The sequence below is a fragment of the Pollicipes pollicipes genome, unplaced genomic scaffold, assembly GCF_011947565.3.
Source record: "Pollicipes pollicipes isolate AB1234 unplaced genomic scaffold, Ppol_2.1 Scaffold_2555;HRSCAF=2994_pilon_pilon_pilon, whole genome shotgun sequence".
Taxonomy (NCBI): domain Eukaryota; kingdom Metazoa; phylum Arthropoda; class Thecostraca; order Pollicipedomorpha; family Pollicipedidae; genus Pollicipes; species Pollicipes pollicipes.
Genome location: NW_023596136.1, coordinates 1276911 through 1414758, shown reverse-complemented (window position 1 = coordinate 1414758; position 137848 = coordinate 1276911). Strand labels below are relative to the sequence as shown.

Below are 137848 nucleotides of genomic sequence, written 5' to 3'. Positions count from 1 at the left end.
CCGGAAGTGTTGTGGTCCACCAACCTCCTAGTCCTCGCTCGTGTCCTTAATGGGCGCGGCATGTTTGAGCTCGGCCGCGGCGTGCGTCCTGTCCCGGACAGCATCAAATGTCGTCTTTTCCGGACAGGATAAGATGCCGTCTGTTCGGACAGCATCAAATGCCGTTCTGTTTCCGGACAGGATAAGATGCCGTCTGTTCCGACAGTGTCAAATACCGTCTGTTCCGGACAGGATCAGATGCCGTCTGTTCCGGACAGTGTCAAATGCCGTCTGTTCCGGACAGGATAAGATGCCGTCTGTTCCGGACAGTGTCAAATCCCGTCTGTTGCGGACAAGCTTAAAAACCTCCGTTCCGGACAGGATCAAAAGCGCCGGCTCGTCTGTCAGTGCCGCAGAGAGTCTCCGAGAGACGGGTTGAGAACGCTAACTGATGGAGGGAGACTACAGGGAATGTTGGCTGATGGACGAAGGCTACAGAAAATGCTGGCTGAGGGATGGAGACTACAGGGAATGTTGGCTGGCGGCCAGAGGCTACAGGGAATATCGGCTGGTGACGGAGGCTGCAGGAAATGTTGGCCGGTGGACGGATGCTGTTTGGATGGAATCCACGAGAAATGCTGGCTGATGGACGGGGGCTAAAGGGAATACTGGCTGATGGGCGGAGGAAGACAGAGAACACCGACTGGTGGACGAAAAAAAGGGACCATGCGCTTGCGGTTGAAGGGGGACGGGGAAAACCAGCTGGTGCGCGGAGACAAGCAAAGACCGCTATACAGTACACGGCGAGAAACAAACACGTAGCCCGAGGGACGAAGAGGAATAGAAAACACTGGGTGGTGGGCGACGAAGGGCAGAGAACGCCATGTAAATAAACAGGGGTGGACAGAGCACATTGGCCAGAGGACGAGAAAAATCAGGGAATGCGGACGGCTGGCTGGAAGACAGAGATGTCATTCCCAGGATCCCGGAACTAAAATGGATCCTGGTCCAGGATTTCATATCGTCGTAAGTCCGGCATCTTTACATGTGATCAAATTGAGCAAATCATGCTTGATTGGTAAAGAGAATCATATGTTGTCGATTCCAATTTCAGGAACTACTTACACACGTAATAAGCGCTGGGTTAGGTGGTCACTTCAAAGCATAAGTCTGCATACGCCCTTATTCCCTCATTCTCGCTTCAACCTGATCCTCGCCACGGCCCGTTGGTGGTGGAAGCAACTTGCAGCAGTTATGAGTGGGCTTTAAAAAAATGTTTCACGTTTGAAGATATTGAAGAAAGTATCAGATATGATGAAGCAAGATCAGTTTTAACTAATGGTATTGCTTTTCAGTGGAAAAGACTGCTCTAGACAACTCAGTTCTCTGTTTAGTAAAGGTGCTCCTTAATGTGTCATGCTTTGATTACATTATCGTACGTTGCACAACATTGGGTGACAGTCAATTGACGGTCGTTATATCTGGAAATTGCGCTCACGAACGCCAGATGTGAACGCCCCGACAATTCTTTTTTTTGTCCTTGATTGCTGCATGGCTTAGAAATGGCAGGATTTCAGTGACATTAGCATGATGTCATAAATGCCAAGGTGACTGCAATACTCTCACCAATATACCTCTCCCCATTTTCGCGGGCGTGTGGTTCAGAAACTAGAGGGGCTTATGTCTTAAGACGGGCAGGATTGTGAACAGCACCAAAAGGTCTCCCAGATGGCTATTTCATTTCAAACCCCCATACAAATGTGGAACACTCCCTTTAAGTGTGCCCCGGCGGGGACCTGTCCCAGCGCCGAGCACACACCCCGTATAGGGGTCCCTGTGTGGGGTAAGTTTCGGCGGGTGGATCCCCAGGCGCACATTGTTTCATCCCTTTCATCTCATCTCATTTCATCTCATTTCACCACTCTCTCTCATCCAATAGCCCTGAGATGCTCATTACTGCCCGGAGGGATTCTAATCCAAAACAAACCAAAAGAAGCGTGCAGATAGGCAGGTATGAGTGGGCTGCAGCCCCTGGGTTGATATATTACGGTGATTATGTAGAACACCGGGGCTGGAGCCCAACGTGCCTCATTGCAGCTCAAAGCCCACTGACATCTGGAGTTAGAGGCTCAATCTTGAGCCTCTGGATTTAAAGACAACTGCCGGCTGCTGTCTGAAATCGACTTGCCAACATACCTGCCAGTTGTAGGAAAGTGATTTTGCAGGCTTAGAAAGACATAGTTCTGACTGTTTTTCCACCCACAAGGCTCAAGGTATCTCCGGTTTTTTAGAAGCTGCAGGTTAACTACAATATTTTGCAAATGATAGCGTCAAAAATAGTGATCACTATATCCGCAAATTATAAAAGCCTGACAAATCTCGTATCATCTGCAAAGCTCATACAGGATGCTTTACTTCAAATGTGAATCTTAAAAGGGCAGGTAGACATAAAAAATAATCCAAGCACGCGCTGCCTGGAAAGCATTGTTGAAACCATAGACACATAATACCAATGGATCGGAAACCGCTGTGCCCAAAGCACGCTCGACAAAGGGGGGGGGGGGCATTTATCATCGCATGAAACTTAACTAACTCGTATAAGCGACCGGGGTTTGGCTTAACAATAACATCTACGACACACGCAAATGGAGCGTTGACTTCGGCTGACAAACGCGTGCATTTCATAAAAGAGAGCCGTCGGCTTGGATTGCCCTTGACCCTCCTGGTCTAGGTCGGTTTGTCCAGTCCGCCTGCGAGCCTGTACCCTCTTACAGCTGATGCCCCTCTTTCGATCTCACGCATCTGCTTATGATCTAGCACGGGCGCTACCAATCTATTGGTATAAGATATCTATGGTTGAAACGTTTCGAATATTCACTTTGACGTCTCACACAAGCAGTGACACAAACAGTGCGATTTGGGAGCTAGAGATACGGTCTTCTCTGCCCGTGCTCAGCGGCTAAATACAAGCGTCGCAAGGCATCGTCAAATGTGGGTCATCATGCATTTTTAAAGAGTACGCACGCGCTCAGGTGGCTATCGTCCTGGCGTACTGCCAAGCTGACGAGCACTGACTGTAAATACAATAAGATTCAAACGTTTAACCATCTGTAATGTACAGAAACATAAATAAATAATTATATATGTACCCAACGTTCTCAGAATTGCCATATCAAATGAAACACCCGGTAAAGTGATGCACAGCAGGCTTGTTACAGGTTAAATGCGTGCATGTGGTGGTGTGTTGAATATGGCTTTAGAGTTAAAGAACCTGAACACAAAGACAGATGCATAGGAAAACAAGTTCGCGAAGCATCAAATCCTTTTAACCTACGCAAAAATATAATCACTGCTTAAATGAGAACATATAACATTGGCAATAATGATGCCTGAAAGTGTGCGAAGAAAACGACGTGCAGATAAATTCATACACAGTCAACCAATGTTTAAAAGACTGCATGTAGACTGCTGACATCGTATGTCGTTCCTGGTGGCGCAAGGTCGTGCATGGACGGAGTTAAATATTTACTTAATGTTTATCTGTCCTAGTTTTCTGACCAGATGGGGTTTGATAAGTATTGATTGACTAGAGCGGATCGCGTGCATAGCCTTACCCTAATTCGAGGATATTCCAAGAACCCGAGATTGCAAATTCAACATTCAGCAGCTTCGTGATCCCGCAATTCGCAAAGGTGCCGGTGCTTACATCCCTAATAAAGAGAGGCAGAACATGCTGTACGGAGGGGGGCAGAGGACTCTGGCTGCTGGGCGGAGTTTAACAAAGAAGGCAGGCTGGTGGGCGGCTAGGGACAGAGAACGTTACCTGGTGAACCGAAAGGGATAGAGAACGTTAGCTGGTGGACGGGATATATAGGGATGGTCGTCGTTGGACGGAGAGGGATAGCGAACGTTCGCTGGTAGACGGAGAGGGATAGATAACGTTCGCTGGTGGACGGAGACGCTGGTAGACGGAGAGGGATACATAGCGTTTGCTGGTGGACGGAAAGTGGTATAAAACGTTCGCCGGTGGACGGAGAGGGTTGGAAATGTTAATCGGTGGACAGAGAGAGACGGTGGACGATGACTGGTACGCAAAAAGGAAAAGCAACGCTGGCTGGTGGATGAAGGGGGGGGGGGGCAAGCACTCTGTCCGAAGACTCCCTGTGTGTGGCGGCACTAACAAGGCAGAGTACATGTTTCAACAGTACTGCTACCGCTATGAAAACACTACCGCTGTTAAAGTAATGCTCATCACAACCAATGCGTCAGTTTTGCATCTCATTTGCCTTGCTTTTCTGAGTTGTATGTGCTTTAATATTTGCAACAAATTAGTTTATGTTTGTGTAATAAATGCTACGAAAGTTTGGAAGACCTCGTTTAGGCAAAAAGATGTGCAAACGTGGAATAATCATTCCGCTAATTAAAAAGAAATTGTGCTAATGCTTAGATTTCTCTCCCATTGAGTTTACCACAGAAACTCTTATGGAGGCACACTTTGGCTTTAGGAATGGAAGAATCACATGCTCCGTTGTGACGCACGGTTAAAACTTCAGCTAATCCGCTTCTTGGAAGCAGGCCATTGCCGCCCGCTAGGTCAATCACAATCGTTTTTTGTTCGCACTAGTGGAGTTGCGCACGGATGTTGTCATGACGGCGATTGCGACTGCAAGGGAGAAGCGTAGTGCTGTTATACAGCGTTCTCAGCGCAAGATGGACTCGAGAATAATTAAGCTTGATATACATACTGCGTATTGGCGTTGCTGCAGTGGCACCACCCAGAGTTGTTGCTAAACATTTCTGTCCTGAGGTTTCACTTGAGATGTTTTTGAAATATGCCCCAAAGGTGAGGCACACGCCTTCACCGCCGTGCAGATACCGCAGTTGTCCCTAGCGTGGGCTTGCCTTTCACCGCGGTGCAGATACCGCAGTTGTCCCCAGCGCGAGCTTGCCTTTCACCGCGGTGCAGATACCGCATTTGTTCCTAGCGTGGGCTTGCCTTTCGGTACCCTCAGGAACTAGCCTGCCTCCATCAGGCGCGCATCTCAGAGAAAAGGGGCGAATGTAATGCAAGGATGAGTACCTATCCTGGGAGTCCGGGGTCGAATCAGGGTGTCATTAGCTACCTCATTGGGTCAGATCAAATCACGGGGCTCATAGAAAGCCTGCGATCCGCTGTGCGGCGGCCAACATGGTTGGTATTCCATAATCAATGGAGCACAATCCGGATGCCATCACCAGTCGCGCGGGTCAAATGCATCTGGCACAACATTCCCTAATCAATGGAGCACGCTCCGGATGACATCACCAGTCGCGCGGGTCATATGCATCTGGCACAACATTCCATAATCAGTGGGGCACACTTCAGATGTCACCACCAGTCGCGCGGGTCATATGCATCTGGCATAACGTTCCATAACCAATTGAGCACTCTCCGGATGTCATCACCAGTCGCGCGGATCATCTTGCATTGAGCATAACATTCCATTTCAATGGAGCGCACTCTGGATGTCATCACCAGTCACGCGGGTCATCTTACATCTGGCATAACATTCCATAATCAATGGAGCACACTCCGGATGTCATCACCAGTCGCGTAGATCATCTTGCATCGGACACAACATTATAAACCCACAATCACACAATGCGCCGTGGAGTGATGTTAACTGTACCGTTTTTGTCATGCGATGTGTCGTGTTGGCAAACTACCCACGTAAAACACGCCCAAGTGCTGATCGAATGCTCCACGAATCACAGTGGTCCTGCACCACAGCGAGAGCGAGCTCTTCAGTCTTCGGTGAGCTCGACGGACGCCCATGGGCTCTGCCACATAGACGGGGAAGGGGGAGGGGGAGGCGGGGAGGTCGCCCAACGTAAAATATGGGCGCTGCGTGGAAAGCAACGTCTCAAGGTCTCACGTGATCGATACCTGCTCAACTTCGGGCCGGTGGCCGGCCGTCAGTGGACAGCTGAGTGAGTGGCCACTGACAGCACCTCATCAGGGGTGCCGTGCAGAGCGGCAGCTGGGCGGCGCCGCCCCGGCCCGGCCGCCTGACCCCGGCCGGCCAGATGGGCCGGCGCGCGGCCAGCCTGGCCAGCCGGCCCATCCAGCGGCAAATTACAAGCTTCGACGTGCGTGCCAGGCCATTCAGCGGCGGCCGTACGGCGGCCTGTCTGTAACCGCTCATTGGCCGGCGGCTGTGGCCTGTGACGAGAACAGAGCTGCAGCATTAGTCCGCGGATCGATGCAGCTATATTGGTATATACTGAGAAGAAGAGGTGGTCGCAACAGCTGGCTATGCTTATTACCAGAGGGCACGAATTGATTCATAACCTCCGGCCTTTACGCTCACCAGGTACTCGCAATAAGTGCCGCGAACGAACAGGTATTTCTGCATAATTGAACCGCAAGTACAGAAAACACGCCAAGCATTGTCGTTGCTACTTGTCGGTATAACTCAATGTGTCTGAAATCTATCAGGAATCGCAATGCTTGTGTGGTTGATCTGCATCCAATCAAAGGGCTCTCACACTGCGCGTGTCAGGGCAAAATTATAGCATCGTTGGTGGGTTCTGGGGCAGCTAGGGGCAAGGGCGCTGCACCTAAGTCAGCGGGCTCACGTGCTTGTCGTGCTTTGGCGTTGGGCTGAAATATCGTTCGCCATTATATCCACCACATAATTCCCTCGTCAAATGGGTGTGAACGAGAACTAGTGTCAAAGTTTGCTCAGTCGCAGTTTGGCGCTCTAAGTGAGCCAAACAGTACACTTCCGACGCCTTTCGTTGACCTCGGGTATTCGCTACTCGGTTTGATTGCTTTAGTGAGCGACCTTGACGAGTTCATCTTCGGCGGCTTCCTAAACAAATGGCCATTATGCATTTTGCGCTCATTAGTCCGCCCTGAGAGCGTCGTTACCTGCCACTGTGCGGCCCTATACTTCTGAAGATGCAGGGCCGTCTGTTATAATTTCGAATGCTAGTTTTACTTCCACGCAAGACCACGTGTGTTGAAATAGGGAGATGCGCACACACACATACACAATACATGTAAACGTCCTGTCCAAATATATATATATCTATATCTATATCTATATCTATATCTATATCTATATCTATATCTATATATACACACATATATGTACACACATACATACACACACACACACACACGCACACACACACACACACACATACACACACACACATACACACACACACACACACACACACACACACACACACACACACACACACACACACATATATATATATATATATATATATATATATATATATATATATATATATATATATATAGTGCGTCCCTACGTGTAGGTATGCGTATGTGTGTGTGTGTGTGTTGTGTGTGTGTGTGTTGTGTGTGCGTGTGTGGGTGTGGGTGTGGGTGGGTGTATGTTTGCATGTGTTTACCACGATGACACTGTTGCTGTCTAGGACTAACTCCGTCATCTCCAACACTTATCTCTTGGGAATGACCAGCTGTTGTCTTAAGAAAAGAGCCTCTTTAGACCCAGTGAGGCCTTCCCTTCCAAAAAAGCTAGGGCATAGTTTCCTGATGTCCATGCAAAAGAAGATTAGGATGGTGCACGTGAGACGGGTAGCTCTGTGTTCTTTACTTTTTATAAAATTGGTGGTGTCTGTTACGTAAAATGGTTGATTGCCTTCCTGTGCTACAAGTTCCCTTTCCCCCACCTGCACTATGCTTTCCGTGGCATGACCCCGTCTGCCAACTTTAAAGAGCATCGGGGTATCGCTTCCTATGTCGCGTGGGGTATCCCTGGAGGTCGCTCACTCATGGTAGTGAAGCTTAACTATAGGTAACTGTTTCTCGACATTTCTTTCCTTCCAGAGCTTGTCCACAAGGCCCTTGACCTTTCTGCGCACGGTCTAAACCCGGTCCCCTTCTTTCGGCTTAGAACTCGAACAACCTTGCACCTTCCGTGCGTCCTGTCCAAGTAATCGTTAGTATTCGATACCATAACACCTGACTCCTTGCCTGCTCGTCTTATCAATATATCCCTGGCTTCCACAAAGTCTAAAATGTCTGTCTCGTCACCCCCCGTAAATTCTACAAAATTTTGCATTTTTTGACCCGTGGAAAACACGTTTCATTACCTCTTCTTTCTATGCAATGAGCCCGGCTTTCCTTCCCCACGTGGTGTCCATTGTAACTCGCTATAGTTCAGATCCTCGACAGCACCAGGTGAATGCCCATTTACGTCAGTTACACATTTAGCTACACCCTGCTTCCTCCCTCCAGAGTTATTGAGCCAGCAATCCTTGAATTCCATCAGCCTCATTTTTTTCACATAAAAACGATAAACTTCATATCTGGGCGAGTCTGTGCATGGGAATATGATCGAGACCTGTGCACGGCTTAGACCGATGTCTTAAAGGCTGTCACATTTTTTTTCTAAAGACTAGGTCCAAGCTTTTGAATGCATATTTTTATGGGATCAGAGCTCACGCCAAACGGCGCCTGTTGTGTGAGCCCAGACTCCTACCATTCGATCGTGCAATCCCAGGTCAACGGCATAATTTGGTGGCGAAACTTTAGCGTGCCGCATTGTTCCGCACGGTCCGTCTTACTCTCTGACGTCGAACAACCTCTACCGCGGCCGCTACCATCGGCCGCAGGCCATGACTACTAAGGGCAAATATCAAGCGCTTAAAGCGGCCCGAACACTCCCCGCCATGGGTAGGTGGATCGGAATGCAGGTGCTCTACGGATGAACGGAAATACTTGACAACATTCCTTCGTCTCCTGCAAGAGAGGCTCTAAACTAAGGGACGTTCTAGTTGAAATGAAGAACCAGGGACTAGAACGGCAATGCCAGAAGACTGAGGGGGTTTCGGTAAAAACGGCTGCGTGCACAAATACAGTTTACAGACAAGAGGAAAACTCGCAAGAGGCTGCAGAGGGGGGATGGACGTGCGTATATGGCATAACAATAGGGCGCAGATGGCTTAACCTAACTTGGTATATGACATCTGGTGTAAGGTTTTTAAAAAAAATGTGCCATGCCCGGGAGAAACGAGAGTCAAGTCATTCAGAGAATCCAAAGTCATCTGCCCAACAGTACATGTAAACCCTAAATCATCTCAGACCGGCATTGGAGTCGCAAGCCAGCTCAGTGGAGAAGGTTACATAAGTCTACAGCCATGCTCACAAAATTACGGCTGGAAAACGTAGGAAGAACTGTGCTACGCGTAGAAGCGTGAGGAAGCACATATGAGTGGGTTTGCTCGGCGCGTGCCATGATAAAAGGGCTTACCAAGAAAACTGCGCAGACCGAGTGGTCTCTGCAGGCGTTGTGGAGTACAACGGCACAGCATGTGCTATGTGGAAGATTCCACTGTCATTGAGAAAGGTAGCTTAAGCATTAATGAAAATTAACGAGCGAGCATGCAGAATTTGGCCCAGTTGCAGCCAAACGCATGTTAGCGAGACGACCGTTCAAGGTCTTGTTATCTGAAGGTTTATAATGAAGGGTGTGGCTTCCTTGTCTGAGTGTCAAAACAGCTGATAGGCACGAAACTGTCCAGCAAAGTGCTGAGTTATCATATTTAAGATACTATTGGCAAACAACACACATCAATAGTATATATATATATATATATATATATATATATATATATATATTGGCTTCGATATAGATAATTAAAATCATGTTTCCAGTACAGTTTTTATCTTTCGTACACTGTGTTTTGGCCGTTTATACATATATATATATATATATATATATATATATATATATATATATATATATATATATATATTTGTACATGCATATATATATATATAAATATAAAGCGCTCACTACCACTACCACCGCCCATTTAACCACTCACTATTAAGGTGTTAACTTTTCTTGTGTCTTGTACTGATGTTAGAATTTCAGTATTTTGTTTGAGCATTTGGCGAGCGATGTGTGTGTCATAGTTGCGTTGCGTGTGATTTTCTTATGGTGCCCACTCTGTGAGGTGCGTGCATAGTGCTTAAGGCGCTTTTCAGATATGAACTGGCGCACGGCACGAAGCCTGCAATCTTCGTTAGGGCAAGCAAATTTGTACACAAAATTGGTGCGCTCCATCATCTCTGTCATCATAGGGCTGTTTCTAATGAAAAGTGCTCGCACTTTGTGACTTTTATAATATATCGGCAAACTGAGAACACTGCCATCGATCATACATTTCCTCGCTCACGTGTGCCTCGGCCTGGCCCCCTTCCTAACAAGTTTCGTGTCATGGGCCGTTGATGCACTATTGCAAGAACCAGTGCGGGACAAATCTCTCCTTGCAGTCAAACTTGCTGCAGATTTGTCCTCAGTCTCACGGAGTAAAACTTGGCATCGACCTCCCGTCTGATGACATTGTACCCGGCTAACTTGCTCCGACTCGCGAAACTTTTGTCATTGGGCAAATTAAATCCCATCAGAGTGGCTGGCAAGACCTGATTTTGGAATTGAGTAGGCATAGGTCGGCGGGGCATACGCCGCGCTCGCCGCATTCACCACCGGCGTTACTCAAGGCAGCTCACCTCTCGCGGCACTCGCAGCGATGCGTGACGTTCCGCGACGCGGCGGCGCTGCTGCCGCGAGTAGCGCTCCCTGCTCTCTGTCCGACTCCAACGCTCGAGTCGTTGTTGGACGCGGCAAGGACCGCTGGGTGATAGTACATGGACGTTGCGAGGGGTACGTGAAGCGACGTTGAGCCACGAGTGACGAAGTATCAGGATGTCGCGCGATGGTCGGCGACAATGGCAGGCTGACAAGCCTTCACATCCTTGCTCCGTTCAGCATCGTTAGCTCCACATCTGCACTTTCCAGCCTTGAGGCGAGGAGCAACGTTTGTATCCCGAATTCATTCGCTCGCTGCAACATTACCAAACCGGCCTTGCAAAATCTTCTACGAAGTTGAAACGCAGATGCCGGTATTCATTACTCGGAAAGATATCTAAACAACCTTTCCACCAGCACCATCATATACTTAATAAGAACGGCTACCTCCAATGAGCCCAACCAATGTGTAACATATAACCTTCGAGAAAAGGGGCTGACAGCACTCGCGTTCTGAGAAACCGTCTCCACTCATGAGCCTGCGCTGCCTGAGGAAAGCAACGCATAAGGTCAGGGGAGGGAAACCAGAAGATCACTACGCCATCGGCCAGGGGCCTTGGGTCACAGGCAAGCAGGAGTCGCCTGCTGACTGGGCACTCTCATCTGCTCGATGATCGCAGGAAGCCACCCTACCTGGGCACGCAGATAAAGTCGGCCCGAAATGACTCTACGTGCGCAGAAGGTCGTCTGATGAAGCTGCCGCACTCAGAATAAAGAGGGCGCCGGTGCGGACGACTGGAGGGTATGTACATCCCGCAGGGTGAACGGAACACGAACGCTTGGCTCGCTCTGATAGTCAGAAAGCTCAGGCTCGGGCCTCGGAGAGACAGTCATATTCTGCATCCGGTGATTTGTAGCTGTGGATCGGCAAGAAATTGATCTGCCCTGATAATGCTGTCCGTTCTGCTGCTCATCTATCATTAGAAACAACTACCGCCTGCGCACTGTCCACGGACTTGTCCGTAACGATTCCGCCAGGTCCGTCAGTAGAGCCATGACCGTCTTTAGTTCCATCAGTTGACCTGTCGCCAGCTCCGACGGTAAATTCCACGTCATCGCCAAATGCTGACATCAGGCTCTTAGAAAAGATACTTACAACAGCGAGCTCTCGACCTCTCGAGCTTACAACGGCGAGCTCTCGACCTCTCGAGCTTACAACAGCAAGCTCACGACCTCTCGAGCTTACAACAGCGAGCTCTCGACCTCTCGAGCTTACAACGGCGAGCTCTCGACCTCTCGAGCTTACAACGGCGAGCTCTCGACCTCTCGAGCTTACAACGGCGAGCTCTCGACCTCTCGAGCTTACAACGGCGAGCTCTCGACCTCTCGAGCTTACAACGGCGAGCTCTCGACCTCTCGAGCTTACAGCAGCGAGCTTTCGACCTCTCGAACTTACACCAGCGAGCTCTCGACCTCTCGAGCTTACAACAGCAAGCTCTCGACCTCTCGAGCTTACACCAGCGAGCTCTCGACCTCTCGAGCTTACAACAGCGAGCTCTCGACCTCTCGAGCTTACAACAGCGAGCTCGCGACCTCTCGAGCTTACAACACCGAGCTCTCGATCATTTCGCCTAGAATTCTATCGTCAAACAGTTATATTTATTTTCCACTACGGGATCTGTTCAATACGCATCCGGTCAAAAAGTCTCTATCAACCAAAAAATGTTGAAAGCCATACCCACAAATAAAGACCTGTCGTCCCCAAACTTACCTTGCGTAATGCTCGCCGTAGTCCTGACAAGGAGTTTCATGGCGTTTGAATCAGTCAAATTACTAGAACAGATGATAGATGACATTGAACAAGCCTCTTCTCACGGCCCACCTCAACACAACAACGGAAAGCACGCGGCCGATGAGGGGAGATGGCGGGCATCTCATCGACTCTCGAGAATGGTGGTCGCTGTCTGCAGTAGTCTCGGCCCCAACCTCACCTATCGCTAGCTGGCGAACGGGGAAACACAACGTCGACGAACAAATGACCGGGCTTCACCGGAACTGGCGGCAGGACAGGCCAGGAATAGCCATCCGGTGTCACGGCGGGCTGGTGCAGGTGCCGCCTCGCGGGGTCATCAGTGCCCACGACCCACAAACCTGTCATTTGTGAACCCAAGGGCTCGTGCGCCAGCAACCGTCTCATGTGTCGCGACGCAATTCAACCCCTACGAGAGGAAGGGAGAGAGAGAGGGAGAGAGAGAGGGAGAGAGAGAGAGGGGGGCGGGGACGATGTGGCTGTACTCGGGGAAAGTACGCCGACTGCGTAATAACCTCTCAGATACACGGAAGCTGTCGGCAGCAAGATCACGAATGACCTACACCACGGCTACTAAGCTCCACATAGACCAAAATGTGACGCGAATTACTCGTGCGTAGTCGGCCAGCAGGGTTTGCGCGAAGATGACTTCACGATGGGCTTCTACGGTCACCGACGGAAGAGGTGACCCAGCGCCGAGGCCTCGCCGGACGGACACGTGCTCTACTACGGTCACCGACGGAAGAGGTGGCCCAGCGCCGAGGCCTTGCTGGACGGACACGTGCTCTTCTACGGACACCGGCGGAAGAGGCGACCCCAGCACAGGGGCCTTGCCGGACGGACACGTGCTTTGCTATGCCCCGAGGAACACGATTACCGCCGGCCAGCGCAGACAGCGTAACAGATTGGCGGCCCACGAAGACCTATGTGGAGAATTTAAATAAAATTCCGGGGCCGACAGCAGCAGGATAGATGAACTCGTGCGGCGCTGGTAACGGCAATAAGCGCCACGCCCCGGACGCCGGTAGTGCTAGATCACAGCCCGGGAAAATCTCAGCGGCCGGCCCACTCGCACCAGCGGACCCAGCCAGACGCCAGACTGGGCCAGACTGTTCGGCCCAGACCGACAGACTGCCGCGCGACGTCTTGCGCGCACGACCGGCCAGACATCTCCAGAACACCGCTGAGGCAGTGTGTGCTCCTACAGTAATGACCGCTTTCTGTACACCACGGCGGGCGAAAGTTTAAAAGTTCTGTGCAAGCTGTTGCCGAAGGGAAGGCCAAAAGGGGGGGGGGGATGGGTAGGGAGGAACATCGGTCATTCTTCGGCAGAGTGTCAGGGGAAGCGGTTGCTCGGGGCGGCGCCTCGTTCTTGTCAGCCTCCTTCGTCAGAGACGCATCCTACTTTAGCTTTCCCGCTGACGCATCGCGCGCCTCCAGCATAAGCACTTCCCCATCCCAAACGACTGTGAATAAGTGTATGCGACCATTACGCTATAAGTACGAAATTCAAGCCAATGTCTGCGTCATTGACACCATGTGGCCATTCTCGCACCAATAAAGCATCATGTATGGGTCGTCGCTGCAGACGGTAGGGACATAAATCCCGTACCTTCTCTATGCTGAAAACAGTTCCTCGATAAAATGCCCGAATACGAATTTGCTGGGATGCGTGCTGTTGGAGACGTATAACGTTATCATGAACAACGCAATTGAATATCTAGTTTATTGTTACATCCGCAATTAAGTCGTTTTTTATGTACGTATACACACACACACACACACATATATATATATATATATATATATATATATATATATATATATATATATATATATATACAGAATCAGAATGACACAATGAAATATTTTTACCTTCTCGTGGTGGATATTCATCCGAAGGAACGAGGCTCCACCTTGCATGCTTGTGTTAACTATTGCCACTGTCATGCCTAGCGATGTCTGTTAAATACACATTTAGTGCGTTGTACCTGTGTTACTTTGTATTCTGATGATGATACACAAACTATGAAAACGCTGACGAAGTACATACATAATGGCGATTACTTTCCTTGCCATCAGGTTTATACTGCTCCTTACTATCCGAGGATCTGGCATATGTAATTATGAGACGAAAGAAGCCATGGCGAGGAGTTCGTGAGTCAGGGACGGGAATGTTTCTCACTTCTCAAAAAAGAAGGAAGTTGACTTCGTCATGGTTCTCAAAACATGTAAGACGCGCAGCATTCTTCCCAAGTCATTAAGATTAAAGTCATCCAAGAAGGCGCTCCAAAACTCGAAGCTCTTTCGGTCATGGTGAGATGAGCTTCTTGATCTAAAACTTCGACAGATGATAACAGCCAGTTGTTATTTGAATAACGCATCTCGCTTTCTAAGCTTCACCAAACATTGCCATTTTTAAAATTTGCCTCTTAAAACATCTTCTGACGACAGTGTATTCGTCAAGAAAACTGGAGATACCGATTTAAGAAAGCTACCAAATTTCGGCATACGCATTGGGTTACGACCTCTCGTCATCAATAATGCGATCCAAAATTTCGGCATATGCTATGAGCTACAGCCTCTTGTCCCCAAGAATGCGCGTTTTAATTTGTTCTCCATATATATATATATATATATATATATATATATATATATATATATATATATATATACACGAGCGCGTGAGGATTCTGGCAGTTCCCTTTCTGGACTTCCACCATGTCTGCTCAAAGTTGGCAGTTCAAGAACCAATGTTGAAATCCATCAGCCAGATAGGATTAAGAGATTCCCAGGCAAAGCCAGGAGACTTGGAATGTTCCATGTTAAACACTCTAAAGAGCTTCATGTGTCTGGGAGTACTCCTGGGTCCTACATGATCTTCCAAGTCCACAAAACCCTCTTTCCTTTTCAGGCCGACTTTTCAGCTTGTGGCATGCCCTCCTTGATCATATCCATATAGCTTATACCATTACTGACACCTTTAAGCAAAAATGAATGCACTGACTACTTCTATTCAATTTGCACCATCAATTCCACGACTTGAGTTTTTCAAAGGCATGACTGTGGCCAGCTTTGACATTAGCAGCTTCTTCACAAATATTCCGCGAACAGAAACACTACACATTTGCGTGAACAGTGCGAGTCCTGTTCATACTGTTACTGAGGATGAGGAAGAGAGGAGAGAGGAGAGAGGAGAGAGAGAGAGAGAGAGAGAGGAGAGAGAGAGAGAGAGAGAGAGAGAGAGAGAGAGAGAGAGAGAGAGAGAGAGAGAGAGAGACCAGACACACACGCACACACATGCGCGCGCACGTGTGTGTGCGTGTGTGTGTGTGTGTGTGTATGCATGTATCTATATGTAATTATACATATACCAATTGATCTGACACATTTTACAGACAGCGCTCTTGTCTAACTCGGACCGAAACGAAACCATGGCCGCTGTCTAGCATGATTGGAATACCATACCCATAGCCATAACACTCATCTAAAATCTTACGGGACATCACTCTGTAAGAAGACTAAGCTGGAACTTCTTGGATACATGTTGTTCTCCTATTTTTGCTGAACTTATCCTGTCATGAAGCATTACACTATTTATATGTAAAATCCAGTAACAACAAGAAATATACTCAATATTCACCTTCCAAAAAGTCCACATTGGGGCGCAATCGAGCTGTTTGCACAGGGTTAATATGGATCAGCCAGCTTTCCACACCTCAATGGAAAGCTCATGGCGCCAACGCCACTGTCGCTTAAACTCACTGCCACACATTTATTTGCTTGCTTTCATTTGGTACCTTATACAGTACAAATATGCCCGAAGGGGATGCCAACGTGTGCACAAATTAATTCCCTCTCCGCAGCACTAAGCTAGTAGCAAAAGCAGTGCATGAACATGGCACGATACGACGTAGTTGGCAGTTCACATAGCCCATGCACGGTCACGTTACTTGCAAAACTCCGACGCTCCGCCGACAAAACTCCCAGCGAGAGCAAAAACACACATTTTCACTACGCCATCCAGCCCGTTCAACAGCCACAGATCACCTTTGATCCGACCATAAGCTCAATACAAATATAAAAATACGCCTGACACCTGGTACCGCTCGGCGGTGATCCCACCTAGCACCTCATCCTACGCTCACGCCCGTGCTCACAAAGCCGGCGATCGTCCAGAAACACGGCACAGCGCGCCGGCGGGGGCGGCGCCGGCGCCAGGTGAGTACAGACTCGGTCGGCTGCGACAAGTCGGTGGCGCCCTCCGCCCCGATCGGCGCCGTTGGACGGGTCGCGGCTCCCGGCGCCTCGTCAGTGGTCTGGCCGCATCAGTCGCCACAGTTCCGTCCCAATGCTGGACCATGTCAGCTGTGACACGGCGCCAGTGTGACAGCGCCGCCGCCGCGAGCCCCCACCGGCCAGCCAGACACCACCCGGCCGGCCGCGGCTGTCCGGAGCACCGCCGCCGCGAGCCCCCACCGGCCAGCCAGACACCACCCGGCCGGCCTGCGGCTGTCCGGGCCGCCGCCGCCGCGAGCCCTCACCGGCCAGCCAGACACTACCCGGCCGGCCGCGGCTGTCCGGAGCACCGCCGCCGCGAGCCCCCACCGGCCAGCCAGACACCACCCGGCCGGCCGCGGCTGTCCGGAGCGACGGCCGTCGCTCTACCGCCAGCCGCCTGTCAGCTTGTGGAAGAGCTCGCGGTCCAGCGTCTGGCTCGAGTCCTTGGAGCGCAGCTGGAGGAAGATGTAGCCGCCGATGAACTCGTGCACCACCTTGCAGTCGGAGGAGAGGCACTCGAACACGATGTTCTCCCCATCGAACTGCACCATCATGTGCCGCACCTCCCAGTTCACGTTCCATGCCTGTGGACATGGCACGTGCGTAATCAACCGGCGCACACCAGCGTTTTCGCGAGCCGTGAGTGCACAATGATCTTGACTGTCGCTCCCTTCGCCACAGTCAGCCACAAACGCGGATCTCGCACCACTAATGCAGTGCTTGTGAGTATCAGAAAACGGCGACCGACGGAGGGGTAAAATTTGTCCTGGTCGGTTACCCATTCAGTGCACATATTTTTTACATCAAACCGGCCGCAGTGCGTCATGTCACTAAGCAGGCCGTGCCTCAAGGTTCGTAGTTATCAATATCAACCAATACAGAACGCTAGCCAACCAAACATGTCTCTGGAAAAAAATTAACGACATATATTTTCCATGGATTCGTTGTGATCAACCGATGTCAACGAGCTATGACGGTCTTACTAGACTTCAGCTCGGTTAGACCACTTGTTTGCGCTTGGGATTCAGAGCACGGTTCCATGACTATTTCCTGGAGCCGGCCTCCATATATATGTTCAGGATCCATAACTACTCTGCCTCACATTTTTTAGCAATGTAGACAACGTGGAAGACTGGTGAAATGGGAGAGAACCAGACATCCTGCATTCCCTAGACACCAGGCTTTCCAGTGGCCTCTGTTTTGTGTTGAAACCCCAATTAGCGAGCGAGTAATCATGAGCCCATCTCTTCCCTTGGCACACCAGTAAGGATACCCCCCCCCCCCCCCCCATAGCCTGGCAGCGTTAGGGGTCCATTATCACTATTTCGTTCCTCAGGTAAACATGAGGCATGCACATTATGGCTCATACGATATAACCCTCGATAAACGTCTCCCTAACCACGATTTCAACGTGAGTCCATTTAATTTTTGCATCACATACATCAAGTGCAAATAACAACAAAGCAAACACAGATGCGGGCATACACATCCCAAGCGTGCACAAGCGTGTGCAGTTCAGAGATAGTGACGCCTTACGAACGGGTTATCATGTCACACATAGGGGATGCAGAGGTTTGGGTGACAGTCCCATTCCAGCCACCGTTCCCGCCCGGCTCGGCCGGCTGCTCGCCTTCATGGTGTCGTAGCGCCAGGTCTTCGCATGGTTGCCGTTGATGTCCATGCGGATGAGGCGGTTGAAGGCGATGCCGAGCAGCTCCTCCTTCTTGGCCTTCAGCAGTTTCACCACGAAAAAGGATATTCCGAACTCGGGCTGCGCCTTCCAAGACTTGATGTAGTTCAGCTTGGCCTCGACGAGGCCGTAGTTCGCCACGTTGGCGTGTGCCTCCAGTATCTTCTGCGTGAGCTGGGGACGCACGCAGACACTCAGAGAGGTCAACGGCACGTACTTAAGACAAACGTCACGTCAAAACTTACACACACACGCGCGCACACCCACAGACACACCCACACCCACACCCACATCAGTCTGCACTGCATCTCAAAATAGCCGCCCGACCGCGCCAATCATGCTCCAGCTCCAGTCCGTGGCAATCGCCGACGATCGACGGCTGGCGGACGATTGCTTGCATCAATATTGAAGACCCCGTTAATTGGCTATCGTGTTGAGCCGTCGCAGCCGCCGTACAACCACACCACCCATGCCTGAGACCTTGAATGGAAAGGGGACGGACAGCAGTCTGCAGCGCAGGGCAACATCCCTCCCCCACGGCGAGTCGGCCACGCTGTTCCGTTGACTTCAGGGCGGGCGGCGGGTGCCCACCTTTCCGCGCAGTTTCTTGGTGAACCGGGGCGGTACGTAGTCGTCTGGCTCGATCTGCAGCGTGTGCGGACTGATGGCCGGCGTCGGGGCCGGCCGCTGCAGCGCCAGCCGCTCCTGGGTGGCGCGCACCTCCGTCTCGAACGAGGAGTCGGCCATGCTACGGCCGCGGGCCGCCAGCCGGCAGGCCGAGACCCACCGGGCGTACTGCTCCTCCTGTCGGCAGAGAGAGAGGCGGTGTCAGGCCTAGATCCACCGGGCGCACTGCTCCTCCTGTCGGGGGAGAGGGGCGGTGTCAGGCCGAGATACATCAAGCCGAGATCCACCGGGCGTACTGCTCCTACTGTCAGGGGAGAGAGGGGCGGTGTCAGGCAGAGATACATCAAGCCGAGATCCATCGGGCGTACTGCTCCTCCTGTCGGGGGAGAGGGGCGGTGTCAGGCCGAGATCCACCGGGCGTACTGCTCCTCCTGTCGGGAGATAGAGGGGCGGTTGTCAGGCAGAGTACTACAAGCGGAGATCATCGGGCGTCCGTACTGCTCCTCCTGTCGGGAGAGAGAGGAGGCGGTGTCAGGCGAGATACAGAGAGCATACTGCTCCTCCTGTCGGAGAGAGGAGGGGCGGTTGTCAGCCGAGATACAGAGAGCATACTGCTCCTCCTGTCGGGGAGAGGGAGGCTGGTGTCAGGCAGAGATACAGAGAGCATACTGCTCCTTCCTGTCGGGGGAGGAGGGAGGCGGTGTCATGTGCCGACGATACAGAGAGCATACTGCTCCTCCTGTCGGGAGAGAGAGGCGGTTTGTCAGGCCGAGATACAGAGAGCATACTGCTCCTCCTGTCGGATGAGAGAGAGGCGTTGTCAGGCCGAGATCCATCGGGCGTTCTGCTCCTCCTGTCGGAGAGAGAAAGGGCGGTGTAAGGCCGAGATACAGGGGTCGCCAGAACAGAAACAACCTTCTGACGGCGCCCGCCAAGTCGGGATTGGACAGAGCTCCCCTCTGGGACTGTGTACATGTGGAAGACATATCGGGTGCACTGCTCCTTCGGTCCGTACGGACGGCAGCAGCATCAGGGAAAACGATATCAAACCCGTAAGCGGGATTTCAACTCAGCCACACCACTGCTCGTCTTCAATGTAGGAGACAAATGCAACGTAAGCATCGCTTTTAACATATTCCCACAGTGGCGGCTCGCGGCGCTTGATGAAACACGCCAGTGAGACAGAAACTCCTCCGGTTTCGTCAAGACGAAGTCGACACAACCGCGATACCGTCGACGGCCAGCGGAGCTCACAGGCCGATGACGTCTCGCGAGGTGTGAAGAATGGGTATCCCCGTCGATTATAATAGTGACTAGGGTACTGATAACGACAATAATAGCCCTGCATGCTTGATGCTTACGGTTATGGTCAAGATGCCGGCTATTGGCAGGTCGGTCTGACTGAGGAACTACATGCCATTATTTACTAGAAAACAACAGCTGTGCTACGTTATCACCACATAACGCAAGGCTGCTAATGTCAGAGCAATAACACGAACCACCGCCAGGCAACAACCACAGACCCTCACCACACTAGGCGCATTCCCCCACCAACCCCTGTCGGTAGAAAACCGTGGATGTGGTGTTCGGTGTACTCCCTAAGCACGATTTCACTCCACTTTATTCCATCTCATACGATTGATACGGTTGACGCGCGCGTGCCGCCCGTCCGGCCCGGCCGAGGCCGCGGCACCAGCGACATCCACGCGAGACGTCAGGTGTCGGCACCCACCGACTCGCAGCGGAGCATCATGTCGGACAGGCCGTCGGGGGCCGGCACCTGCAGCTTGATCCCGTACTTGCCGCCGGCAATGTTGACGTCTGGCACAACCTCACAGCCCTTCAGGTCCACCTGGCGACGGACGGCACAACTAGACGCCACAGACACCTGCAAACGCTGAGCACTATCGCAGGTGACGGCCCTCTAGGTTCCCTGCGGACGGGGAGGGGTGGGGTAGGGGACGGGGGAATACCCCCTCCAGATTCTGAGGACGGTCAGAGGTGACCTCACATCTCTCCAGGTCCATCCAGGGCCGGAGAGCCGTCAGAACAGCGCGACCCCACTCCGCCGACACAATAGCACCGCTTACACGGCCCGCGCGTATAACCAGCTGACAGAGCAGCCCCACTCCGCCGGCACAGTAGCACCGCTCAGACGGCCCGCGCGCACCCCCAGCTGACAGCGCGGCTCCTCTCCGTCGACACAGCAGCACAACGCGCGGGCGCCACGTAAGGCTGCGCTGCGGCCTCACCTGCAGGTACGGCTGCTGGTCCGCCTCCTCCTCAGACTTGTACAGGTACAGCGACATGTCCTTGTACACGAACCAGTACCGCTTGAAGCCCTTTAGCGTGAACCGCCGCGGCCTGTCATGCATTGAGAAATTATGTCACGCCAGGTCAGCGACACACAAGCCCGACCGTGCTGCCGAGACAAGGTCCTAGGGCTGCAGGTGACGAGAATGGAGCGACGCGTCGAGACGGGAGCAATACTCCCAGCCCCGGAGGAATGCACAGACACAGTACAAGTGCGCCGTACAGGCAACTAGTGAAATGGGGCCGTCACACACAAAAACACAAAGACGTCTAAAAGTGGAAGCCTCAACTCCACTTCGAACCCTTCAAAACGAGGTGCCGAGCTTCCACCGAATCCCGACAGAGGTCGTACCGACCCTCCCTGCAGCCGGCGCCGTCCCGGCTCGGTAGCAGGCCGCGGGCGGCGGCGGCGGCGGCGGCGGCGGCGGCGGCGGCGGCGGAGGCGCACCTGAGGAAGCGTAGGTAGTCGGCCAGCCGCGGCACCTGCGTCAGGCTGCCGCCTGCGCCGTTGACATGCGTGCCTTCCAGCTTGACCTGCAGCTGGTCCAGCGCCGAGGCGACGTCGTCCTCGGGCGGCGACGGCGGCGGCTGGGCGCGGCTGGAGCTGAGGCGGGGCAGCGAGCCCTGCAGGTTCACCTGCAGCTGGACCACGGCCGCCAGGACGCCACAGTCAGGAGGCGCACATGAGGGACGCCAGACGGCTGCCACAGTTTGGGAGATAGTCCGTGCGCAAACGTTTGCTGCCATATTAACACTGGAGCGGCGGGTGCTTAGGTAAGCTGCTAATGGCGCGTGCTTCCGTTATCCTCATCATAAGATTATACTCGATAATTTCAACAGCAATTGTGCTTTCGTATTTGACTCACACAACACAATATATATATATATATATATATATATATATATATATATATATATATATATATACTTATGGCAATACAGGGGTCTGCTGATGCAGCAGTATCATTCATATAAGGTTACGCGCCAAGCTTGTGCTACACTGCCAGGCATCGAGATGTTTCATAAACAAAAAGAATATTGCTAAAATTACATTACCCGGAAGCTAAAATCACTAGCATAAATATTTGAACTCTTAATACCTGGAAATAGCCGATCTCAATGAAATTCGCACACCGTGCAGGCGGGTTTGGATGGCAGATGAAAAGCCAGATTTTTTACCGGAATCATAAATTTACACGGCGATTAGCGACTGCACCAAACCAGTGACCAAACCAGTGTTAGGTAACGGCGTCGCGTCCCATGATGGCCGCTGTCACTCCTGATACCGACCCTGCTCCCCCCGCCCCCGCCTTGCGCTCGAGATTTACCCCACCGGCTGGTGAGCGCCGTCCGCCACCCCTGCCTACCAGCAGGCCGGCGATAGCTGGTGGGTACTGCCCGCCACCCCCGCCCACCAGAGGCCGGCGACAGCTGGTGAGCGCCGCCCGCCACCTCTGCCCACCTGTAGGCCGGCGAACAACAGCATCTCTTCCTCGGTGCAGTCAATCTCCTCGTTCAGGATTTGCCACTTGGCCTGCTCGTACAGCATGTTGATGCGCACCGCGTCGTAGTTGGGGTCCAGATCGTAGAAGGTGTAGAACTTGAAGCGCAAGAGCAGCGTGTCGTTCTCGTCCACGCCCTGTTCCATGATTGAAAGCGACGAATCCAGCCACCTGGTGGACCCACAGAGCACCATTAGTGCCGGCGGCGGCGCTGCAATCCGTCTATCTCGCACACGGTAACAATAGCACAGCGTTGTCTCCAAGCCGGGTTGAACAATGCCACCCAATGACAGTTATTCCGCATCCTTCAGCACACTTGCATGCATTTTTGCTCACAGGTTACTGCATTCTCGTTATCCAGGACTTGCACAAATCGGGTTCAGCCCCGATGAAAAAACGAGGCTGAAGAATCAAGTTGACTAACGGCCGGTGCAAACATCAACATTGGTAAGTGTGGAATTCAACTAGAGTACGGCACGAGGTCTGCCTCGCGCGAGATCCTTCCATCCTTTATTCTTTCATCTACACGACTCACCATAAATCACCTAGTGAACAATGGACGGCAGCATCAAACGCCGGCAGCAGATACAGCAGGTCATCGGACAATAATGAACAAGGCGCACGCGTCGCGCCGGCCGTGCCTGGCCATTCAAGTGGGCCCGCGGAGCCGCAGTTTGTACAGCCGAAACCAACCGACCGAGCTCACTGAACGAAACAGCGCTGCCCTGCAGACGAAACGGCCGTCTGACACGCCACACCCGCCTCCGGTGCCGGCCTGGCGCTCCGGGGCAAGCCCAGCACCCGCCCCGCCCTGCAGACAGCGCGCAGTCTGCTGAGGGGGGGGGGGGGGCGGGGGCGACCCGAGGCGGGGCGGAACATCCGACTCCCGGCTTAGGACGCGGAAGTCCGGCGACGTGTCGTACGACCGTCTGGTTCCACGAGGGAATATTGGTGGCATGGATTTGGTTCCAGGAGGGAATGTTGGTGACATGGATTGAGACCGATGATATTGAAATAATTTTCTGGTTTACCGTATCAATGAAGCTGCCTCTTTTTCAGCGTGCTATGGGGACTTTGAGGACTTTGAGGACTATAGGGACTTTGAGGCCTTGGATAGCATGCAAACTGTTAATCGAATAACACCAAAAGATGCTGAGAGTAACACAAGTTTCATGCAATGTGTACGGTGGGGTTTGTTTGTGACGTTGAAGTGTAGGGTGTGGTGTTTATAACGCGCGCGTGTTGGCGCTCGCGCCGTATTACTCACGCCACGTTCATGCGCGCCCTCTCGAGCAGCGAGCGCGGCCGGACGAGGAGGCGTTGCGCCTGCGCGGCCGGCACTATCGGGCTGTGCGCCAGGCCCGAGTCCAGGCCGTCCAGGCCGGTGCCGGAGCCCGAGCGGCCGGCCGTCAGACTGTGGCTGAGCGAGCTCAGCCCGCTCAGTGAGCCGCCCAGCGTGCTGGAGGGCGTGCCCGGCGGCGCTGACCGCCACGTCTGGGGACACAGACAGCGACGGCCTCAGGTGGGGCCAACGGCACACCGACACCAACACAGGCACCAGAGGAGGGACGGGTGCCGTCAGGTGGGGTCAGCGACACACCGACACCAACACAGACACCAGGGGAGGGACGGGTGTAGTCAGGTGGGAGTCAGCGACACACCGACACCAACACAGACACCAGGGGAGGGAGGGGTGTCGTCAGGTGGGAGTCAGCGACACACCGACACCAACACAGACACCAGGGGAGGGAGGGGTGTGGTGAGGTGGGGATCCACGGCGTGCTCTTTTCAGCATGTGTTTTATTCAGGGACGAGACGATGCACGAATGAGAAAGATTGTGCAAATATCAAGATGTTCACAGGCCCCCTTCCAACTCAGTTTCGCACATGTCGTTTTTCGACGAACTGGAGGGACATGTCACCTTGCAAGTGTCCCTGTAAAAAAGCCATCGCGTGGAAGAAGGACCAAGACTGTTGTTTCCCATCACTGCAGCGCAACTTTTCAACTTCAATAGTCCAAGCTCAAGGCAATCAGAAGTGCTGTGCTCAAACAATGGACACAAAATGTATAGTCGTCAGTTGTCAAGAGCGGACTTCGGTCCTATCGGGTCTTCCCACCAGTCGAGAGAGGCAAAACATCCGTGTTTTCCATGCAAACCGGCGGGTGACGTGGCGCCAAGCCCACCCTCCTCGCCACACTGCGAAACCAGCAAAACCAGCTGTGGACGCCATCGCCAGGACCTCATCAAGACGTCTAGCATGCCCTGCATGGTAAGTCGTCGCGGGACCCCCAGTGGTGATGTGTGGCGGAGCGGCCGGGCGCTGGGCTCCCAGAGGTGGTGTGTTGGGGAGCGGTCGGGCGCTCGCCCCTAGAGTGGTGGCGTTGGCGGAGCGGCCGGGCGCTGCCCCCAGAGGTGGGTGTGTTGGCGGAGCGGCGGGCGCTGGGCTCCCAGAGGTGGTGTGTTGGCAGAGCGGTCGGGCGCTGCGCCCCTAGAGGTGGTGCGTTGGCGGAGCGGTCGGGCGCTGCGCCCCCAGAGGTGGCGTTGGCGGAGCGGCCGGGCGCTGCGCCCCCAGAGGTGGTGTGTTGGCGGAGCGGCCGGGCGCTGCGCCCCCAGAGGTGGTGTGTTGGCGGAGCGGCCGGGCGCTGCGCCCCCAGAGGTGGTGTGTTGGCGGAGCGGCCGGGCGCTGGGCTCCCAGAGGTGGTGTGTTGGCAGAGCGGTCGGGCGCTGCGCCCCCAGAGGTGGTGTGTTGGCGGAGCGGTCGGGCGCTGGGTTCCCAGAGGTGGTGTGTTGCCGGAGCGGTCGGGCGCTGCGCCCCCAGAGGTGGTGCGTTGGCGGAGCGGTCGGGCGCTGCGCCCCCAGAGGTGGTGTGTTGGCGGAGCTGCCGAGCGTTATCGGCCTCTGCGGCGGCCCGTCCGGAGCTCAGTTCCGGCCCCGGCTACCGAGGCACCGGCGGCGGCGACGGCGAGCCCCCGCAGCGGCCACGTGACGTCACAGGCCCGGGGGCCGTCTCCAGCGCGGTTTTGATCAGTAGACCCCAAGGCCGAGCAGGGGCTGGGTCGTTATGCGAATCTTGCACCCAGATGGGGGCTAATGAACAGTCGGCGGCGCCTGTCTAGTGCGGCCTGTCGGCGGCGCCTGTCTGGTGCGGCCTGTCGGCGGCGCCTGTCTGGTGCGGCCGGCCTGTCGGCGGCGCCTGTCCGGTGCGGCCTGTCGGCGGCGCCTGTCTGCTGCGGCCTGTCGGCGGCGCCTGTCTGGTGCGGCCTGTCGGCGGCAGCGGCCGCGTCCGCGTGCTGTTTGTCCGTCTGGGTCACAGGGTCAGACGCCCTTGTACCGAGGCGTCTGACCAACATGTCCGCTTACGGCCGTCGTAAAACGAGGAACACACTTAAGTGGAGCTGACAAACGCGGTAAACGAGTAAGTTGCTGTACGGAGCGTCAGCCGGCCCAGACCGTATGGTCCCCATCCGCACCGTGTCGAGATGAGACCTTGACCCGCCCGTCCATCATACGACGCGAATTATGATCGGACCTGTCGCGCCCTGTTGTAGCTAAACGGTCCGTCAGCCTCCTATTGTACCGCCTATTGTCTTCCTATTGTACTGCCATCCTCATCCTCTTCCTCCCCCTCCCTCCAGTTACAACCAGCATTAAGGCCGCGTCCCCGTCAGCTGCCCCGGTGTGGATGATTCCTCCCCTCCCCCACATATAACAGGAGGGCTCCTCGCCGAGTGCTGCCTCGGCCCCTGCCTGTAGGGAGCGCCGCGGCCGTGCCGAGCAGCAGCGCGGCGGCGCCAGCCAGCACCGAGCGGCGTCGGCGCCCGGCGCGGCGGGGCGGAGCGTGGCGGGGCGCGGCGCCGGTGACTCAGCGGGCCGCACTGTGTGCGGGAGGGAGGGGCCGCCGGTGCAGCGGTGAAGTCACGCCGGCCGGCCGGAGCTCCCCGCCGCCCTGGCGCCGCTGCTGGAGCCAACCGCCCGGAGCTCCCCGCCGCCCTGGCGCCGCTGCTGGAGCCAACCGCCCGGAGCTCCCCGCCGCCCTGGCGCCGCTGCTGGAGCCAACCGGTCGGAGCTCCCCGCCGCCCTGGCGCCGCTGCTGGAGCCAACCGCCCGGAGCTCCCCGCCGCCCTGCGCCGCTGCTGAGCCAACCGCCGGAGCTCCCCGCCCGCCTGGCGCCGCTGCTGAGCCCCGCCGGGCCCGCTCCGATTCTGGAGCCAACCGCCCGCCCCGCCTCCCGCCGCTGGAGCCAGCCGGTCTGAGCTCCCCGCCGCCCTGGCGGCCGCGTGCTGGGATGCACCGCCCGGAGCTCCCCACCGGCCCGGGCGCCGCTGCTGGAGCGCAGCCGGTCGGAGGCTCCCCGCCGCCCTGGCGCCGCTGCTGGAGCCAACCGGTCCGGAGCTCCCCTGCCGCCCTGGGCCGCTGTCTGGAGCCCAACCGCCCGGAGCTCCCCGCCGCCCTTGCGCCAGCTGCGGAGGCCAGCCGGCCCGGAGGCTCCCCGCCGCCCTGGCGCTCGCTGCTGGAGCCAGCCGCCCGGAGCTCCCCCACCGGCCCTGGCGCCGCTGCTGGAGCCAGCCGGTCGGAGCTCCCCGCCGCCCTGGCGCCGCTGCTGGAGCCAACCGCCCGGAGCTCCCCACCGCCCTGGCGCCGCTGCTGGAGCCAGCCGGTCGGAGCTCCCCGCCGCCCTGGCGCCGCTGCTGGAGCCAGCCAGCCAGAGGTGCCGCCCTGCCGCCCTGGCGCCGCTGCTGGAGCCAGCCGGTCGGAGCTCCCCGCCGCCCTGGCGCCGCTGCTGGAGCCAGCCAGCCAGAGGTGCCGCCCTGCCGCCCTGGCGCCGCTGCTGGAGCCAGCCGGCCGGGCTTCCTGCCGCTCTGACGCCGCTGCTGGAGCCGGCCGGCCGGGGCTCCCTGCCGCTCTGGCGCCACTGCTAGAGCCAACGGCTGGGGCTCACTGCCGCCCTGGCACCGCAGCTGGAGCTAACCAGTCGCCTGCGTGCCATTCTACGAAACCCGTCATAACAAGAAATGACAACCAGAACAGGTGCCAAGCTGTGAAGTTGAGATTTATGTTTGAAGTCATTTTTTTGTTCCCTCTCTGATTTTTGAGAAACACCCTACTTTATCATTCACAGTTTCGTCAGTTATTGAAGTTGTTTGTATTCTGGGATGACCACATATGGCGTGGTTTTGGCGACCCACTATTTTCCATGATTCTGTGTTCATCTGTCTCATGCCCCATACGTCTTACGTGGCCACTCAATGAAATGTAAAACTATGCACTTGTTGAAAACAACGCATCTAAGGATAGAGGATGCCTCAACACGTCTTAAGAACCAAACCCATGTCAAGCATCCCTTTCTGAGCAAGGAAACTTTGGCATTTCCTTCTTGATACCGACTTCTGCGGACTCCTCGCGTACGATGCTGCGGAAAAAGCGCCATGAGGGACGGGAAAAATCTGGAGCCTCACCTAGTGAGCGGATATTAGCGATGAGTGGATCATGGATTAACCTGGTCCATAGCGGTCGAGTTCGACAGCTGAGCGACATGTAAACATCCCGTCTGACAAGAAGGCCGTACGCAACGCTACCCGATGAACTGGATCGGCCTGTTTTGGGTGGAGGATTCAGGACACTCGCAACAAGCTTCGGTTGGCAAGCGCGCTGTGAACAAAGCCCGTGGAAAGCACTCGAGATAACTTTTCAAGAGGAGTGAAAGACGGAACTGCGTGGGCAGCAAAGAAGCACTGAACCTGTGACATGGGGATGTGAAACAAAATGACGCGTTTTTCTTAGAAAAATAAAATACTAATGCGAGCTACTACGCTGCCAGGCGCTGACTGTGGGGTCAACATCTGAGGTTACACCGGCCGGCCGAGACGGCCTGCCGACGTCGCGGTGACTGTGAGGTCGACATCTGAGGTTACACCGGCCGGCCGAGACGGCCTGCCGACGTCGCGGTGACTATGAGGTCGACATCTGAGGTTACACCGGCCGGCCGAGGTTGCCTGCCGACGTCGCGGTGACTGTGAGGTCGACATCTGAGGTTACACCGGCCGGCCGAGACGGCCTGCCGACGTCGCGGTGACTATGAGGTCGACATCTGAGGTTACACCGGCCGGCCGAGGTTGCCTGCCGACGTCGCGGTGACTGTGAGGTCGACATCTGAGGTTACACCGGCCGGCCGAGGCTGCCTGCCGACCTGGCGGCCACCCGGTTGGTCAGAACGGGAGGGGCGGCGCCGGGCCCGTGTCCAACGTCCCGTCACCGGTCAGCCGGGTGGTAAACCGGCACCGACCCTGAGCGCCGCCGGGCCGGCGTCGTACGGACGAGCCGCAGAGCCGCCTCCTCCGCCGGTCGGCGCCGCGGTCGGCGCACGGAAGAGCCGCGGGGCCGCCGCCTCCGGCCGGTCGGTGCACGGAAGAGCCGTAGAGCCGCCGCCGCCGGCCGGCCGGCGCCCCGGCCGGCGCACGCGCCCCAGAGACGGCCAGTCGGAGGGGAGAGGACATACTGCACGCCGCGGCGGCGGCGATGGAAGCTCCGTCGGCACGAGCTCGTGGACGGACAGTGGAGCTGGGGCGGAGAGCGGTCAGACGCTTGGCTGATAGGCAGCCGACTGCTTATACACGAGGGTGAGACGCCTGGTCAAGTTACCACCCAAAACATTAAACCCCAAATAACCCGCACTGATACAATCCAGCATCACAGTAAGCAGCAACGATGACTGCTCCCAGTTCTCACCACGCCACTAACAAAAGCCAACAAAGACGGGGCAAAGCCCCGCTTGATGTTCCATGCCACGTCAACATTCCACTCCAATCGACGGAAGTCTCCGGCTGGCCCGGACCCAGCGCCGCCCACGGCCTCACCCTCGGGGCATGCGCAGCGGACTCGTCCGCCCGCCGCACTCACCGAGTCGAGCAGCGAGCCGGATGAGTTGGCTCGCCGACCGGGGGAGACCGGGCCGTCGAGGCTATTGTCGCTGCCGTGCGAGGCTGCGTCGGCGCCGATGAATGTGTTGGTGTCGGCCGGCGGGGCGTCGGCGGCGCGCGCCGCCGGCCGCGCCGCCGCGTGCGACTGGAAGTTAGCCTTGAGGTGCGCTCGCGACAGGGGTCGGCTCAGCGATAACTCCTCGGGGTGCCGGATACCTGGGGCGGCGAGAAGCAGACTCATGCACCCGCAGCAGGTCAAGGCATCAGCACCGCTTCGCAAGGCGCCAGAGGACGTCATTCATCGCTGCCGAGGAGGAAACGCATGCAACGCCATGACGTCGGAGACTGACATCATCCCCGCTCCATGGAAGAGGCGCACTCGCCCGACCGCAACCGCAGAGCAGCGCGTACGCCCCCGCGCGGGACCGCAGAAACACTGCCAACACCCGCCACGGCGCAACCCGGGCCATCTGCCGGGCGCTCGGCCGGCTGGCCCGCCCGCCGTGCCCACCCAGCTGCTTGCAGAGGTCCACCACGGCGTCGAAGCAGGTGGCGCTGAAGTTGACGCGCAGGTCGACGTGGCGCAGATCCGGCAGCTGCAGTCGCAGCGTCTTGTGCATGGGCGTGAAGATGAGGCTGGCGTCGGCGTCCACGCTGTACTGGTCCAGCGTCGACTTGGTGCGCAGCAGCCAGCGGCGCCGCTCTGGCCAGAAGAGCGCGTGGTCCGACCAGTCCATACCGTCTGTAACACGGCCAACGACCCAGGTCAGATACTCGCTGGCCTCTGAGCCCGTGCGTCACGGGGGCAGTCCGGCCACTCCGCGCCGTCCCAAACCAAGCCCGCGCGAGGAGCCCACCGCTGACACCGATGTGAATAGCCTGTCAGCTGTCAGCAGGAGGGCCGCGAGGCCTCCCAAGCACGCCCACATGTCACTGGGTCTGACCTCAGAGGCTCTAACAGCCATCATCGCGATGCGGTTTGGCGCTAAGACACAAATTGTTGGCCTTTGTACTCAGCCTCTTTGGTCGTTTCCCGACACAGACACCAATCGAGATAACGCCATGCTGACGTCTGTGTTTAACAAACGAGTCGGTCACCAAGACAGCAAAGAACGCTTAAATAATTAGTTATCCCCCCACATCTGACGGGCATCAAACGCTGACGGCCGCCAAGGTCGGCCTACGCCGGCGATCGCTGCGCCGCTGCCTCGTCACCCGATAATCGGCCGGGCGAGTGATGACAGCCCACACGGATAATGGGAGATCGGCGCCAGCCATGGCGCTGTCTCCGACACGGTGGTCACTCGGCGCTCGAGGTCACCCACGGATAGTGGGAGATCTGCGCCAGTCATGGCGCTGTCTCCGACACGGTGGTCACTCGACGCTCGAGGTCACCCACGGATAGTGGGAGATCTGCGCCAGTCATGGCGCTGTCTCCGACACGGTGGTCACTCGGCGCTCGAGGCCCCCACGGATAGTCGGAGATCGGCGCCAGTCATGGCGCTGTCTCCGACACTGGTGGTCACTCGGCGCTCGAGGTCACCCACGGATAGTCGGAGATCGGCGCCAGTCATGGCGCTGTCTCCGACACAGTGGTCACTCGGCGCTCGAGGTCACCCACGGATAGTCGGAGATCGGCGCCAGTCATGGCGCTGTCTCCGACACGGTGGTCACCCGACGCTCGAGGCCCCCACGGATAGTCGGAGAACGGCGCCAGCCATGGCGCGATCGCAGTGAAATATTCCGAGCATCACACATGAAAACTGGTGAACACGATCGTGAAGTGACTAGCGCAGCCAGTCGGCCGGTCCATAAGGAGACAGACCGCTCTGCTGCTGTTCAGACCACACGCCGTACGCAATGGCTCACTGCAGCCAATCCGGCCGGCTCGGCTGGACCAAACCAGCTTGATCTCGAAATAGTCTGCACGAACTACTTTGAACGAGTCCGCAGGCGTCTAGCTCAGGAACAAGAGGGCTTTGTGTTTTAAAAGGAGCGGGAGTGTGCACTTCACTAGATTACCTTTAAGGTGGTTATTTCGATTCCCTATACAAATGCATAGCGAATCGACATTCCCTATACAAATTTAGAATACTCCCATTAAAGGAAGTTTTTCATGTTCGTACGGGGTTTTTAACTGAAATTTCCATTTTGAAGATCATTCGGTGCAATGCACCGCCCTGCTCTTTTTAAGACCTAATCCCTCAAGTCTCTGAACTACACACCCACAAAGATATGCCCACTATTTCGTGCGGACCATTCCAAGGCCATTCACGCATGCCAACAAGACAATGCCAATAGCCTTATTCGTTTTAGAATAGCCAGGAGAATGGACATATATATATATATATATATATATATATATATATATATATATATTGATGTTGATATTGATATTTCGGGTAGATGCTTCTATCCAAACGTATATCAGACTTGTCTTCGTTTCGACAGAGGCATGTAACCAAAATATCAACATATCGATCTCTCCATTCTCCTGCCTAGCCTACGAGGAATAAGGCTATAGAGCCGAGGTATTTATATGTATAATGTTCATCGTAAATGCATTTAGCAGCTTACGTAATTTGGAACCAAATGCTGACCATGCAAGCATGCATAACGCCATAGCAGCGTCCTTCAGATCCTGCCACCCTATAGATTCTAAGGCGTTCAAGGCCAGATTCGTTGAGCCGTTCAGATCTGGCGTTCATGTGGAAGACTTCCAAATATAGTGTACATGAATCGGGTCTCAGTCAATGTTAAGCACGTTGTGCAGCTTTCACTCGCGAATCACGTTTGCGCTACGTAATATACGAAGTTGAACATAATTATAGTTATTACTGAAACACGACTTATACTTTAATAACTTGATAACACACGAGTAGTGCCACAACCGGCCATGCAAGTGCAAGCAACGTCTTAAAATCACGGAGAAATCTGCAAGCACAACCCGTGAAACGACAAAACGCGAGCGCGTAACAATAGTTGGCTCCGCGAACACTTCCAACACCGCTCGTGCCATATCTCGGCGATTTTGACGTACGGGAAAAGAGCGCTGGGGTGGCACTTTCAGAAGGCAAGTTTGGCAGCACCTCAACGTCACACAGGCGTTCCATGACGCAATCATAAAATGACGCATTAAGGAGCGTATTCACTAAAAATATAAATATACTAGTGGCTACTCATGGCTGGAAACAGTTTTTTTCCACTTAAAGCATACAAATATTCATAATCGAGCTTATTTCACTACACCCGATGCTCGCTTTAACATCTCCAAATGTGGAGCATTCCCGTTAATGTCTCGAGCGCCCCACATAACATCTCGAGCGCCTCAAGGCCACATGGCCGGGTGCGATGAGAGACAGGATGTGAATGAGGCCGTGCAGACCTCCAGCCAGCCTGCGGAGCCCACTCCGCGGCGGAAACGGCATATCCCGCAATGGTCTCAATCTGAACAATGAGACGGGATGCGGCCGAACAGTGGTGGCGGAGACTGGCGAGCAGCGTGTTCTGCATACACTACACCCGCCTTTCAAGTATTCTGACCACAGGACCATTAGTACTTGGCGTCCGTCGCGAAATGAGCCATCAAGAGTAATCGATGCTGATGGCAGACCGTCAGTGACATGGGCTTCTGGGCGTCATTCAGCGGGTTCGGCGCAACTGGCGGCCCTCGCAGCGTCTCCGTAACCAGGACTGGTGTACATCGGATCAAAAGCTTCAGTCATTCCCTGCTGTTGGTCCATGAGCGCTAACTGCCTGTGCAGCGGCGGCTGCTCTTCGTCATACGTCCGCTCAGTGGCGTCCGTCAGAGCCGTCTGCGCGCCGCTGCCTCTGGAGGGAGGTCAGTCGCCCGGCGGCCCGGCCCGCCGCCGCCGCCCGTCAAACAAGGCCCGGCTGTCGGCGGCCCGGTACACTGGCGTGATGTCACCTCCCATGGACCGGTGCACGCCACATGTGCCGCGGCCGGCCAGCCGCCGAGGGGAGCGCCAACGAACCGCCGCACCGCCGGCCGGCCGACACCGGCGCGTCGGGGGAGCGGGCTGCACCGCCGCCCGGCGGCCCGCCCGCTGACGGCGGCCGTGCGGCATGACGTCATCCGATTACCGACAAATTGGACGGGATTCAAGTGGAGTGACGACATCCCGCGACATTCCGGCAACACGATTCATCGCCATGAATGGTAGTGAACCCTCGCAAGTTCACACGGCGGTCACATTGACGCAACCATACACTGCGATAACACCGGGTCATGCTGCAGCCCAGGTCTGCGCACGATCCTGCCTGGCAACCGCATGGTGGTGCAGGGCTGGCCCCGCACCGCGGCCACCGGCAGCCAGCCCTCTCTCTCTCTCTCACGGCCGAAAGGCGACACGCCTACTCAACTTGCGGAGCGAGCATGCGTAGCACAACGCGGCGTGACACGTCCATTTGACCTACTCGCAATGAGCCGCCCTGGTAGCCCAGTGGCGTATGCACTCCCACGGATGATCCACACATGAGTCAGTTAATAGTACCAAGTCATTCATGCAGCCAGTCCCATACCGTATCCCCTTTCCATGACAGAGTCTAACGACGCTCCACTCCGGAGTGGCCAGCCGGGCGGTCCCGGGCGGAGCGTACTCCGCTGGCGCATGGGGAGAGAGCATTTGACCACCAGCTGCAGCCCGGCCTGAGCATGGTCGGAGCGCAAGTACGGGGTCGTTAGACTGCTGCAGCCGTGAGCGGCCGGCCATCGTCAGCCTGTCTGCCGACCGCCCGGAGAAGGCGGCCCGGTGTGTGACGCCACCCGGCCTCAGGGACTGCCCGGCCCGCAGGGCAGACCCCACACACCGGCGCGGAGACACCAGCACCAACACCGCCTGCCCGGCCCACAGGGCAGACCCAACACACCGGCGCGAAGACACCAGCACCGACACCGCCTGCCCGGCCCACAGGGCAGACCCCACACACCGGCGCGGAGACACCAGCACCAACACCGCCTGCCCGGCCCACAGGGCAGACCCCACACACCGGCGCGGAGACACCAGCCCGACACCCCGCTGCCCGGCCCACAGGGCAGACCCAACACACCGGCGCGAAGACACCAGCACCGACACCGCCTGCCCGGCCCACAGGACAGACCAGACACACCGGCGCGGAGACACCAGCGCCGACACCGCCTGCCCGGCCCACAGGACAGACCAGACACACCGGCGCGGAGACACCAGCACCGACACCGGTTGTCGACCGCATGAGTAAGCCTGGCGCCGTCCGGGACGGACGGCGGCGAGACATGACCAGTCACGCAGCAGATGGCATGACCAGCCATGCCGGAGATACGATGGCGAGCCCTGCCGCGACAGTGCAGCGACACCGCACCGTGACGACAGTGGCACGCCGAGAGGCGACAGCGACCGGTGCACGTCGTCTTAGAGGGAAGCCATTCTGGCCTACGGTGGGGCCGACGGCTGCCGACACCAGCGACGCCCGCAAAAGGATCCAAACACGCTAAACACCAGCCGTTCCCCATAAGCCAATGGAAGCCCATTCCTTACTGAATGGGGTAAGCTCATTACCTATCTGTGACGTCACGACCCAAGACCACTCCTCGACCGAGAAGCGAGGTACGCGCGTTTGTTTACAAGTAAGTCGTCGGTGCTGGCATATCCACGCATAGCAACGGTCGATGCGGTTGGCGGTCCGGTATGTCCGGCCAATAAGGTGATCTTAATCTCACGCGGATAGTGTGATCGGTAACGGTGCCTTTAGCCACACAACTTGGCACTAACTGCCCATTCGCGTTATGTTCGAGCGCGCCAATCCTGCGCGCATTCGGCTCCACGGGGTTCAGTCAGCTGATTCCACAGGATTCTACAGGATTCCACTTGTGGCAATATTGAAATTTTAGGCGTTCTCCACTGACGTGTATCTATGACGTCACCCCAATGGGCAGAAAACCCATTGGGGTGAAGTCAATGAGTGAAGTCAAAAAGAGAAGTCAAAGTCAAAGAAAACGGGCCGTAAGTCAATGAGGATCTAAACGCAGATGTCAACATGCCAAAGCAAGTTCTATAACGCGAAACGCCAATTTGACCCGTGTTATTATTCACACGGTGTAACCACGTAAAAAGGAAGCTTATTAGATTCGCAGATTCGCGCTAGTATATCAATCACGGCCAGCCTGGCCGATTTGTCACAAACGTCAGTCCTGCTTGTCAGCCATAAGCTGGCGTACGTCGGCGCGACGTTCGTCACTCTTCTTTCACATCACAGAGGGTGCGAGCCGCCGAGTTTATTTTTTCACACCATTTCAGATCCGCGCGTGCACATATTTCATCTGATTTCGGAGCACATGCGGCCCACGTGACGCTTTCCGGGCAAGAGTCTTTGCCCTCAGAGCCTGTAACTGGCGTCCCGTCTCAACGGGAAGGATTTATACCAGTAAATCGTGCCTGCAAGGGAAAGCTGCCTGAACCGTACAAACACCGATGTCCCTCGAACATGGTGGCTGGGTGGGAGCGCAGTCACGCAGGATACACCAACATAGCGACGTGAAGTCAGTTTGGTTCAAAGAATATCCGGATACAAGGCGGGTGGTGGGATGGGAGCGCAGTCGCGCAGGATACACTAACATAGCGACTGTGAAGTCAGTTTGGTTCAAAGAATATCCGGATACAGGGCGGGTGGCCATGGACGTGAGCGGAAAACAACAATCTCAGCATGAAGCGCGCAAGGGTGCTTCAGCCGCAGTGGCAAACCAATCTGCGGGCCACGCAGACAACCCTTCTTATGACTTCATATGAAACAATCTTGACAATTGATTCTGATGACGATCTTGCTGCGTTAATGTACAGCTACCGGAGCACACAACCGTCGAAGAGGGCTGCGATGCGAATGTGGCTGAATGGTACCGAGCTATTCTGCGCCGTGGTTAGCTCCTGTCCTTCACGGCGTGGTAGCTCCTCGCCCTGGTGGAGGACAGGGGACCCGCGAAGCCCGGATAGGCATTAGCGAGAGCAGGCCCTGCTGGCCAGGTAATCGCTCTGTCGCCGTACCACGGGATCAATCCACTTGACTGAACCAAATGACTTGTCATCACCTGACAAGTACAAATCTTAGTCCCCAACCAAGGCGAGCAATGATCAGGCACGACTTAGTGATTCCCATGCATTGCGCAACACACGGCAACATCTGAGCGGAGACAACAGGGAGACTAAAAACGACGAAACGCGGCGCCGGTTCGAGTCCGGATCTTCTCGGTCAACTCCGCCGATTTGGTGCCGCCGTCACCGGTCTTATCTGCTCAGTCCATTGCCCGTTCAGTGGATAGCACATGACTCAGGAACAGCGCTGCATAGACAGCGGCCTTCCAGCCCGTTAGAGCGGCCAGCGCGGCTGAGTTCGGGGTGACCTTCGTCTGAGCTGACGCGTCGGCGGCCGGCCGGACGGCTAAACAACACGGCGCGCCGCCGCCACAAATGGTCACGGGCTCTGGCGGCGCTGTTCTGACCGGCGCCACCACGGCCGCGGCTCGGCCTGCCACCGGGCGAGATAAGAGCCCAGCCGAGCCCCGCAGCCCCAGCGGCACCGGACAGCGCACGACAAGGCGCCGGCGCCGCCTGCTGACCCGCCGACAGGCACAGCTGCGTCTGCCGGCTGAACCCGATCGCCCCCCGGCAGCGCTGAATGAGCTAACTGACGACCGGACGCCGCGACGGCCGGCCGGCGCCACGTGCCCGGGCGCACGGGTGACGCCCCGCCGGGGTCACGGGAGCGCCGCCGCCGTCAGCTAGGTCATCCACCAGGACGCTATTCGCGTCGGCCGCCCGCCGCCGCCGGCGCAATGCAAACATATCGCTGATGATCTGCTGAGAGGTCGGATGAGCGAGCAGACGGGCGGGAAGCGTCAGTACCCCGCCGGGGGACCGGAGGACGGGGGAGACGTCGGTATCCCACCGGGAGAGGGAGACGGGCGGAAGCGTCGGAGATCGGAGGGAGGTGGGAGACGTCGTATCCCACCGGGGAGGGAGTACGGGGGGAGACTACCCGCCGGATCGGGAGGACGGGTGGGAGACGTCAGTATCCCGCCGGGGAGACGGGAGTACGGCAGACGCAGCGGCGACGGCAACCGGCCGAAAAGACGCCACGTCATAACCCAGACAGATCATAGCGGCAAAGCGTCCAGCCATGCCCGTCAACAGAGGCGATGGGTGGAGCTTTAAGGCCGTGGTCAGAAACACGGTGTTTTTTTTATCGCGAAGATAGCTTAATATACGCGACCTAGCCTTGGCAATGATCACGAGGAAAAGAGCGTTAGCGGTTCCGCGGTCCGTGCCATGCGGCTGCACGTCGCTCGGCTCCACGCGGTCCGCGGGCACGCCCGGTCTGCGGACGGCCGGCGATCCCCGGCAACGGAGCCGGCGGCGCGTGCCGAGCGCGGATGACCCAGCCAAACATGGCGCGCCGGCTGGGGGCGCCAGGCGCCGCCGCTGCGGTCCCGAGAGGAGCAAGACGGCCGTGTCGTGACTCCGTGCGATGACGTCAACAACGTGACTACACGAGAGGACGATACAGGATCGCTTGTGTGAATAATTCACCGTGACGTTCGTTGTGCCACTGTTGACTGTAGCCACAAAGGCTAGTATACGTCGTGATTGTTGTTCAGACCCTGACATCATACCCCACGGTTAGGTGCTGTCTTCTGACAGTAAGGCTGGCGGTTCGAGAGATCCACATCTAGAACCGGTGTTCAAAATAAGAGAAAAAAAACAGTTAAACCTCTTAGCCAGTGCGGTTCGGGCCACTTGGCCGGCCGAACACATACCGATCGAACGTGGCAGCTGCCGACAACGATTGCGTAATCTACCCCCTTTTTCATTTAACCCACAAAAGCACTTCACTTTTATGGGCGTTTCAGCTCCAGTGTCACCACCACCCGGCCATTGAGATCAGTGTCACCACCTCCTGGCCAGTGATGGCCAGTGTCACCACCACTTGGCCAGTGACGTCCAGTGTCACCACCTCCTAGCCAGTGATGGCCAGTGTCACCACCTCCTGGCCAGTGACGTCCAGTGTCACCACCACCCAGCCAGTGAGAGCAGTGTCATCACCACCTGGTCAGTGACGGTCAGTGTCACCACCTCCTGGCCAGTGACGGCCCGTGTCACCACCACCCGGCCAGTGAGATCAGTGTCACCACCACCTGGTCAGTGACACAGCACAGTGACTGGCATGATGGTAATGCTGGCGGAAAGGAGTCACCATCGCCGAAAATGACGGTCGGGTCGCAAAGAAGCATCACGAGCTCACAGGATCCGTGACACGACCAAGCCGCCCGCTCCCCACCTCTGTCGCTTGATCTGGATCCAACAAACGAACAGCACGTTAACAGCTGACCATATAGAACAGCTGTGTCCCGTAGAACCAAGCGTTTGTCGCCTTTTTGCTGTGTTTTAGATGCTGAGTGATATCCCTGGTGCAGATTATGGAGTTAAGAGAAACTGACCGCCTGGTACAGGCTATAAGTTGTAGTAAACCCTCGTGCACGTTACGACGTTCAGCGCAGGTTATGATACTGAGAAAACCACCTGGTGCAGGTAACAATGCCGAGTGAGCACTTGGTGCGGGTTCACCGCTCACTTACCCATGCCCTCGACCAGCTTGAACATGACGCCACCGACGTGCATGTCCCCGCGGACACGGACACGCTTCTCGATCTGTAGGTCCGTGACCAGCACGGACAGCATCCAGAAGCCGTCCACCTGCTGGCCGTCCACGCGGAATCCGGACGCCATCTGCGCACCCAGGCCCCGGCAGTGTCACAAGGGAGTCATGCGGGTGTGGGGCGTCCACACAGTGAGACAACATGGCCCAGGCCCCGGCAGCATCACGAGGGAGTCACGCGGATGTGGGGTGTCCACACGGCGAGACAACATGGCCCAGGCCCCGGCAGTGTCACGAGGGAATCATGCGGGTGTGGGGCGTCCACACAGTGAGACAACATGGCCCAGGCCCCGGCAGTGTCACGAGGGAATCATGCGGGTGTGGGGCGTCCACACAGCGAGACAACATGGCCCAGGCCCAGCAGTGTCACAAGGGAGTCATGTGGGTGTGGGGTGTCCACACAGTGAGACAACATGGGGGAGTTCCAGTGCACTTGACCATGTATCCCCCAATGCTCCACATGCCAGGGTACACTGCATCCTCAGTCATGAGCTGGTATTGCACGGCGACCAGGCCCTGGCCACTGGTCCGGACAGGACACTCAGATGTCTCACCACCTACAGTATGGTGGTTTGATGTCTCACTATGTACAGCATGGTGGTTTTCTGTGAAACAAGTCCTGTGGTCTTAAATAACCTGGGTGACCATAACATTTAACACTTATTCTATCATTTATTTTTCTTTGAAGAACAAAAATGGATGGGGATGGGGCAGGGCATACACTCCTGGGTACCCCTTGAATATGCTTGCATTCACATTTGAGATCAGTTCATGGTTGTCATGGTCTAGAAAACTACTGCAGAAGAGAGTGAACAGAGAATTGAAACCTTTTTATAGCAGGATCCCACAAACGACTCCGGACCAGTGTGCAAGAATTGACTGAACTCATCCCCATGATGGGTGCCAACTGGCAGTTGTGCTCCCCCACTATGAAACTGATGTATGCCCAAGGGCTTCCAAAGGGGGAAGCATGCCAAAGGGGAAGCTCAAGGTGGAGGTCCCCACCAACACCATCACAATTTCTCCAAAGGTTATACTTGTGGTCATTCCCATATCAGACATGTTTTCATGAAGTAATGAAAAGCTGTTGGGATTTCTCAAAAGCATGTAGTGAACAAGATGCTTTGTTTTTATATACCAATTTTGCACCTGGCTTAAAATAGCAGTGTGCTTAAATGTGTCACCTCTGATACAACTTACTTCCCAAAATTATCTGAGGGTTACTTAGTTATGCAATGGCATTCTAAAAAGGTGTCACCCTTTAATCTGCATGACAATGCTATTAGCCATTGTTTTAGTTATTAGCTATTAATAGCATTAGCTATTAGCTATTCACCATCTAAATACCCCAGTAATTGATCTCTCATTTTGAAGTGTACCAAACTAAAAATGCAAATTAATCATATCACCACAGAGTATAAGGTGGTAGCCTAATCTTGCTTGAGTGTGGCCACTGTGAATGCATTACAACTTTTGATAGGCATCCATGAGATTGCATGATTTTTATAGAATATCTGGAGGTAACTCAACAGCTTTGTCTTTTAAGCATAATATCCAATAGCATCCTAACACATGTAGTTGCCTAGAGACCAGAGTCTAGAAATGATGGAAGTTTGAGATGGTGATGCAATTGCCCTTCTTTAAGAAACCTGCCCTACAATGTTACACAGAAACACCAACTTACATGCTTGATTTTCCCCCTGCCCAACCACCAAATGCCTTGGAACATTTGCTGCAGGTCTGTGACATTATCAGCACAGAAACACATAGTGTTTTCATTCAGACTCAACTAGAGAACAACTTGTCTCACAACTTGCAAGCCACTTGTTGCAATGCACAGTTCTCAACCAGCAACGAATAAGTGACACAAGGTGATGGATTAGGGTACATCACACGAGCACACAATACAGGAGATTACAAGCTGATTTCTCACCTTTCGACTTGATGGTGCTCCGACTCGAGTGACACCACAGCGGTACCTTGTTTACAGCACACCTTTTTATGGACTAAGAGCAACGATGCGACATGGACTTTATGCACCGGACATGTAGACTGGTTTGATATAAGAATGATGGACTAAGGTATGGACAGAGTAAGACTGTCAACACCCATCAGTCCTTCCTGCTACCCTTGGGCTCTCCGCGCCACTCCTCCACAACCACTCACTCCCACCACCTTCGCTCAAATGACAGCGCGCAGACCGCACCGGCCTAGTCAGCTGAGCGCATCCTGAATGTAAACAACAGCAGCAGCTGACTGCAAGAAACGTGACTAGCAAATACTGAATGTGATGCTACGCGAGCGCCATGTCTTAAACTGCAGAGTGCATCTTTGTTCATATTTTTATTTATCTGCGTATTGCAACCACTAAAAAAGCACAACAGAAGACAATATATCAAGAACGATCAGAGGGGCGCAGCCCACACACTGGTAAGGGGGAAACACGGTTAGCAAAGGCCCCATGATGGTGAAGCCCCCGCCCCAACAACAAAGTATCACCGGACACAGTGCCCTCAACTTCAAGGAAGCCCAATTTTGGGGGATTATTTATGTTCTTCAACTGCAAAAAAGCCGAAAATATCAAAAGATGCAATTCTGTACATATTTTGAATCAACGAACTGAAACGATGGTGCATGAAGTGGCTACATTGAATAATCCGTCCGCGCTGTTGGCTTTTTACAGTTGAAAGTGCACTGCGAGTCCATTCAAATGATATATACTTAAAATTGAATGCTTGCCAAATGACATGTCAGGTGGGGCAAGCCAGCTTGTCATTTGGCAAGCATTCGCTTTTAAGCAAATGTCATTTGCATGGTCACACAGTGCACTTTCAAATGTAAAAGCCAACAGCGCGGACGGATTAATCAATGACACTTACGCGCCTAGGCGTTGGCCATACACACAGCATGCATATATTTCGGTCAAAAAACGTTCGAGAATTTCCTTCATGCAGCAGTAGCGGCGAAATGTTGGCTGTCAGTCATGTGTCGGTCGGTTGTCGACGGCGGTCCGCCGAAAGGCCGGAATTCTTCGGTGGCCTCAGGCCGCTGACTTCATTAATAAGAAAGCATTCTGAAGTAAAAGCTAATCAATTGCTGAACTCCAAAGCAACTGCCGGTCTGTATGTCATAAACCGACTTCCAGCAGCATAACGCTGAGCAAGAGGTGAATTTGAGCGCAAAATCGCCTAAGTAAGCAATGTCCTTGAACGCCTTGATATTGTCATCAAACCGTCGGCCTCATATATCTGTTTTTCACGACAAATGTTAAACGTGTTTCAAAACGGCAAAAGGCTTTACTGGTATACCTTTGAGTGTGCAAATTAAGGAGCTTTTGCGTAATACAAGGCCACGTTACGTTTAGGTGACCGCGTGGGCTCTGACTGAACCCAAAGTGGGCGTCTCGCTGTCCTATGTCAGTAGACAAGGCGAGATCCCAGACCAACTTTAGGCACGACCCTCGGAGCTCATCGCCTCGTACGTGAGGTGCAAACCACACCTACAGACGGCTCCAAAACGGACACAGGAGTAGGATCGGCGTTTGCAAACCGCCGATTCAAAACCAGCACTGACATATGCAGTCCAGGTCGAGCCCACATGGGCAGCCCACTTACGTCCATGCGGCAACCATATGATCCATCACATGGTATGGGGGTGGCTACGGTGTGCATATATGTGCCATATGGGCTCGTCCATCTCCCAACCACATGGTGCTCACATAGGTGGTCCCATATTGGCTTGCGTTCCTCTAGACCACGTCGTATCCACATGGATACCAGATGGCTTACGTTTCTCTAAGCTGCGTGGTGTTCACATGGGCACCATCTGAGTTCGCTTATCTAAAACGTACGTTATGTCGACATGGGCACCATATGAAACCACCCATCTGTTAACGCCATTGGGACCATATGGGCGCCATGGGAAGTCCTGGCACTTTTGGGCCCATCATGGTCGACAGACGATACCCCCTTCTATTGACCATGCTGTTCCCACGAGGGTGACAGAGCAGCGCCCTTTCGTACCGCGCAAGCGTTATGCATGTTGTGTGCACAGTATATTCAACGTTCACTCTTTAATTCAACTCTCCGTTTTCTGGACACATCAAGCGTGTGATAAGAAATACTTATCGTGCTACGGGCAGCGATAAACAGCAAACAACATAGAGAGATGGCTTTAATGCACGTTGGAATATATGGGTACGATTATAACAGATTACCATGTTTTGACTCCTTTTTTCCCAATTCTCGACAACATGTCACAAAAGGAACGTTTTTGTTTTATCATGTGTTGAAATTATTGCCGGTTTTGTTCTATACGCATACCGGAAAAGATAGCACCAAACGTTTTAACTCGATGCCACCAGACACGGAACATGTATTGCACGCGTTAATTGGTACGCACGCCCCTCATCCGCGTTATAAAGACACAAAGACATAAAGACATCCAGCCAACATGAAGCCACGAGGGCCCATCGAGGCTGATCTACGTCAGATTCCATACACATCTTCCACACTAATCTTATCACCTGACCTGCATGATTTTAGCTATAAATGAGGTCTTCAGACCAATAGACCTTGTCCAAACAGTCTTTAAATGGTGCTAGGGAGGGACTTACTACAACTTTGTTTGACAGCCCCTCCCAATTGTTCACTACACTTCTATATGGCACCTGCCTCTTCATACTTAGACTTGGTGTTCACGACGGTCAGATCTGAACGAATAAACAATCGCATTTTCATTGGCATTTATCGCTGCATGTCTAAGAGAATATCAGAATTAAATGTCATTATTTCTGTGTAATGGATGCCTGGGTGAACTTGAAATAGTCTGCACGAAAAAGTCTGCACATATCGCGGGCGTGTAGTCCAGAACCTGGAGAGGGTTAGGTGTTTAGAACAGCACGGCCTTAAACTGTGCGGAATGATCTCCAAGATGGTTATTTCAGTTCAAAACCCCACGCAAATGTGTAACACTCCTTTTAACTGTAATTGGTGCAAAACGGCCTGAGAAGTCGGCCCGCCCTGAGACCCCAGACATCATCAGCATCATCGGATGCCCTACGGCATGTGGATCGACCGCGCTTAAATTCTGTTAACGTCAGAGGACAAGACGGACGGTGCCGTAAATCTTACGCCGTAAAATACATGCGTAGACCCGAAATTCTACGATCGCACGATAGACATATATATATATATATATATATATATATATATATATATATATATATATAGACATAGATAGATAGATAGGGCCAGCGCTCACAGCATGAACTATCCTTTACTACGGCACTGATCCCAGACATCGGTCTCATTCAATAGACCATACTAAATTTTGAAGGGAGAATAATGATTTGTTTTCAGTTTGCATTCAAAACTTGCTGTTTTGCGTTGATGATCTTTGAGTTATATGTATAGCCATGCGGCCAATAATGACGAAAAGAAGCGTAAGCAGCAACACTGTGTAGCATTCAGTTGAGGTCTCTACCTAAAGTTTCGGAAAAGTCTTCTTATGCTCATGCCCAATCCCAGAATTTTACGACCATCTGCACAAACCCCAAATGCTACCCATCCCATATGGGTATTCACGGGATCATCCCACCCGTACAGTTTCCTTTTGTCGAGCACCCCTTTTCAGAATCGTCCGCAATGGAGCTTTTAAGATGCTTTGGCTTTTAAAAATTAACACCAAGGATTTTGTAACGCGTTTGGTTTGACCCACATCTTTCCTGCATAGTCCGCCCACTTATATCTTAACATATGAAACCTGGAAACTCCTAGACTTAATCGTCCATATATAACAGGGATGGTGGAAAATCAAAGGTTCAACCAAAACGTAAGCAGAATGTTACGCAGCCACGCTGCTTATGACGTCCCATTTGAGGAACCAGCGGCTTGAGAATAGTGCAAAGCTGCGTCAACAGGTATCTGAAGTTTTATCCTGCCCTAGGTGGTAGTAGCTGAATATAGGCCTATATTATCCTAAGTCTCTCACTTTGAATCATCTAAGAATTAGAATGTGCGAACATACGTGTACATGCAAACGAATTGAAGCAAATGGCCATCACGCGTCACGCTTCATTTAGACATGCAAGCAAGTTGAAATGAACAGGCATCACGCATCCCCCATCAATTATGCATGCAAATGATCTCAATTAAACAGGCATCGCACATCACGCGTCAGGCATCACTTAAACTATGTGAAAAACATGTACGGACATAGTCTATGTCGGGGAGTCCACGGGCCCTATTCGTTTGAAATATGATGAACACCTGCGAGATGGTAAAAACGAAACAGGGCATACCCCTTTCGGTGACCTTTTTTTTAGCAAAACACACTCAGGCTGAAATCCAGAGAGGTATGGACCCTGTGCCCCTTTTAAATCCCAAAGCCATCTGCAGATCAGGGGACCACCCGGACAGGAAATACGTGAATTTATCCTTGTAAAAAACCGGTGACCAAACCTTAACCTACAGGGCTCGACATGGTCGATGATGAGAACGTGATACGTGCCTTGATGTGGGATGTATGTTAACTTACACTAGTTAACGTGTATGTGATGCCTGATGCGTGATGCGCGATGTCTGCTTAATTGAAATCGCTTGCATGAATAATTGATGCTTGCTGTGATGACTGTTTACTTTAACTTGCTTGTGTGGTTGAATGGAGCGTGATGCGTAATGCCTGTTCACTTGAACTCGTTTGCACGTATACGTATTTCATGCATCCCAATTCTTAGTTAGATATGCACTGTATCGTGGTAATGGCTGGCAATTACTCCTTGTTAAATCCCCTGAATGTTGGTGCCCTGTAAGAACTGTGGCTCGCTGTTTAAAAGAGAACTGACAAATCGAGCCGGATCATTGGCAGATACTTTTGAATTCATTTCTGCTATTGTTTCGACAAAGGAATGTTGCCGAAAAATCACCGCATCCATATCCTCATTTTCCCGGTTTTTCCTCCGAGGAGTAAGGCTATTACTACTGTCTTATTTATGTGAATAATGCTCCTCGCACATGCACTGAACAACTTATGTCAAGCCCTCCACTTATTAATTTTTTGCCCCAGTTTTGGAGGGCCTGTTCATCAAGGACGAGTTTCAAAACACTTCGAAAGTACTTATTGCAGCCTATCGTTGTTTTAAAAAGGTTTTGTCTTAGATTTCAGTATATGCAACATTACAGGCCTACCACCAACTCATATTCAAAGACATAGCAACCGGAATGGAGAGGGGCAGTGGGTTAGTCCTCTGAATTGAAATCTGGGCGGTCACCCACTCCTCACTTTGGGGTTTGAAATTTGGAGAATTAATTTGAAATTTGGAGAAATTGGAAATGAAAATAGTCCATTCTGGTAAGTTAGGGGTCCTTTTGAGCTTGAATATATTTTGGAAGCCTACAAAAGTCAATTCTGACCTTTCAAGGCTCATTCCGGGCTATATAGACTGACAGAGGACAATTCTGAGAGCACGGAGTGTCTAGCCTGACCTTTAGAGGACCCATCATGAACTGTGGGGACACATTATTGACTGCGGGGGAACGTTATTGACTGTGGAGGGCCCATTCTGTCCTGAAGGGGACCCATTCTGGTCAGTAGGGGCACATTCTGGCCTGCAGAGGAGCCATTATGACTGCAGATCGTCCATTTGTACCTGAAAAGAGGCCCATTCTAGCCAGTGTGTGTGTGGGGGGGGGGGGGGCATTCCAATAAGTAGGGGCCTGTTCCCAACTGTGAAGGGTTTAACCTGGTGTATACAGGGCCGTTCAAGCTTGCAGAAGGCTCGTTATTGATTATAAAGTGCTCATCCTGGCCTCTAGAGAGCCCATTATTGACCGTCGAGGTGCCCATTCTGGCCTATAAAGGAGCCCATTTGGCCTGCACCAGACCAATGATTGACTGGAATGCCCTATTGGGCTGTAGAGATCCCGTTCTGACCTTTAGAGGGCTTATTATTGACTGCGCCCGCACAGTGGCACGGGCAGTTGGGACGGGGGCACAGGGGCCACGTGCCCCTAGGTTCCGAGGAGTGCACACGGCCTTTCAGGTCTAGCCGGGGCATTCCAGGTTACTCAGGGGCTCTTCACGTTGGTTTCGGTTAATCCATCGACACGCTCGTGATATGCTCATGGGCCCTCTATATTTGCCTGGGGCCCGTTCAACTTCCTGTCACTGGCGCAGGGCTCTACGATCTTGTCGCCCTTCTAATTTCTTTGGAGGGCCCTATGCTTTTGACAGGACCCTATTTGTCAGCCCGCTCGGACACACCCCATCGCTCGGGGGCCTCCACATTGGGTTATGGGTATTTCCTGTTTGAACGGAGAGCTCCACGCTCTTGTCGGGGACCCATCCGTTACCCAACTTTGGCGCACTGGACTGTTCGGGGGCCCTACACGTTGGGCATTGGGTGCTTAATATTTGAGTATAGGGTCTTGCCATAGTGGGGCCCTACTATCCATTAACTTACCTGGGCGACTTTAATCGATCAAGGGCACTTCACGAATTCTTTACATTCGCCCGCAAGATCCCATAGGTTATTACCGGGTCCATATGCCAGGGTGCACTCGGTTGCTCATGGGCCCTTCATATTGATATCGGGTGCTTCTACTTGATGGGATGCCCTGGGGTGTTGCTAGGGCCAATATAATGTAACGCTCCGAGGCATTCGATGCTCAGGGGCCCACTACATTGATCTGGGGCTCTTTCCCTTTCGGCCCATTTGCGGAGGACCCTTCACTATTGTCATGGCCCTTTCTGTTAACTTGGGCGGGCACTCTTAATCGCGCAGAGATATTAATTCATGCACACTGGTCTTCAGAAATTTCCCTTTGCTGAGAGGGCCCTGTGCTCAGGCCGGGATTGGCTGTGGACTTTTCCGTGTGTGTCATTGGGGTTTTACGACGCACTCAACTGCCGAGGCTATATGGCGCCAGGCCACGTGGCGTTAACGCAGGCACGTCAGCCACTACACTACCGCCCCCCTCCCCTGGGCTCTTCCGCTGAGTCAGAAAGGTCTGATTGTGTTGACGAAAGCCCCACGTGTGCTTGCGAACGCCAGGGCGTTTCGCCTGGTCTTGTGTACGGGCCTGACTGGATCATAGGTCCGAAGTCCGAGATCATAGGATGATTTATATTGGCACCAATTGGCCTGAGAGCAAGCAGTCGAATATGCGTCGCTGAAATTTTAACGCGCGCCCGGGTGGTCGGTTGGATACCCTTCGCTCGGGTAGGGGAGAGCGGGGCAATTTAACCCCTAAGATCTCGGGAACTAAGAGAGCTAGAGACGCCAAATTCACAGAATGTGTTGATCTGTACGTGAACTCTTTCAGGATCAAAGTTTGAGGTTCCTGGGTTATGACCTTCGGGTTAAATAAGGTAAAACAAGGTCAAATTCCAGATTGGTCTTCAAAGGGCCCCTGGAACTAGTCAACTGTTCTAAGAAAAATGTCACACGCTCACTTAATGTCACTGACTATGTCTGACCCTCTAACACGCGCCCGAGTGCCGGTTGGACACCCTTTGCTCGGGTAGAGAGGGTCAATTCGACCCCCCTGATATATCGGGAACTAAGAGAGCTAGAGAGACCAAATTCTCAGGGTGTGTTGACCTGTACGTGAACTCACTTAGGTCAAAAGTTTGAAATTCCTGGGTGATGACCTTCAAGTCAGATAAGGTCAACCAAGGTCAAATTCCAGATTGGTCTCCAAAAGGCCCCTGGAACCTAGGCAACTGTTCTAAGCAAAACTGTCACACGCTCAGATAAGGTCAGTGACCTTGCTTGACCTTTTAAAGGTCATGATGACCAAAATGATGTAAGACTGCCGTGAGTTTTGCATTTGGATAAGCGACAGAGTACGTCAGGCAGTATGTTCCTAAACACAATATGTTGACCTGGGTAATTTTGGGTCAGTGACCTATTCTGACCTATAATAATTCCATGGAAGTTGTATAATGCGGTTCCTGCTACCCATATATTCGAAATGAGCGCCAGAAACCATCTCATACAGCGAGCCCAAGAGCAATAAAACAGCTTGGTTTTGGCCTTGGTCTGACCCTCATGCCTGACCCTAAGTCAATGCTTTTTGTGTATTCAATAGCTGTGTTGCCTAAGAAAGTATTTCAGAGATGTAGGGCTTCGTCTAACAAACCGTTGTTTGATCGGATTGAACGACTCCCCAGAAGGTGTCTTCGCTGAAACCATGGCTCAACTTTGACCTGCCATAGATCAGCGACCTTAGAAGGTACATCTAAATTTTTGCTGTCAAACGATCCGCCATTCAATTGTCTACAGCTCTACCAAATTTGGCGCGTCTACGCCGCGCCGTTCGAAAACCACTCCGGGAAAACCTTCGGGGCGGGGGAGGGGCAATTTGATCCCCACCCGAGCGCGTGTTAAGCGTATTGTCGAACATACTTTTACGCACCACCGACGTCGCGCATGTTATTTCTGTTGATTACTTAATTTATGACACTCACTTCACTTATGCATCATGCTCTTAATACATTTTGAATGCTAGGGTATTTTGTACTCCTTCATAAGTAAAAGTCAGACAGTCCTCGCATCGAGCCCTACATGATGACCACGTGCACCTCCAGAGTCGGATAACGCTGATAGTCATGGCTCCTTGAACGAAGGCCGGCGCAGTCGTTGCCATACTCGTCATAGTTCATCCCCCAACTACGAACAGCCCAGCGTTGGTGGTTTGTGACGAAACCGACCCCTGAGGAGCCGTAAACATGTCGAGTGTAAACTCCTGCACTCGCTTTCTAGTGCAGCTGCTTCCGACGGATGCTAAATGTCAAATAGGTCAGACTGGCACAGTTTATATCCCAAAAATAAACACATTTCTCAAAGCTGCCACAGTCTCATGGTTCGATATGGGATATATCACGTGACACATCCACGAAGGTGACTGATAATAATCCTTTGTTCACGAAGATGAGTGCTTACACAGTAAGGCATGGGAAAGGTAACGTAAATGAGACAGATGGGGAGGTCCTGGATAGGTTGTGAGGACGTATCAGAATCAAACCGGAAGTACACAAGTCAGCGGCTTCTGGCATGCTGCCAGAATAAAGTGGCCACATCTAATTACAAGTTGCATTATCCCAGCACCTCAATATCTGTTCAGTCTATCAATACAACACATGCAAGGAGGCCTTGCAGCAATGCCTGAAGATATCGTGACCCTATCATTGCACAAACGGATGTAAACCGACTCAGAAAGTGTCCATTCACCTCGCACCATTCTGAACATGTCGTAGTGGCCCGTATTGCGGTGCATGATGAGCTTTCGTGAGATGAGTTTTGTGACCCATACTCATCTTTATGATCACACTCACATGGGAATGGTCACCAACATGACCGATAAACACGCAGTTGCGACTCGCAAGGGCCATGAGACCGTGTAAACCATCACCATCAAAATGTCACGCCTGAAGTCTCCCTCCAGGCGTGGTGGAATCGTGCGAATGAACGCTTCCCGCAGGCGCCTCCGCTGTCGCCTGCGCCATCTGGCAAGTCGCGCGGGCATAACTACGAACTAGCATTTCTAAGCTGCACCACTAGATGTCAATCGTATCGGATGGTCATGTAGTTGGCTCTGCCATTCTCGTTCGTATAGCCCATCTTCGAGTAGAAAGGTATCATGATATCCTTGCAGTCCAGAGTGATCTTGTAGCAATGCAGCTTCTTGGCCAGCAGGTTGATGACTGCTATCAGACTGCACAGAAGGACGGTAATTTAGACATGAGCGAAAAAGTCACAGAAATGCGCCACGGTCCCACCAGATTAAGGTCGGGTCCTGTCTGAACTACCGCACCAATGGCACCAACGGACGCATAATGCAGCATTTCGACCGCACGAGATCTCACGACAAAAAGATACCGATACTTGTCCAGTTCTCGACCCAGTTCGCGACCGACGTCATTTCAGTGTAGGCACCGCGCCACGTCGTTGTAACTGCTGAGAAGTTAAAAGTGCTGTAATGTGCACAGAGTTCCTCGACAGCAACAGCGCCGATCGACCACCTATCCGACAGGGCCCATACACACACACAACACACACAGGAAGCTACACTGCGACTGCTTCCCAACACCGGCCGTGCCGTAGAGGACGCCCCTCGCCACACACAAGTTGGCAGCACACTCACAGTTTGCCGAGCTGCTTGCCGCGGTAGTCGTCGCTGACCACCACATCCTCCAGCCGACCGCGCTGGGGGCAGCGCATGGGAACGTGTCGGGGGCGCATCAGACGGCAGACGACCGGCACCACTAGCGCGGGGAGGGGCAGAGTCCACAGATCGCTCAGGTCGAGGGTAGCAAGAACTCTGCGCACCAATGACAGGCACGGAGTCCGTTGTGAACAGCTATCAGCATGACCATTGTGTCGGCGTGTGGAATACAGGGTGCGCCTTCCTCGCTTTCCCGCCGATCTCGCATCAGGCAGGCTGCATGACAGATCGGACAGACGGACCGACATACAGATCCACTGAGTGCCGTTTGCAACATAGCTCAAAATATGCACGGGCTTCCTGTTCCTTTCGTCGTGTTGTATGTGCGTCCAAAGACCTAAGTTTTAACGCAGCAGTCTTGACGAGCCACATATGACGATAGCAGTCCTCCGATTATCTCCACTCCAGACATAGATCATGACCAATCAGCGGGCGCGCCGGAACTGTGACGACACGATCGGTCTCCGCAGCTACACGACCCGATAAATAACCGGACCCTTGAGCGTCGGCGGCGCGGCCTCGCCGGTCGTTCCCGCCTATCACAGGACACGACAAGCGCTGTCATAACAGTCGTCCGTCACAGTCCGCGTCCGGCGACGACAGGTCCGAGACCGAGCGAGACGCTGCCTCCAGTCGGCCGGGGCCTGCCGTCTGTCGGCGCCCCGTCTGCCGCCGCCCGGCGCGGCCAGGCCCGCTCACCACCGCGCAGTTGTGGATGAACTTCTGCTCGACGACCAGCGTGGCGGCGCCCACCACCTGACCCTTGACCTCGTCCTCCACCACCACCGGGTAGTAGGTGTCGGGACAGCGGGCCATGCCTTCGTACCGCTCTGGGAAGGGCCACCCTCCGCCAGCGTGAGACGGTTGGTTCACCTCCAGCACAGCCGAATAGCGACCTTGGGCCGTGGCTCCTGGGCAACGACTTCGCAAACGGTACAGAATTGCCCAACCGACAGGTATCGAGCACAGTGCAATCAGGTGCGCGTCCCTGGATTTCGGAGTTCGTTATGCAATGTCATAAACGGCAAGGCTCGTAGCCCATAACACTGCGCGAACGTAGCCCATAACACTGAAACATTCTGCGCGAACGTGATCGTTCTAATTGAAGGCATGCGGTACATCTCTGCTCAGGGTAGTTGATTTAGCTGTAAGGTGCAGTACGGGGCTGTCATGTCTACCCTGCACCACTACCCAAACATCCCCACGGCTGCTACGCGTTGACGCCAGAGGGAGAGACAGCCGGGGCGTGGCGGGGTGATCAGGCGGGGCCCACACACCCCTGTTGCCCCGCCACACCGCGTTGACGTCAGAGGGAGAGACACCGGGGCGTGGCGGGGTGATCGGCGGGGCCCGCACACCTCTGTCGCCCCGCCACACCGCGTTGCCGTCAAAGAGAGAGACACCGGGGCGTGGCGGGGTGATCGGCGGGGCCCGCACACCTCTGTTGCCCCGCCACACCGCGTTGACGTCAGAGGGAGAGACACCGGGGCGTGGCGGGGTGATCGGCGGGGCCCGCACACCCCTGTTGCCCCGCCACACCGCGTTGCCGTCAAAGGGAGAGACACCGGGGCGTGGCGGGGTGATCGGCGGGGCCCGCACACCTCTGTTGCTCCGCCACACCGCGTTGACGTTAGAGGGAGAGACACCGGGGCGTGGCGGGGTGATCGGCAGGGCCCGCACACCTCTGTTGCTCCGCCACACCGCGTTGACGTCAGAGGGAGAGACACCGGGGCGTGGCGGGGTGATCGGCAGGGCCCGCACACCCCTGTTGCCCGGCCACACCGCACACGTCACTCCCGCGCAACTACACGGCCACCATCGAACCATACACAACTCGCCGGATCAACAGCGAGCGTGGCGGCCACGACTCACTGAGGAAGGCCTCCCGCGAGATGTCCCCGACCTGCGTCAGCTGGCCCAACAGCGTCAGGAAGCCTGCAAATGGCGAGGAAAGGAGCTCAGCACAACAGACGAGGGACGACCAAAAGCACAGCTAGGCTCGCGCACGCTTGTGACCCCGCGTCTAAAACTTCTGTCCTATGGCACATCACCACAGATGCTCATTCAAACCAGTGAACTGCTTTACTCGCAGGATAACAACAGGACACGCCACCCCAATCCGGTGCCCTCGTTACATAGATGCAGTCAAGGCAGCATGGGCCGTCGTCGCTCGGAGCAGGGCATCCGGAGCGCGCGAGCATGGCCCATTCAGTCATTTGAAGCGGTCTCTCGCACCGCACGTGAAAAAACTGCACCTTACTATGAGTGATTAAATAGGAATTTATAGCCACTAGCACACAATGATCGATGCATACAACGCACGCAAATCACAACGCGGAAATTGACAAGGCAAATTCGTCAACATTTCCTGAATTTGGGTTCGGTAAGGTGCGGGAAAAGGACGGATGCAATAACTCCTAACCAATCCCTGCTAGTTTGGCCGGGCCACACCATGCAAACTATGCATCACGAGACAAGATATGGTCTCCATGATATGCATCACAAGATACGCAGCACCGACCGTTCACCTGCCCCAGTGTCTAAATATGTTATGAACTTTAGGTTATAGGAAGCAGCTCTAGCCTGCGATTACTGCTTCCAACCGACACACGTCAAGTGCACAGGCTCGCTCGGAGCGCTCCGTGCGAAGTCCGCTCCCCATGGGCCTATTGGGGCTGTAAACTAATCCCCCACATCACGCGCTGTCGCTTGCTGCATTAAGATATGGCGTATCTTGGCCAGTCCCAGCATCCAGTCCTGCCCGACGATAAGGCGTATGACAACGACGCTCTGACGCAAGTCAATGCTATTCAGATGCTGCTCCCCTCAGATCAGCCGAAGTCAGCGCAGCACGGCGCCGACCGCTGCTAAGTGGTCAGCCAACAAATCTGGGCACACAGGCCCTTCTGCGAGGTGAAGTGAAGTGACCACGGTTACCAGGCGCCGGTCTCACGCGGCCAGCTTGGTCGGCAATGCGGTCGCCACGCGACAGTAACAACGCGAGAGAGTTATGTTCGAACACAAGCCGACGGGCTGTGGCTGCCCTGCCAACGCCCCTGCAAATGTGGATGTGTTCTTTCGGGAGACGTGAATCATGTTCACAGACGGGGTTTGTCAATGACATGATCACGTGCCCGGCAGCGTCTTCGGTCAGACACCGAATAAATGGAACCAAATCTGACGCAACATGATTTATCAGAAATCGTACCGCAGTCAAGCGATGATACCTATCGTATCTCGGAAGTACCTCCCCGCAGCTGATAGCGTAGAACAAAGAGGTAAACTTCCATTCGACCGTGGGTACATAAGGGCGCACGCCGACCCGGAAACGAGGCGTCCCGCCTCTGGAGGCCTCGGCTGATCGCTGGGTTCAGAGGCTCAGACAAGTTTCATGGCCACAGAACGCGGACCGGTCCGAAACGGTGCGGGTTCTGCTCGACCCTTAAGGCCGTCATGGTCGCCGCCAAATGACGGTTTCCGCGAAGTGCTAAATGCCACAGGGGACCATCGCATTACCTTCAAGCACGTATAACTCGTTCGCTACATCTTTCAACAACGCATGCTCATGCCGTTGATCATTTGCGCTCAAAGCAAGTGGTCTGCAATCAAGACAAAGATAGGTTCACTTGAAAGCCGCTCTGATCAGCGTGCTGTAATGAGAGAACATTGTTTGGAAGTTCCCACCAGACCGCCGTTTTTACGCCAGCCGTGGTTTCGCCCCATCGATGTCCCCGGTGTCTTGCCAGCCAGCCAACGGAGCCATCCTACTAGCGTTCGTGTCATCCCACCAACCCCGCATCCCTCTGCCAGCCCCCCCCCCCCCCCCCCGCCCTCCCCAGCTCCTGTAACGCCGCCCCAGGCTCGTGCTATTTCGCCATTCCCCCACCCCCGCCCTCCGCCGCCCACTGACCCTTGTCGTAGTCGGCGCGCTGCAGCGGCCGCAGCAGCAGGCCGTCGCCGGGCTGCTCCGGCGAGATGGCCGGCCGGAACCGGTCGGCGTAATCGCCCCACGCCAGTGACGTCAGCAGGTCGCGGCTGAACAGGCCCTCCGGCTCGTCACCGGCCGGGCCATGTCCAGAGCCGTTGCTCGTGCCGTTCTCCATCGCCTGAGGCGGGCAGGGAGGTGTTAGGAGCACAGAGGAGGGGGTGGGAGGAGGGCGTCCAGCAGGGCAGAAGACAACAACAGTGGATAAACACAGCAGGCATGTGGAGAACGCTAGGTATCTGTGGCGCACAAGTCTCATCTGTGGCATTTAACTGCGTTATACATATGCTGAAATGCGTGCTAGATTCATTGCCGCTTTCACCTTCAACGCAACTTAATATTGTACATTTTACTACGCGGTTCCCGCGTCCATGCAGACCTACAACGCAACTTAATATTGTACATTTTACTACGCGGTTCCCCGCGTCCATGCAGACACTTTTACATCTGCTAACACCGGGATTCAGAACGGCTATCCGAAACTGAGATCCGATAAATCTGACCACACCTCAAATCTGTACCCCGTGACGGTCGAGGCGCCAAAGCTGTGGTAGCTGCGCAGAGCCTAGTGTGACGGACCCAGCATCACGGCGTCTGGCATGCACAAGCTGACATCTGACACGACCCGCCAGTCGCTATGTAAACAAGCACCGTTACCCCACAGCGTCGGCGGCCTTCATCTCCGCCAGTCGAGAACCATGCACTACGCCGCCCCCAGCGCTCCACATTTCGCGGCAATGCGCGCGAGTCACACCGGGTCCGACTGGGCGCCGCCGCCGCGAGCCAGGCCGTCGCCCCCGTGTCCAGCGGCCGTCTCCCGGCAGTGAGAGGGCGGCTCAGGGACGTGAGCGGCGGCCGGCGCTTCCTGACCGGACCGGCCGGGCAAGGTCACCACTCACGGCCGCTTCCACGCCCCCAGGCCAGACACGCCCAGAGCGGGCGCAGGCGGCCGGCATCCCACGCCCGACGCGTCCGTACAGAGACAGGGAAACTTGATCAGAATACTCGCTCATAACGGAGAGCAGGCGCGCACCTTTTCTGTACCCGACTCGACCAAGCAAAATTGTCGGGGGAGAGGGGGGGGGGGGGGGGGGGAAGACGCACATCAGAGTTAACAGTGGAAGCATTCCAACACACGTCAATCTCTCCCAGAGGAGGAGAATTTTCCGTCAGACACCATAGCGGACGGACGTGAGGCACGCCTTTCCATGTCAACCCACCACGCAGGCTTCATGAAAGTGGGCACGCAAGGAACGTGGTTCGTCACATGGGTGATAATAGAACACGCAAAGCATAGTGCATACATCCCAGCTCTAATGTGAATGGCCCGCCGGTGCTTACGCTATAACGCAACAACCACGCCCACTGTTAGCTTTCTACCTAATGTGACTATTGCTATGCCAGGCAACGGAGAAACATCAAGCTGGAACGGCGGACACGTTAAACTTCAAAAAGCTCCTAGTCCAAAGACCATATGAGTACATATAACCCCTCCCAAGGATTGGCTACGCGGACGCGACCTTGTTCCAGATAGCCCAGGCTAGGTGCGGGAGACACGGTCCTACTCTGAACGCCTCCAGACAGGGAACTCGTTGCCACTCCCACGCTGGAAACGAAGAGACGGCGTTTCTATTTCACCCGCCTCAAAGCTGGGCACGGGGGGGGGGGCACGATCCCTCTCCAACCACCCCAAGTTAGATACTGGGGCACGTTACCGTTCCAAACGCCTCTTTCATGTTCTGAGATGGCTACAGGGGACATGCTTCTGCTCCAAAGACGTCCCGGGTGAGCCTGTGGAACACTCCCCCACTCCGAATACCGCCCGCTCCGGCAGGCTGCGCACGGGAGGCAGACCTTCGCCCCACATCACCACAGCCGATTACAGGGGACGAATTGCCAGTTAGTTGCAAGACAACTTCACACAACAAAGCGCGTTCAGGCCGGTTATTGGCTGATTATTGGTGATGTGTTTTCATCACCCACACTCCAGTCTTTGCACACAGCATGTGTCTTATGACTTACTGATGGACACACTCTGTGGATAGGGGTTTGCCTCAGGGTCATCCTCTGACCTCTGCCTGTCCAGCCCTGTGACAAGGGGGTTACACTCAATGGGGCCTTTGATCTACATTCCACTGCTGCCCTGTCCAATCCAGACCTGTCAGGTGTTGAAGGAGATGACAAATGCAGGACAGGATTGACACTGAATATGGGGTGGACATCAATAGTATGGTCCAGTGGCACTCCAACAGAGCTCATCTGGCCATGCATGCAGCTGGCTGACTATTGATTCTCTGTGATGGAAGTGAAAAGCAAAATAGATTGAAATATCTTATTACTAACTCATAACAACTAAAATGTTTTTGCAAAGTTTCCAGTCCCAACCTCATTACATATCTTGAAGGCATCTTGTCTTTCATGAAATAAAGATATCCCAGAGTGAAAAATGACCATAATTCCTTAATTCAGTGTTTTAAATGCCTGGATTCTTGACCCAACTGTTCCTGATGGTTTTTGGTGAGTGCATGCTACCCTTGTCACCAGCTTGAATGGTACTACAGATGGCAGCTGAACCCTTTCAGCAAGGAGTACAAAATCAAACATCTATTGCTAATACCAGAAGTTGCTAGCAGAGGAGTAGGCTAGAAAGCTGAGCTGGGGAGAGACTGAGCACTGAAAATGATAAAACATACCTTCAAAACATGCAGACACACATGTTTCTACACAAATTTGGCAACTTACTCTTTAAGTTTAGGGGAGAGCTAAGACCAAAGATTAAAGGCTTTTACCTCCCAGCTCTGGATAAGAGACCATACACCTGATCAGATGACATTTAAAAAAAGCAGGAGAATGTCAAACATAATCTAGGAAGAAAATATTTGAATCTTTTATGCTTGAAAATATAAAAATGTTTGTGTCAAAAAGAGGTGCACATTTTAACACAACATGCATTTGTATTATTATGACTTAGTTGCCTTTTCATCCTGTATCTCCTGTATTTCTCCTGTATTTCATCCTGTCTTTCATTCTAATCTCCTTGCATGTTTCATACTATTTTTATTCAATTATTTTCCCTGACTTTTTCAAATTGAAATATGCACCTCTAGAATTTTAAACATTCTTGTGGACTTTGGCAAAAGGTAAACACAGGTACAAAAACAGTTGATAAACTTCATTAACTGCTCAGTTTGCTGCCCACAATACATGTGTATCTACAGGCCAAACAAAATTGTATGCAAACCACATGCAAGCATGATACACAATTGGTACTTCTGATAGGTTGGAATGCTATGTGACATGCATCATGTTTTCAAACACACATGCACAGATCCAGCTTTGGCACACAATAGCTGTCAAGTGACATATTTTTAAGGTAATTTGGACTCTAAATACTGGCCTCACTTGCCTCTCTTAGGACACATTTCCTCACGTGTCAAAATCACGATGTTCACCAACAGCCACTAGGCTTCCATGGCTCCAGTAGGACTCCATTACCTTTACATCATACTTGTTTCATAATAAAATATACCTATCGGCCGCCCTGCACAATGAATCCCAATGCGAATGCAGTACACTCCCCCAGTGACGAGACACAGCACCCACTAACCTTACAATCAACCCAGCAGAACCACGAGGCCGCGACTGGAGACGTAGACACGCGGGCGCCGCTCCAAGGAAAGTGAAAGTCAAGAGAAGGTTGTTCACCTCCAACTCCCACGAGACGTAGCGTGGTCGCCTGTCCCCCCGCGCGAGCAGCACTGACCAGCGGACACCTCCCGCCGCTCCCACCGCCGCCGTCCCCCCCCCCCCCCTCCCCGCGGCCCGCTCAGAGCCGGCCCCTGACCTTGGATCAGCGGGGCGGTATCAGATACGCCGGATGCAACGGAGCTGGCCGGCACGCGCGTGGTCGGGCTGGGCGGGCCTGTGGTTCGCACCGTGCCGCCATCGCCGCCTCATCCACCCCAGCTCTAGCGCTCACCAATGTTACACGTGCCATTCGTCACGCCGGGCCATTGGGCCAGTCTATCCTAGCTAGCTCTCCACCACGGTGTACGAGCGAGACCCGGCCAGGACGGGCGTCTGCTGAACGAGAGCCAATGCGTTCTTCTAGCGTGATTGGAACTACGGATGAAGCGTTCATTCATAGTTGTTCCGTCTGTGTTGCAGTAGTATAATCCCCCCCCCCCCCCCCCAACGGTGGATGAAATTCTCCTCACCTGGCAAAGACGGCATTGTTCCGCACATGACTAGAGCATTGCTGCATGGCAGAAGCCAGTTGTCCTGAGTTGCACATTCGTAGAGTACTCTGATACAGCGGGCAATTTTTCAGTAACTGTAGCTTAAATAAAAAATGCCTCCAAGTTCACCCCAACCGAAAAAACACCCGCCATCCACAAAATGACACGAGGGAGCCGTCTTCCGGCGCCCGGCCGGAGGCCGTTGGCCGCCGGCCAACACCCCAGCAGTCCAGCTTCACCACGCTAGAGCTGAACAAACATGGCCCACTGTATTTAACTCCCAGTCAATACAGGACCACACGGCATCATGACCTCGGCACGGTCGCACGGGCGGCGCAAGTACCGAACAGGGTTCACCCGCAGGTGATGAGCAGCTGCAGTCCCTGCTCTATCACTGGGACAGCAAGATGTCAGTGAACCCCCTGCAGTTTTGAGTCCCATCCGTCGTCGTTTGTCCGTTATATCACCAAACGGATGGTCACTGCAAGTCATGGAGATCACTGCCAAGTGCTCGGTGCACTGCGCACTGGACAGTGCCTACTTCAAGTAGTCCACGTATCATGGGGCCTTCCGAAGGGAACATGACGAGCCACGCGGCCAGTCCCCGAAGTCAGATGGCCACCCACGTCATGCAGCACACACAACGCCGACCTCCGACCGTACCGTACCAGTACAGACCTGCTGCAGTACAAAAAGCTGCTACCAAAACCATGCCTAAGCTCGAGCTTGTGCCCGTATCCTTCCCGATCTGGCGCACACTGGATGGACCAAATCCGCAGCAGAGCTTTGGTTCGTCCGCGCGGCCCGGCGGAAGGTCCAGGCTTCCAGGGCTTCGGGCAATGCGGTCCCGCAGTAGCGACGGCCGGTTACGGCGGCCAAAGCCAGAGCTTGAGCCGCAGCGCGTCCACGCCGTTCAGGTAATACCGGAACAGCCGCTTGTCGCGAACGAAGCCCAGGTTCTCGTAGAGACGCAGCGCCCCCTTGTTGGTGACTTCCGTCTCCAAGACCACCTGGAAGGGGCCCAGAGCCGGCCGTCACCGAGGCTGGATTCCACACGAGAAAGACACGGTGCACGCGGCAGTGGTGAATCACGATGGTGGGGGGGGGGGAGGGGGAGGGGGGAGGGGGAGGGGGGAGGGGGAGGGGGAGGGGATGCAATTAAATAAGTTGTCTTTTTCTGTCAACCACGCGGGCATAGTTGGCAACCAGCTGCCATGATATTTCCGCAGAGTTACTGAGGGAATTTCACACACAAATGCCACCGTCACGGTCTAACAAAAGTAGTAGCACACAGCCGGCGAAGAGAACCGAGAAAAACCAAAGCCTTCTCAAAAGTAGCAATCGCATAAAGCGGATCAGCATAATGCGACAGAGTGGGGCCACTGAACAGACGCTCACCTCATCGGCAGCGTCCGAGGCCATGGCACGGATGGCGTTCAGCACCAAACACGACCCTGCAGATCGAAAACGGCGGAGAATCAAATCACAGTGCATATACACAGCTAGAAATTTGTTTCGACGCTGGCTTGCATGGCGCGTGACGTAGAATGAAAATGGTAACATCATCGAAGATGACATTTCTAACCACCATCACAATAAAGAGCCCCGAACACAGGGCTACCCAGTGGCCCCTTTGCGATCCGCCGAGCCAGTCCGCCCAGCGGCAGCCAGCGGCGCGCAGCTGACGGCCGGCTCACCGATGCGACGTTTCCGGAAGCGCTGGTCGACGGCCAGCATGGCGATGTAGCCGCGGCTGGTCACCACGCGCTTCGTATGCGAGTCGTGCGAGTCCAGCTTGCAGACAATAGCGCCGACGATGCGGCCGCGGTGGCGCGCCTGGCGACACGGCCGGGCCGGTCAGGGGGGGGGGGGGGGCCGCCGGGCTGGTCAGGGGAGGACGGCCCAGCCGGTCAGGGGAGGACGGTCGGGCCGATCAGGAAAGGACAGCCCGGTCGGTCAGGGGAGGACGGCCAGGCAGGTCAGGGGAGGATGGCTGGGCCAGTCAGGGAAGGACGGCCAGGCTGGCCAAGGGAGGACGGCGGGTCGGTCGGGGGAAGACGGGCAGGCAGGTCAGGGGAGGATGGCTGGGCCAGTCAGGGAAGGACGGCCGGGCTGGCCAAGGGAGGACGGCAGGTCGGTCAGGGAAGGACGGCCGGGCTGGTCAATGGAGGACGGCCGGCCGATCAGGGGAGGACAGTCGGACAGCCCTGCAGAGGCTGAGAGGACAGCGGAGGTGGCGGGAGCGCCGGAAGGAGAATGAAATGAGTAGGGGAATGGAAGGACTGATAACGTCATGACAAATTTAACACAATGTATCTGACGATCACAGAAGCACGCGACAAGTTGAAGACCATTCGAAAACCAACTGTGGCTGAACGCGAAGATAAACACAGACAAAGAGAACACGAACTCTGAAGATAAATTCCCGCCAGCTACCAAATGCTTCACTCACCAGGAAGCAGAGATTGGGCCAGTTGTTGATGAAGTAGCGGTAAGTGTAGATGGAGTAAGGCTCGGAGAGGTCGCGCTGGATCAGCTGCATGATCTCCGGCATTTGCAGCTCGCTCTCGTAATTGCTGTAGATGATCGGGCTGTCGTCGATGCTGCAGTCGGCCAGCTCCTGGCTGAGTGGGCCGTCCGGCTCGCCGGCCGCCGGCTGTCGGTGGTTCGTGTCCGGCGGCGGCACCGGCGGCGGCGGCGGCCTCTGTTCGCCATCCACTTCCTCGGGGGCTGCGGGCTCCCGGTCACGCCCGTCCGACCGGCCGTCGGACGCCGGGCTGGAGGACTCCGATGGTGTTATGTCGTCTGATGCGGCGGAACGGTCCGCCTCGCTCCCCACACAGTCACTGGCAGCCAAAGGCACCAGTGGAGAAATGGGACTGGTGTTGGATGCGCCGCCATTGCCTCCAGTTGACATTTCATGGCAGTGGTCATTTGCCATGTCATTGTTGACCTCACATGGTGTTTGCTGCTGACTGCTCTGGTCAGTCACTGGTGGTGCAGGTTGGGTGTTGTCCATGCTGATCTAATGCACAGATGATGTAACTGAAAGATATGGGGTAATTCAGTCTTCCATAAAGCATTCCACCCAGCTGCAGCACAGCTCTCAACAGCCTCCAAATAAATGTCAAACTGCTGGAAATCAGCCAACTTAAATGCCTAGTGCTTGCTGCGAATGAGGTAGACTTATGCTGTGACACAGTGTACCACACAAATGTATGTGTGCAAATCTGACCCAGAAATCAGGTACATTATGAGTAACCATATTCCACCAAACATGGGGTTAACATACTTGCAAGACAAAGTCTGCAGTGGCTGTCACACCAGGGATTATTGTTAGAACATGCTTTTATTGCTTCAAGCTTTCCAGGGCCTTTGCTGCCCCTTGGCCACCATACACCCCACTGAATGGAATAAACTGAGCCCATGTTATATCTTTTTTAAAAAACTTTGATGTCTCTCATGGGCAGCTCCAGGTTTGGAGTGCTTGCCAGGCATGCCATATTATGGAGAAGAAACTGAATAAATCACTACAGTATAGTATGGTTTGCTACATATCCAACACAACTTGTGTGGCCCAATCCCTCCAAGTTATTGGTCATGGTATACATTGGGACCTGAAACTGCAATACTAAATTGTTCACCAACTAATGTTTTAAGATATGACACCATAAGTAATCATCAAATGGGAACATGTCATGTATATCTTATCATCTTATCCAGAAAATACAATAATTAAGATGGCAATGGCACAGGTCAGTCAAACATCACCATGACACACTGATGACACTGACCGTTATAGGGGATGGGTCACAGGAAAATTAAGTGGTTTATCAGGTGAAAATAGCACAGTCAGGTTGGGTTAGGGTAGGTTATTAGGCTAGGTTAGGTTAGGTTAAGCTAGGTTAATTGTATTAAGCTGGGTTGGGTTATATTTGGTTCAGTTAGACTAGGTGAGATTCTGATCTATTTCCATGCCTTCTTCAACAGGCCATGTTCTCAAAGAAATTGCACGTCCATATAACAGCAATACCACCAGTGTGTTGAGAGTGTTGCGTCCCTGGAGCGCTTAGACGTTTGCTATTGCAACTATTAAAGTTTGAAGGTAAGAGTGTAGATGCACCTGTTTTGTGTTTACTTATGATAGCTTCCACCTTACAGAAGGCGATTTATGTACAATGTTCTTTTGGAACGAAATGTACCTATGTAAACCTACCACAACAATCTAGCAAACTATTATTACAAGAGGATTCCACGACTCTAGCAACACCCCCAACTCACTCAAAAAAGGTACTCACCACATCACAGACGATGATCGCCGATTCCAAGCGTTCTCAAAAATGACGCATAACTGCGGCACAATGCTGTGATGCTCCGTCTAACCTCATGAAGTTGATGGCTATAGTTACGCATTAAAGATGTTTTGATGACTACATATTGCAATCTCATGGTAATATTTATAAATAAATCAATAGGAAAAATCTGTATTATTTTCCTTGAAATTTTATTTCCTAAGAAATATTAGCATGTCAATATTAAAATACGTCATTTATACTGTCAGGTCAAACCGAATCATGTTCTCTTTCTCGGAAGAATCTGACAACCTTGCACGCCTTTTTCGTCTGGGATGATTGCTGTCTGGGGCCGCTGTGTCGTGCAGAAGTCGTTCGTTGCGTTTATTTGTTGTGTTGAATGCGCTTGGTGTCAAAGATATCATGAAATCCAGGAAACCGAGGCCTGCAAAGCCGCACCTTAAACGGTCCCTTTTAAGTAGCCAGTTCCACAATCGGGTGAGCATTGCATCGTTTTATGTTTCGCTCAAAACGGTTTGTGATACCCATAAGCGAACTTTCATTTCTTCCAAGCATATGCCGATCAACTTATACATATTTTACCAGCTGGTGACACATTTCACAGAACAAGAGCTGCATCAATTGACAAAAAACATTATGGCACACAAAATACTGCACAAGCACATGCATTGCCATACCCCCTTCCCCATTCTACAGATATCTTTCATTTCATCAAATTTTTGAACAGACATGATAACTCGCAGGTTTTAGTGCTAGGTGTTTCTTAAAAATTCACAAATGCTCTCAGATTTTCAAGTTAACGGAGGCATACACTGCCTAAGATACCAAAATTTAAGCTAAAACTGAGGTGTCACATGAATGCTCTTGAACGTGGGGAAAGGCCAGGTCTTGCAAGAAGTTTTCCCATCCAACTCATCATTTGATTTGGCTTATATACAGGCTACCCATTCTGGAACAGACAACTTGAATTTCTGACATCTAGTGTTTTTGCTTTTACTTGTACAGTTACATTTTAAAGTAAAACAGCCTGCATATGTATGACACTCACTCTTTTGATTTGACATCAGCATGCACTATCAGGCATTACACAGTCTGGTCTGGCAAGATAGTCTATGCTTGTTTTCCTAGTTCAGTCTCATGATGTTAAAAACTTGGATGCTTGTGTATATGTTCAGTAGTGCTGGATGTACCACATAAAGTTAACTTAAACCAAGGCTACTACTCTGTTGGCTTTGTTTGACACAACTGTACAATAGTGTCAGCTTTGTTTTACAGAACTGGACAATGAAATTAGCTTCACTTTACATGATTTACATTGGTATTGGCTTCGGTGGCATAATGTGAATGGCAGTAACTCATAAACCCCCACACATGGGTCCTGGCCTTAGCACATGACACTCCTACATCTGGTTGCAGAGGCTGGAGGAGGACCTGATGTGGTCGAGCCAGGCTCGTGAGCGTGAGCGGCGCGAGAGCCGCCGCACGCGCGAGCGCCGCTCGCCGCCGCCGGCTGGTCCGCGCATGCGCATGGACCAGACGCGCCTGGAGAGCCGGCCTCGCCGCGAAGGTAACGGTGCCGTCGGCGGCCACCCCGACCCCGCCTGCTTTACAGGAGCCGCCGGCCGCCCCTCGCCGGGCCGCCACGCCCCCGGCGTTCTCTCCTCTGCCGCCGGCGGGATGTCGTGCCGCAGCTGACGACCCCGTCCGAAGGACCGAGGGAACTGAGCGAAGGACTGTGATAATGTGTGAAAACGCGGTGCTGCCGGGCAGAGGGGCAGTGACGGCGCGGTTCCCTAGCTGTCTGAACCAGTGAGAAGAGTGTTCAGGGCGTGGGCGTGACGCGGACTTATGTATGTTGGTATGCATGTGTGCGTGTGTGTTTGTGTGTGTGTGTGTGGATTTATGTGTGTGTGTGTGTGTTTGTGTGAGTCTGAATGTCTGTGTGCATGGCGTGCGGGCACTTGCTAACTGAATGCCTGTGATGGAAGTCACCATTGGTGTCGTAGCGACAACAATAGTCAACGAACTGAAGATGCCCGGATAGTGATACACTAGTGCTAGGTTGCGCACAGCCAGCAGTGCACGGAGCGAAGTGCGCGACCAGTGATCAATGACTCCGCTGCGGTTCACGTGTGATGAACAGTTCGCGGGTGCAGGGCCTGTGATGTGATGAACAGGAGTGAGCTCAGCTTACCACCAGTGATGAACAGATCTCCGTGCGAGGCGTCGCCAGTGATGAACAACACTCCATCGGGAGGATGTGGTCTGTGAGCGAGGACTTCGGGGCAGGTCGCCAGTGACTAAGATGTGTCAGTGTAAGACGTCCGCCAGCGGTGGACTGATCGGCATTTGGAAGCGGCGCGAGCGTGCTAGGAGAAGTGTCCAGCTGCTAGTCAGTGTGCGGTGAGCGGCGGAACGGACAGGCGCTGTTCTAGCGCCGACTAAGGAGTGCTGTTGGGGGGACTTTCGGACCGCCGCCATCAGTCCCACAACGGACGGATGGTGCCCAGTGTCCGACCGCGCGGGCAGTGAGTCACGGACTCGTCCGGGGTGCAGCGCTTTGGCGCGTGCCCCCTGCACGTGCCCAGGACTTGGCGCGTGCCGTGCCGGGCGCCGGCCGGTGCCAGCCGGACGGCTGACCAGGCTGTGACGCGGCCGTGTCTGTCGGCACGTGCGCCGCCAGCGATCGGCCGTCCGAGCGGCAGCGAGCTCCAGCGGGTGGCGCCCGAGCGCTGGCCGGCGGCCGACGTCGCCTCGGTCTCCGTACAGTCCGGTAGGCGGGCCACGGCTCGCGAATGCCATGCTCTTCTCGCTAGGTGTCGGTAAGGCCCACGGTAAGTCCTCGTCGGTGCCGGCGCGTTCGCGGAGAGGGAAGGCTCGCTGCCGGGAGAGCCGGGTCTGGTGGCGTGGCAGGGAACATGTGCCATTGGTCGTGCCTAAAGGTGTCTGTCCTCTTTGCAAATATGTGGACATAATAATAGTTGAGAATTCATATGCTTGTGTAAAATCAATCAAGAACAAAGCCAATATTGAATCAGTAGTAACGCTCGTGTCGGACGTTCACTGCTTATATCCCACGAGGTGCTGTTCGTCGCACACTGAAGGTTTGCTGTTTGCTTTAGTTTGAAGTGAGTTCTTTTAGTTAGATGAGGTATGGATTAGTGGTTTTGACTTCCGTTATTAAAAAAGCAGACAAGCGCTCGAAGGTACGCGCTAAAAGCTATCGCTATCTAAAGAGCATAAGAACGTTGGGGACCTTGGTGCAAACACGAGCATAGGCAGCTGACGTTCATGGTAAGAGAACATGCTGATTTATCTTGCGGGGCCAAATTAGTATTGCCGTAACGGTTAGGTGGCGCCCTGCTGCTTATATGTGTAACTAATCGTGAATAAATGCCTAACCGGCAGTCCCGTGCCTTCCGTTCCCAGTGTCACGAGAGATGATTCTCGTTCGGCCACGCATTGTTTCATTTACGGCACTCTATTCTTCGTAGTACGTTACAAATGACTAAAACGCTAAGTTGTACGTTTTGATTTCCCAGAAAATCTGATCGTCTCCATCTGGTTTGCCTTTCATCTGCCTGCATTTCAGTGAAATTAGCTTCCGTTATGCGTGACCCAGGTTGCCGGGGTCATTCAGAAGATATCAGTGAATTTGTACTGTATGAATCGACTTTGCCGAGTGTTCTGTTCAAGCTGTGACGTTTCGCCATAGACTGGAATGCCACCATACGAGGACAGAACACATGGCTTAACCCGGTTCAAATTCAATGACATGGCGACCATTGACTAAAAGGCTTATTGTCCGAACATGCTGTACCTTTAACTGAGCTTTGGCAAGTTTTCATTCTGGCAGTAATCGACCTTCAATATGCCTGGAGGTACTGGTTAAACGACGGTATCAGGCAAGCAGTGGCTATGTTGACGGGACTCGACGCTTCAAGTCGTGCCGATGGCCACGAGTCCAAGAAGGTCCAGTCATTTAGTCTTCAGTGCGGTTTAGTCTCTGTCTCTGGTACGGTGTAATTCCTTTGTCAGGTCTGGTGTAGTCCCAGTCCGTAGTAAAGTGTAGTCCTAGTCTCCAATCCAGCTTAACTGTATCCCTGTCTGTGGTCCAGTTTAGTCGTGGGCCCGACGTAAGTCCTATCTCGGGTCTGATGTGGGTCCTGTCTTGGGTGCGATACAGGTCCTGTCCCGGGTCCGACGTAGGCCCTGTCTCGGGTCTGATGCGGGTCCTGTCCCGGGTCTGACGTAGGTCCTGTCTCGGGTGCCATGTACGTCCTGTCTCGGGTTCGATGTTGGTCCTGTCTCGGGTCCGACGTAGATATTGTCGGGTGCGATGTAGGTCCTGTCTCGCCCGTGCGCCCCGTGTAGTTTCTGCTGATGCTGCGAACCCCACCGTAATGCGCTTCCTTTATGGGGCAGTCGCTGACCGACGTCCGACCTCGGTGCCCCTGCCTCTGCGGCTAAATCGATTCCAGCGTACTCCCTGTTTCGAGCGTTGGGCGAGCCCCAGCGTTGGGCCAGCCCCACGGCCGACCAATGGTCAGGCAGTGGGTGAAGCGTGCCCCGGCTGTAGACCGACCCCGGCCCATCTCTCCGCGTCGCATCCCCTGCACTCCCCAAGTCCCGCCGGCTGGCGCTGATGGCCGCCGCGTCCGTCACCAGAGCGCCGCCGGCCCCAGCTCGACTCGGCCATGCGCAACGCCCGCCGGCAGGGACAGAACAGCCTCTACTGGACCAAAAAGCTGCTCGACTTCGAGGAGCGCGAACCGGACAGGTAGTCACGTGTTACCGGGGCCCAGTGGCGACCGGGGGAAAAGACCCGCTTGCAGGGCTGCGTACCGTCCTGAATGGAATATGCATGTTCTCAGCGGCAGAAGTCTATCGGATGTGGCGTTAATAACATAAATTCTCACAGGTTTCTTAAGGCCTTCATTTATTTCGAAATGACTCAGTTTGAATTTGAATCAGGCCTCAAAGCTTCTTTACTCTTTTCGATTTCACTTACAACTACACAAACTTGATATGTGGTTCTTAACACAACGCATTTTTGGACACATGTGTTCCGTGATCTAGATTTAATAGCGCTAACTTTCCGACATGCGTGGAACGTCGTCGGACGATTTAATGGCAGGTAAGGAAGGTCCCACAGTACTATAACCACTTTTGATCCGTGGGTCAGGCCCCGGAATAAGCTGTGAAGTAACGTTTACACAACAGCCCGAGGGAATCTCTCCTCTCCGATCAGCTGCCAGCGAGCGATGTCGCCCATCTACGGAGAATGGGTGGCGCGCGGTGTCCCCAGGCGGGGCGTCGCTTGGCATCCGGCCGCCTTACCGAGACCAGCCGGCGGCCGCGCTCATCCGACAGACCGGACCGACGGCCGACCGGCCTGCCCCCTGACGCGTCCGTACCCGCAGGTGGGGCCACAGCGGGTTCCGGGAGCTGTACCTGGACCAGCCGTCGGCCGGCGGCGGCCGCTCGGCCCGCTCCCGCGAGCGCCAGAGCCGGGAGCGGCAGGAACGGCAGGAGCGGCCAGAGCGCGGCCGCCGCCAGTCCGGCGCGCCGGGCTCGGCTCGCCGGCCCCCGGAGCGTGAGGAGCGCGGCCGGCGCCGCTCCCCTCCGGCGACGGCCGGCCCGCGCCGACCGGCCGGCCGCTCGCCGCCGCCCGGAGACCGGCACCGCCGCCGGCCGCCCTCCTCCTCCTCCTCGTCGTCCGGCAGCTCACGCTCCGGATCCTCCACCGGCCGGTGGGTGCTAACTTCCCGGAACATTTATCAAAGCGCAGATGCTCATCTGCGCAGCGATGTTACATTACTTCTCAGTGACGTTTGCCCACTTTACGTGTACATTTGTAAATCCTTGTTTTAGATGCAACTGAGCGCCTCTTTGGTGCACTGTCGTATGTTTCTAATAAATTTCTTCGGGATGTACCGGCAGTAAAGTTAGCTTGCCACAGCCATTGTCCATCGCATTGGTGTCGTGCACTCGGAAAATAGGCCAGTTCGTCCTGTGGTGAGGCGTACCGATCTGCATCAGTTTTCCGTGCGGCCCTGTCCAGCCATCGTCTGCCGGCGTCCCGCAGGTCCCACTCTCGCTCGCGGTCGCCGCTCTCACGCAGTGGTGGCGGCGGCGGCGCCGGCAGCCGACGGCGGCGCACCTCTAGCTCCAGCTGGTCCAGCAGCTCCACCAGCGTGACGTCACGCTCCGTGTCGCCTGCGGCGGGCGCCCCTCGCAGCGGCGGCCGACCGTCCCCGGCGCGGCGCCGGCCGGCCGCGCCGGGGACGGTCGGCCGGCCGCCGCCGCCGCCGGCGGGCCGGCCGGCGCCGCCGTCACCTGCGCCGCGGTCGCGACCCTCCGGCCGGCCGCCGGCCGCCAGCACCACCATCACGCGCAAGGTGCCGAACCCCCCGCCGGCGGCGGCGGAACGGAGCGAGCGGCGCCGCCGCTCGCCGCCGCGACGGCCGCGTGCCGCCGGCCCAGCGCGACGCCGGCCGCCCGCCGCCGCCGCCGCTGCCGCCAGCGAGTCGGCCGAGTCGAGCTCGTCGAGCGGTGCCGAGGAGGCGGTGCGCACTAGCCTGTCGGAGCGTTTCGGTCGGCTGGCGCAGCTGAGCGTGCAGCGCGGTGCCGCCGAGCTGGTGCGCCTGCGCATCGTCAAGGACGCCAACTCGTCGGACAAGAAGGTCATTTTGGAGGAGGAGCCGGGCGGCGCGCGCGAGCGCAGCCAGGAGCGCGTCAGCTTCGAGAGCGAGTACCGCGAGTACTTCGGCCAGAAGCTGCGGCGCGCCGCCGTCACTGACGACCCGGGCGACCAGCTGCCGCGCCAGCTGCCGCGCGACTGGGAGACGGACGTCAGCGTGCGCTACCGCTACTACCGCGACGCCGGTTACTTCCGCGACCACATGCTCACGCTGGAGGAGTACATCAAGTGGGAGCAGTGGTGGTACCGCTACCGCGAGTGGCTGGCCAAGGAGGCGCGCCGGCCGCGAGTGGAGCGGCCGCCGCTGGAGACGGTGGCGCCCGTGCGCCGGCTGCGGCCGGTCGACTGGCCGGACCGGCGACGCCGCTTCTGAGGCTGTGCGGGCGTGTCGTCCACCCTCAGCCGAAGACGACGCCCGCGGGGTGTTGGCGACTTTGCAGGGGTCTCCCGGGGACGGGTGATGCACGTAAGCGCCTGCTGTCTGGGCGTGTGCCGACCCGCTGTGATGGAGCCTGAGCCCCGACGGTGGGCGGACCGCCGCGCGTGTCTGGTCCAGGCCCTGTTGAATCTTATGCGGTCTTTCCGCGCCTGCTGCGAAGGGCACACTAGCTGGCAACGACTTAGTCCAGCGTCTCTTAGTAGCCCATCCTCAGTGACTATGGGCTGTGGGACTCTGATGCTGCCGGCAGCGCCCGTGCTCCAGCTGTGGAGCACCACCGCCGTCCTGCCCCTGTCCCGCTCTCGCGCAGCTTCCGACCCCACCAGAGTCGTAATCGCGCCCTCTGTTGTTCCTGTGGTGCCCTGGAAGCACAAACCTGGGTGGTGCCGGCCCTGGGAGCTTCCTGTCGCGGTTTTATGTAGCGCGCTGGCGGCCTGTTACATGACCTGGGCCTTTGGAGGTGCCCGCGGACGGCGCTGCCTAAGCCGGCAATCAGTTAAGATGGTGCATCTTTCGGGCAGTTTTTGTTGTCCGGAGTTGCCGGCTTTTAGCGTCAATAACCTGACATGCAGGTGTGCGCCAGTGGTAATGTGATGATGTGATGTACTCGCGTCTTGTGATGTTTTTTTTTTAGAATGTTTCTATTTCTTCATGCTTTTGTTTAGGCACACCACACCTTGCCAGACTTTTAGGTACGTAAATAATGGCAGAAACGAATGGTGGGTCGTAATGGATCATGTATTTAACATGAAAGTAAAGACCACAATAAACCACTGATATGTGACAGACGATGTTTTAACGGGATGGAAACTGAATGCTGTCTAGGCAGAACTATTACACGCAACATATTTTTGGTATCCATCTAGTGCGCATAAGCTGTCGAGGCCACTGACCCCGGCACATTAATTCGGGTGTCTCAGTAGAACGGCCAATCACGACCGAAGACCGCTGCACGTGCACAACTCGTGCCTTCAGCGCTTCACCGCACGCGACAAATCATGACACAGACGGCAGATATACTTGCAAGCACCTGCCGCCCTCGTCCGGGCGCGAGTCCGCCGTGTCCGGGCGTGAGTCCACTGCGTCCGGGTATGAGTTTACCGTGTCCGAGCGTGAGCCCACCGTAACCGGGTATGAGTTTACCGTGTTCGGGCGCGAGTCCACTGCGTCCGGGTATGAGTCTACCATATCCGGGCGTGAATCCACCGTGTCCAAGCGTGAGCCCACCGTGTCCGGGTATGAGTCTACCAAGTCCGGGCGTGAGTCCACAGTGTCCGGGTATGAACTTGTCGTGTCCATGCGTGAGTCTAACGTGTCTGAGCGTGGGCCCACGGTGTCCGGGTATGAGTCTACTGTGTCCGAGCGTGAGCCCACCGTGTCCGGGTATGAGTCCACCATGTCCGGGCATGAGTCCACCGTGCCTGACCAGTGCATATATTCCTCACGGACAGCGCGCGCCGCCAGTCAGGCGCACGGGGGAGGTCGGGGGCGTCGCGAGTAGCGCAGCTAGGGTGGATCAGCTGCGCTTCCTTCTGTACGTGGATGACGGCTCCTCCAGTTCACTGTCGCTGTCGCTGTCGCTGCCACTGTCGCTGTCGCTGCCGTCGCCCTCCGCCTCCGTCTCCGCCCGCAGTATCCGCACAAACACCTCGTATTCTCTCAGGGGCAGCCTGGCCACCCTGTAACAGCACACCACACGCTAGTATGTCCCGGCCAATGGGGGAATCGGGCGTCGGTGGCGCGCGTACTGCAAGCAAAGAGGGGATAACCGACGAACTAACCCTCCACCGAGTTTCACTGGCTTCTCTGCAGCCATCACAAATACACTCCATCCAATAAATCTCACTTAAAACCATTACAACCTAAAAAAAATGAGCGAGATTTGTCAGCGGCCGTGCCACACGTCAGGAGTCATCAAACAGCATGGCAACATGGCAGCACACTTCAAAACGGCGGACGCGCATAGAAAACGGAATTATGTATGATGTGTTCAATGACTTTGCATTTGAAAGAAATGCCCGTAGACGATCGCTCTTATGAACACCAACACAAGAATTCTAATGGCGATCAATATCAAACCAGCGCAAGCATCTGGCAGTGAATCTTCCACCCTGAGCTGCGTGACTAGGAGCGGTGGCGTGCGTCCCTCCAGCCCGCCCACCTCTGACAGAAGAGCTCGTCCGAGTGGTCGACGATCTCCGTGAGACTGGGGTTGCCGCTAACCGCCGTGTCCTTGGGCATGGGGCGCCGGTACGCGCCCATCCGCTCCAGCACCTGGTGGCGCGCGCGCACGTGCTCCAGCGGGAACGCCAGGCCCGACGAGTGGGCGATATCAACCGGCGTCAGGCCCATCGTGTCGCAGAAGTAGTCCAGCAGGCGCTCCGTGTCGGCCCAGCGCCGCTGCAGCACCTGCGGGCAGCGCCGCGCCACGCGTGCCACCTGCTCGGCTGTGAAGCGGGTGCGCAGCTCAGCCAGCTGGCGCCCCAGCCGCGATGCCGGCACCAGCAGCAGCTGCGGCTGCTCCGTCACCATCTGGCGCAGCGCCGCGTCGCCGACACTGAGGCCGGTGCAGAACGCGGCGAGCGTGTCGCTCAGCTGACGCCGGCTGCAGTCGAGGAGGGGCGGGCAGGCGGCCAGCATCGTCAGCAGCTGCTGTGGCGTGTAGCCACTCTCCAGCAGCGTGGGCACGGCCTCGCGCCAGCTGGCCGGGCCGCGGCGCAGCAGCTGCGGCGCGCCCAGCACCAGCTCCGACAGCTCGTCCTCAGTGAAGGCGAGCTGACGGAGGAGGTCGAGCGCGGCGGCCGCCGACGGCTCGCTGACGAGCCGCGCGCGCTCCGGCGCCGAGAGCAGTCGGTACAGGCGGGCGGCCAGCGCGCCGGCGTCCCACTGCTGGGGCTCGGCCGGCGCCGGGGGCGGGCCGGCCGGCTGGCCAGACCGCGTCTTTCGCCGGCAGACCCAGCTGCTGGTCGCCAGCTGACAGTGAGAGCTGAGTGCGCCGCGCGACGCCCGAGCTGCATGGCTCAGAGTCTGGTTATGATGAATGATGAACCTGCCAATGCTCAGCTGCATGCTGCACAACATGGTGGTTTCTTCTGAAATGCAAGAATGGTGGTTTGTTACAACAAGAAGCACCATCTGCATGCCCAGCTTGCAATATACTGCTGGACACTACCAAATTCAACAACTCAAAACAGATACAGTTTTGTTTGGCTGAGTGCCCAGTCCATTCCTTCAAGGTTTGATGACTATGACTTACAACTGTGAGTCATCAACCAGGAGTCACTCAAACTTTAGACAACACAGAACAACACATCCCTGTCCATAATCATTTAAGATTCCTTCCTTGAAGGCATGTTGATTTTTAACAGCCAAATGTGTGATCAAATGTTTACAAGCTGTCCTGAATAAATATTTTTGCTGATAACATATCAATGATTTTTGTTAAACAACATAGAATCTGAAGTCAATTACACTTTCACAACAATAAACTTGTTTTCACATCATTGCTTATCACAGGTGTCATTTTCATCTTTCACTGCCAATTGGAAAACCAAAGTGAAAGAATGAATGAAGAACAGCAGAAGTGGCTACATGCAGGCTAATGATTCCACTAGTGTTTTTGGTTTTATGGGCAGTCCACAACCCAATGCCCAAGCCATTCTCAGAACTTGAATGACAATAACCACATGTTTGGTGTAGGGGAGGGACAGGGTGGGAGAAACCAGTGTATAAGAGTGCAAGACTACTTATTAAAAAAATTATGACTGATCGAACAGGATTAGCACTAGTATCAGGCATGCAATGCAGGCTACAGGATGACTTGTACTATGCCCCACATCCTCACCCAGTTAACAGACTACAAGTTCTACAGTAAACATCCGGGAGGGATGCTTCTTATTATGCAGGAAATCTCCCAGTCAGCGAGCAAGATGCATGCTTGAAAGTGTTGGATACACAAGAGAAAATTGATGTGTGGCTCGCATGATCCATCCCCGCGCGCAGCTGTCACCTTGACGTTATTAAAGACTGCAATGACGTCATATTGTACAATCAGGTGATCGCGTACTCCACACATGACTCCACACATGTCCACACAGGTACTGCGCAGTTCGCGACGCGCTTCCTTTCTCTGCATTGGATTTGCACTCGGACGGCAGAAAGGAAGACGTGGGTGTAGTGTCCGCGTGCCATTTTTCTTACTTGCAGGCCTTACACTGGAAGCCATCATTTAACGTCACTAGCAATGAAGCCTCTCATTCCATCAACATGCAAGATCAACTCTGTGGTCAACGCCGTCGGCAAGGGAATGGTTGGTGACAGCATATGGCTCAGACGGAACTATGGCCGCTTGTGGGATCCGGCCTGATGTCTTATGGGTTATGATATGTTCGTGTGTTTACCGGTGAAGCGATCCCGCGGTCGGCTAAGATCCACAGGTTTGGGCTGCCTAGATCGGGCGGGATCATTCCCTGGAAGCACTCGTTGCAAATGTGATGCGTTGCTGCGCCAAAATGCAGAACCTTTATTCAATGGTCAGCTGACTTGTTTATGACGTAATTGTAAGTTGAACTTTGAGGCTTTTACACCACACTGTCAAGGCTTGCTGTTCATGCTCAGTTGCGTGGAAGGAATACTTCATCCATAAAGCTTTAAGCATATATTGCTGCATATAACCCATGGCATTGATAATTCTCATTTGATCCCTATATCTAGGCCTTCAACTCAGCAGCAGATTTCATTGAGCATCTTACTTACAAAAGGTAATGTTTCTGCCCAGCACTTGGTGCAGTTATGATAATTTCCCATTTGACAGTGTTGCTTGCTCTGTTAACATGCACTTGGGTGGCTGATTGTGTACCCTGCTCATGTGGGGGGGGGGGGGGGATCAATGTAATCCCCTGACGTCTCAGAAACAAAGAAAGCAAAAGACATCAAATTCAAGGGGTGTGTTGGCTTGTATGTGAACTCACTTGTGGGGTCAAGATGTCAGGTTCCTAGGACATGACCTTTGGGTTGAATGAGCTCAAACAAGCTCAAGCACCAGGTTGGTGTCCAAATTACCCAGTTCTGAGGAAAAGATCACATGTTCACTTATTGATACTGACTTTGTTTGGCCTTTTGAGGGTTATGGTGATTCAAATAATACAAAACTGCTTTGAGTTTTGCATTTGGACAAGCAACAAAGATTACAGTAGGTGGTATGTTCCTGAGACAAAATGTTGACCTGGGTCATTTTAGACCAGTGACCTGTTCAGACTTTTCCATGGAAGTCCATGGAAAATATATAATACGGTTAATGTTATCAATAAATTTGAAATGAACATGGGAAACTACCCTTACATTAAGCTCGACAGTTAGAAGGCAGATTGATTTTGACCTTGGTCTGACCTTCAAAACTGGCCTTAGGTCAATGAAATTTACTCATTCAATTGTTGTGTTACCTAAGAAAGTATGTCAAACATGTATGGCTTCATCCAGCATTCTGTTGTTGCATCAGATTGAGTGATTCTCCCAAAATTAACTTCGCAGAGTCCATGGCCTGGCTTTGACCTGTTGTGGGTCAGTGACCTTACAAGGTAATCTAAATTTTTGATATAGAACGATCTGCCATTCAATTGTCTACACCTATGCAAAATTTTGCGTGACTACCCCGCTTTTTTCGGAAACTTCCTGAAAACCTTTGGTGGGCGTCAAATTGACCTCTTCACCCGAGCAGGTGTTAGAGTTATATGCGCCTTTTAGAGCACTCTTTTATAAGCGCAGTTTTATTAGCATTTCATCACATCCTTTTGCTGAATACAGCCATTGATGGGTTAAGTTGTGTGTGTGGTGGGAAGCAGGGAGGATCATGTGGCCCTCCCCCTGCTTCATTGATTGTTCTTTTGATTTGTTTGGTCATGATACTAAGTGTTTTTGAAAGTAGTAATTCTTGTATGTTCCTGAGTACCTGCTTGCCCCTGAACTCGAAGGACTGTCAAGCACTCCTTTGTGTTAGTTACCAGTTTTGTTATGCATTGTTTTGAAGCCTACCAGTAAGCATGTATGCCTTTCTGTTGCAGCGATTAGATGGCCGCGAGATCTTGGATCATCGTGAAACGGTAGTGCAGTTTGGGCGAAGCTATGGGAGCTGCCAGGTTCGCGTGGGCAATACTAGGTATGGTGTTCCACTTTGGGCCAGGGTGTAATGTGCATGGTTCACAGACATAATGCATCTCTAGCCTCCCTGCATCGTTTCGTCTTCCCCTACTGACTTGCGAACATATGTGATACAGATACCAACATCTACGAACATCTGCGATACCATCGTCCATGCCTATAAACTTCTGTAGCGCGAACCTTTTTCGGAAGGATTGAGGAACATCTTTGAAGCAAACATAAGCATAGCAAACTTTCCTTGAAGACATCTGTTTTACATCTGACTCCGCTGCCATGATCCCCCACCGCCGCGGCCGGTCTTCTGACCTGACGTCTGACGGTCTTCTCCCCGCGCGGGCAGGGTGCTGGCCTCCGTGACTGCCGAGCTGGGCGCGCCGCGGCCCGCCCGGCCCACCGAGGGCACGCTGCAGGTGGTGGTGCACGTGACGCCGACGGCGGCGGCGGGCGCCGAGCGCGCCACTGACCTCAGCGTCGGTCTCGAGCGCCTGCTCGAGCGCTGCCTGCGCGAGTCGCGCTGCGTCGACACGGAGTCACTCTGCATCGTGGCCGACGAGAAGGCGAGGACGGGCGGGGGACGCGACGCGTCGTGCAGAGTCGCGGTCGAAAGCGCCGGTCAGCGACGGAAACGGAGTGACTGTGTCCAGTCGTATCGCCGACAGGATTTTACTGATTATTTCGTGATTTATGATGTTGCCGTGGCCAGTCATCAGCTTAACGTGATGTGAGTTGTGCTTCAGTCGGTATAAGAAAACTTAAAGTTGCCATGGTGTGAGTGAGTTAACGGTCAGGTAATATTCAGCCGTCACGCCTGATTGCGATGCGGCGTTGTCTTTGGAATGGTTGTTGGCCAGGAACTGACTGGCGGACGCCCGCCGAGCGTGACCTTCACCAGGCACCTTGACCTTGAACCAACCTTGACCTGGCGCCCCTCTGTCGGCCAGGTGTGGCAGCTGCGGCTGCGCGTGGAGCTGGTGGACCTGGGCGGTGACGCGGCGGCGGCCGCCTCGCTGGCCGCGCTCGCCGCGCTCTGCCACTTCCGCCGGCCGCACGTGGCCGTGTCGGGCCGCCAGGTGCGCGTCTGCCCGGCCGAAGAGGTGGAGCCGGTGCCGCTGGCCGTGCTGCACATGCCCCTGCTCGTGACGTTCGCCTTCTTCAGCGACGGGTGAGCGCGCCGACGACCGGCCGATGTGCTGTCTGTGGGATGGCTGAGGCGATCGGCGCTGTGGATGTGTGTGTGTATGGCTTTGTTCGTGGGTGGTGGGAAGCTGTGTGACGTTCCCGTGACCAGATGGTTCTGGATGTGGATGTGTGTGTGTATGGCTTTGTTCATGGGTGGTGGGAAGCTGTGTGATGTTCCCGCGACCAGATGGTTCTGGATGTGTGACGTTATGACATCCCGTCACAGGCATCATTGACTTTAAGCAAACTACCCAGGAGACGTGAATTCGAACGTAGCAGATGGCTGGACTTGGCATTAGCAGTCTTTTATCTGTGTTTCTGTAGAGATCTCCGTTTTCGTTTATAATGGTATACGTGCTCCCAAGTGAGGTGAAACACTTTCATCTCAGGTTCATGTATCACATGCTAGTGGTCTGGAGCCAGACGTCAAAACGCTCCAATGACCTTCAAATGGCCCCAACTGATGTCCAAATGTGTTCAACGCCTTTACTATGACGGAAAAATAGGCGACACAGGTGCAAACGTAAATAAATGACCGCTTTTCCATGCAGACCTCTTGTACCAGGAGTGATTTCCATTTCCTTGTAAGCGTCCACCGCATGTCGCAGTAGATAGCCAACATTGACCAGGCTGAACGCAGAGCTGCGTCGGCTCTGTTGGTACAGATGGTGCACTCCCATTGGTGCGCACATCCCGCGCAGATGGTGCGCTCCCCCTCCCATTTCATCCGTGCCGCGTGTCGCCTGAGCTAACTGGGGCGCGCCGGCCGGCCGCAGGCAGCACATGGTGGCCGACCCGACCGAGGTGGAGGAGAGTGCCATGGAGGGCGCCTTGACGGTCGGCATGAACTCGTACCGCGAGATCTGCACATTACACCTCACCGGCAAACTGCTGCTCAGCAAACACCAGGTGGGAGACCCGGCCGCCAGCCGCCGCCGTCCTGTCTGCGCCCTGCGTGACGGGGAGGACGCCGGACAGAGCGCAGTACTGAACAGTGCCAACACTCACGTGTTTGGGGATGTTCGTCGCCAGCACTGGTTCGTGTCTGCTTTCCGGGATAATACATTATGTGGTGTCATGAGTCGCTGTGCATCACCGTGTCATAGCCGACCGGTGCACGCCGTGCCTGTCCCCCAACCCCACGCGACGGCCGTGACTCGTGCAGCATGTGACGCCGCTGCGTACCGCCCGTCAGATCCTGGAGTGCACCGAGCTGGCGGCGGCGCGCGTGCGCTCGCTCACGGCTGACCTGCGCCGGGCGCTGTCGGCCGACCGGGCGGCGCGCCGGGCCGGCCCCACGCTGGGCCTAGCCGAGCTGCGGCTGGAGCAAGTGGCCACGGCGGCGGCGGCCATCCGGCTGAGCGGCGCCGTCCAGGCCGGCTCGCTCACCGCCGACCAGATCCGGCAGATGGAGCAGGAGGTGAGTACAGGGGTGAGGGAGACCGGTCTGTGGAGCGGCGCCGTCCAGTCCGGCCCGCTCGCCGCCGATCAAATCAGGCAGGTGGAGCAGGAGGTGAGCTTGGGGGTGAGGGAGACCGGTCGGGGGAGCTGCGCCGTCCAGGCCGGCCCGCTCGCCGCCGACCAGATCCGGCAGATGGAGCAGGAGGTGGGCACACGGGGAAGACGAGCCGGCCGGCAGAGGGGGCTGTGTAGCGGGAGAGGGCGGGGCGGAGGGGGAGAGAGACGTGCTAGAGGAGGCATCGGCCGCCGTCTCCCTCCCCACCGCGGAAAGCGCACTGAGAAATTGTGCCGAGAAAATGTATTTGACCACGTTCGGCTGGTGGGCCACAGCGTCCTCCCGGCTGAGGACAATCGCAGCGGGGATCTCCGCCGCTCCGCCAGGTGCCCGTGGCGGGGTGGGAGGTGACGGCAGTGGGCTGTTGGTCGCTGACGCCTCCCGGCCGCCGCAGGTGGACCAGAAGCTGTCCGTGTTTCGGGACCGGGGCGTGGCAGGCCTGGGCCCGCTGCATCCGGTCGGTGAGGGCGGCGCCAGCCGGTGGTCGGATGACGAGGACGAGGAAGCGTGGCCGTCGACCGGCGCTGCCCCCGCCCCCGCCGCCGCCGACAAGCCGTCAGGTGAGCACGTCACGCTGGCTCCGCGGGCGGAGCGCGCCGCGAGGGACGGGCAGGTCCGCTGTCTGCCGCACTACCTCCTGTGAAGATGAGCGTCCGCGCCTATCGACCGCGGCACGTTCAACCACACATAACTCCGATATTAAGCAATGGACGTGACACAAGCCAGGGCACGCGTGGCTGAGAGACGCGACAGCTGAGAACGAAGTCAAGCGCGATTGAGCGGGTGATTGACTTTCATGTAAGCTGCGGTGTCATGCGCGTGACGCCGTTGTGTGCCGTGTCCCCGCGGTTGTTCCGACACACTCACCATGCCGGCATTCTCGCACGGAGGTACGCGTGACGTGTGCTCGTCCCAGTGTCACCCGCTTGAACTCGTGTCCCTCGGCACGCCGGGGTGTAGCTCACGCACCTCGCACGCTCAGGCCCAGTATGCGTACACTTGCCGTGCGTGGCCTGTGCACCTCAGGGCGCTCGGCTTGACCAGCGCTCCACTGTCCGCCGGCGGTGTCCGCTGTCTGACCCGGCTGTCTCCGGTGCGCCACAGAGTCTGGGTCGGAGAGCGAGGGCGAGCAGACGCTGCTGCAGCCGGACGAGCTGGAGGCGCCGCTGCTCCGCTGTCCGCTGCCCGTCCGGTAGCCGGCGCCGTTGCTCCGCTGCCCGTCCGGTAGCTGGCGCCGCTGCTCCGCTGCCCGTCCGGTAGCCGGCGCCGTTGCCGGTCCGGTAGCCGGCGCCGCTGTCCGTCCGGTAGCCGGCGCCGACGCCGCGGCCCGGGCGGCGTCGGGTCCGCCAGCGCGGCCGTCAGCCTGTCCGCCGGCCTCCGTCCAGAGCCGGCGCCGCGGCCCGGTCCCGTGCCGAACGGCGAGGACTCCGGAAGACGAGGAGCCGCGGACCAAGATCCAGCGGCGCCTGCCGGCTGAAGCGTGCGCGGAGAAATCTCAGCTGCTGGTGGTGGGTAGGCCAGCGTACGGGTGCGGCCGTGAAGTGAAGTCTGGCGCCCCACTGTTCACCTCAGCGCGCTGTCGTCAGATCGACGCATTGCCGTCAAGTCGCCCACATACTGGTTTCCAACACCGGCCGATTAGCCCCCAATCCACATCCCAAATCGCGGTTTCAAGCGGTTGATTCGTAATCCAATATCGATCCGAATGCCTCAGCCACATGAGTCACACAGGCCTGTTTTGCAGCGGGTTGACAGCCAGACGGACATTCAGGCTGGTGTGCTGCCGCGTGAAGTGAATAAATCAATGGTTGTATTTGCACTGTTGAGTTCTATTCCGTTATCCAGAGGCGTTAATGGCTCCCTGGCAAGAAATGGGCTGAGGGAGTGTAAAGGCCTTACTTAGCAACCATCTGGTGCAACCCCACGCGCTTCTTACATATGTCACCAGGCGAAAGGCTTTACTCGACGACCACCCCATATGACAGGCGGTCCTACTGGTCATAACGGTACCTGAAACGTGACGTAACGAAAACAAGCGGCAGCTCCTCTGTCTGTCTCAGGCACCGCTTCCCACGTTCACCTACTCGCACTACAGCTACAGCGTGTTGGCGCTATTGACCACAGTCACCTACTCCCACTACAGCTACACGTGCGCCCGTGATTGCAGTCGACAGGCGGTCGGCGCGAGGCCACCCTGCCCGCCGGCCACCCATTCAGCCGTCTCAGCTCTCACCAACAAACGGCGGCTCCATAAACACAGCATTGTATTGGTTGCTGGGCTGGGCGGGCAGCCGGCCAGCGGCGCGCCGTCCCACAGCACCCCGGCGGCCGGCCCTGCCCAGGACCGCCGGGGGTCGCCAGGCGTCACCAGGCGGTGGCCAACTATCCGGTAATATCGGAGTTTGCGCCCCGCGTCACAGACGCACGTCAGGTGCGCGCCGTCACGCCTCGGCAGCGCGGGGGTCCGCGGCTCCGGAGCCGCGGCAGCCGTCGGCGCCTGGTTCACATCTGAGCAGCAATACCTCCAACCATCAGGCGGCTAGGCTATGATTATCTGCTGCAGCGCGCAAAGGCATCGCGATCATACACCTTCATGATGCAAAAGAGTAAGCGCGTCGACACATACATATAGAACACGTTACCATGCGACGAACATCGTCTTTGAGAAGGAGTCCGCCGGGAGGAACTAACCGAACATAAATTCGAACTACCTATGTGCTTGGTGGCGTTATCGTTACCTATGGCCGTATTTTACACGACGTAAAATACCGTACGACACCGTATTTGCGATACAGTAAAGTACATTACTGTCAAACATAGCGTTTTACACAATTGGCCTGGCGAAGCGAGCACGTGAGAGCATATCAGAGACGTGCGTCTGCTACAATAATCCAGCGCATTTCAGCCGTAGAAAAACACCGCTCCTAACCTGGTCTGCCAAGTCTCAATCTGGCGAGTGACACGCTCTAGGCACTGGCGCTTCCGAATGGCTTTGTAATGTCCTGTTGCCACGGAGACCACTCCGGGCTGGACAGAACAGTCGTTCTTACAACGCTAATCCGAACACTCAGAAGCCGCACTCGCAAGACGCTAACTCCCGGCATCTCTTCGGCCCATTAGCGTTTCATGATCCAAACCCTTCCCGCCCCGGTGCGACGAGAGGCCGCGGGTATGCTGTTGACCGTGACAGAGAAAATACCCCCCTCCCCCCCCCCCGACATGTCAGCACGGACAACTAATAAAGCATATGGCAGCCAATCTAACTACGGGTATCCAGCGATCCCACATATGTAGCCGTTTCACTGCGGACACTTTTTGCACTGTTTTCACTGTTTCACCGTTTCGTTCCACTGTTTCACCGCATTGCAAGTGCAGCCGATTCAACTGTCCTGCACTGGTCAGTGCTGCTCGCTGTCCCTAAAAATATAAATACGTGACGAGCACACACGGCCAATGCAGTTAAAAAAGTCTTCGTCCGGTCGGCACCACCAGGGCCCACAAATTGTAGCCTTTCAGCTGAGATGTAACTGGCGTCGTCTGCTCTATCCCTAGAACAATCCAATTATGAGCGACCCTGCGTCCATGTTTGTTGCAGCACGTCCTCCGTAGCTGGCACCATTTGAGCTGGACGTCAACACTGCTTAAGACCGTGCGTGCCAAAAGTAACATCAGATAACGGTTAGACAAGCCGGCGCAAGGAAATGTGTGGGGCCTGATAAAACGCAGCTAGTATCAATACAAGGATGGGCGGAACGCAGGAGTCCCCGCCAGTTATTCCGTCTCACTTTGGGTAGCGATCTAAAACCTGCGCAGACCTCTAAAAACTCGCGGCATTCGACAGCCACGCGTCCAAAACAAGCACGTGCCCGACCTGTACAAAATGCGGCGGTCGGCCGGCACGTGGCCCCTGACGCCCCCAGCGCGATCCTGCGCGGGAAGGAAGCGCCACCGCGGCGCTCGCCGTCCGCCGCCAGCCTATCCGCCGCCGCCGCCGCCGAGCCCGGCTACCACCGCTCGGGGGTCAGCAGAGCTCGACGAACGTGGCCGGGAAGAGGCCGGTCTTGCCCGTCTTCTCGTGGGTGCCCTTCATCCAGCCGTCGGATCGCTTTTTGTGCACGAACACGATGTCGTTGGCGCGCAGCTCGAGCTCGACGTCGCTGCTCGGCGGGTAGTCCATGGTGCAGCGGTACCTGCGGCGAGGCCGGCCGACCCGGCGGGTCACAGGTCAGCGCCGACATCCCCACCCCTTCTCCCCACCGCCCTGCACGCGCACTGAAGACATCAGGCCCAGACACAGCCTGACACCAGGGCAACAGACGTCAGCCACGCAACAGGAGACTCGGTGATCATGAGGGAGGGGGGGGGGGGGGGAGGAGAGACAGGACCGGACTGGTCACCGGTAGCCACCGGCAGCCCGTGTTGATTCCAGCACGCACCGGTCGATAAGCTGCGAGCTCCCTCGATACGGTTACGACGCGAACGGTGCAGTCACGTGCGCCGTCAAATGCTCCAAGCCCGCCCCAGCCACCCCGCCTCGTACGCCCGTCGGGTGCCGTGTCACCCCTCCCATACCGCGCATCGCAGCGCATCAAGGTCCACATTCCCGACGTGCCCCCTCCTCTGACGGCCGGCGTCGCGGCGCGCCGGTGCTCACCTCTGGATGACGAGCGGCGTGGGCGCCCGGTAGTTGCGCCGCAGCTCCGACTGGGTCCTCTCCGGCCTGCTGCGGCGCCGGCGGCGCGGCGTCAGGGCCGGCGCGGTCACGAGCCGTACACACAGCGCGTGATGGGCACGACAGCGGCCGCGCCGCGACGGACACAGATATGCAAGCCCAAGTGGCACACGGCGCCGCAGCCCGTCCGAGGATCGGGAGCTGGGTGTCAGTCAGTCCGAGGGTCGGGAGCTGGGTGTCGCAGCCCGTCCGAGGGTCGGGAGCTGGGTGTCGCAGCCCGTCAGAAGGTCGGGAGCTGGGTGTCGTAGCCCGTCCAAGGGTCGGGAGCTGGGTGTCAGAGTCAGTCCGAGGGTCGGGAGCTGGGTGTCACGGTCAGTCCAAGAGCCGCCCAACGCGTCACAGTCGCGAGTTCAAAAGTCAGATCATCAGCGGACGTCACGAATGACAGGAACGACGGCGAGCGCCGGCGCTACCAGTCTGGGACAGACCAGGCCTCGGCAGCCAGGTCCGGATGCGAGCTCAAGCCCCGGCGAGCTCACCGAATGACTGCGCTTGGTAGGTGTAACCCACAGTTGGACTGTCTGTCAGGCGAGTTCACAGTTTAGACAACAGCTGCGGCCCGTAGGATTAACAACCGGCTGCTGACCGCGGTCTCGACTATCAGCTGTTGGTATCAGATGATCCAGCGCGGGGTAAACGAAATCACCCCACGGCGTCATGGGCAATGGGAAATCTGTTAGCTGGTGCAGCCGAGACTACCTTTGGTGGTCAATTCCAGTGTCGTGGCCTCCGAAATACTGCAAGGATCCCTTCATACTTCACCCAAAATGACAATACCGGGCCAAAATCCTCCACACTGTGCCCTGAGCCCCGGTGATAACGCCGCCCCTTCCGTCCCATTCCCAGCCGGCCCCGCCGGAGCTCCTCTCCGCGCGCCGCGCGCCTGCACTCACCTCGTATTGCGGTTGGCGATCACGGTGTTGGCGGCGAGCGTGGCGGGCATGCCGGCGCCCCAGGACCGCACGCGCTGCAGCGGCCGGTGCTGGTTCTCGGACGGCGGCGCCGCCGGCCGCCTGCGGGCGCACGCAGACGCACGTTCAGAGCGACGCTCACAGCTGACGGCTCGGCACAAACACTCGCAGCGCGGCACCGAGACACGCCCCACGGCACGGACGCTGGACGGCGCGGACGCCGCCTGCCACACGACATGGCTCACAGCTCTACAATCCGTCCGCAGCGCGGCGGCGCCGACAGATGTCAGCGCCCTTTGGCGGGCTCTGCGCCACTGCCGGACGGACACCGGACGCCGGAGGGAGCGGTGCCGTGCCGCCGCGGCCGCTGACCTGCTGTGGACGGGCGGCGGGTCGGAGCTGCCCTCGGGCGCCGGCCGCGGCGTGGAGGCTGGCGTCAGCCGCCGCAGCGCCTTGCTCGGCTCCGACTGGCCCTGGCGGCGAGTGAAGCGGCGGCGCCGGTCAGTCGGCCACAGCAGGTGGAGCGCGGGTCACAGGGATCAGCAGCGGGGGTCATCTCATGATGAGCCCCCATGGAGAGCGGCCCGGCGAACGAATGTGGGCAGCAACTACTTTTTGTGCTCCTGAAACACCGGGCCCCTTCACTTCAGTTCTGATGCAAGTGACATGATGATAACACTGACGCCTGTTGCCACCTCGCTCATCCAACGCCGGGCATAGTTCGCTTCTGGCGGGGATATCTCGCGCACGCCGAAGCATGACCTGCAGTCGGCTTCTGCCGGCGCGTGTGGACGCCAGACTCTCACCTGCCTACTAATGAGGGGAGAGCTGGACTCAGACCTGGGCTCGCCGCCCGGCGGCCGCTGGAGGGCTTTCCCTGAAACCGAGCCCCATAATACATCACGTAACGAAATAAATGGGCAGGAGTCACAAAGCGCATCAAACCTTGCTGCCATCACTGGGGAGCTGGGCACATCTAGAACTGACTCGTTCCCGAAAATTTGATAGCATGGACGGCAGCTCATTTACCTCGGTACCTACTCCATGCCAAGTCCTAATCGTGCGGCTGTCATCGACTTGGTTAGCGAACTATACGCACGCATACGGCAGGACTACATTTCCAGTTATATAAACACACCACGAGTCGTTGTGTCCCTGCAGATTTTTCCCCACGCCCAAACACGGCTATGCAAGAGATCAACGGCGACGACCATATGCCCACCCACCCACGCCTGCTCATCGCGGCCCTGTGACCCGGACCGATTACCACTCACCGGCCGGTTTGGAGGTGCGTGGCCGGGGAGGCGCCACGGGAGCCTGTTCGACCGGCGTCGGGGCGGGGGCGCCGTGGGCTGCAGGGGCGGCGGGAGACGCGGGGGCTGCAGGGAGCGCTGGAGGCCCGGGAGGCGCGGGAGGTGCGGGAGGCGCGGGAGGTGCGGGATGCGCGGGATGCGCGGGATGCGCGGGAGGCGCAGGGGCCGCCGGAGCCGGGGCAGCCGTGGCCGGGGCGGAGGGCGCCCGTGCGCGGCTGGGCCGGGCCGGCAGCGGCGGCGGCAGCGGTGGCACCACGCCTGTCGACTTGCTGCTGGAGGCCAGGCTGGAGGCACGGCACAATCGGCAGTCAGTTCCCGTCAGGACAGGGGCGTGCCAGCGCCCGTCACCGGCACGCGCAGCTGCCATGGTCTTTAAGACCGCAGTTCCTCGCGTCGGCCGCGCCATATGGACCGTGCGGTGCGGTGAGAGTGGAAATTAGTTCGGAAGTTGGTCCGGGTGTGCGTAGCGCCCACGTTCCAACGGCGGCCCGATGCCGCGAGCACAGAGGTCACAGCTGGTGAGGGACAGCCATCGAGCACCCCAGCATCGGTGCATGTGCCCGTGGCCCCCCACAGCCAGGCGAACCGGCGCCACAGGAAGAACGTGACGTCATCAATATCCTGAACGGCCCCTCGGCGGGCAAGCTGGGACAAAACTATTGCAGAGTTCCCTCGAACTGGTGAGCTGGGTAGAGCAGCGGGACCAGTGCAAGCGTGCAGGCAAGTCTCCCCAGCGACACGGCTGCCCGGATTGGTACTTTAGATTTGAGCGTTCACCCACAAAGAAAGCTATCAGGAGCAGATAGCGCATCACACAATTCGGATCACAAAGATGAACACGCCGGGTGCCGCTAACCATGTTCATCTCCACGTTTGCGAAACAGAACAACGCCAATCACTAGATGTAAAACCAAACACAAAAAGACAAATGATCTGCCGTTTCACACGAGACGAAAGAAGCACACAGGGCTGCAGGCTGTACGACGACCAAGTGTTTTCGACATCGATGATTGATCACTTCACGCCCTGCCACGAAATTCGCATGCTGAACACCTCGCCAGCTATATACATAGAAATATATGATACGGTACTGAGCACCCTGTGACATCCTTTCGCCCGCCGGCTGCACATTCAAGAAAACACTTTAAAGCGTACAGGACCCACTCAGCTCGAAAAAACCGGCAGTTGTTCGTCCGCTTCGGTTGATCTGACAGAATATGCTCTGCCAACAAACACCAAAGATGCCAAGGGGCGCCAACATATGCTTATCGGGGGGTAATGACCAAAAGCCACTGCGCGCGGTGCTCCGCCCCTCACTGACAATGCGCACGATACACCGCGACGTCTACGATAGGAACCGACGCGTCCGAAGTACAGTTCCACCTGCAGCCCCTCAGCAGCACAGCACCACAGCCCGGCAAGACGGCTCACGTGTCCGGAACACGTCTGATTACCACTCAGGCCCCGCGGTATTAAACCACTTCACTCTTTTTGGTTCTCTGAGTCCATCCACTTCGACCCGGGTCAAGGCGTGAAGTTCATTAAGTCGCACGCACGCGACCCATGCAAGCACGTGCCACCACCTCCCCGGGTCGTCACCCCTCATCCCGACCACGCGGCGAGCAGGAACCGTCGCCCGTGCGCGGCTAACGGACTGAGAGGGCAGAGGGGAGGGGGGGGGGGACTCACCAGCCGTGCGCGCCCAGCAACCTGAGAGGGCGGGGGGGGGGGGATCTCACCAGCCGTGCGCGCCCAGCAACCTGAGAGGGCAGGGGGGGAACTCACCAGCCGTGCGCGCGCAGCATGGCGTTGGCCGGGCTGTTGAGCTCGACCAGCGTGAGCGGGAAGAGGCCGAGCCGGTGTCCGAGCTTGCCCTCGGCCCAGGCGGCGTCCACCGGCCTGATCAGCGTCACTATCTCCCCCTGACGACACCGTCACAGCAGCTCTCAGCGTGGCGGGCGGCGGCCAGGCCGGCCGGCGCACAGCAGGGCGATGACGGCCCAGCTAGGGCGCACTTCACATTGCGGGGCAGGCAGACTGGGACGATGCCCGTAACATGAGCCCACCACGGGCCACACACTGGTTAGTCCAACAGAATGGCGTTGACTCAACCCGCATCTATCAATTATCTATGAAGGTGATCACGATTTGATCACATCATTGATCAATTTGATCAAGTGATCACGGTGATCACTCCCTGATTCTGCATATATATAGATAACACATGTTGCATGCTGATTTTGTCCACAAAGAATAGCAAAAAGAACACTCCTCATGGATTGACCCTCCATGCAGGTTCAGAGCGGCAGCAAAACCCGTCAAACCACACAACACTCTGCCCCAACAGCCGTCTTTCAGCGTAGGTCACCTGTACGTGGGTCACACGCCCGGAAGGCACATCGCTACGATCAATGGCAATTGGTGGCGCCGATTTGTGTTCAAGCATCGGCCCCGGCGCCGATCCGAACACAAAACATCGACTCGACACTTACAATGCGCTCAACAGCCGCGCCATTGTACAATATTTGCCGATGAGCTGCACCCCGCGCACGCGTGATCTGGGGTGATTCCGGACGGAAACGATCCCAATGCTTTGGTCCGTTCTCAACGGCGCAGCAGTTTCCCGTCTTAAACCTAAAGCGAGCCCTGGCTTACGGCATGCCCATCGAGAATACGTGGCGGACGAAAGTTCACTAAACCAGCCAAAACCACCCTCCTCAAACCATTCTGACGGGCTTTGTTCTTCTCAGAACTCTCGCTTCACACGTCCCTTACTAATCCAACGTAACCAAACACACAGCTCTTTCCCACGGTTTACATTTCCCTCACTATCCCCGGAGAACGACCTGCGCAGAGCGTCCCCCTCCTCCATCCCCTCCGCCCGCCCGGCCGCCTCACCTTGCTGAACCTGAGGTAGGTCTTTCCGTCCTGGTCGGGAAAGGTGAACTGCGAGAGGGCGCGGCACTGCGGTATCCGGTTGGCCAGCGCCGTGAGCACTGCCACCCGGTTGACGGGGAACACGCCCACCCGGCCGTCCAGCTGGCCCTCGAACCAGTCAAAGTCAATCCGGCGCCGCAGCTGAATGACGTCTCCCTCCTTGAAGGCCAGGTCACTGCGCACGGGCACACTCAGTCGCCGGGGGTGCGCTGGTACGGCCACGCCATGTCTCGCACCGCAGCCAGCGCATGGTGACAGCCATGGGGTGTGGCGACACATGAACATGAATGTCCGCACACCCCTGCGGAGTGTGTAGCCACGAGATGTGCCGCATACACGCTCCCCTCTGTACTTAGGTCAACGCACAGCGCGGAGAGCGACAGCAAATATGGCTGTAACCATCGAATTCCGAGGCCCAGCTTCAGCAGCCCCTCTTCTATTATTCTCACCTCAACATCGAACTACACAGAACAAGCATGTCAGAACAAAATCGGCCTTCCCGGAGCCGGTCGCGACATCGCCGGCCGCCGAGCCGCCGCCACTGACCCGTCTTGCTGGCCGGCGTAGCTGTAGAGGGCGCGCGCGCACGGCACGGCCGGCTGGGCGCGCGCCGCCGGTGCCGGCTTGCTCGACAGCGGGTCAAACTCGGCGAGCGCCTCGCGCAGCGAAGCCAGCGCTGCCTGGCGGCCGGCAGCATCGGCAGCAGCAGGCGGCGGCGGTGCAGGCGGAGCCGCCGTGAACGGGTTGGTCTGCGGGGCGCGGCGCACGAACGGCGAGCCCTCGGCAAAGCCGTCGCACGAGACGCCGCGCTCGAGCACGGGCCGCGCCGGCGGCGGCGCGGCGCGCGGCGCCGTCCGCAGCGTCTCCAGCAGCCGGATGAGCACGATGTTCTGCGGCAGCTGGTCGACGGGCGTGGTGACGGGCGTGCGGCACTCAGGGCAGTGCAGCTGGCCGCGCGACGCCACCACGTCCTGCAGGCAGTGCAGGCAGAAGGTGTGCTGGCACGGCAGCACGCGGTTCGAGTCGCTCAGCTGATTCAGGCAGATGGCGCACTCGAGCGCGTCCAGCAGGCTGCTGTCCATGGCCGGTCACGTGACGCCTGCCAGAGCAGGCATCAGTCGGTCAGCGCGCGTCGCAAGTCAACGTACAACGGCTGCTGACGACGACGGAACCTGTTCGGCGGAATCGGTTTCCTTCCACGTTTGATGCTTAAAAGCGGCATGGGTTTCGGAGATGACAGCACCGGACGCCGACAGCCGTGGTGCTCTACTCCGGCCCGACCCGACCCACCCGACCCGATCCGATCCGACCCGACCCGACCCGACCCGACCCGACTCGACTCGACTCGACTCGACTCGACTCGACTCGACTCGACTCGACTCGACCCGACCCGACCCGACCCGACCCGACCCGACCCGACCCGACCCGACCCGACCCGACCCGACCCGACCCGACCCGACCCGACCCGACCCGACCCGACCCAGCCCTGTCCCTCCGACCATCACACCGTTAGCCAGGCCTGCGCACCCTCGCGCCCGGCCCCGGACACCAGGGCGGCCGGGATGAAACGGCGACGGTGGGTGCGCGCCGGCCGGGCGCACAGTAGCGGACGGGATACTCGGTGCCACGCGGAGATAAGCCGCGGCGCGCCCGTGACTCACAAATCGCCGCCGTGTCCGACCACCGCCGCCGCCGCCGCGCGTCCCGCTCCGCCGCGGCCGACCTTTCCCCGCTGACCATGCAAGCCAGCCGCCACAGCCGGCGTCCGCCAACTGACAGGCCGGCGGGAGTGAGGCGCCCACCCAGGGACGCGCGGGAGGACGCCTCACCGCTTCGCTGACAGCACGTGCCAAGAGCGGCGAGAAAACGCGGAATCGAGTGTCCAGTGGGACCAGCGGACAACAGTTGTGCCTTCGGCTGCAGCAACAAAGTCAGACCAATTAGAAATACAATTAGTCTCGTCGTCGGCCCGTGGGAGTTGACAATGACAACACCGGCTCCGACACGCCGCGACGGTCGGCCAGTCCGCCAGCCCGAGCGAGAAGTCAGCTGACACCATCACATCTGCATCGGCAGCCACCTGCCGAGGCCCTCAGGGAGCTGACCCGCCTGGCCACGGGCGGTGCGGCTCCGGTAGGGCCCCGCTCCCCCTCCCTCCCCCCATGCCTGCCACGTGACTGTGCCGCGAGTCAGCTCTGCTCGAGCATGAACCCGATGCCATGGGGGTGGGGTCTCCTGAGACTGCTCTGGTGTGGTGTGTGTGTGGGGGGAGGGGGGTCACACCAGCTGGTACAAAGAGCAAGCAGGTGACCCATGTAAGTCATGGGCAATAAATATGGCTAAGGACAGCAAACATTATTTCCTCATCTGGAAGCCCCAGAAATATGCCACAAAAACAGATGAACTGTCGTGGGACACCTACTGCAACATGCCATGTTCCCAGTCATGGGTTTGAAGCACATTTGAACCAACATGACAGCATTTGAACCAACCTAGAATAACATGCACTAATGTCAAATGTGTTCTGGAGTTTGTAAGTTAACAGAACAGTGCCTGGGCACTGTGAAAATGGATAGATGTGTGCACTGCAGACCGAGAATGAAATCTTTCACTCTGTCATTTTTAAGCTGAATTTATTTTCATTGATATGATATACAATATGCAGTTATTGATGATTAACCAGCTATGCCCACATAAAACAACATGGTGCGTCTTTGGATCAAGACCACCACCGACTGCACTCTTCTTTTCATACTTATAACAAAGAGCTAAAATATATTTGTCAACCATCCTGTCGTAGGCCAAAAGCTCAGGAAAATTCCATTTATTTTGCATAATACTTAATACAATTACCTGCATCCCTCTTACATTTTCCAGCATATAGCATGCTTAATTGACTGATGTCAACAAGCCGTTTGCTAGTTGCTACAGCTGAGACCAATATATCATTAATGTGTAATTTTGAGTCAGGTTTGCTCTATTTGCTACATGAAGCCACATAAAGAATAGGACTACTCCACCTGGTTAGCATTATAATTCTTTAAAAAATGATAATGTTTACTTATCAACTATTTTTAGCAGCAGTCACAAATGATTATTTCATAGCCAGAAAATTGGACTGATGAAAATAAATTACTACAACATGTGTATGGACCTTATGAACTCTCCAATCCATGTTCATGTGAAGGTGGCCTGCTAGAAGCAAAATTGTTATCATCTTTCCAACAGAATATCATTACTAACATTTAAATGCAACCCAAATTTACACACAATCCACCAACATTGTTGCTATAGCAACAGTCATATCAAGATTTTAGACCAGAGTGCACCACATCCTTCTCCCCTTTATCAGTGTTGTAGCATCACTGAAAATGTGAACAGCCTCCACCCCCAACACTTCAGAAAGATGCAAAATCCCTCTGCACATGACACTGAGGGCTAACAGAATAGCCACCAAGAGATGAACCTCTGGCTAACTTTTTCTAGAATATTATCAGTATTACACAAAACATAAACCTAGGTGACTTTTTAATGTGATATGCTAGATGCAATCTGCATTTAAATGACCCTGGCACCTACAGGAGCTTAGATACAAGATAGCACAGGTATGGTTAACTTTTGGGTTACAATATAACACACAACAGCTCACTTTTCAGTGAAATATTCAGAGTTAATTTTTTTATTAGGTTTTGAACATACATGTAGTAGGTGGAACAGTTTTACAAAGCAATTTTGACCTGTTGCCCTATATCCAGCATTAATAGGATGATAGCTCACAGACAAATTTGTTTTCAGAGCTAAAATATACCTTTCATTAAAGCTATCCAGGGTGTTAACCTCATACAAGTGAAGCAGTAAGTGAATAAATGTCATGCACCTGGAGCAGGGTAAAGTTGATTCACAGTTTAACATACAGGGAATGGTCAATTACATTCACTGCCAGGCAAGCAATCAATTGTTAGACATCCAAACCTACAAAGGCAGACATTACTCCACTTCTTTTCACATGCATGCCTGATAATTCACGTATGCACATTACTGTCATAAAATGTCCCTTAGTCAAGAGTTATGCAGCCAAAACAATAGTTTTTTTTTCAAACAGCAAAGCGAAATCGTTGGTCACACACGGTCCTCTCCATCACATCCATCATGAAAACTAACCATCTGCACACGCCTGTTATCTAGATCCGGGTTGATCCGTACACATGACGAGAGGACACCTGCGGCCTCTTCAACGAAGCCCAACCCCGATGGGTTGTGGTATGGTACGCACCTGGTGCTTATTGTCAAGATGGCACAGTCAGCAATCATACGTTAACTGTTACTACTTCCATTGCGCCCGCCAGCTTAGACTTTCACAAAGCCGCACTGCACGCCCACAACACCACATCCGCAAAAGTAGGCGTGTTCGCTCGCTTCAAGTCATGGCAATCCAAGGATACATAAATGAATGGTAAGCTGCGACTTCTAAAACTACAGACAAGGGTGCTTTGGGGAAACGTTCGTTGTGATTGGCTCCAGCAATGCCGGAGTTTCGCGTCATACTGTATCGCCAGTCACGGAAGTTTTCTCCCCTTTCGATGGCATGTTGTTCGGGTTTATCTCTGTACGATTTTGACAGACATTGATTTGTGATTTACGAGCTGTTCTCGACATAATTACGCCAGCGATCTTGAACATTTGTTTTCGAATTCACAGAATGTGAAGTAAATTATGTACGTATCATGTAGCAATAGCCACATACACAACTGGCTGAAACGTACTTTCACATGATCCATCACATTTCGGTGCCTTGAGATCCTTTGCGAAACAACCGTGGCCATTTCCTTCGAAATTTTGCTACCGCTAATTCGCGATGAGAGGGATCAGAATGGGATGCATATGACACCAACAGACAAGCAAGTATATTTAAAGTCCACTGGCCGATTTCGCTACTGATTCGTCAGTTTGCATGGTATTAGGAACAAGTTCTGATTAACGTTCTCCTAGCCGGACCACCAGTGCAATAATTTGGCTCAATTTGACAAAAAGTAACTGCATGCAGTTGACGCAACTTACACTTTTCTTGGTCGTAACTGCATGCATGAGGCCACGCTGAACAACTTAGCGGTCTTGGAGGAAATTGTTGAATTTGCTGCGGAAATCAGGCTGGGAAGGAGGAAATTAGGGTGAGGAACGTCTGCTGGATGGCATGAAATGTCTGCTGGAAGGCGGCACAGGTCGGCTGGAGGGCGGGTGTACGTCGGCTGGAGAGCGGGTGAACGTCGGCTGGAGAGCGGTCGAACGTCAGGTGAAGAGTGGGGGACGTCGGCCAGAGAAAAGTGTGATGTCACCTGGAGAGCGGGGAACATCGGGCTGACAGGGGAAGACGTCGGTCCGACGTGTATGTTGGCTGGACGTCGGCAAATGTCTCAGCTGAACTTTGACTGGACCTTGGCACACGCGGACATACCCGACCTCCAGGGGACATCGGGCCGACTTCGGGACGAAATCGGGCTGACGTTGGCCAAACGTTGGCGTGCCTACTGATTAGCTCATGGCCTGGAAATAAACTTTTAATCAATGGTTTTTGAAAGCGGTCAAACAGCAACACTTCATTCAATCATGACCAGATATTGCGAATTTTATTTTAACAGATGTGCGCACGCAGACAAAAGCTAAACACAAAACTGATGACTCTTTTCAAAAACACTTATCACACCCTTCACAGGAGAGTTACCAACAAAGAGCGGGGAAATAATGGCATAGAGAAAAAAACGGGCCTGCGAAGGCACACCCAGAATGTATCCCCTACACAAGAAAAGGAGGGCGGAAGCCAGCCAAGATAACGTCAAGTGCAGGATCGAAATGAGACATAACACCAGTTAGGGTGAAGCCCATGAGGACTCGTTCGTTTCCGAAGCTGATGCTGATGTACAACCGCCGCTGAAAGATGTCAATCCAGGTAAAGTGCGCTTTTCTACATGCCGTTTTGTGGTCCCTTCAGTGTCATGTATGCAGCACGTTCTGCACCGCGTAACCTTGCAGTACAACATTCTACGGAATGGATTGGCTTAGAGAGTAGTGCAGCTTTCTGAGAAATGCATTGCGAAGGCTCGACGCCAACGTTTCCAGAGCGGAACATATTTGTAGGGTATAAAAGCTCTTACATCTAGTGATGCCTATATTTTTCCGTTCCAGAAATCTGTGGCTCTTGATGCGGGCGAATCTCTGATGTAATGTCATTATCATGAGATTGAAGAGATTTACAAAGTGAGATTGATGTAAATGCATAATGTGATACGTGCTAACGTGATTCCCGTTCAGCGCCCCCCCCCCCCCCCCCAACCCTAGCCTATTTCGCAAGACTTCACTCCTGCGGTCGGGGCTTAACGATCACGACGCGTGACGAGTTCACGACCAGATTACTCCAGCATCAGTCTAGGACTAAGGGCCCATTTCCCAAGCAGAGACAAGGCCAATACCCACGGTTTACATCAGTCTGGGCCTCCGAAACAATGAAGGGACTCTGTATCGATCTGGGGACGATAGTGCATAACAAGGGTCATGTATGGCAAGGAGCTCACAATCGGCCTGGAGCAGTGTTCGAGGGGTCCGCAGAGGGGCCTTTGATCAAGTGCCTGATTGGAAGCTACGAAAGGCTTGCTGTAGGTCCCATTACGGGCCGCGGTCTATAGAACCGGGCCCTGAAATGTCAGGCAGAGAGTTTCCTGCACAGTTTGAAGATACACTAGGACGATGGGAACCTCTTCTTCGGTCAGAGACCACCAACAATGAACAGTCGACTCCGTGTCGATCTGAGCCTTGGGGGCCCATTTCCCATGCAAGGACTAGGCTGGTACCCGAGATTGGCACTAGTGGGAACTCCTAAAACAATCAGACTGTCGCGTCAGTCAGGGGCCCACAGTGCTTAAGAGAGATAGAGTTTTATGTCCGTAAGCGGCTCCGAGTGAGCCGGGGTAACATTTGCTGAACAGGGGCAGAGACTAGACCCAAAATACTAGACGGCCTTTTGCGTTGATCTTGCTGTGAATGTTTTGAACCCTCTGGCAATGAAAGTGAATATGATCATTTACGACGAGAGTCCAAAATGAGACAACAGAAGGTCAGGTCCGTGTTTCAGTCGGTCAGTGGTTTTGTTACAGCTCTTCACCCAATTTCAGACAGGGGCCCGTTATACTGAACTGGAGTCTCTATGCCAATTATTGGACACCTGCGTCGATAAAAGCTATGTTTTGCGTCAATGAGAACCCCTGCATCGATCCAGGCCCAAATTTCTGGACCGGGGATCCTTTGGCGTCAGGAAGGCGACCAATGTACATGCGGCTTCGCCAGAAAGCCCCATACAGCCCACACACGTACAGCCCTTGTTTCCCCAGAAAGGCAGCCGGTAGGCACCCCGGGTTGGGACGGAACGACCCTTCAGCCCCTGACCGGGAAACATAATGCGCCTCCGGTGTTCTACCCACTGGACCCCTCGCTCGTAAAAGGTAGGAGGTTTCGCTAGTGTTAAAAAGGGCGGATCAAAATGAGGTACAAAATAAAAAAGGCCAACACCAACAAGACGTTCATCCAGGAGTGGCACTCAGAATACTTTCGGAGTGTTTGAATCCCCCTAATGCTGACTTTAAAGCAATGTTCTATATTTGAAGATGTCGAAACAACCATCAGATGTGATGAAATCAGCTAACTTTTGAGTCTCGGTATAACTTAAGGCGGAAAAGACTGCTCTAGATAGCAAAATTTCTCAATTTGGCACTTATGATTCCCAATACGTCATTGTTTGATTGCGTCATGGAACGTTTGTATGACGTTGAGGTGCTGCCGAACTAGCCGTGCGGGATTTTTTCTGCCAGGGAGCCGTCAAAAGGTCCAGGATTGCAGCGTCCAGTGTTCATAACGTCCAGAAAAGTACAATTCCGTGCCCATTGGGGGGCGTTCATAAGGTCCGGTGACGCAACGTCCAGAGTCGTAAAGTCCAGAGTCGTAAAGTCCAGAGTCGTAAAGCCCAGTGTTCAAAACGTCCAGTATCCATGGCAACCAGGCTAGTTCGGATTCCTGCCGCTAGATAGCATTACAGAAGCATCTTTGAGTCCTGCCGCTATTTCCCTCTTTTGTCAACAGATGGCACAGTCAACCTGGCATTCCACTGATGATCACGCGATGCGTACAGTCAAGCATGGTTACTATAAATTACGCCTGGCGGTTACGCCGAATTACACCTATAAATAAATAGACTCCCGACGGCCGCGTCCGGCATGGGTGCGCCCTCGCTCTGCGGATTGCCGGCGGACTGGGCGCAAACGCGCCGGGCGGCGGCGCGACCAGAGACATGTCGAGCGGCGTGGGCTCGGCAAGCACCGCTAGGCCCGCGGGGTAAGCGGGCTCTCCCCCCCTTCCCCCCCCCCCCCCCGCTGCTGCCTGGGCCCCAAATGCCAGGGTACACTTGGTTGCCCAGGGCCCTTCATATTGGTATCAGGTTCATATTGGTTCTTTCCACTTGCTTGGCGGACCCCGTGCTGTGGCTGGGGCCCTATATAAGGTAACGCTCCGAGACACTCGATGCTCAAGGGCCCTCTGCATTCAAATCTAGCTCTTTCTCTTTTTGAGCTTATTTGCTGAGAACCTTTCACTTGTCAGAGCTCTCTCTGTTAACCCGCCCGGGCACTCTTGATCACACAGGGGCGTTAATGCATGTACACTGATCTTCGGCTAGTGCCCTTTGTTCAGGAGATCCTGCATTCCGGCCGGACCCTATATGTTACCCTGCAGGAGTGCTCGAACAGTGAAGGGTCCCACCATATTGGTGTCAGGCTCTTCTCACTTGTCATGAGCACCCTTCACTGTTCACTGGAGTCTCTTTGTCGGCCTGCCACGGCAGTTTTGATTGCTCAGGTACCGTCCTTATTGGTCTCGCGTTTTTCCATATTATAGGGGGGCCTACGCCATTGACGGGGACCTAAATCTTAATAATTTGTATTGGGGGCTTTACCAACTGAAGACTGAACTTGCGGCTATGTCGATTACGCCGATGAATTCGCTCTTGTCATTGTCGAACATAATTTTACACGCCACCGACGTCGTGCATCTTATTTCCATTGTTTATTGAATTTGTGAGGATTGTTAAACCTGTACGTTACGTTTTAACACATTTCTAAAGGATAGGATATTCCGTATTCCCTTGCCACAGACGAAGCGAAAACTCTGTATTAACAGGGGCGGATCTAGCCTGGAACTTTGCAGGGGAGGGGGGGGGGGGGAGACAACCGTTCGTCGCCAGCTGGCTGGTGTGGGATCCGAGGTCCAGTGCACTTATCAAACACGATGTTTGCGCCGAGTATGACAAAGCTGCGTCAACATGCGTTTTGTTTTGATATTCAAATTGCTCTCAACCTTTCTTCATGACGTTTTTTCCGAAACGGAAAGAAGTGTTTGATACCGCACAATCAAAGTTAAAACAGACGGTAAGTAAACGAAACTTTTATGAAGTTCTGGGCATGTTTTTTTGGAGGGGAGGGGGTAAAACATACTCTCATAGCTTTTGGGGGGAGGCATGTCCCCATGGCCCCCTCCCCACCTAGGATCCGCCTATGTGTATTAGTCCTCAGCCATCAGCTTCCCTCACCAACTACCCGGCTAACCGCGTGTAAGCTAGGAATCAAGATTGTGCTTGATTTTGATGGTATTTAGCAGCCAATTTAAGTGCATGTTGCCATGTTTTCTTCGAAATAGTTAGTCTTGAAATGACAACATCCGCCATGATCCGACGAAAATGAACAAGCTCCATGTATTTGCATACTAAGCACGCCTAGTTTTCTAGGGCTGTGCGCAGTAAGGTAGGTTCCCGTAAACGAACTGCATACATATGAATATAAAAACTTAATGGCCGGAATACGAGGATTTTTGATGGATGCAGCCTTGAAGTCTAAGGAGCTCACAAAGTAAGAGGACTTTTCCAGTTTTGTAGCATTTTCGCAGTGCACATGTATAGAGATTAAGCTACCGTGAAGTTTACTGCTTCCGATCATTGCGATATGGGGTCGTGTTAGTCCTGACCGGCGCTTTTGACCGAATAGCACATAGTGTTTAATTATGATGTGTGGTTATATATATATATATATATATATATATATATATATGCAGATATATATATATATATATATATAAATATATATGTATGCTTTTATAACAACAGACACACGAAGTTCGCAGGACTTGGAGGGTATATGACTGATGACTGACTCTTCTTTATATATGGCTCTTCATTTCATTTCGGCACCCTAAACACTTTAAATCAGAGCATAAAACACGAACATGCAAATCAACAACAAACTTTTTACTGGACAACACTCACTGCCGTTTTGACCTGTCAACAAACAATTATTTAGCCGTGCAGAAGATATCATTAGCACCACACACCGAATAACACAATCAACACAGCAAATCACAACACTGTATGCCAACCACCCAATACCCGCGCCATTCATCAGCGTCTTGTTCCTTGTCTAATTGACTTACTTGTGATGCTGCTCCAAAGAGATTATCCGGTAGCTTGATGCATTTCTTTGTTTAGAAGTCGTTTGTGGTCATGCTTGAGCAATGCACCAAGAATGTTGAGTTTCATTGTTTTGTGTGCAGATGATAAAATTGCAGTGTTTTGTGTAAGCGCTCGGCGCGCGAGGAGATTACTGTGGTCGGGCTGAACGTGCTTCCTTGGTGCCTCCTCTGTAAGGTGCTCCATGAGACGTCGGAACAAAAATGTTGTAGTTACACCATTGTAGCATACGGAACCTTGCAGCAACACCTCGCAGCGGTTGATAGACGTTTGGAAATGACCACGTATCGAAATCGGTACTTTCCAACGCTTTATGAAGTCAATGGGTATGCGTGTAGAAGGTGTCCCTTTGCCGGATGCTTCACTACTGCAATTTTTAGATTGATAGTCGGGACGGATTACGGGAAGGCGCAATGGGAAGGCGAAATGACGTAATCTATCTTGGTCGTAATGTTGCAACTGCTGAATCCGCTCAGAGGATCAATTCACCAGTCAACTTAATCGCATTGGTAAAACGTTCTGGTCAGCAGATGAAGACATTACATCCGATCCTGGGTTCCCCAGCGACCATATTAGCCTAGTGATAGCCCACAGGACCGTACAAAACACAGATCATTATATTGTATTTTTGGCCGCTGCGTATGGTGTTCTTGCACGCTTTTCCGTGAGCTTAAAAAGTTTACTTGTATTCATATGTTCGGTTATTGAGATCTTTTAAGCTATTTGATCATGTGTCTCATTTCCGTAATAACTATCAACCATGTCCAACGTCCCATATTACGCACCGTAGGGGGGGGGGGGGGGCGGTAGTGTAGTGGTTAACACATCTTCGTTAATTACTGCGCGTCTGGGAAATCTGAGGTACGAGGTCCGATTCCCCGCGGTGCCCGCCCTTCCCGCCAGGGTGAGAGGCAGACAACGCTATATAGTCTCAGCAGCTGATCGCGCCATTAAGTCTCAATGGCACACATCACACATTTTACGTATCGCAAAACGTGATTCGTGATTGAAACTTACACAGTTTGCTAAATATTGGGTGAGAACCAATTGACGTACGATAAAATTGAAAATCGTGCTCACGGACGTCAGATCTGAGCAGCTCAAAGAAAGTACTCTTGCTGTCCGCCGCATGACAAATGGGGCGGCAGGATTGGAATTGCATCACTTCCAGCATGCTTAAATGGCCTTGAAACAGTCAGTCTGAAGCAATCGTACATTTTCTCGAGCGTTAAGCTAAGAAACTAGAGGTCTTTAGGTGTTAATAAAGGCAGGAATGTGAATTGCACCGAATGATCTTCAAAATGACTATCTCGTTTCAAAATCTCGTACAAATGTGGAACACTCTCTGCAATCCGTTTCAATGCTCTTCTGAATCCCCGCCCAAATGCATATGAGCGAAAAAGGGAACACTGGGCCAATGAAATGACGCTAGTGTTTGAACTGCGGGTATAGTACAGGTTCTAAAAGCATCAAGATCGACATCATCATCTTGATGTGTCGTCATTATCACCGTGACATCGACTTAAAAATAGGTATTCTACCAACATCAAAACAGTTTCTAAACCAACCAAATATTTGTTTTTAAAGTTTAATTTTGGCATTAACGACGCAAATCAAAGTAAAAAAATCCGGGAAGTGGTGAGGATTTGAGGGCAGGTCAGGCAAACTTTATTGGGTCACCCTCCCCCAACCCTTTTGAGAAAGCTACGTCCTTGCGTCCATCCTTGTTCCGGAGCCACATGTAAGACAAAATACTTTAAAAAAAACTCTGAGCCTGCGTACTCGCAATCTTAAAGGCAAAAGCTCCGATGGCCGGGGCTGCAGTTTCGATCAAACCGAACGGCGTCGGCGGGCCAACAGTTTGTAGTGCTGTGAATGGTAATTCGTGCTGATTATAGGCCTGTAAATTACGCAGGTGAAATATGTACCTAGACTACGTTCTACACGTGCAAGTCGACATCCTAGGACGTTCAAAGGTGCTTTCTTCAGAAACGCTGCCTTTTTCATCCGCTTACCAACCACCGCCCAATATAAGCAAGGGGACCGAGAACACGCGGCCCACGGAGACTGCAACGCCGGGCATTACTTCTCGGTTCCGAACAAAGGTTGAGCCTTCCCAGAAGAGCGTGGCCACTGAGGAACCCGCTCAACTAACAACGGTTTTAAAGCAGCCTGCGCTGCGCGTGACATTGACATTATGGTCGTTTCATTTGCCATGCATTCGAACTCAGGCGAGTTAGAGTCGACTTCCCCTTAGTGGCACAACCGCTTGGAACAGTGTCTCCCTGAATTACAGCTGACGCGCCATACGCGTTTGATGAAGTGAGCGGGGAAATATATTTTCAAGAGCAGGACTTGTGCCTGGGCGTTTAAAGGGGAAGGTTGAGAACCATTTTCTGACATTATGCGTCGAGAAGTGCTTTGTTTACATTAACTGAAATACGCATAGTCCATCGATGGTATTTTTGGTGTGTCGAGAGGCTTCCTATGAACGGGACGCAGTGCCAGACATATTGCGCACACTATTCCTGTCAGTGCATAAATATATGCATTGAACAACTACAGAAGCGCAGAATAGTAACTTGTGTACATATTTCACTTTTTAGATTGCAAGAGAGAGGTGCAACTACACTCCCTCACCTTCACAAAAGAAATACGTTTCTACGGAGCTGATGTAAACCGCTAGCCGTCCATATGTGATTACTGTGTCTACGCACATAAACGTACACAAATATGTGGCAAGTGTGAAGTGTATATATATGTATATATATATATATATATATATATATATATATATATATATATATATATATATATATATATATATATGTGTGTGTGTGTGTGTGTGTGTGTGTGTAAACTCATGATAGTTAACCAGCAACCACAACATAAGTAGACTATATCCGAGAAGTTTTTTCTTACCTGTTGTCTTATGGCGACTTCCAAAACTCTGGCCCCCAACCGTTTTGTGTTGAGAAATCGAGACCCATGTATGCGATCGACTATGGACCGCACCTGATAGTGAAAAAAGGTGAAATGTGAAAACTCTCAATATTGTATGGCGATTATTCGAAACTAATTTTTGTAGTGTGATATCGTGCGATTAGTACAATGTGATTTCAACGTTGTTTTTGTGATAATTTTGAAATGAATGACAGGCACCTCTCAATTTCCTGTGTGTGCATAGTGCGCACTGTGTCCTGCACACCCCGCACCGTACCAGGTCGTCACGTGTCACTGAATGCCTCGTGCACATGTATGTACACGTGTTAGAGTTAGAGACGGTACACGTGCACGTGTGCTGTGGAAAATCATTCGTAAGTGATCACTCGCTTGGTATTCGTATGATTCAAAAGGCAAAAGACGACAGTCAAGTATGCAGCTAAAAGTTAGATACAAATATACCACGCTGTTTCATGAATGAGCCACGGACCGCCTACACCTCCTACAATTTGACAATGAGCCTTCCCCCCCCCCCCTCCCTCGGCCGTCCATGCAGGCTTTGTTGCCGACCCCTCCTACTCCATTTCAGGACATCCTGCCATCTCTAGTCCCGAGATCGTTAAGAACTTCGAAATATCTTAAAGGATCGATGATAGGCAAGTAGTCTTGGGACGGTAAAGATATCCAAAGACAGCCGATTGATCGTCCTCGAAAAAAACTGTGTAGAGCCAGTGACTGCGCAAGAGACTTGGTCAGTCTTTTGTACGCTTCTCAGGCTCATTATTCGGCTGTCATATTTTACAGGGGTGACATTGTCTGGTCGTTTTAAAAGCTGAGCCATAATTCCCTTACCATAAGCGCCACACTTCAGTTTTCTGTCGCGCCATTCTCCTGTGAGCTCATGACGGTCGATAGACGTCATCAATCTTGTTTCTGCTGGCCTGACTACAGAATGTGGTGTGGCTGAGCCACAGAAACTTGAGGATGGTGCGACCACTGGCATACCTGCCGTACCACACACTGCATCCATAGCAATGGAATATCAATACAACACAAGAATAGTACATGTGCGTAATGTTGCGCTGCATTTTCAAAAATTGCATTGGCTAGGAAATTACGTAGTGAAATATTAGAACTAATTCTATAACTATAATCTTCATTCTAGAGGTCGATAGACCTCTAGATGCTGATCTGCATTTCGTGGTATAATCTTTGTGAATGCTTCGTAAGACGGGATATATGTGCTACCTTAGAGGTGATATGGAACAAGATTACTTTTCCAAACACCGTTTATTTTGAAAATGTTGCTTTAATGAAAAACATCCACATTTCCTAGTAAAGAGTTGCTGGACTGTACCAGGGTTGATGAACCTTTTCTGTTGTCTCATCAAACAATCCAGACTTGCTGTTTTCATGTTATTTTTTAGGGGAAGCCCTTGGACTTGTGAGCCAACGGCACTGACTACAGATTCATGGACAACTATACGGCGTGTTGTACCATTGAACGGCACATGAAACCCCCCTGTTTTCATGTTTTAGGAGGCTAAATGGTTGGATTGAACAATAACCGAGACAAAGCAAAATGCAAAATTTGTATGCTGCATGTCACTAACTGGCTGCATGTGGTGCAGGGCCACCAGCGGGAATAACTACTTTTTCAAAAGCATTAAGAGGGGTTCTTAGGATTTAGGTCACAACGCCAATGCTTATGATTGCTCGTTTTCACCCTGCTTTTTGCTATGGAAAAATCTCCGTTTGCTGGAAAAGACATTTGCTGGAATGCAGTGACGCTTAGTTTCATTGCAAGGATTGCTGGATGCTTGCTGGAATGTAGTGACTTACATCGTGACAACTCGCAAGCCAATGCCAATGCAAGTTCGTGAGCAGTGTCGGCTTGAGCCCACTGCCAAAAATTACACTTTATTACGCAAACGAACAGCATGAACTTATGGGAGCAGCGTTGCTTAAAACCTGAGTCGAATGCTTTCATGGTGCCCACAGGTGCTGTTTCCCATAATCTTGTGGTTAAGCTGATGTGGCACAAAACCCCAGCGGCAAACAACGAACGGTCGCCACAGGTTATCCAAGACGCAGAGCTGCTATCATGCGCTTGCTTTCCAAATCGAAATAAAAATGTCTGGCTTCCAGTTGCTGCTCTCCAAATGCAAGTTGCGTTTGGGGCCTTCTTCTACATTTGTGGTATTGCTATATTTTAGCTCCCACTTATCAACGCTGCTGTGAGGTTTCTGCACTTTCACACTCAGCCGCGATTCTAAAACCTATACCATAAAACGAAGTTCACACTGTTTTCCCGTGGCTGCGGTTCAAACATTACTCGGCTAAAACAGACCTTGGGGACGCTGACGCCGTCCTGTCCGTCGCGGTGTGGACAGCTCCTCCGGGGACCGGCTGGGGATGCGTTTGAAATGCAAAGACCTCCAGCTGGCCTGGCCTGTGCTGGTGCGTGCCGGGGAGGGGGACCACGGAGGACCTCGGTCACCGGACCGCACGATTCCGTGGACAGTAGCCCCGCCAGGCTCTGGCAGCGAGCGAACAAGCAAGGCATACGCACACTAGGATGTCTCGATGTGCTCCTTGGAGATGACCGGTGCAGTCCGGCGACATCTGCGTTAAGTTTCAGCACCTGACCAGCCTCTGAGCGTCACTGCAGTCGAGGCATTTCTCGTTGGGTGGCTGTTCAGCCACTTTTCAGACATGGCTGATACTTATTCCACTAGCGGATTTCACAAGCTCGCCATCTATATTAACCATTGGCTGCTCCTTTGCCCGTGTTTCAAACTAACTTTGTGACAGTTCACTTTGAATTGGATCTGGGCGACAGGTCTGCGGGCCCTGTGTAAACAAGTGACAGGTTGTGAGGGCCCAGTTGCAGAACAAACTTTCTCCCGTTCTGAATAGGACCTTCTATAACTGTCCGATACAGCTCCTTGCCATAATGATGGAAGCATCTGTGTTCACTCTCAGCCTGTCTTGCATTGACAGGTCAGAGTAACTATTGCCCTAACTGTGGCTGAAGGCAGCATGTGCCAACTTTGCTCCACCAGATGAGAAAACTGGCTTCGAAACAGTCCTGGCAACAACTTAACCCAAATTAGCGATTCTGGCGCCGTGGTCGTAGACGGGGACAGGAAGATTAGATAACTGTGTTTGATTACTGGAAACAGTATCGATTTGGGCGTGTGGATGTGGAGACCTAGAGGCTAATGTTAAGACTAAACGTGTTCGACCCGTGGGCCTACTCTGCTTGCAGCATCGCTTTGGACATGGCTGATGTGGAGACCACACGTGTTCGATCCGCGGGCCTACTCTGCTTGCAGTATTGCTTTGGACATGGCTAATGTGGAGACCACACGTGTTCGATCCGTGAGCCTACTCTGCTTGCAGCATCACTTTGGACATGGCTAATGCGGAGACCACACGTGTTCGATCCGTGGGCCTACTCTGCTTGCAGCATCGCTTTGGACATGGCTAATGTGGAGACCACACGTGTTCGACCCGTGGGCCTACTCTGCTTGCAGTATCGCTTTGGGCGTGGTCAATGTGGAGACCACACGTGTTCGACCCGTGGACCTACTCTGCTTGCAGCACCGCTTTGGGCATGGCTAATGTGGAGACCACACGCGTTCGATCCGTGGGCCTGCTCTGCTTGCAGAATCTCATCCAGTGTTGCGTCGTGACTCCGGTGGCATTTGGAAAACGTACCATAGCTGTCCAGCGCGGTTTTCCAATGTTTTTTTTTTTTTTGGCAACTGTGCTTACTCCGCCCAGCTTCACGTGGCTCAGTCAGGTCCTTGAAAGCAAATGTGATCCGATTTTCCCGCCGTAATTTTTTGTTATCTCGAAGCGGTCACCTGGTCGTTCTACCACTTCGAAGCGTGTTTTCCTTACCCCGGCCTCGGACTCGGTCGCCTGTCATCCTCCCCGTCCCGCCAGTCATCATCAGCTCCAGCTCCCCATCGTCTCGCGACGCTTGGAATTACAGCGTTCATTTGCGTCCCAACCAGCCGGTGGCGGGCCGTTCTCTTTGTCTCACGATATCCGTTAGCACTACGGCGTGCTGCCGCTCCATTCCGTTATCTGTTTCCGCAGCCCTCCGTGTAGCTATATAAAGCCATCGATGCCGTTCCTGCCCGGACAAATTTGTTCACCTTCTCGCAAAGACGTCTCATTGTATGACCGTGCCACGCGCAATACGTTCGCGCGACGACCATGACGCGCAGGCCTCAGTGGACAAAACAATTTCTCGGTTGGCTAACCGCAGAACGCAGGCATGCCGTTGTAATTAGCATAGCATTCCTGCACTCTGCAAGCAACCGATTTATCCTGTGCATCGGTGGCGGTTCGCCACGTGGGCAGAGCGCCCAGTAGGCCAACGGAGTCGGTCATAGTGGATTAACGTGCATCTCACAAGCCCGTAATTCTTTCGAGGCCTGTTTAAATGGCTCTAATGTGCCCAGTGAGCAGCAATGGTGTAGTCCCGGTCATCACCAGCAACGCAGTTTCAAAGCGATGGAGAGGAGGCCCCAGCTATGAAAATCATGTATGGCCGGGGGTAATCATGATGCAGGAGGCTCCAGTAGGGAAATAATAGAGGCTTCAAAAATGTAGATAAGGATCTTAAAGCGCTTAAAAACCTGATTATCGCTAGGGGCCCACAACATCACCGAGGAAGGCTTCAAACCGGCAGAATTGAGGGATTGGTCATACAGTTGAGTCGTTGTATAGCAAAGGACGCTTGTTGCGACCAGAATAGATCCCATTGATTTTCCCAATAAGTCCAGCCATGAGCACTAAAAGGCTCCAATAGTGTTATTTGTGATGGGAAACCAATTAACCATAGGAAGTTCTTGTGAAGACCCGGAGCACGTCACCGATCTGCATCATAAACAACTTGAATGACTGAGGTTTGCGGCACTCCAGGAGGGCCTCGTCACGAATGACATGGTCATAATGGACTAAGGCAGGAGGTCTCCTTGGGTCTGACAGGTCTTTTTGATGAGAAGGATCAAGCCCTTTTTGTGGCTGAGAGGACGCCACTGTGTTATGGGACTCTGCAATTGCAAATTGGTCCGCACATAAGTTTGTAGGGACGACATTCCAGCATGTTGGAGAACCTGCAAGTTGGCATGAGAGTCAGCCACTATTAGGATTAAGTAGCAACTTTGGTCCATCATAGTTTTGCAACAAGGGTGAATGTGTTCCATTCACATGGTAAACGCGCTGATTAGGGGCGCAAATTAAGTCCCCACATTAGTGCGTATGGTGTGCGGAGAGGGGGGGGGGGGGGGCAAGCAAAGTATTCCTTTCGGCGTCGATGTAAACCAGTGCGATGTCCAATTTGGCGGGACAGAAGCATGATGATGATGAGAATGAATGCTGTCCCGTCATATGACATCACAGCGTTAATGGACAGGACTGAATGCAGGTGGCTTTCTGGGGTGCCTGTCGTTTTAATGGGTTTTGAATAGCTCGAGCTATCTTCCGATAGCCGCGGCCGTGGAAACTATTGAAGGAGCTGCTTCTGGGGTTAGGATCGAATCGGCGCGCTTCGCACAAGATTAAGACTGACATCGTTACAGTTGTGTTCTGGACTGACATCGTTACAGTTGTGTGCTGAGGACGACTGACATCGTTACAGTTGTGTTCTGGGGACGCGTGACATCTGGGATTTGTTGTCACATTCAAACTGCGAGCGCGACTTGAAAAAGGCGTGTGGGCAAACATTCTCTGTCATGAAAGTGTAAGCGCAGCCGATGCCTATTGGCTTGAGCAGCTTCGGTCAGCTTATTACAGGAGCATTTGAAGACATGGACGCATAACCTTACAATTGTGCGAACCAGCTGTGAGATGGTCTTGTAAAGCAGTGTGGCTCGGCCTTCAAGTTAAAATGAGGGTGTGGCTTTTTTGTCTTCTTGGAGGTGCCTTGGCTGTATCACAAGCTACGATGCAAAATACAATTTTCAGTACATATTTGCGCAAAAAGTCAAGACAGAGAATGCCAAGCTGTCGACCCTCGTAGATCATTTATGTTCTCAATACTGGAGAGAGCCATATTTCAGTTACTTTAAGAGAAACAGAACGTGAATATCAATGTCGATTTCCACGTGCTATGACGAAAAGATGAGCTGTAAGCAATGTCACTGACAGTGCTGTCAATGCGGACCAGTGTGCACTGTTCCGAGACGGTGCTGCGTCCAGAGATCTAGCACGTACCACACTTGTACCATAGAATGCATTCTCCGACTCATTAACTAAGGGCGCTCTCAGTCCTCACCTACTGGGAGGAAGTGCACAAGATAAGGAAGACAGAGACACAGAACGCCAGAGAGAAGATGGAGGAAACAAAGAGATAGAGGGTCACACGGCGGACAGAAGAGACACACATAAAACCAGGAGCATGGCGCAGGTGAATGTGAAGTCTGCAAACCACTAAGCGACATCTTGTCTCGGCAAATTACTCAAAAAGTGATAAACTCCCGATTGATGTTGTACCTGGAAAAGAACGACTTCTTTCTAACATACAGTGCGGTTTCCAAAAAGAAACTGAAGCACAATGATCACCTTGTATGCTTGGATACAGAAGCACGCAAATGTTCTAAGCGTAAACGGCATGTGGTCGCTATCTTCTTCGGCATTGATAAACCACATGATATTGCATGGAGACACGGCATTCTTACTGAGCTCAATGACTATGGTATACGCGGGAATATGGCACATTTTCTTCGGAATTTCCTCAACGACAGGTCATTCGGAGTCGGAGTAGGGTCAGGCCTGTCTGACGTCTGCATTCGAGAAAACGGCGTGCCGCAGGGCAGCGTAGTCAGCGTTTCTCTGTTTACCCTTATGATTTATGACGTCGGGACATGCTTCCCACCACACATCGGAGCCTCACTGGTCGTTGACGATCTGGCAGTGTGGTGCAACGCGCAGACAGCTAGCGCCGCGCGACAGCCACAGGTGTGTGCAAACAGTTGAGATATGGGGCTCCCGCAACGGCTTCCGATTTTCGATATCAAAGACAACGATGATGCATTGTTGCAGGAGGCAGAAACCCTACATGGACCCACGAGTGTACATGTAGGGGCACGAAATCCCAGTTAAGTCTGGCGCACGTTTCCTTGGGCTAGTATTTGACAACAAACCGACGCATTTATCGCATTTTAAAAAGCTCAGAGAAAGGTGCTTTAGGCATTTAAACATTCTCAAAGTCGTGTCCAAGGTGGCATATGGTGCTGACTACAGGACACCGCTTATTCTGTACAGGGCGCTGATCTGATCCAAGCTAGAATATGGCCGCAAAGCTTTCGGATTGGCCGGCACTTCAATTAAACGCGCGCTTGACACAGTCCACCATGATGGAATATGCATTGCTACTGGGGCATTTAGAACCAGTCTGATCTTAAGTCTCTTGGTTGAAGCGAATGACACGCCACCCTCACTCTGACGCGAAATGCTTAGCACACCGTGTGTCTTAAAGATTGCACAGTTTAGGGCGCATCCGGCCTTTCGCTGCATCTTTTCGAGGCATCTAATCCAGCTGTTCAAAGGTGGTAATGCTAGCTAATCAAAGCCTTCGTGTGTGAGGATCAAGAAGAGTTTGCCAGAATGTTATATCAGAAGAAAGGGCGACACTCGTTTGATGGGATCACCATGCCCGCCATGGTGCCTCCCAACAATGATCTGCGATTTTTCTCTCCATGTCCAGGTCAAAAGATCGACGAGTGCTGAGGAGGTTCGCTCCGGGTTTCTCCAGCGTATGTGCATCGACCATGATCCATGCTTTTGCATGTACAAGGGTGGCTGAAGGCCTGAGGCAAGCACAGGATGCGTTGTAGTGTGTGGCAACTGGATGAAATGTCTTACATTGTCCCCTTTTTGTCCGATTTTTACCGCTGAACTGTTTGCCATCAAGAAGGCATTAGTCTCTGCGGAGGAGTAGGGAGCGGAACAGTTTCTTATTCTGTCTGACTCCTTGAGCAGTATTCTGGCCATCTAGTAGTTGAAAACAGAGGACGTTTTAGTAGAACAGATTAGGCGACTTATATCCCTCAAACAGGTCGAGAAGTGCGCTGTCTTCGGTTGGGTGCCTAGACACGTCGGCATTACTGGGAAAGAGAGGGCGGGCACTGCGGCAGGGGGAGGGGGGGGGGGGGGGAGCAGTCGGAACTCGCTCTCGCTCTTTTCGAGCGCCGTTCTCTGACTTCAGGCAGGTGCTGTCAGTTCGCTTAGAGGTAGATGGCAAAAGGCATGGGATCGGAAAAAAACACTGATGACAATGGAAATGCGCGAAACAAGCTTGGGACTATCATGTCAAACGTAGGCGAGTGGCAGTCCTCTCATCGCGACATTGGAACGGAGGAAGTTAGCCTGCGCCGCATCCGCATAGGTCACACACACGGCACACATGGTTTTCTCCTCTCAGCAGGGCAGGCACCGAAAATTCCTCGCTGTGATCATGCGCCGTCCGTCGCCCATGTCCTCATGCAGTGCCCACACTTCGCCACGGAACGCTATCACCGCTTTGGTCGTCATGTGCAGCTTAGATTGTCCTTGCGTTCACTTATTGGCGAGGAGATCACTATCAACGTCAGAACAGTTCTTGCATTTCTTAACGACATGGACTTCATGATCATATACTGACTTTTACCGCAGCTTCTCACGCCAGACGACCCTGGTTGAAAGCACCCTAACGTACTTGCTTTGCACGCTGCATGTCACGACCATTCATTTTACAATTTGTGTGGATGCGCTTGGGAAGCCTACAAAAGCAACCTTTACGTTATAACACGCTGTAATTTTACACAGCAATAGTTTGGGCGCAAAATGACCGTGGATGTCGAGACGTCGTTATGTCCAGATAACAACAAATCACTGAGCCAACGGCATACTGTTAGTCTCGATTGGACACTCGTAGTCAATCGGGAATCGGTGAGTGCTGCTCTTTTGAGACCCTGTTTTGAACATCGAAATTTGCAGCAGTCTGGCCCCTGTCACCAAGCTAGTTAGTTACGATGACTTCACCCCTTCCATCCGCGGACACCATCAGACCTAGCCAGGCCATAAAAAGTAGTTTTCAAGGAGCAGCATGTGTGAATTTGTGCATGAAGCTTTGCTCAAATAGATCGTTCTGTCTGCCAATGTTATATGACACGGACTTTTCAATGCGTTGGTAAAGCTAGTTTGTATGTGTTCCCTGCTGTTCAGGACTCTGAGGTACCCAGAGATGAATATCACTGATATTTATATATTTCATTTATTCAGAAGATCCCTGATGTCTTTTCGGCCGCAACTGATACTGTAGGTGTCTGCTAAGGTTTTTTCCAGTATTTTCTGAGGTCCCTCGGAACCGTGACGTTTCTGGGAATCTCCTACGCTTATAAAAGCGTCTGCACTTTCTGATCCTGATGGCCCTTTGTAAAAGTCCTGATGCTTCTGAACACAAACATTACCAACGTACAACCATTGGCTTTCATATGTCTGGGACCTCCGGGGAGGTTTTTTAGGTACACTGCTCGCTCGCTTTGTAGTGTAATCCGTTGCCATTGCCACCATATCTGTGTGATGTGGCTCTGAAACTGTGTTGTCCATGAATCGTGCGAAGCACACATTTTCCTCTGTTCTCCCGCACGGAGAGGTCATGTTCATTGGTTGCAGGGTGCGGCTGAAATGCACATGTCCCACGTGCTTCCTCCTAAATCTGCGCCTGATGCGGACATATTACCAATTGAGCAATATTGATAAAATCTCATGAGCGCTGGTACTGAACTGAACTCATGGAACCTGACCCATGCTAATAATGATTTCAACGACATTTCTAACGCGTGCTCGCATGAGGGGGTGGGGGTAATTGGAACTCACAAGGTGTTTTCAGAATGATTTCAAACGCTGCGGCGTAGCTGCGCCAAACTTTGCATAGCTGCAGACAATTGAATAACTTAAATTTTCTGTAAAAATAGGTGCAATCTTGTAAGGTAAGTGACCTGTGGGAAGACAAGAGCAGGCCATGGCTGTCCTTGAAGATAATTGCTAGGAAATCGTTCATTCTAATGCCATCACGGCGGCTTTGGCAATTTGTTTGGCAGGTACTTCAATTAGACAATTCAAGGAGACAATTTAGTTTAGCATTGCGACTAAATCCATTGTTTTTGTGTGAGATATAAAGATGAGGCCGGTGTCAAAATCAAGCTGTTTTTTATGGTGAATCGTTTTAACAGGCTACTTTTGACACCTTATTTTGCATTCCTGGATCACTGAGATGTAAACAGCAACCTTTATATTATAACACGTCATAGTTTTACACAGCAAAAGTTTGGGCGCAAAATGACCGCGGATGTCGACGCGCCCTTAAGCCCAGATAACAACAACAAATCACTGAGCAAACTGCATATTTCATGGGGACTTCATGTAAACAATTTCATGTAGACATGTGGGCATTTCACTTGGACTTCAGCAATATTAAAGTAGGTCACTGACCTAAAATGACCACGATGGGCTTTTATTCCTTGAGAACACACAGCCTAACGTAGTCCTTGGCAGACGCTCCCGTAAATTCAAGTATTAATATAATCAAGTATTTTTGGTCACCTTGGCCTTCTGCAGGTCAAACAAGGTAGCTGACCTGAAATGAACAGAATTAATCTTTTCCTTAAAAGAGGTATCCTGCATGGGCAGGTCTGAGGGCACTTCACACTCCGATCTGAAGTTTGACCTTTGATAAAATGTGACCCGAAGGTCATGACCGAGAAGCCCTAGAATGCGACACAAGTGAGGTCACGTACACGCTACCTGCTCTTTGAATTTGGTGTCTCCAGCTGTATCACCGGAAATAAAGATCCCAGAGCGGGATTGCGCAGTTCAGGGAGCGCCTGGCGTGAAAGGGCCAGGCGGCGTCAGGGCGGCCGGCCCTCATCTCGTCCGGCCTGGGTGTCAGGTGACAACACTACGACAGGTGGAACAAAGAGCACCTAGCTAGGACGGGCTTCGCCAGGACTGCAACCTCCAGCGCGACGCTGTTTACGTGATCTTATCAAGATCTCGAGAGAGCTCAAACTGGCTGCAGTATTGTCACCGCTGCGGATCACTTTTGTGCCCTGGATGATTTCAAGTGTCGCGGGCATGCGCACTCGTTGCTGTCGAAGTGTATCACAATCTCCCTCCGCGCCTATTCAGGTCGTGCCGCTGGTCTACCCCTTCCCTCGCCCATCCATTGTGGTCGCCTCGTTTTTTTTGTTGTTGTTTCCATTGTACTCATGCTCCTCGATCGGGGCAGACCAAGCGGACCGGAAATGTCATCAGCGCCACGGGATCGCCCTGGTAACCATCAATAGATGCCAAGCGCGTTATGACCGGGCTTCGCAAAAACACTCCTGATCGATTTATCTATTTTTTGTTGCGTGTTTTTCAACCAGCACAAGATAATCGCGTCAGAATCAGAGGCGAGCACAAATGACCGGATCTTGCGTCAGCAGAGACCACATGGTCTATGATTATGACTTGTGGACGTGCCCAGCTTAAGGCGTCTGCTCCATTTACAGTCGTGCAGAGCAGCACCCTTCAAATGTGTTTTGTATTCATATCTCATATATCTTTATGCATATATGTGTATACATATGCTTACATATATTTACATATGTCATGTATGTAATACGTTTTGAGAGCGTGTTCGCATCGCTTTAATCCGCCACATATCAAGACAACCTTAATAGCATGCCTTTGCAGGTGACACCACTAGCCTCGGACAGGCCAAACCAGCGTTTCGTCGCCAAATCCTCTGGCCAAGGATTTGCAAAATGCGTTTTTTTTTAGAGAGACGTTATCAGCAGATTGATGCTTGGTATGAACAACTGCATCAACATGCGTGACAAAGGCGGGATCAAAGAGGTGCATCATAAGCACCTGGTTTTGGCAAACCTCCGGATCGCATACCACGTGTACACAAATCAAATTGCTGACGCGGTCAGGCTTTCACCCGACGGCCTCCGCGCGGCATGGTGTGAGCTGGCCCGTTCCACCGGAACGCACTCCGCCCGCGTCGGTGTTCAGTTCCACTGGAACACACTTCGCCTGCGTCGGTGTGCATCATCAGAATCCAAACTGGTGATGCAAGCGGTCGACGGTGGGTTCACCACAGAACACTTCATGGAAAAAACGTCGGCGACCTCACAAATGAAAAATGCAGGCCGGGGCATTACAACGATTGCTCGAGATCATGTTCCCTCAAGTCATTTCTTGCGCACTTGACCAACATAACAAGCCGACGCTGGCGAAGTGGAGTGCAAACGATGGGTCATACAACCTGCACCACGCTTTTAACATTGCACCAAACTCCTGGAAAATGTATGGCGAAGATACATATAGAAAAATATATAAGAAGAAAAAGTCCGAGACGGTAAGCGCATTTAAAGGACGTTGACAGAATTCTGACGAAGGAAACAAGTCACTCCGGAAAATTAATTACTTCACCGACATATCAGATGCCCTTTATAAAATATTTTTAACTTAGGGAACACATGCTTTCATCGAACTGATTGCCAGATGGACTAAGCCTGGCACTTCTTCGCAATATGCGACGGAAAGGGCCCTCGTGATGAAGTAGTGAAGCGGTGAAAAGGCTCACCCCGCGCACCGGTCTTCAAAGGCAGACGGATACCCAAATCATGACCTCAAGGAACATGTTCGATTTCTGCTCTGCCTCTTAAAAATGTTAGTGGGCAAGTCTCTACCTATAGTTAAAGTAAACTGGGCGGGTCGCGCTGGCTACGTCAGCAGAATGGTAAGAGTACTGTTCATTATTTCCCACCCTCACAAATTCAATACCATTAGAATTTTGCTCATTTTGTCGTTGGTATATAATCCGTGCGCCTTGCGTGTTTGTGTAACCCGAAACAAAGACCGGTCTCCATGGAAGCGATGGAAGGGGCACTCTGCGTATTTTCTGTCTTTTATTTTCAGGTTGTGGACTGCGGTGCATAATTATATCGTTACCCGCCTAGTTTACCTCGGCAAGCATGATGTTTTTTTTCCCACCCTGCATTCGCCAACAGTCAAGTAATTACTATGAGCGTGGGATCATTTTTTAAGTGCTGTGATCGTTTTGTCCTGCTTGTTATGAGCAATTTCAGAAGTCAATCTATTCTTACCTTATTCCACGCTTTCCTACGCACAATTCATATCCGTGTCAGCAGAAGTCGACAGCACCCTGAATTTCTTGAGAAGCAGATTTCCTTATGCGCGCATCATCTAGGAAACAATGGACTACCACATGCACAAGGCTGTCAGCGACGCACATCTGTAGCCTTTCTCACAAAGGCAGTTTTTTGTACATTTGTACTGTAGTTTCTAAATTTGTATGTGTAGTTGTAAAAATGTGTTTCATAAAGCAGACACCTACCAACAGCTACAAATTACAAACTTACAAAGTCACACACAAAAACTGACAAATCTCTCGAGAATTTCTACAACCGTACCTTGGTATGTTTCATAAAGACCAGCTGATTTTCCAGTCGCGGTGCATTTGTATGATTAAAAGTACAAATTACAACTACAAATCAACGATGGCCTACCCCGTTGTAGAATAGGTGATCGTAAGCTTAAGGCAATGCCACTAGCGAGAATGGATTGTGGACGCAAAGCTCGCACAAGAGGGAAGCTTGCAGGAATCCCCCGGGGCAAAATAAAGCACTCAGAGGAAGTGGAAGGGCAAACAAGCTCGCAGAACACAACACTCATAGGAAGCATCCAGTGATGGAGTCGATGGACTTAATTATCTCTAACTCCGCGCATGGCCCGTGCAACCAAGCGTGCAGCAAATTTATTCCTTTGCGCTATTACCCATCACTGTAAGTGGCCTTGGCACCCGCGCCGATCCGATCGAAATCCTGCGTTGTCTTGTTCTCGCGCGGTGGTGGGGTGGGAGGGTACTGGTACGAAGGTGATCATTTTCCGTGAGTAGGCCATCTGGCATCGAAGTCACTGCCAAGATGAAATGGCTGTACTAATATTTTATGAAATGTCTTAATTTTAAGTGTAGTTTCTACTCATGCCAGCGAAAGCAGGTATACTCGTCCATCAAGCTGCGGGTATGCGACGACATTCACCCTGACGCCAAACTGGGACAGCTATCGCCGGGTGTAAACGATGCGTGAATCCCATGTCTGTGAGTAGAATAAGCGTGTCTAGCATGGTAATAGAGCACTAATATTACGCTCGTTCACTGAATCACTGTTTCGCTGGTTGCCATGACAGTGTCAATATTCTGTTTACTTCTGCTAAAAACTGGAAGGCGCACGGTGAATACAATGACAAATGTACTTGATTGCTGGCATTGGGAACCTAATGTGCTGTTCCTTGACAATTCCGATACATTTCTTTTGCTTTTGTTTACAAACCGCGTTATTTATGATGATCCATAATGAAATTTGTTTTTCTGCGCTCGTCGAAAATTGGCAATGTCAGCTGGCGGGTGAAACACTGGAGGGGGGGGGGGGGGGCATCATTGGAATTCCTATTAGTGGAATCCCGTGCGACGTCAATGGTGCCCTGTGTCATTGGCCCCCACCGCTGCTGTCTCCATTGCCGTGGCGTAGCGGAAACGCAGAATAGTTGCAGCATTGAAAGTGATTGGAGGCAAGGCAATTAATAGCCCTTCAAACTTTGATTAGAAGTATCAAGCAAAGTCGTACTGGTTCGGTCAGTGTTTCTATTATCCTGCAAGTAGGGGCGTCACCTTTTCTAAGTGATTGGGGATAGGCTCAGGGCCCAGATGAAATGCATATTTTGTGATAGGGTGAGCCATTTTCCGCCCTCCCCTCAAACAAATTATTCTGCGGCATTACGCCCTTGTGAGGAACTGGAAACCTAACCTCGCCCTAAACAATTTTTTACCGGCTCTTAGGCCACTTGATTTTAATGTGGGATAGTTTTTCAAATTGGTTGCAAGGAATAGTCCTTGATTTTAGTAGAACGTTCATCAACCGCAGGCCATGTCTGAAGAAGGCCCCCGTGATATTTATATTTTCCTAAGATTTTGTAGCATTGGGGTCCAAATATTTGTGAAGGGGGGGGGGGGGCAACCAAGTATGCTAGGCCGGTGTCAAACGAAGGCCCTCACAAACTCACAAAGTAAACAAACCGACTCCCGCCTACAAGGTCCTAGTCGTCAAACCCTGCTGTCGCCGCAGCGTGATTGTCCTGGAGGAGCACAGTCAAGGGGCGCTCCATTCTGCTCACAGGTCTTCACCTTTACCACAGCGCTCTTAAAAAAGGAAAATTGGCGTGATGCGCTTTCGCCGAGGTATGCTCCCACTCTCTTTAGAAAATCTCGATTGCGCCCCTGCTGTTGGTACGAACTAATGGCAAGTGGGCGCAGAGGCTTGCTAAGCGCAGATGAACATGAGCCACCTTGTTTTATCATGAGGCCCCAGTGCCTGACAAAGGATCCTGTGTCCGCAAGGGAATCCGAGTCGGCAGCGGGCCCGTTTGCTAGAAGGGGACGGTGACGGGACCTGGCGTGTCAGCGGGCCTCTTGCATTGTTGGGGTCCTCCGACAAAAAAGGGAGATAGGAAATATAGCAATAATAGGGCCCGCATTGATTGACACAATGAAATGGTTAAATGTCGGACAGTGGGCCTAGTAACCAACACACGATCTTGCTCCGTTTTGCTCAGGGGTCTGATATTGTTAAAAGTGCGTTACGGTTTAAACGCCGTATACCTGCGGACATTGGGGCGCATAAGGAAAGAAAATAATTATCAAGACGTTTATATATTCCCAGCATTTAATACGAGTATGGCGCGCCTGCGACAGACGTTGCTAATAATTGGCGCTGAAACGGCGGGTGCTTTGTGCGTCCTGTATAACGTTGCCGCCGCTCCGGCTTCGCGCGTTGGAGTTGTGGACATGGTTTTTCAGCAGCAAGGAGGGACGTGTCTGGCGAAGATGGGTGAAAGGTGCGTATTGTTTCACACTTGAATGCTCCTTCGATACCCTGATGCATCATCCAATCTTCCTCGTCATTTTTTTTCACGGGTGAAAACATGGTATACTTACCGTGGAATTGCATGAGGTTAGATCAGTTAGTTTGATAAACCAAGGTCTTTGCAAACAAAACAAAATTGAGAATTTCTTTTAAGCATCAATTGGATCTCACACCTAACAGCATATCTGTATGCCTGCATTAACGAACATGTGCATACATTGAGTGTTTCATTTGCTTACACCAGGAAGGCTAGCAATGTCTGATTTGCAACATACGTCACCTGATCATAATACCAACACGCATGGCAACAATCTACATTCCAGCACTTTCTGGTCATGCCCACATCTAAAACTAAATTGATCTTGTACATTATTCTAGGGTCTACACATCTGAATCCTTTTGAACCTGACTTCTGGCTTCAGAAGCAGCACACTTATATGCAGGAGCAATGACTGGGATTCAGCTGTTGCCTGTTCATTGTTAATGGCCTCCAATAAGCAATGAATGTTCATGAATTATAATTTTGCATACTGCATGGAAGTGTTTTTAACAGGTTTGACAAAAGTATCAATGCTATGCAGCCTAAGGTTTCTAGCACAAGTTTCCCATGGTATCAGCACCTACGAAAACCCTCAGAATTCTGACCTCGCCATGCGGGAAGTAAGTCTGATAGAAATACTGAAGAAATCATAATGCTGTGATGGTGATCATATGCAAACAAAACATCAGGAACTTCAGCCCAGCGTGGTCTGGGCTATGCTGGCACACCCATGCACCAAACAGTCTGCACATTGATCTTACCTCCATGCCATTCAGCAGATGCCTTTTGCTGACTGCATTGTTGACCTCATTCAGCTGTTTGGCAAGGCCTTATTCATTCGAGCACCTTTGGTACCACTGTACAATGTATGTTGACATTTTGCTGGATGCTACATTGCAGTAGGACTGAAGTTGGTCTCTTTTGAGGGAGTATTGCCCACTGAATGTCCTTGTAATGATCATGCTTCTGAGCCTTGTGTCAGGCTTGCATTTCCCAACCCAACCGAATGCTACATTTCTTCTGGCCAGTACACAAACCTATGTTGGTGTTTGATTATCCATGGGAACTTCCAATTTTTTTAAAGACAATTAAAAGCAGGTATCATGTGTATCATGGCAGAAGTATCACCATGTGTTTTGACATTTCCAGTTTTCACTCTGTTGGATTTTATTGATGACAAACACTATTCATTTCTTAATTCCTTCAATTTTATGAACTTCATTCTTTTCAATGATGTTATGATGGACAGAGCATAATGCCAAGTCAATTGCATGTTCCACTGCATTTCAGTTGCTCTCCTGCATGACCATAAACATGACTACCATTTTCATCTCACAGCTCATGTGGTACAGAGTGACAGTGATGTTCATTTAATGCTTGCTTTTTCCTGAACCATTTTCCATCCTTTTCAGATGAAGAGTATCAGCACCCTGAAGTTCTATGGGACACCTCAGAATACAGTTATCAAAGCATCTCTTGCTCTCGTTGCCAAGTCTTTAAACACCAAAATCTTCAAGGCTCTTTGTTTTCCTGTTCGGCAAAAAGCAAGGTGTACTGTCAGTGTGCCAGTTCTGTTTAAAGACCTTCATTACTTTGTGGGCAAAAGTGTGGACACTATCCTATATAATAGTGAGACACACCAGCAAGGATGGCATGTGCGTTGTATTAGTGCAGTGGGAGATACCAATAAAGTAGTGCCTTCTGAGTGCACTGTAAGGGTGGGAAGATGAGAAAGGACAAGGAGTATGTGATGGAGGGTGATGTGATGAAAGAAAAGGAGAGAGAACATGGGTATGAGCTGGTAGTGACCATGTGGCATAAGCACAGAACTGGAGCCCTTACGCCCCATCTCCGTATTCTTGGCCACCACTGTCATGAAATTAATTCACGTGTGGGTCGCCTAGGTACCTTTGAACAACAAAATGAATTAAAACTAAATTATTTCGTGACCTCAACATACTTCAGTGCAGCAAACTTCAAACAGGCCCCAAAGCAGATCCTTTTGATGCGAGCAAGGGTCCTGAATCACCTGCTCTGTGGGTCAAAGAAGGGCGCGTCCAATGCATGAGTGTGCCGTGGCGGCTGTACATCGCAGGCAGACTTTCTAGAACGCTGCGAGGAAGCGCTGCCTCTACGGAGACGCGGCCAGTGACCCAGCCGCATGGAAGATGGTGCGACCGGGCTGGACAGCCACCCAAGCCGTGGTGGTCGCCCTCGCGCGTAGGCGGGTCGTCGTGGTATCGGCGGCACCGCCGCCAACTGTTATGGTTGGCCTTCAAATTTGTGTGCAATAAAGAAACCTCGTTATTTTTACTGGTTTTCGTTCAGAACCTGGATTTTTGCTATGTCTGTTGATTCTACGGCTGTGCTGAGTTACACTTGCTATATTCTAAGCGCCATATTGATGAAATAAGACCTTCAATTTTCTGCGCAGACAGACGCGGCGCCGTGACCAGATTCGAACACGCTTGTGCAAAGGGGGGAGGGGGGGGGGGGGGCAGCAAAGTGCAGTGACTATGCCGAACATATTTTAATTTTCACATTATCTGGTTCTGCTGAATCAGCTGCTGATACCAGGGCCCCGTTATCCTTGTAGTGAAGCAGCTCACATCAATACATACGTTTATGCGCAAACACATTTGTACCTGACCGTTTTCATGTTTATGCGTAAAACCATTCACGCACATACATTTCTGCATTTATGCATGAATGTTAAAACTTGTAGACAAGCGTCGACCTGCGCACGACTGTCCTGTCACTGACAAGGACAGAATACGCGCACGCCACATCACGGACGTCCTGCGCGCAGGTGACATCCGTGATATCCATTAGTTTGACTGAAATTCGCGACGACATACTAAATCACACCAGGAGATGCGTAACACCATCAAACGCGGAATTAAATTGTCTATCATTATCCGCCCTAGCAATGAAATGATATGATATTTTAACGACCTGGTGCTGCGTAATTTGAATGTTCCGCGTGGGCGCTTCGCGCGGCAATTGAGTTTACACGTGGCAACCCTCTTGACATTACTCTGATTTAATTACTTTGGCGACGACATGCTCAAAGCTTAACAACTATTTTTCCTACCGTCATGTAAAGAATTAAATTCTGCACCAAAATATGGACTAGCAAATGATGATTTATGACTCCATGGCACACGGCGCACGCGCAAACACAAAATTTTACTTCTGAGACAACGCTGCGGTAAACACACTAGTTCAATATCCTGCCACCAGGGTCGGCCGCGGCGCCACTAGTAGTCATGTCTGCTTATGGAACGTAACGGATCCCTGTGTTATTTAGTAGATCCCTGTACCTGCAAGAAATTATTGTGCGTCACTGAAAGCCTCCACTCCGAGTCGCACTAACTGCTCCCGTCAGAGGACGGCCGGCGTCATAAAGGAGACCAACGTTTCCTCAGAGGGCCTCTGAATCGATCATGAGGCCCCGCGCCCGTGTCGCCAGAACGTCGAACCATAAGTATTCTATGGGCCCCAGTGTTCCACTGACGACGACGCCTGAACGAAACAATTATGTGATGTCAGGGTCCACTCCATGGCCCCTTCATGGAGACGCCCGTCGGAATAAGTGGATAAAAACAGAAACGAAAGAAAATGAGACTTCGGGGCCCGCTCAAACTTATGAACTTTCACCAGGGGCCTTCAATGAAGTCCTGTGTCATTCCTGCTCCACCAGGATTCTGGGTGCGACCCTGGGCACGTGCACATGGGTGTCACAGAAACCGGCGCCGGAAGGCGCGGGGACAGTGAGAACGGCGAGCCCGACTGTATGCATTGACACCAACGTCCCGCTCAGTATGGGCGATGCAATTTAGTTTAGGTTTACCGTATTTACACCGAACTAATCGTCTGCTAACGCAAGGTATTTTTAGGGACAGAAGGAGGAAAGGGTGGCTTTTCTCAGCAAATTTGGCATGCAGTGCATCTGTAACCAACGGAAACGCAAATATCCAGATCGTAATATGCATCGTGCGGGGCTGCGTGCTGCTCTCGCTATGTCAAGACCCCAGTGACGTAACGTCAACGTTGGGCGTATGGGGTGCTAAAAAGCTGGCCAGGCGTACTTCTTATACGTCCTTGGCACGGCCGGTGATTGGCGGCGACAAATTACATACGGCGCAGAGGTTTACAACTACAATTCTGCAACCGCGCTAGTTTTGTGAAACAGTTGTAAGTTGTAGTTTGTAAATTCTAAGTTGCAACTTACAAACACAAACTTTTTGTGACAACTCTTTGTGAGAAAGGCTACAGTTTGCTGAAACCACGCATTTTCAGCGTCATCTGTTTAAAGGAATCTTGTCTAGAGCTTGTTGTCAGTTCCTACCTAGTTTGGGAAGGGTCGTTAAAAAACATGTCGGCTCTTCATAGTGAAATTATAGTGCACAATGCATATAACCTGCCTGAACGCTCGTCTTTCATCTTAAAAATAATTCCATTTGCCAGCTCTCATCTTTTCGAGCCTGAGCTTCGGCCCAGCAGGCCAGTGCATTTGACGCTCGTATGGCATATAAATGTCAATATGGGCGATTAATGTACGCGCGGTCACTGACGGCGTGACGTCAAAGGCGGCGGCTGGGAGCACTGGCGGTGCCGTGAGCTCGTTTCAATCTGCGTCGCAGATGGCAGGGGCTGAGGCAGCAGGACAAAACGTTCGCATGATGGGGATCTGAGGCGATGTGCCTCACATGATGCTTCATAACACAGCTACCAACATCGCAGTGTTCCCCGGCCTGGCGAGCGGAACATTGCGATGCATTTAACTACGCATTTAATACATTTGGAAACATTTCAAATCTGCAGCTTCCTTACTTTCATTCCATGGCCGGACATGCGGCTCGCGCTTACGGCACCAGTGAGAAGGCAATATGATCTGCCTGCAACGCGGCCGCGTAATACGATCTCTTCCAGCTAGAGTACGGATACAGACCAATCAGCGCATGTTCAAATGTCATCCATCAAAATTCAGAAACTATCCGCTAAACGTGATTCGGTCATTGCAAGCGAAACGAGGTTTGGCCCGGGAGCGATCGGAACACTCGACAAGGATGCTTAGATATGGTTTTGTTTGGATTAGAGCCTTTTCGGTCATTCGTGACCTTTTCAGCGTTGAAAAAGACAGGATGATGAGGCAAGACTGCATGCACCTGGGAGTCCCCACCGAGACTTCGCCCGCATAGAGCTGCCTGTTCGGGATGCGCGCTCGGCGCTCGGACGAGGCTCCCGCTAGGTGGCATGAGTGCTTCACATTCCAAGATACTGCGGCAAACGTCAGATCTTATGCAAAAAGCTTACCTGTTACCATCAGCATGGTTTGAGTGTAAAGCACTCATTTAAATAACACCATTTCACTACTTCGTTAAGTTTCTCCTTTAAACGTCATCATCTGATCGGGTTTTTGACGTCATAGTCGCCGCAATATTGGCTGCCTCTGCACCGAACGGCGACTCATTTGTGGATACTTAAAGGGAATGTTCCACATGTGTATAGCGTTTTGTACCGAAATAGCCATCTTGAGGACCTTTTGATGCAGTTCACGGTCAAGTCCTTTTTAAGACCCAAAACGCTCTGGTTCCTGAGTTACACCCCGCAAAAATGCAAAAAGGTTTATTGAGAGCCTATTTCAGGGTTGCCTCAGCATTAATGAGATCATTGAAACAGCATGCGATCGCGGTCATGCTACAGGCCGTTTCCTGCTTGTGGTTAAAACAGCATGGCCGCTGGTTCATTCGCACAAGCGATGATGCGCCGCGTATGATAGAATGCGCGGAAGATGATTGGCTGTTAGCACGATTTCGCTGCTGAATGCGTGTCGCGAACGTAAGCGTGAGCACTTTCGGGTTGTGCTGCACTCGTGAGCGGGTCATTTTTTCTCATTTCTAGGCCGCAGGCCAATGTTATAAAACGAACGCCGCTATCTGCATACAAGTGCGGCACCCAAAAACGACCACTCTCCCGAAAGTTATGATAAAGGACTCGACGGCAAGTCCGTCGTTTTTCACCTGTTGGCGTTTTTTTCTTCTTCTGACGTATTTCTTAATGACAGCTCGGTTGGCGCCTAGTGCACCGGAGCACAGAACCTTGCACGGGTTTATGAGTTAGCAAGGCGTTATGAAAGTAGGGAAACATGACAGTAATTATATATATATATATATATATATATATTTCACTAAATATTCACACATATTGCACGACAAATTTAAATCTTGAACAAAAAATGGCGTCCAAGTATAACCTCTTGAGCTGCATTACCATGAACTCACGTTGGGACTTTGTTTTGAAGGGAGGTCACGGTGAAATGCGGCGTTATGACTGGAAATCTGTGCGGGAATTGCGAGGAAACCTGTAATTTGAAAGTCCTGCGAGCTGTGCAAATGTGAGATCACACTTATTTGACAAAAAAGTGTGAATCGAGGGCTTGGAATGTGTGTGATCACTGGTGGTGTGTGCCAGTAGCTTGTATTGATCTTAATGTGATGGTGAGTGTGCGTGCGAGGTTTGTAATTCTGAGAGAGAAGATTGTTTTGGTATTCTTTAAGTCTACTGACCCCCAATAAAATGTGATATATTGATACCTGCCTCTACCTTTATGTTTGTGTTTGAACATGACAAAGGAATGCCAGCACACTAACAGAAACACTAGCACTTATGTTACAGGGGTGTACAAAGGCAAGCTGGTACTTCATTATTATCTTGCCAACATTTTGAGCCTATTGAGGTATTACAGCAGGTAATTAATCCACTGCATGCCATTATATCAGCAATTCATTTTGGCAATAGGGGCTGGTGCGTGTAACTCGTTAATGGGGATGCTCAGTAGAGGCTCACACTATGTGGCTTTGCAAAATCATCTTTCCCTAAAGAATGTGGAAACTACAGTGCGGTATTATTACTGACGCACATTGTACTGTCTTCACAAATTTTGTGAGCAGGCGGGCATTGCTCGTGTGTCATCAATGTCATAGTCACTGCAACTTGTGTGAGATGCTGGGCGCTGAGAAAGGTGGAAAAGTATTGCTGCTGGTGTCTTGGACAGCACTTAGCAATATTTTTATCATGAGCCTCGTGTGCACTGACAGCTTCATCACTTCCTTGCACTTTGCCCATCCAAACATAACTGCATGCACTTGTCATGTCTCTAGGCTTGTGCAAGGTCAGCATGTTCGCAGTGTCATTTCACCACATGTAAAATTTTCCTGTTATTTTTTGGTAAAGCGGCCTGATGGCTGCAGCATGCTGCATGACTGTGGAAGTAGGAAATGTGTTTGCGTCTTTCTCACCTACGTTTTGTGGATTCACAGAACAGGCTGAGTAAATGATGTCACTGATTGGTTGTCTGCTCTGCTGAAAAGGATTTGCATATCGCATCATGTGTCTTTGGTCAGTAATACGTCAGATGGTGAGTAAACACATGAGGGCACGCTTGATCCATTTTTCATGACGAAATTTATTATGAAAGCAGCATGGATTGCAGTACAAAACCAAATCGTTGTTCATTATGTCATGCCACAGCGCAGCACTGAAGTAGTGCCACAATGAAGCTGTTGACCCGTGTTTCTGCACAATGTACCACATTGGTTGACTACTCTATGTCAAGCCTATGAGACAGCAGGTTATACGATATGAATGACTGGTAACAACTGCTTTAACTGCCAAAGGACTATCAACAGCAAGAATGCCACTGCACCACAATGGCTATGTCAGGGTTAACTATTATTTGCATAAATAATCCTAAGCAAAAAGAAAATATCTTTGGTAGCCCAACCTTACCATCTTTACCATAGTGATAGCAATGCTTTGGCTTTATATAGCAACGTTACAAATTGGTTAATTTTCGCAGGACACCTCATTTCCAGTTACAAATAATAAAGACAGTAACTACTGTGCACACCACAGCACTGCTGTAATCAATGTCAGGATTACAGCAGTGCAGGCAATGATGTGTCGACAATAAAGTAGTGACAAAATCATCAACAGCATAGCAGCAACAGCAGCAGCACAACATATCGTGCTTTGACATTAGTAATGTGCCACCAAAGCTAGCGATCGCTACGTTGCCTATCTCAGACAGTCCACCAAAGCTTTTCTTACGGCCAGCACCAAGACAAAAATCCACAAACAAACCACCCACCAATCTCCCTCCCGACACCGCTCCCGCGACAACACTGGCCGGTTAGCGTCAGCTTTCGTGTGTTTCGAGGCCTTTTTTTAGGTCTGGATGCCAGATACTGCCAGGTATTGCTGTCGTCACAAAACCATTCCATGACGCCACCAAACAATGACGCAATGGGACGCATTTTTACAAACTTTGCAATTTTGCTACTTAGCATCGTTTTTGAACCTTGACAGCTTACCAATAGTTACAAGTAAGCTTTGCCCATCATACCTGATGCCTACCTCAATATCTTCAAATATGGAACATTCCCTTTAAAGTGCCACAAGATGGCATTAGTGGCTCAAGCGTGAACGTTCCTGTTACTAGCGATATGTGCGTGTTTTTTTTTACCCTTTCTCGTGGTCTGAAGGTATATTCTTCCGCGATGATGCGTTTTCTAATTTTCTTTTGCATTTTCAGTTACGACGCTCATCTGAAGATTTTTGAGTCGCAGCTCCATGCCCGGCATGCCTAAACCCTGGTGGAAATGCCTAAATGCTTGAAATATTGGCTATGACATACCATATTTATTGCTCATTATTATGTATTTATTCATTAACTAATCAACGACTATTGGTGGTTGTCAAATGCAATGTTCCATATTTGAAGATACTGAAGCAAACATCAGATGTGATGAAATGAGCTTTTAAGACTACTTGTGTACTTTGAAGTGGAAAATGGTGCTCCAGACAACGCAGCTTCTAAATTTAGTCAGCATCTTGCTCAAGACGTCATTGTTGGGTTATGTCATCGCACGTTGCGAAACATTCATTGAGAGCCAATTGACGGCAGTTATGTCCGGAAATCCTACTCACGAACGATAGATATGAGCGTCTTGACAATTATGTTTTCTCGACCTTGATTGCCACATGGCAAATATAATAACAGATTTTGGATGACGTTTTTATGTCGTCATGCATGCCTGGGTGTCCTTGAAATAGTATCCCGAAATAACCTGCAGCTCTGCATGCATAGTTTCTGAGCTAAACGTGTACCTCAGAAACTAGGAGGGTATGTCTTGAGAAGAGGATGGCTGTGAACTGCACCAAATGGCCTTCAAGATGACTATTTCAGTTCAAAACCCCATACACGTGTGGAACACTCCCTTAAACCAACTGCTTTCTGCTTAGGCGACGAGTCATGCTGCTTTGCTCCATGCACGAATATTCCGTTTATCATATTATTTTTTTTTACCTTGAGCACAAATGCACAAATACTTGAGGTGGGGGAATTCGTGCGACGTTTCTTTGGCGCCATATATGGCTGAATGTCTTCGACGTCGTCATCAGGCTTTACGACGCACTCAGCTGCTGAGGCTACGTGGCGTGGCCCGCCTCTCACCCTGGCAGGTAGGGCGGGCTCCGCGGGGAATATAACCCTCGAAATCAAAGGCGCGAAATAGTCTGCGCAAGTTCGCGTACGCTTTCCTCAGAAACAACTGGTTTTAAGTTCTTAAAAAGCGTGTAGCTGTGCACTGCAGGGAGTGATCTCGAAAATGGCTATTTCAGTTCAAGTCTCATACAAATATGGAAAAGTCTCTTTCCTCTCACTCGCGGCTGGTGCATGCGGTTTGTTTCTGGCAAACGGGGCATCGCGAGGATAAAAGATGGAGTTTGAGTGAGAGGGCGGATGCCACGCACGTATCTGCGACAAAAATGAGCGGCGAGAGCATCAATGCAGCCAAAACGGAAACTTCATGCCCCTTAGAAGATTAACTCTCAATGGAGAGAACTATCGCCCGTGATCGGTTTGAATCATCGTCCGCGTGTAGATGGCTATGATTCACACTGCACTTCATACGTCCGACCTCCATACGTGTCATCGCACTGGCGCCTGCAACGCGGCTTGACGTCCTGGGGCCAAGAGCACGGCCTGGTGACAAACAGCAAGCGCTAATGACCTCTATCAGCGGGGGAATTGCCTTACAAGCGGGATCAAATTCCGGCCGAAGTACCTCGTTAACGTTTGTCGTTAACGTGGGCAGAATATTTGCTGACTGGAGTCTGCTGTAGGAAATGAGTTGAAGGCGGTGACAATTTGGGGGCTATTCTTGCTTGTGGTGATAGCATTGCTGTTGAAGTGAAAAGCTCGACAAAATCAGCTCCCGATTGTCCAGCCACCCTTGCCACGGCATGCTTTGAAACGCGCTAGGAGTTGCACAGCTCGAACCAGGTAAACTCTGTACCAGATAAAAGGGCCAAAACCGGAGGTTTCGAAAGGTATTACGATAACCACATGCCAATATTGGCAATAATACACAATGGTCGTTGGCATATTTCTGTAAGTTGTCTGATTGCACATGACGCCATCAAATATTGCCACTCCACAAAAAGACGCTGTATCCGGGGTGACAGCGCTTCACCACTCGCGAGAATCTCAGGTAATTTACCGCCACACTCCGGCCGAGCGCTCTCGGTGTTGGATGCACCGCACTCCATTACGCGGCTCGGTCGCTAGCTGTCCGCTGTTCAGTGCAGCCACCTTACCTTTGTCGGCTGGATTCGCCAAGCACATGCCACCGGTGTTGACATTGCGCCAAGGCGAGGCCCAGACGGCGCGGCTGCGCCCATGTGGTGTTGTGAGCCGTGTTTCAGCACCCATTCAGTTCCACACATTGGCATCCCATGGCACCATGGACGAGGGAGAGGGCAGCCGGCCCACAGGCCCTCAAGAAAGCACGAATGAGCCCAAGATTGGCATGTTCCTAGACTTTGCAGAACATTAAAAAAGTTCCCACTGAAGACAGATGCCTCCAAGCAGCTGTCAAGGCTAAATCCCACGAGCTCATGAGAGCCAGGACACTTTGTGCTCCCCTCTCCAATCCGGCATCCCCCCAAGCGACGTTCCGAACCTTGCCTTGCATGGAGCCAACATCACACTGCTGGCGAGGCGCCGCGTAACGGCGAGTCTATGCGGGTGCCTGGCGCGTCGCGGTTAGTGATGCGCTGCGCGCCGACATGCGGTGCTCTCGCCGGCCAGAACCAACTGCTGCCGGTGTCGAGTCAACCTGGAGAGGGTGCGTCCACACGCCAGTACAGCTCGCAGGGTATGCTCCGCGCTGCTCGGAAATAAAGGCTTTCAAGCATATTTGAGCCCCAAGCACCACACGCATAGAGACCGGCGTTTTGCTAATAAAGAGCGCCGTCTGGATAAGCCCTGGGTCGGTCCAAGAGGCTCAACTTCCGCAGTTTTCATAGCGATATGAAGACGATCTAGCGTGCGTATGTGGAGCGGCACACCGTGGCTTTGAATACAGAGTTGAGAGTTGGGACTCTGGAAAAAACAGCACTCAAACTGTAATTCAAATATAAAGGTACCATATAAACTTAAGAGCTTAACAAAGATATGTGTTTACACATACATATAAACGCATACACACAAATATATATATATATATATATATATATATACATATATATATATACATACATATATGCATAAACATACATATCACGTTTACTTGACAAGTAATAAAGTAACCATTGTCGGATATGACTTTGATGGTGATCGTTTGCACTTGATCAGTTCCTTGGTGTTATAAGAAGATCGCAGTTAAGTGTGCATGTGGTATTTCTATCCCGTTCGCCTTACGACATGGACTAACTCTCAGACCCCACTGACGGCACGGCGACCGCTACGCGCCTGCACCAGCCTGAGTCCACAAGCCACGGCCCTACCGACCCACGCTCGTCCACGACTGCTCATTCCGCCTCTGCACGTGGTTTGACCGACCCGCTGGCAATCTCGGCTCGCCTCCTGACGGCGCCCCTCCGAGGCAGACCTCCGTGCATATCCTGGGTCCACGATCCTCCTTGTGGTTCGAGCTCCACGCGAATCCTCCGTGCTACTGCAGCCGATGAATGGCAGGGTTCGACTCGGAAAATCGACGCCTTCTGGTCCTCAGAGACCATTGTAGGAAATCTTAAGCACGCCAGACTTTGAAATTTAATCTTCGGCTACAAAACAATCCCGAGGGCAGACCTGCTGCTCTAGATCAAGGGGCTGTGTGAAAGGCAGGCGATCAGCTCTGCACTGTGTCTGAAACAGTACCAAGGAAGCTATTTTTCGGCCGTGTTAAGAGTAATGATGTGACCCTAACTGGCCGGACACCTGTATGCGTGTGCCATGTCCGTCGTCTGGCACCACACAAGGATGGACGGAGGCGAGACACCAACCTGTCTGTGACGTTTAAGACGCCCCAGCTTCCCTAGCAGCTGCATCCCAGACACCTCTGCTATGAATACATGGTATCTATATAATTCGCGCTCCGGTGCTCTAACTGCCAACGTTCCCGTCACGGCACCGAACACTGCAAGGCAACTGCAAGATGTCTGAATTGCGGCTAGACGCCACATGGGAGGTTTATCTGCACATCGCCATAGAAACGCTCAGCTATGGAAATGCTGGCCACAACGTGAATTCATCGCGGTGCCCAGCTCGACAAAACGGAAAGACTGATTCGGGTTAGGCCAAGCAAGGTTAGAGAAGACACATGCGCGAATTTATCACGTATAGCCTCCCCCCCCCCCCCCTCCCGACTTGGACTCACCGCTGGTGTCGTCACAACGATGTCAGGAATCGTCTGATAAGCGGAAGCTGCACGGGTCGGTAGAACGCAACCAAGTTTCTTGTGCTGCAGCAGTGACTGACACTCGCGCTCCACACCAGCAAGCAGGAGCGCTGTGGTCGAGGACCTATCCACCGTCCTCTCGCATGCAGGCGGCGGAAATCACGTGGTGTTCAACCCACACGTATTCCGGAGTTGCCTCCCCTGATAATTTTCGCTCGCCTCAATCATTGACTGTGTCGAACACGCCGACTCAAGAGACTCGTACGCTAGGTCAGCCCTGGCCGGACGTCCGGACGTCCAGCTGGTCGTAAACTACCGTCCCCAAGCTGGCCAGCGTCCTAGTCCTGCGAATTCGAGTAGTTCGCGGCCGGCTCAGGCCGCCCTGACCTCTCAAGGTTACTGTGAATGTCAAATGCAGCGTCAAATGACGGGGAACTCTGTAACTCATAAATATAATGGGCAGTTTTGGATTTTCAGGCATTAGTATCGCCTTCGGCATATAAACTCACATCTGTGGAGAGATTCTGACCTCTCTAGAACGCCATTCGCTGTCAAATTCAAAAGTGAAGTTAAGGGAACTTCCTTACACCGAAACGTGACCGGCCGATCTCGGATTTTCGAAATATCAGAATCTCCTTCAGCATATACATAGCGTCCTCAAAAATCCTTATCTCTGGAAGCCACCTTTCAAGGCCAAATTCTTGCACAAATGACGGAGAAATCCTACTATCCGAAGGCAGGGCAATAGAACACCGGGTACCAAATACCAAAGTTTTGAGTGGTGGGTATCGACACATACTATAAGTATACCAGATTAGGGATTAATACCAGATTTAGTATGTTGTACAAAAAGTTGTCAGTGGTGTGCTAGCGGCATCTTTAGTCTTTTTTCTTGCGATTAAGTGTAATCGCGTTTCTCAGTCGTTAAACGCTTGAAGTGCTGTGGGGTACTGTGGATGGTGGTTGGGGGACCAGATTGTGTTCAATCAATTTCAGATGCCTCTAGGTTAATCTGATGTGTGTTGTTCGTTTCCAAGTCACATTATTTTTCTTTTTAAACATTCTGCACCAAAACTGACCATATAATGACCCAGTCACTGCACAGTGAGTCAGTTATCAACATAGTGACATAGGCTACCGGCTGTGGGGTGCTGCATGCCAAGTGACTGGTCAATGTGCTCTCAGGCATACTGATGTTTGAGCTAAGGATTTTGTCAGTTTCAATATATGAACGCTGGGATTGTTGTCTGATTGGCATTTGAATACTCGGCATACGAAATGGCAATATTTATCCACAGGGTCATTACCGCCCATGAAGCGGGCCAACCGGCCATTCTGTCAATTGAGCACAACTGTGCGATTGTATTAGATGCACTTATTCGGAAATGAATGGCACTTTGAGATGATGTAAATGTTGGTATGATGCAATGTTGTGCACGCACCTATTATGACATTTAACAAAAGCCTGCAGTATTTGGAGTAGGTCATCTGATGTCAAAAATTGGATGACTTTTCTGCAATAATTCAGTGTATGTGAAATTGTAAGATCATGTTTTTTTCCAGATCAGAAGAATCAACATGTGCTAATTGTTGGTGGGCTGTGCTGAGGGTCGTCCCACCTCACCTCCACCTAACGTGTGTTTCTCGTCGGGTCTTGACACTTCATTTTGACAAAATGCTTATTTTCATCTTGTAGTTATGTATTTTATCCGATAGCCTAGCCGATGTCATAAAATGATGCCCAAAGTGGGTGATTGTGGTGCGATAGTCACTTTTACCATAGTTTTCATTTTGTAATACTCTTAGCAACCTCATGAGAAGGGCAACCCAACATTTTCTAGTGAATTTCAACATTGTTTTTTTTTGGGGGGGGGACACCATCACAAAATGCAATTGTTCCATGCAACTGCATACAGCCTAAACCTGGTATTTAACTTAAGTAAGTGAAAAACCTGTGCTTGGTAAATGTATCCAATGCAGGCAGCAAATGCTGTAGTTAATGGGTGCAATGGCTTGTGTTGTACCTAAAATTTGCAGTTGGTCAGCAGGATAAAGCATCTTTATGATTTATGCCAAATCTTGTGCTGCAATAACGAGATCATTTATGATATCGAGCTAACAACTTCATTATGACATTATATAATGGTTGTTTGTGCAAGGGGATTTTAAAAATGTAACATTTGTAGAAATCGAAGCTAAAGTTCTCCTCATACCGAAAAAAAACCTTCGTGCAGATAATTTTGGGGAGCATGGTCACTTAGGCCATAGGTTTGTGAGGTGTCAAAGCTCTTCAAGGTCAATCAGAGAAGTTTCTCATTTTTTTACATATCAAGGTCACTGTGCTATACCAGCCCGCCGTCATAGCACTTATCGTTGAAATGTCTACCATCCTGCTTTTAAGCACAGCTGCTTCCCAATCAGAGCTGCTTGCAATGTTACTACGCCATCGTTGCTGTGCTGGTCCTGAGGCGGCCATGCCGGCCCTGCACAGCAATGGCCGTCAGCGTCACAACTTAAGCACCTAACACAGTGTTTGGTCCTACCTCTGGCCGCGCTGGGGACGGCCGGCTTTGGACTGCTACATCGCCTGGACATCGCGGCGCGTGCATAGGTCTATGTCTTGCCTGATAGTTCGAAAAGGAGTACCGCGGCGCGCACTTTTGATCCCGGAAATTGAAAGATATTTGTTACAGCTACATTTCTGTGCACTTTTTGTGCATATGCATGTTCAAAATTTAGAGAGCCGTGGGCCTGAAGAAGAGAATTTTAACATGGGAACCCTACGGCTAGTCGTAAAATGTGCGCCGTTGCTGCCATATTTCATACCGGACTTTGGACCCCCCGATCCGAGGGCCATCAGCCTAATTTCGCACTTTGTTTATACGCTGAACAACATTTTGCTGTCTCATGAACCGAAAACGGTCGGTAACTTTTGGGTGGTTTGAAATTCAAAGTCATTTGGCCTTGAAGGGTGGTCATGACAAATCAGGACTTCTAGTAGACGGCGCCTACCAGTGTTCGCTACACCGTAGCCCCATCACGATTGGTCAACTCCTCTGCACGTGGAAACATCCTGTATTGTGACCACCTCCACCAGAAACCGGCCCCTCTCAGTCGTCTCAGAAAACCGACACCACAGCCTCCGCCCGGGAAGTGCCTGCCGCCGTCCTGACGCCGCCTCGTCACTGCTACCCGGACAGGGATCAAAGACCAGTCGCCACAGAGTCAGCAAGGGGACTACCCTCTGCCCAGGGTCCGACACAACTACCAAGTCCATGCCCCTCCACGGCGCGCGGAATAGCACGCTAAATCTACTAAATCGCACGCACCCGTCCCGTAGCATGGGGGCTTGCCGTCTACAGATGCAACACGCATGAGAGAGAGTGATAGCCTTTGCAAGAGCTACCCTCACAAAAATAAAAAAGGTAGATAAATCACCGCAAAAAGGTAAAAATAAAAGGTGAGGCAAATCACCGCATTCAGCTGTGCGGTGGCAGGTGCAGGAAACTGGTGGTCCATGCAAGGCATGAGGGTGTTCTCTTAAGAAGGGTGTGTGTAAGGTGTCAGAGAATACCTATGTGCTATCCAGTGAATGTTTTCGTAGTTTGGCGAACGCCGCTTCGAGGCGCTCGCGTTCCCCTCCTCCTGTCACAGGCGCCCCGTGCGAGGGCCGCGGCCGCGGGGGGCAGCGGGGGGGGGGGGGGGAGGGAGTAACGAGAATACTCGGAGAGCCGGCAGCGCTGGGACGGACGCGCCGGCGGGACGAGCTGTGTGGAGTGCCTGCGACGAGTGTCAAATACAGAAGTGACTTTGGACGCACTGAGTGTACCAGTGGGCCGGACGCGAGACACTGAAACAGTGGAACTTGCATATCTACTTGTGTGTGCCAACTTCTGTTCCACAAGTGTGCAGCACAGAAGTTATCCCGGCGCAGAGACAACCAGTCGGCCCCATATTTCTGCGGGATGGGAAGCCGGGGGATGCTGCCTTTCGCTGTCTAATTTGACGTAATCCGGCGCGGTACTCTGCAAACTTTGGTGTAAACCAACGAAACTCGGATGGGTGGGTCGGTTTTCATAATGGGTTTCACCTTGTTTTTAACCTTGACGTGGCAGCATGCTGATCATAATCGTTGACCTCTTACCTGACATGAAAAACAGCATAAGCAACCATCGGCCTCGATGTCCGGACGAGAGATCAGGAGTAAACACAGAACGGAAGCTGAAATGTGACGGAGGTCTTGGCCAAATTTATCCTCACAGCGAAAATAACGTCACAAAACGTTCAACGAACCCAACGTACTTACATCTGGATCATGCAATAGACAGTAAGCAGTCTAATGTGGACGTAACCTGTAAAAAAACATGCGAAATATGTCTAGCTTTGAGAAAGCTTTTCGATGTGCTCGATGATCGGAGGATTCACCCGAAAAGCATGTTACTTTTGGCGGCACCTGTAACGTGGACAACACAGCAATCTGTTGGTGCCGGGATCGTCGCTCCCTTCGTCCCGACACCTGTTGGCGCGTGCTGATCTTGGACTTCCGTACGGCCCGTCCGCATTTCCGGAGCCAACGTTTAACGGCCGCAGCTAGCCGTGTTCCACGTGTGCCGTCTGTCGTCCCGGCGCAAGCAGGTGAAGCCCGCTCCGAACCGCGTTCCGTCTGTGCCGTCTCCCGTCCGTGTGCCGCCGCCGGCCCGCTGGATGTGTTGATTGGCCGGCCTCACGTAACGGTGCCGTCTCGGGCCGCTCGGCCGGCACGCCTGGCGAGGGCGGCGGCGGCACACCGGCGACCGGGCCCGACCACGCAGCGGTGACGGGTCCGCGGTGAGACACAAGTGAGCGGAGGCAGTACGAGGGCGGAGGCGCGGACGGCGTGGGAGCCATGGATAAACGCTTCAGGCACGGAGCACCCCTGCTCGGCATTCGCAGGTAGGTGGCGCTAAGGCTCGCCAGGCGCCGCGCGCCGACTTCCCCGCGCTCAGTGACGTGCACCAGCTACGTGGATAGATAAGTTCTCGAGTGTGCTTTCCAGAGCGTGATTAAATTCTCTGCCCGATATGAACATTCCAATGCTTCCGGAACGAAATTAAACAGTTCAACTATTGGGCCGCCGGATACGCCCACCCATATTGGGCCTGTAAATATGGTCAATAACTTGCGGTATGGTGATTATCTAATTTACGACGCATTTTTGCGGGATACTGGTTCCACAAAGCTTACGTGCGCTAAAAGTTTATGGGTAAAAATTGACGGCAAATCTTGGGCTTCCAGCATTCCCCACGTACCTTGCTCTATGATTGATGGCAGATCCCCACGCCCACTATTAGCATAGCCTTTTCAATGGTCTGACGGCAAAGGCAAAGTGACTTCTTATCCTAAAACGCCGATGTTTGACCGCATTCGCATCTGTGACACTTTCGAAAAAAACGGCAAGACACTTTTTCTTTGTCATGCATCTCTGGCTTGACACATCTTTCAGCTTTTCGTTCAGTTCCGGAACACACGCGGTGC

At 52.9% G+C, this 137848-nt stretch overlaps 8 protein-coding genes and 1 long non-coding RNA gene across 12 annotated transcripts in view; 3 read left to right on the top strand and 6 right to left on the bottom strand.

Annotated features, from left to right (window-relative positions):
* Positions 1–16991: 16991 nt before the first annotated feature.
* Positions 16992–41571, bottom strand: LOC119106188 (unc-112-related protein). 2 transcript variants are annotated; one of them, XM_037229798.1, is made up of 12 exons: positions 41334–41571; positions 39321–39471; positions 30210–30440; positions 29679–29914; positions 24047–24273; positions 22740–22950; positions 21726–21919; positions 21217–21328; positions 20697–20816; positions 18929–19141; positions 18278–18511; positions 16992–17231 (listed from the first exon to the last, which is right to left on the bottom strand). In XM_037229798.1, exons 2-12 carry the CDS (start codon positions 39469–39471, stop codon positions 17031–17033), a joined length of 2130 nt encoding a protein of 709 aa, XP_037085693.1. In that variant the 5' UTR covers positions 41334–41571; the 3' UTR covers positions 16992–17030. The 2 variants fall into 2 exon arrangements, with proteins under 2 accessions (XP_037085693.1, XP_037085700.1); XM_037229805.1 differs by having other exon boundaries at positions 21726–21913.
* An 8629-nt stretch (positions 41572–50200) lies between these two features.
* Gnpnat (glucosamine 6-phosphate N-acetyltransferase) lies at positions 50201–59379 on the bottom strand. The gene is made up of 6 exons (XM_037233368.1): positions 59220–59379; positions 55538–55733; positions 53500–53562; positions 52327–52457; positions 51547–51608; positions 50201–51117 (listed from the first exon to the last, which is right to left on the bottom strand). The coding sequence occupies exons 2-6, from the start codon at positions 55728–55730 to the stop codon at positions 50967–50969; spliced, it is 600 nt and encodes a 199-aa protein (XP_037089263.1). The 5' UTR covers positions 55731–55733; positions 59220–59379; the 3' UTR covers positions 50201–50966.
* Positions 59380–60105: 726 nt separating this feature from the next.
* LOC119112002 (N-alpha-acetyltransferase 30) lies at positions 60106–64226 on the bottom strand. 3 transcript variants are annotated; one of them, XM_037235933.1, is made up of 5 exons: positions 64149–64226; positions 62303–62895; positions 61548–61686; positions 61249–61304; positions 60106–60860 (listed from the first exon to the last, which is right to left on the bottom strand). In XM_037235933.1, the coding sequence occupies exons 2-5, from the start codon at positions 62867–62869 to the stop codon at positions 60717–60719; spliced, it is 906 nt and encodes a 301-aa protein (XP_037091828.1). In that variant the 5' UTR covers positions 62870–62895; positions 64149–64226; the 3' UTR covers positions 60106–60716. The 3 variants fall into 3 exon arrangements, with proteins under 3 accessions (XP_037091828.1, XP_037091846.1, XP_037091836.1); XM_037235951.1 differs by lacking the exon at positions 64149–64226 and adding an exon at positions 64067–64127; XM_037235941.1 differs by lacking the exon at positions 64149–64226 and adding an exon at positions 64053–64115.
* A 255-nt stretch (positions 64227–64481) lies between these two features.
* LOC119107320 (uncharacterized protein NKAPD1) lies at positions 64482–72091 on the top strand. Its single transcript, XM_037230748.1, has 6 exons — positions 64482–64640; positions 65580–65730; positions 68832–68943; positions 69587–69759; positions 70288–70307; positions 70676–72091. The coding sequence occupies exons 1-6, from the start codon at positions 64566–64568 to the stop codon at positions 71237–71239; spliced, it is 1095 nt and encodes a 364-aa protein (XP_037086643.1). The 5' UTR covers positions 64482–64565; the 3' UTR covers positions 71240–72091.
* Positions 72092–72307: 216 nt separating this feature from the next.
* On the bottom strand, positions 72308–74022 carry LOC119104937 (transcription termination factor 4, mitochondrial). Its single transcript, XM_037228680.1, has 2 exons — positions 73467–74022; positions 72308–72984 (listed from the first exon to the last, which is right to left on the bottom strand). The coding sequence occupies exons 1-2, from the start codon at positions 73943–73945 to the stop codon at positions 72822–72824; spliced, it is 642 nt and encodes a 213-aa protein (XP_037084575.1). The 5' UTR covers positions 73946–74022; the 3' UTR covers positions 72308–72821.
* Positions 74023–75393: 1371 nt separating this feature from the next.
* Positions 75394–79883, top strand: Rrp45 (exosome complex component Rrp45; the record flags this gene model as incomplete). Its single annotated transcript, XM_037235635.1, has 6 exons — positions 75394–75614; positions 77365–77459; positions 77802–78018; positions 78403–78623; positions 79417–79549; positions 79836–79883. Coding segments are annotated over exons 1-6 (780 nt in total), but the record flags the coding sequence as incomplete, so codon positions are not given.
* A 2548-nt stretch (positions 79884–82431) lies between these two features.
* LOC119107311 (E3 ubiquitin-protein ligase SH3RF1) lies at positions 82432–94452 on the bottom strand. The gene is made up of 10 exons (XM_037230738.1): positions 94323–94452; positions 90904–91148; positions 90596–90798; positions 90011–90224; positions 88898–89034; positions 87324–87396; positions 86235–86272; positions 85782–85901; positions 84811–84879; positions 82432–84346 (listed from the first exon to the last, which is right to left on the bottom strand). The coding sequence occupies exons 2-10, from the start codon at positions 91129–91131 to the stop codon at positions 84178–84180; spliced, it is 1251 nt and encodes a 416-aa protein (XP_037086633.1). The 5' UTR covers positions 91132–91148; positions 94323–94452; the 3' UTR covers positions 82432–84177.
* On the bottom strand, positions 86206–87212 carry LOC119111894 (uncharacterized). The gene is made up of 3 exons (XR_005095640.1): positions 87074–87212; positions 86606–86676; positions 86206–86272 (listed from the first exon to the last, which is right to left on the bottom strand). It is a non-coding gene; the product is annotated as an uncharacterized LOC119111894 (long non-coding RNA).
* A 42660-nt stretch (positions 94453–137112) lies between the features above and the next one.
* LOC119097945 (heparan sulfate 2-O-sulfotransferase pipe) overlaps positions 137113–137848 on the top strand; it is a 19559-nt gene continuing 18823 nt past the window's right edge. Inside the window, exon 1 of the mRNA XM_037220888.1 lies at positions 137113–137266. Coding sequence (XP_037076783.1) covers positions 137220–137266 — 47 coding nt within the window. The 5' untranslated portion in view covers positions 137113–137219. The remainder of the gene's footprint in view (positions 137267–137848) is intronic.

What these genes read in the sequence shown, in the direction of transcription:
- Gnpnat (XM_037233368.1), bottom strand. Translation starts at nt 55,730, where the DNA reads ATGGAGAACGGCACGAGCAACGGCTCTGGACATGGCCCGGCCGGTGAC. An exon ending in GCGCGCCGACTACGACAAGG is followed by an intron (nt 53,563 to 55,537) that starts GTCAGTGGGCGG and finishes CGCCATTTGCAG; the next exon opens with GCTTCCTGACGCTGTTGGGC. An exon ending in GGCAAGCAGCTCGGCAAACT is followed by an intron (nt 51,118 to 51,546) that starts GTGAGTGTGCTG and finishes CCTTCTGTGCAG; the next exon opens with TCTGATAGCAGTCATCAACC.
- LOC119107320 (XM_037230748.1), top strand. Translation starts at nt 64,566, where the DNA reads ATGAAATCCAGGAAACCGAGGCCTGCAAAGCCGCACCTTAAACGGTCC. An exon ending in GAGCCGGCCTCGCCGCGAAG is followed by an intron (nt 65,731 to 68,831) that starts GTAACGGTGCCG and finishes GTCCGTCACCAG; the next exon opens with AGCGCCGCCGGCCCCAGCTC. An exon ending in GAGGAGCGCGAACCGGACAG is followed by an intron (nt 68,944 to 69,586) that starts GTAGTCACGTGT and finishes CCGTACCCGCAG; the next exon opens with GTGGGGCCACAGCGGGTTCC.
- LOC119112002 (XM_037235933.1), bottom strand. Translation starts at nt 62,869, where the DNA reads ATGGACAACACCCAACCTGCACCACCAGTGACTGACCAGAGCAGTCAG. An exon ending in GGCCCAATCTCTGCTTCCTG is followed by an intron (nt 61,687 to 62,302) that starts GTGAGTGAAGCA and finishes CCGTGTCGCCAG; the next exon opens with GCGCGCCACCGCGGCCGCAT. An exon ending in CTTCCGGAAACGTCGCATCG is followed by an intron (nt 61,305 to 61,547) that starts GTGAGCCGGCCG and finishes TTCGATCTGCAG; the next exon opens with GGTCGTGTTTGGTGCTGAAC.
- LOC119107311 (XM_037230738.1), bottom strand. Translation starts at nt 91,131, where the DNA reads ATGGACAGCAGCCTGCTGGACGCGCTCGAGTGCGCCATCTGCCTGAAT. An exon ending in GGCTGCTGGAGACGCTGCGG is followed by an intron (nt 90,799 to 90,903) that starts ACGGCGCCGCGC and finishes CGCGCCCCGCAG; the next exon opens with ACCAACCCGTTCACGGCGGC. An exon ending in AAGGCGCTGCGGCGGCTGAC is followed by an intron (nt 85,902 to 86,234) that starts GCCAGCCTCCAC and finishes GTGCGCCCGCAG; the next exon opens with GCGGCCGGCGGCGCCGCCGT.
- LOC119104937 (XM_037228680.1), bottom strand. Translation starts at nt 73,945, where the DNA reads ATGCTGGCCGCCTGCCCGCCCCTCCTCGACTGCAGCCGGCGTCAGCTG. An exon ending in GACGAGCTCTTCTGTCAGAG is followed by an intron (nt 72,985 to 73,466) that starts GTGGGCGGGCTG and finishes GTGCTGTTACAG; the next exon opens with GGTGGCCAGGCTGCCCCTGA.
- LOC119106188 (XM_037229798.1), bottom strand. Translation starts at nt 39,471, where the DNA reads ATGGCGTCCGGATTCCGCGTGGACGGCCAGCAGGTGGACGGCTTCTGG. An exon ending in TGTTGTTCGCCGGCCTACAG is followed by an intron (nt 21,920 to 22,739) that starts GTGGGCAGAGGT and finishes GCCGTGGTCCAG; the next exon opens with CTGCAGGTGAACCTGCAGGG. An exon ending in ACCAGCAGCCGTACCTGCAG is followed by an intron (nt 20,817 to 21,216) that starts GTGAGGCCGCAG and finishes GTCCGTCGCCAG; the next exon opens with GTGGACCTGAAGGGCTGTGA.